Here is a 144,179-nt window from a genome sequence, read left to right on the forward strand (position 1 = left end):
TATTAGTCAGGGTTCTCCAAAGAAACTAAACCAACAGGATGTCTGTGTGTGTGTGTGTGTATAGGTATATGTATATGTATGTGTCTGTATGTGTGTATATATACGTATATGTATTTGTATGTGTATGTGAGTATGTATATGTGTATGTATATGTATATCATAAGAGATTTGTTATAGGAATTATCTCCCACAATTGTGTGGATTGACAAGTTCAAATTCACTTGCAGGCCTCAAGTTAGAAACTCCAATGAAGGTGATGCTGAACTTCCTAGGAGAAGCTGGTGGGGTGAAATGGAGGCAGAAATTCTCTCTTAATTTCTGAAATCCTCAGTTCAGGCTTTTAGACCTCCACCTGATTGGATGGGGAGACTTCTTTCATTACTAAAGGCACTCTTCCTTTATTGTTTGTAATTGTAATCAGCCACAGATGCAATCAACTAATAATTTAAATCCATGAGATGTCCTCACGGTGACAACCAGGCTAGGGCTTGCTTGAGCAAACAACTGGACATCATAATCTAACCAAGTTGACACATGGAATTAATCATCAGAATAGAGGAATAAGAACAAAATTTATTTCAGGAATCTCCATTGAAAATAAAGACCAATGCTTTGGTTACAGTTATGTAATTTCTTTATATTAATCATGTTATAAGAGGGTGATATAGTTGAAATTTACTTCTTAAGCCTGAATCTCTCATATGATAGAAGGCACTCATTTCATTGTTATGTATACTTTTACTTTCACTTGGCCATAATTTAAGTACCTGTATCCTATATGTACATTGTTTTCTTTTCATCATTATTCCTCTTGGGTTATACTCTTCTAGAACTTGGTAATTATTTCTGGCTCTTGCAAATCACTGCTTTTATGTTCATGCACCACATCAGCAGACTTTAAGATCTTACAGGAATCAGAATCCTTGAAGGAAATGGAAGGACAATCAGAACATTCTACAGGCAACAGATTTCCTGTTCCAAAGGTGTTGATGATGATATATTTAGTGATTTTGAGAAAGGCTGGACATCCAGTAGGCAGTTCTACTTCTTTTTTTAAAAGAAAATCAGTTTTATTGAGATATGTTCACGTACCCTACAATCATTCACAGTGTACAATCAATTGTTCACAGTACTATCATATAGTTGTGCATTTATCACCACAATTAATTTTTGAACATTTTGAGCACTGCAAAAAAAATTTAAATAAGAATAAAAATACAAGTAAAAAAGAACACCCAAAACATCCCATACCCCCATCTCCCTCTCCATTATTCATCTAATTTTTGTTTCCATTTTTCTATGCATCTGTCCATATACTGAATAAAGGAAGTGTGAGCCACAAGGTTTTCACAATCTCACAATGTAAGCTACAAAATTATACAATCATCTTCAAGAATAAAGGCTACTGGGTTGCAGTTCAACTGTTTCAGGTATTTCCTTCTAGCTATTCCAATACACTAAAAACTAAAATGGGATATCTATATAACACATGAGAAGAACCTTCAGAATGACCTCTCAACTCCATTTGAAATCTCTCAGCCACTGAAACTTTATTTTGTTTCATTTAGCTTCCCCCTTTTGGACAAGGTTTTCTCAATCCCATGATGCTGGGTCCAGGCTCATCCCTGGGAGTCATGTCTCACATTGTCAGGGAGATTTACACCCCTGCAAGTCATGTCCCATGTTGTGGGGGAGGGCAATGAGTTTACCTGCAGAGTTTGCTTAGAGAGAGAGGCCACATCTGAGCAACAAAAGAGGTTCTCTGGGGGTGACTCTTAGGCACAATTAAAAGTGGATTTAGCCTCTTCTTTGCAGTAACAGGATTCATAAAGACAAGCCCCAAGATTGAGGGCTTGGCCTTCTAAATTGGTAGTCCCAATGCCTGTGAGAATATCAGTAATTCCCTAGGTGAGGAAGTTTAATATTTCCAAATTTTTCCCCAGTCCTTCAAGGGGGCCTTGCAAATACATTTTTATTCTCTACCCAAATTACTCAGGGGTGTATCAGGGCTTCACACTAACCTTTACAAACCAACTAGGTCTGTCTCCCTATTCCAAGTTCCATGTAATTATGGTGTTTGAATAAACTGACCACATGAGTTAAATTATATAGTGTGCTACGGGAAATATAGATTTTGCCCTAAATATACATCTCTTCATTTGGTCTCACACAGAAGTTGAAGTTTTAAAACATAGTCAATATCATCCTTTACCCTTTAGTCTTGTTTGCCTTAATCCTAACCAGATCCACTTAATTCATATCTCTAATTGAAGTCTGAACTTTTTTTCAGGTTTCTTAACAGTTGCTGTATGGGGTAATACTGATATTCACAGCTACAAAACTCTAGCTTTGAGTCTCAGGTGTCACAAAGATACCCAAAGTTCCAGACACTGACTAGACTATACACAAAGAGTTCAGCATCTCAGAATTTAGAGATAACCATTACAACTCAGGGATAGATGTGACTGCTGTAAGAGCTTACAATCTAGGGACCTTTACAATAAGCCTTCCCCTGATAACCTGTGCTCTAAGATTCAATTCTCAGAGTTTGCGCTTTAGAGTTAGTCCACATGAGTGAGGCCTTATAATGTTTGTCTTTTCATTTCTGGTACATTTCACTCAAAATGCTGTCCTCAAAATCAATTCACCTAATTGCACTCCTCACATCTTCATTCCTTCTTGCAGCAGCTCAATATTCTACTGTGGGCATACACCGAAATTTACCATTCTGTTCATTAGTTGATGCACCCTTATGCCACCACCATACATTGAAAATCATGAATACTGCCGCCATAAACACCAGTGTGCAAATGTCCATTAGTATTCCTGCTCTCAATTCTTCCAAGTATATACCCAATAATGGGGCTGCAGGATCTTATGGCTACCCCATACCTAGCTTCTTGTGGAACTACCACACTGCCCTCCAGATGGGCTGCACCATTTTACTTCCCCACCAACAGTGAATAGGTACATCCTTCTCTCCACATTTTCTCCAGCACTTGTATTCCTCTGTTTATTTTTTCTCCTGCAATTTTATAGGTATATTCACATATCATACAATCATCCATAGTGTACAATCAATTGTTCACAGTATCATCATCTAGTTGTGTATTCAGTTCTACTTCTTTTTAAGTTGCCAATTACTTTGTGAGATTACTTCTCCTTCACTGTGCAAGAGTTGATGGTCCCAGTTTGAATAAACTGACCACACGATTCAAAGACAAGACTTAAAGAAAAGACAAGACTCCTTGCTTTTTCTAGGCAAGGAGTTGGGACCACAAATCAAGGGAAGACTCTTGGATTCTCTCTCCTGGACTTTGAATCTTTTTTTCCCTCTATTAGAGATGTTCTGAACAATATGTTGAGATCATTGAGAATAGTTGAAAACAGAAATACACCTCACTACCAACACCTTGCATTAGTGTAGAACATTTTCTGTGATTGATAATAGCACATTTTATGATTATAAGAAATTTTATATTTTATTAAAGTCCATGGTTTAACTTAGGGTTCACTGTTGTGCAGTGTAGTTTCATGGATTTTTAAAAAACTTTTTATTGTTACTATATATATAATCTAATTTTTCCCTTTTGAATTATATTCAGATATATATTTCAGTGTATTAGTTGCATTCATAATGTTGTGCTACAATTACATTACCCATTACCAAAATATTTCCATCATCCTAAATAGGAATCCTATATATTTTAAGCCTTAACTTTCCACTCCCTATCCCCACCACACCCCCTGGTAACCTATATTCTAGATTCTGACTCTATGAGTTTGCTTATTTTAATTATTTCATATGAGTGAGATCATACAATATTTGTCCTTTTGTGTCTGCCTTATTTCATGTAACATGATTTGAAGTTCATCCATGTTGTCACCTGCATCAAGATTTCATTCCTTTTTAGAGCTGAATAATATTCCATTGTGTGTATATACCATATTTTCTTTATCCATTAATCAGTTGATGGACACTTAGGTTGCTTCCATCTTTTGACAATTGTGATTATTGCTGCTATGAATATAGGTGTGCATATATCTGTTCAAGCCCCTGCTTTTGATTATTTTGGGTCTATACCTAGTAGTGGAATTGCCAGATAAGATGGTTGTTCTATATACTTAACTTTCTGAGGAACCACCAAACTCTCTTCCACAGTGGCTGCATAATTTTACAACACCACCAGCAACACATGAGTGTTCCTATTTGTCCATGTCTTCTCCAACACTTGTAATTTCCCTTTTTTTAAAATAGCCATTCTAATGGGTGTGCAGTGGAATCTCATTGTGGTTTTGATTTGCGTTTCCCTGATGGCTAATGACATTGAGCATCTTTCCATGTGCTTTCGGGCCATTTGTATACATTCTCTGGAGAGGTGTCTGTTCAAGTCTTTTGTCCATTTTTTAATTGAGTTGCTTGTCTGTTCATTGTTAAGTTGAAAGTTTTCTTTATTTATACTGGATATTAGCCCTTTATCAGATACATGGTTTCCAAATATTTTCTCCCATTTTTTATGTTGCCTTTAAATTTTCATGATAAAGTCCTTTGAGGAACAAAAGGTGTTTGGTTTTTTTTTTGTTTGTTTGTTTGTTTTTTAATTTTGATGAGGTCCCATTTATTTATTTATTTATTTTTCTTTTACTGCTTGTGCCTTGCTGTAAAGTCTAAGAAACATTGACTAAAGCAAAGTCCTGGAGATGCTTCCCTATGTTTTCTTCTAGGAGTTTGATATCTCTAGCTCTTATAGTTAGGTCTTTTATCCATTTTGAGTTGAATTGTGTATACAGTGAGAGGTAGGGGTCATTTAATACTCCACTCTTAATAATGGATAGATCATCTAGTCAGAAGATCAGTAAGTACAGGACTTGAGTTATACACTAAACCAACCAGACCAAACAGCTAAATATAGAATATTGCACCCAATGAAATAGAATATACATTCTTCTCAAATGCACATGGATCATTCTGTAGGAGAGACCATATGTTGGGTCAAAAAACAACTCACAATAAATTCAAAAATATTGAAATCATACAATGTATATTCTCCAACTACAATAGAATGAAGCTAGAAAAATAAGAGGGTAAAGGGAAAATTGACAAATATATGGAAATAAAACAACATACTTTTAAACAATCAATGGGTTAAAGAGTAAATCAGAAGCAAAATTAGTAAATATCTTGAGGCAAATGATAATGAAAATACAAAATACCAAAACTTATAGGATGTAGAGAAAGCAGTGCTGAGAGGAAATTTATAGCCCTAAATGCTTACATTAAAAAATAAGAAAGACTTAAAATTAGTGACCTAACCTCAAAACTTGAAGAATTAGAAAAAGAAGAGCAAACTAAGGCCAAAGCAAGCAGAAGGAAATAGTAAAGATTATAGCAGAGATAAATGAGTTATAAAACAAACAAACAAACAAAAAAAGAAACCAATAGAATCAACAAAACCAAAGTTGGTTCTTTGAAAGATCAATACAATCAACAAAACTTTAGCTAGACTGACAGAAAAAATGAGAGGATAGAAATTATGAAAATCAGAAATGAAAAGGGAAACATTAATACTGACCCCACTGAAATAAAAAGGATTATAAGTGGATACTATGACCAACTGTATGCCAATAAATTAGATAATTTAGATGAAATGAGAAAATTCTTAGAAATACAAACTACTTACATTGACTCAAGAAGAAATAGAAGCTCTCAACAACCCAATTACTAGTAAAGAGATTGAATCAGTAGTCAAAAGCCACCCAATAAACAAAATCCCAGGACCTTATGGCTCCACAGGGGAATTCTACCAAACATTCCAAGAGGACTTAATTCCAATTCTGATCAAACACTTCCAAAAAATTGAAGAAGAAGGAACACTTCCAAACTCATTCTATGAGGCCAACATCACCCTACCCCAGATAAAGCCAGATAAAGATACTTCAAGAAAAAAAAAATTAGACCATTATCTCTTATGAAAATAGATGCAGAAATCCTCAATCAAATACTAGCAAACTGAATCCAATAGCATATTAAAAGAATGATACACCATGATCAAGTGGGCTTTATCCTTGGTATTCAAGGTTGGTTCAACATAAGAAAATCAAATAATGTAATACATCACATTAACAGAATGAAGGAAAAAAAACATATCATCATCTCAAGTGACACAGAAAAGGCATTTGACAAAATACAGCACCCTTTCTTGATAAAAACACTTAGAACACTGGGAATAGAAGGAAACTTCCTCAATGTGTTAAAGGACATATATGAAAAACCCACAACTAAATCCTACTTAATGGTGAAAGACTGAAAGCTTTCCCTCTAAGATCAGAAACAAGACAAGGATGCCCACTGTCAACACTGTTATTCAACATTGTACAGGAAGTTCCTGCCAAGGCAATTAGGAAAGTAAAATAAAAGATATCCAGATTGGAAAGGAAGAAGCAAAACTTTACTTATTTGCAGATGACATGATTCTATACATAGAATGTCCTGAAAAATTCACAGCAAAGATCCTAGAACTAATAAATGAATTCAGCAAAGTGGTAGGGTACAAGATCAACACCCCAAAATCAGTAGTGTTCCTATACACAAGCAATGAACAATTAGAACAAGAAATCAAGAAAAAATTCCACTCACAATAGCAACTAAAAGAATCAAATATATAGGAATAAATCTAACCAAGGGTGTAACTGACTTGTACACAGAAAGCTACAAAATATTGCTAAAAGAAATCAAAGAAGTCCTAAAGAAATGGATGGATATTCCATGTTCATGGATTGGAAGACTAAATGTCATTAAGATCCCAGTACTACCCAAAGTAATTTATAGATTCAATGGAATCCCAATAAAAATTCCAACAACTTTCTTTGCAGAACTGGAAAAGTCAATCATCAAATTTATATAGATGTATAAGGGGCCCTGAATAGCTAAAATCATCTTGAAAAAGAATGAAGTTGAAGGACTCATGCTTCCTGATCTTAAAACATATTACAAAGCCGTGGTAATCAAAACAGCATGGTACTGACACAAGACAGACATATGGACCAATGGAATAGAATTAAGAGCTCAGTAATCAACCCTTACATTTATGGCCAACCAATTTTTGATAAGGTGGAAAAGACCACTCAATTGGGGAAAAACAGTCTCTTAAACAAATGATCCTGGGAAAACTGGATTTCCATTGACACACACACACACACACACACAAAAAAAAAAAAAAAAAAAGATGGGCTTTGAAGAAATTCAAGATGGAAAGATAGTTGGTGCTTATTGATTTCAGTAGTGATGACCCTGAGAGATAGACAACAGATGATTATTTCTGGCTAATAGTTCTCAGAACTGTCTCTTCCTTTTTTTTTTTTTAAAGCTAAGTTCATCATTTCCATCAGTTTTGCCATCTGCTTACTCTTCCTCTTCTAAGCTAATTTTCTGCTTAAAACTGTCATGCTAAGTTCTTTTTCATGAGGATATTTCTAAAGTTCATAACTTTAAAATCTGTCCAGGTCAGCCTCACAAAAATCCATATACCTATGTCCCTAATTCCTATAAATTTTCACCATTGCTCGACCCTTACATTATAAGATATGGGCAAATAACAAACAGAATTCATGATAACTATTGTGAGCCACAGATATCCATATGGAGGAAGCAAAAGATTAATTTTATGGGCTACAGAAAAGTTTCTCTGTCAGGGTTATCTCCCCTGGAGTGATGGTATGAATGTGAGTCTATTATAAAAATGTCCTCCTACAAGGTTGCTCAAAGAGGGCCTTTTCACCAGGCTTTCTGATCTGGGGTTTCAGAACTACAGGACAGGTAGACAGTGAATTTATCTTTCAAACATGGACAACTTTGAGAGTAAAAGTGGACACTGTTAGTAATATGGTAGGACAACAGGTATAAACCCAGAATGTCCCCTGCAAGTGAGAACTGTTAAGTACCAGTTTATGAATTCCTAATATAACAGACACTGTGATCCTGCAACTCATCTCTATTTCCCCTTCTGAGAATGAGTGGTAAGGTTGTGGCAGGGGCCAGTTGTAAAGGTGTGAACTAAGGATAGTTACAACATCTACAAAAGGGGCCTCTTGGCTTTGAAACCATCCTAACCAGTTGTTTATTATTGCGTGGAACCAGCGAACACTAATACTGTGACCACTTCACGGTAGAGAGGAATTCCAGCGTGTAAACATACACAGCAAGTGGGCATTTGGTAAATGCTTTAAATGAAGAGCTCAGAATGAAGGCAGTCTAGAAGTTAATGGGTCAGCAGTCTGTTCTTCCTTGATTTTTAGTTACATTTTCAACAACCTACTTCATTACGTGTCATATAGATGTACACTTAATGATTAATGTTTCATTTTCTAGAACAGGAATGATTACCCTTAAATACTCATTGTATTTGAATAAAAGTGTCCCTGTTCCCACTGTCACTACCATTCACAAGGCTCCCTTTTCACCGTACACTTTTTGTGTAGGGCCTAAACCACAGTATTTCAACCCCAAATGATACACCAAATCATATAGTTTATTAAGTATGTACTAGATTCACATGGGTTAGTCTTATTTAGTTTGAGGTCAGGGACAATTTTTTATAAATCTATTGTATCTTCTGTAGAGTCTACCTATGAGCAGAGACATTTAATTTGACCCCAGCAAATACACAATCAACTGATTTTACAGCAGTGTTTAATAAAAATGTGTAAAAATTCATATTTGGAAATTTTGAGGAATTGAATCAATGAATTTCCCAATATAGAACAAACTGAAATGAATAATCCAGAGTCAGTTCTAATATGAGGGAATTAATATTAAATGAACCAATCATAATGCAGTATTTTTCTCTTTTGGGGTTTAAACTATCCAAATACTTATTGTCATATTTATCTATATTTTGGTTTTAGGAACGCTGCCTCAGGGTTTCTACACAATCACAGATTCTTGTGAAAATAAACAAGCAGTAAAATTCTGAGGGAGAAGTCTTTCCTCAGTTGATTCTATTTCATAAATTTCTTGATAATGAGTTTCAGAGGTAAGCTTGGAAAATAATTTGAGTGGCTAATTTTATGAGTTATTTGTAATATGTACTGTTAAATATGCAGAACAAGCCCTTCATGAAACCAACAAATAAAAAACAATGAAAAGATTTGGGTCATATTCCATTGGGGCCTGGTATTACATATTTGGGGAAAAAGTAAAAATAGCATTATCCCATCTATTCAGATACTAGACTCTCAATTTACAAAAAAAGTTTAATCCATAATGAATAGTTTTAAACAAGGCACCTCAATCTATGTGTGATTAAGTAGCATATTTCAAGGAAAAGATTTTGAATGGAACTTACAAGAGATTTGGAAAGTCAGAAAAAATATTCAATGCTGTAAATAAGGAAATTCTTATTATTTTGACTGAAAATGTGGCAAGTTGTTGGTGGTAGGCTCTTTTTATTTTTAGCCTATTTTCACATTAATTATTGTTTTCAAATCTAGCATATGTTTGGGAATTTTTTCCTAAAAATGGTATCTGAAATTATGACTGTTTTAACAATTTTGTGTATAATCTATAGCTTCAATGTTTGTGTCTTTATGATCAGTTATCAAATTTGACAATTCATACTAAAGAAACATGAATGTAAAAGATCAATTTACTGTATGATGTGGTTTGTTTTAAGGGGCTGTTTTATTTGTGAACTTACATTTATGTAACTGAGTTATTTTCAAAACATCCATTAAGCTGGTTATCTAAATAAACTTTTTCCTCCACAACAATCTGGGGGATACCAATCTGCTATTAGAAATAGCATTTACATATAACATTCCTCTTTTGTTCTTTAATAAAGCTATTAAACTATAGTGCAAAATCAAGGCCAACCTATTAGTAAAGGAACTACAATTAAATTACATTAATTAAATTAAATTATTAAAAACATAAAGTTGCATCTTTTAGAACATTTCTAATTCTAACAAAATGCAAAGTAACTCTTGGAATATTTTAATGAATTCTTTGTTTAAAAATAAAAGAAAAATTAAGAATTTAATTTTTAAGAATGTTTTTAAGAATAAAGAAAAGAATTAGCATTCTGCTGTTTAAAAAGTTAATGCCACATGCATTAGCTTATATTTTCTTCCCTCAAACCTCGTTAATTAAATTCACGTTAAGCTTTCCATAGGAATAAATTGGTTTCCTGGTTATTCAAACAATTAAAAATCTGTACAAGTGTCACAGTCCACCTTGCAGCAATGTGATATTAAAATAATCAAAAGAATTCTTTATAAAACAGTTCCTATGCTTTCAGTTTTCTACATTAAAAATCATTTGTTGTTTTTTCTGAATCATGTGACCTCAAATCTACTATACTTGGAAGGTTTCCTGAGAACTCTTAAATTACTTTCCAAAGTCATGTCTAATACCATAAATCACAGGGGCTGTGTTTACAACTTTCTGAAGAATTTGATAAGTACATCTGTCTATTTGGGGATCATTAACTCCTCCCCTTCTCCAATAGAAAAAACAAAATGGTACATCAAACACTTTAATTTCTAAATGCTTAAAGATACATTTCCTTTAAAAACAAATACAGGGTTTATTGTTGCTATTGTTTAAATATTCCTTAATTTCTTTCTTTTCTATGAGAAAGTTTAAAATAGTAAAAAAGAATTTTAAATGAAATTGCTTTAGCAAAATTCAATTCATTGTTTCAGACATTTAAAAATCATTAGACATTTAAATCAGGAAAGACACTAGGTCCAAGTTACATAAAAAGTTAGGGTTTATGAACTCCTATTAACACATGGCATCTGGACACAATGACTTTGTGGTTTTGCCTCAGCTTCTTGTCTGACAAAGCCAAGCAGTGATGGAGGCAGTAACCTAAGTCACTTAGGCATGGTCTCTAGCACATTAAGCTGTTGAGGGGATTAAGCAAAATAATGAATTTAAAGGGTACAGAATATAGAAAGACCTAGAAAAATATTTATCCACTGTCCTGGGACATAAGTTATTCAGAAAGACAATAATAAGTAGAAGTGACAGAAGTAGTGCAAAGACATTACTCAGTTGTATTGATCATAAATTAAATGATTAAGATAATTAAAGTCAATAAAAAATTTAGGCAACAGTAATCAGTTTTAGATGTGCCACCTTTTCAGAGTGATCATGACAGTCCAATATTTTCAATTTCTGAGCATATTTAGTTTGCTATAACCAGGTTTTTCAAAGTATATTTTCTCAGACTGTAGGTATAATTTTAATACATCCAAGTGCATTAAAATACTCTTCCCTAAAGAAACAAATCTAACTTTATAGTGAAAGAAAGAATATTGGATTGTGTATGCAAAAAAGGACCTACCTTCCATATGAATTCATAAATCATAGCTATTTTATATACACTTTTACTTGAACATTCTAAAATCATCAATGTTTCCATAAAGGTATCCACTACTCTAAGCAAATTCTCTTTCTAAATTATTCTTTTTCCAGAAACTGTTTTTTAAATAAATTTTTCTGTCTTACATTAAAAAATCAAGTCCTGAAAGTGCTAATTGAGTACTGAGTAAATTGGGCCAAATTCTTTAGAATCATGCCTAATACTAACACCTTCTTGAAACTTGGACTTTATGCACTTACTACAATTACCCAATATTTACATTTGCCCCCTTTAACTTCCTCCTATCATTATTTTTAACTATTTTCCCCCTGCTGCATACCAAAGTACAACTGGAAATTAGTTCACTCGTTCATTCTTTAATTTTTTTCTCTTTTAAGATTCTAAATAATGAACATTCAAATGGCCCACTCCCATGTTTTCTCATTACAGGCTCTGAAAATGCTGCATGATAGACAAAGTGGTTTATTTTTGAAACTTCTGTGATCAGGCCAAATGCTATATCAGGTAATATATTGATTTCCTTGTCATTATAACCAAGATAAGTTGACTCATATTTTAGAATTTTTGAGTAACAGAAATATTCTGTTCATTGTTCTTACCTAAAAAATAGTAATTACTTGCAAATGTTAAGATCATGTAACAACTCTTGCACCAAAAGAAATGTATTTAGAAATTAACAATCAGGCTTGGACAACAGAATTAACTGTGCTATTATTCTGTAATTGCTACACCTTTTGCGTGTGTGTGTGCGTAATTCTATAGTGTTGATCTAGGGGGATTCATCTAAAAGCCTGATGTGATTACAAGATGCTTCAGTGGAATGGGTGAACTTTAATAAAACATGTTTCCGAGTACCATTTATGTGCAGTAAAGTGAGAAAGAGTAACTCAATGGTAAATATCAGTGTCCTTCAACTTATTTTTAATCCCAGCACCCTCAATAAAACTTTTCTGCCTGAAGGTTAGTCATTTAGTATTTTGGGTACACAGTGCCTACATACGTGTGGTAGCCTAAACGATGTCTGCCCCCACCCCCACCCCAACTCTCCAGATGTCCACATCCTAATCCCCGGAACCTGTAAAATGATACCTTTTAAGGCAAAAGGGGCTTTTAGGGTTAAGTAAATTAAAGATATTGAGACGGGGAGATTATCCTGTATTATCTGAGTTGACCTAAAGTAACCACAAGTGCCTCTGTAAGAGGAAGGCAGAGGGAAATTGGACTACAGTATGGGAGAAGGAGACGAGATCAGGGGAGCAGATTGTAGTGATGTGGGAGCCAAGGAATGCCAGCAGCCTCTAGAAGGGAAAGAGACAAGGATCAATTCTCCCCAGGAGTTTCCTGGAGCAACAATTTCTGCTGACACCTTGGTTTTAGCTCCTTAAAGCTCATCTTGGACTTCTGACCTCCAAAACTCTAAGAGGGTTAATTTGTGTTGATTTAAGTCACTAAGTTTGTGGTTACTGTGTCAACAGGAAACTAGTATACTCTGTAGGAGGTTCAATCAAATGACCCCCAAGGTCTAAGAAAACTGCTCTGCACTGTCAGCTTTATGGGGTTTTATATTTTAAGTATTTGTATAGGCATACATTAGGAGAATCATTTTCCGTTAATTATTTGGGATGTAATATTCTTTGTTGTAATAAGTTGGTAGGGTATTAGCACATTATCACCAAGAGGCAGCAAACACTCGTGGAGATGTACGAATCTTTTAGTTTCCTTTACCAAGCTGAAGAAATAGACTCTATTATTAATTGATTTCTATCTTTGAGTAGCCAAATTCAATTAGCAATTCAAAACACAAAGATCTTGCAGAAATCAGCTGCCAGATTTATTAATCTACCTGAAAATAAAAGTACAACCAAACAAAAAATGGAACAAAAACAGAACTTAAAATAAAACAAAAAACCTTTAGATACATTTTCCAAGGGTTTATAATGCAGTGTTTTGAACCCTTCTGCACTGAGAAAATACTTTATATGGGCCAATTACTTATTTGGTTCAGTGAGTCACTACCTTAAATAGCAAAATATATGGTTTGTTTTTAAATATTATATAACTAATCTTCCTTTGATCCCTTAACATAACTCAAGGCCCAATTGCTCCGAACTGGCAGACTAGAACTAGAGTGTTAAAACTAGAAAGAAAAAAAGAAAAAAGAAATGAAAAATAATTAAAAGAAAAAGAATCTTCAAACAGTGTTCATTTAGACCTTATTTTAATGACCCACTTAAAATTTGCTACTTCAATTTATCCAAATATCTCAATTCTCTAATAAAACTTTTGCTGAATATTTTCAAATCTATTTTATATTAAATGCCATCAATGGCCACATGAGCACAGTAGGAGAAAAATACCAAAAGTTCTCATTTTTAAGGCATACTTATTAGGCCATAATGGCCCTGATGATACATGATGTATAATATAGAACAAGCATTGAAATCACAGGATACATACATGTTGAAATTAGAATTTTTTATAGGATTAAATGTGAATAGAATGGATTTGGGTATGTGGGGTTTCCAATAACTGTCCTCTTTTGAGAATTAAGCTGGGATCTGGAGAATCAAGCTGTTGGAAAAAGGTTAGCTCAAGTCATTTTTCCACAATCTTTCCTGTGCTCTTTATGAAATACTTTTATAGGCTTATTTTGGCTGTGCGGTTAGGACTTAACAAATTTTTTTTTGTTTTTTTCCTATAGAATCTGAAAAAGAAAAGAGGTCATTCCTCTGGGAAATTGGTGGATTGAAGAAAATTCCTATTTCTCCCTTGAATCTTTTAGCAAACTATTCAAAGATAGTGTGACACCATTTCCTTATTGGGTTTTTAAGATGAATGGAACAACATGTCTTGCTTTAAATATTTTCACCAAATGCAAAACAAAACCAAAACAAAAAACTTTGAAACTTTAAATCTTTAAATCTTTCAAACAATCCAATCACATTTACATGAGTGTCCAAAACAAGAAGATGGATAGTATCAGTGCCAGCACTATGTCATACAGCAACTTCATCATATTCTTTGACAATTTGTGAATAATTTTCCATTTCACCAAAAGTTACAAAAGTTTCCACAGTTTCCCTTAGCAAGCTGAAGCTTACTCTTCATTTGTCAATGTGCATAAAAGCTGCTTATAGCATAGCATGGCGTAAGCTATTTTTAAGCAATAAATGGTTCGAGTCATCTATTTTGTCCTGAAATGCTATCTGTTAACTGCATTGCTTATAAATGGTCATAGTAAATTCAGCATGAAAGAGAATATTACAGAAAAGACAGCAGCAGAAGCATTAGCATTATCTAATATTTATATATGTTATCAACATAACACAGCAGTAAAAGGTTTAAATGCATATCAGTGGGTACCATGTCTAAAAATTACTATAGTACCTATTTAGTGTATGGGATATTTTTCTTAAGGAGTGCTTGCTGTATCTAGAACAGCATAATATGTGATTTAGTACAGTTAATTCTTACTGATTAAATAATGTTTCATGTACCGAAGGAAATGAAAGGAGACAGTTATTTTTTGCTTCATTGTGATCTCAGATTTAACATTTAAAAGAAGATCCCGAAGGACCACAACATGTCATTATTTAACAGAAATGGGCTTCAAAATATTTAACAGTATGATTTGTATCTGAACAGCAAGGTGGCACCAGATACATGTAATGTGACTGACTTCTGACTCAGTTCGGAGCCCGAGTCCAAAACTGTGCCCCTCATTTATAATCATAGTTATTACCCAACTTCAGAGAGGATACCCATTTTATGGGTATCCCCTGAGAGTCATATACAAAGAAAAACAAAACAAAAAACAGCAAATGCAATCTCTGAATACCTTTTACAAGAGGTGCAAAAACAGTCATTTCTAATTATTAAACTGCCATTTACAGTATTTTTTTTTTTTTTTGTACACCTGCAGAGACTCAGAAATGATGGGGAAAAATGCCCAAGGCATTTCGCTCGGTAGTCTCCAAGTGGATATTTACACAATGTGAAATAATTGTACCACAGATACCTGGAGAAAGGAAACATTATCTTATGCTGTTAGGAAATCAAACAGACATTGATAGAGCCTCATTATACTCAAAACCTGTAGGACCCCATCCCTAGCCTAGGTAAAAAGTAATCCTCAAATCCCCCCACCTATTCACCCATTAGCTTCCTGTTACACAGAATAAATGCTTAGATTACCCCCACCCACCCTCAAATAAAGTGCGCAGTCCATGGCAGACCATAGAGTAATGCAACAGGAAAAGCCCCTTTTTGTGTATTATTTAAAAATAAAATACAAACAAAAAATAAAACAAAGATTGAAGGGAATTCGGCGATTCTCTGCATCTTGCAAGAAGAAGAGCGCGAGGACGCCCTGCTTGACTGTCACTTGCATTAGTACACATAGCCTTCGTTGTAGGGGTGGGGGTTGCAGCAGCCACCTTCGGGCATGTAGGCCATGCTCTCATCAAAGTGAGACAGAGGCACTGTGTCCTCTTCATTGATGTGGCGTTCCATGTCCGTCTTCAGCAGCGGGCGCTGATTATCTGGAAAGGCCATGGAGAAAAGGGCCTCTGGGTCACACACAAATTTGTAGACATATCTCTCTCCAGCCACCTGATGACAACATGAAAGAGAAAAATCCATCCTCACCATCACCAGATGGTGAAGGACAGGGAAAGAAAAACAAAAAACAGGTTTAATACACCAGAAAGGATGGATAACATATGGAAAAAAAGCAGATATAAACAGATATTAACAGATATAAATAAAAGCTGAAAAGAAAGTCTTTACATTGTGGAATGAATTGTGGGAAATATATAAAGAACAGTGCAAAGAAATACTCTTTTATGTTGACCTTGAGTAATAATTATGTTTATTTCGGATATAGCTAAGAAAGCTCAGAGGTTTAACATAAAGGCAACCTTACATTTTGAAAAAAAAAATCAATGATTGAATGCAGGCATCTCATGTTGAAATGCTTTCTCTGTTCTTAAAAGTAATATCTGTACTAATAAAAACTTAAACTGCACCTTTAAGGTATAGTGTCTCCCTCTTAACATTACATTTCTGAAACTGTAGAAAAACTAAACTTACAAACTTTAAAAGAAAAATGTGTTTTATTCCTAACAAAACTAGACTAGAGAGCTGGGTTTGTTTTTTTTTTAAATTCACTGTGCATTCTTATCTCAAAAAAAAAAAAAAAGACACATAGCCTTATTTAGATGAAAGATGGATAAAGGACAGCATTATCCTGGGTATATCACTTGAAAAAAAATGAAGGCAAGATGCATTAGGCAGAAGTTAAGGATGTGTGTAAAGCGTCAAATTGAAGTAAGAGGTGTAAAAAAAGTGAAAAGAATTTAAAATACACAGTGCATAGGGAGGAAATGAGAAAGAAATGTGACTACTGCCTGAAAAAAGGAGTAGTGGCATAATTTGTAAGGAATGACATACTGCCAACCTAAATATTGAAGAGTGATGATTCCTTAAGAAATGATAAACAATGGAGTGAAACAAACATGCCCCTCTTAATAGACAATGCTGAGGTTCTCAAAAAACCAGGAGTGGGGTGTGTGTATGTGGGGTGAGTGTGGGGGCAGACAAAGTTCTTTGTATTTAATTTTGATGATAATTCTTTTGAGTATGTAGAGTTTGCAGAAAGGTCAAAGTTACTTAACACCTCCGTGTCCCAGTGTATCAAAAAGGCACCGCTAGTTGATTTGTGGTGTGTGGGGACAAACACTATGTTCATGGTTTATGAACGGTATGTTTGGAAAAAAAGGAACAACTGCGAAAGAGCAAGCTGTTCTAGATTCAGTTTTAGGCTTTCCCCTCCTCCCTGGATTTAATTAAGAGAAACTAATCTCAAAAAAACAAAATAATGAGTATTTCTAGGTTCAGAAACAGTCAGAACTTGGAGGTTTTATGAATTTGAGCATGTTTCTTAACGTGCCTCCACAGTTCCCTTCTCTTTATAATGCATCCTGGGAAAAGACTGCTGTGAGATTTAGATCGAAGTCTATCTCTAGCAGAGTGCATGACAAAGGGAGGAAACTGGCTTAAGTTAATTTACTTTAGTTCTTTTCACAAAGGAAGTCAAGTTCTTAAAGGTGAAATGACCATGAAAGTAAAAATAGGAAATAAGCTGAGATAATAAACTATAGTTTCATTTCATTCTCCTTTGTTCAAAGCATTTTCAGAAAAAAATAAAACAAATGACCTTCAGGCTTCTGAGCATTTTAAACCTGCTTTGTTTAGTTTGGGGCTGCAGAGCAAGAGGCATTTGCTTTAGGCTACTGACCTTTTTTTTACCAACCTGTAGCTATTGGCTGTAATTACAAATTCTTTGATAAATGAAAAACTTTTCACAGTAGAGAACTGAAATCTACATACACTCAACATTATAAAATCTCTTAAGGTCTACTCAAAGCTTCCTTCTGTTTTTCTTCTAAACAAACATTTTTAAGGCTACTAGTAGGTTTACTGAACTATGTTAAATTCTGCTGAAGTTAGAACAAGGACTGATAACTGATCAAAGGAAGTGATGTCTGTATTCCATTATTAATACAATTGCAATGTGGAGAGTGCTGTACATTAAATATACTCAAATTGCAATGCTGAAATAAGAATTCTGAAGGGGAGGAAAATCATAGTTAAATAAGCAAGTGGCTTTTGAGCTATGCCTTGGTAAGCTGGATATTTAAATTATTTTTTTTTTAGTTTTAAAAAATGTTTGTAAGTAATACAGGGATACTGGAGGAAAATTAGACATTATAAATCAAGCAAAAAATAAATAGTGATTGTCCAGCAATAACCACTGTTAAAATACTGGTATACATTTTTCTGGGCATTTTTGAAGTTTTTAAATAGAATTATACACTCTATAAGGTATAACAGACATTACTCCAATGTTTCTTATTTCATTCACAACTACTGAAATTAACATTTTTAACATGTTTGGACCCATTTGGTTTCTTTTTCTTTTTCTTTTCTATTAATTTATTTTTTCATACATGATATATGCAGACATGCATAGTTTTAAATTAATGCACAACTGTGATCTGATACACATTGTTCTCCATATGTTAAAATACACAATTTCACTTAACATTTTTAGAAAAAACTGCATCATTTTATAGCAAATGATTATACAAGAATTAAGCATAAGAAAGGTTCATAATTTCAGCAGGTAAGGATGGGAAGACAGGATGTTCTAGAAAGAGGGAAAGTAAGTAAAACAGAGGGAGTCACAGTTGTCACGGTACAGCAAACAGAACTGGCTCAACACATCAGAGGAAACATGGATGTAAAAATTGTAAGGGGTCTTGATCATTGTGCTAGTTATAAGTAGGCTTCAACTTCTGCAGGTTGGATTATCACTATACAGTGGCACACCAAAAGGTCTGTCATGCAGAACACTTTACTTTCCTACATTAGCTGATAAAAAATTGTAAATAGTTTTCCTTTGGCAGTTACAGCCTAATAGGGAAAAATCCGAGGAGCAAAATGTTTACCTCTATTTCAGCATCTGTGTCATTATTTTATAATTTGAGTGTTTTACCTTATCAACTTGTTAAAATAGGAGGAAAATGGGAGTGTGATAGTAGTATATTAGTCATAAGAAGCAAATTTGAGCACACTGAAGACCCAGTATGACATCCTGGGGATACCGTGCCAAATAACGTGCCTAAAAGCTGAGGTGTAATTAGAGAGCTTACAATAATTTTAGCTTTCTATGAATGGAACTTTACATCTACGATTCAAACTTCACACTTCCTATTTTCATACATGTTTTGAAATTACATCATGTACGAAAATAGAGGCTTACATGGAGTTTTAAATTTGTTCTCTAGGAAATGGAGTGGGAGGGATTATATAATTTTTAGTAAGGGACTTAAAGATCAAGGGCTTACTGTGCCTTCGTTTTTGAGAGGCATTGAGAACTGCCATTTACTGAAGAATTTTATTTTACCAGGAACAATACAAAGTGGGTCGAGTACAGTATTTCGTTTAACAGTCACAACAACTTTATGAGGTAAGAAATACCACCATTTAGTAGAAGAGTCTGTTCAGAAAGGTGATCAAGTGAGAAGGTAGCATTTGAGCTTAAATCCTGACCACATTAACTTTTTCCACTGAGCAGCACTGCCAAGGAAACTGCTCCACACCTATCCTGACAGTCCAGGTAATGTGCCCTTGAATCAGGAAGACAGTGGTGAAAAGGAAAAGAAGGGGATGCATTTGAAAGGATTTGACTACACATGGGTGTGGGTGGTAGGAGAGAAAGGGGGGAATTAAAAATAGCCCTAGGGTGGAGATGGAGAAATAGGAGGAGCAGGTAGCAGACAATTAGACCTTTTGAAGTTGGAATACAGGGAAAGAGGAAGCAACTAAGAAGCTAATGAAACCATATCTTTTAAGAATCTTGGAAATTCTAACTTCCAGGCTTGCACATTCCAGAGGTCTGATTTCCCTATGTTCTGGGAAAGGTGCTGTTCCCCTCCTGTTCTATTTAGCTTCATGTAACAATTAGTCTAATTTCTGATGGCATACCTATGGTGACATAAAAATAATGCCGTACTCTGTAACTACGTTCATGTCCAAAATGAACACAGGATGCACAATAAATTCATAATGCTCACAATTAATAAATCATAAAGTTGGTACCCACTCATGCCAATAAGATTTGCATCTGTATGCAAGGATGACAGATATAATAATAATATCCAGATATTTTATCTTTATTCCTTCATTTATTTATTACCATGTTCAAAAATGTTATATTTTGTTCTAAGTGTAATTCATTTATTTTCTCTCTATTCTGTTTCAAAACTTTTAAATAATGAAGCTCATTTGGGATAAAATGTATTTAACTTCTTTCTACCAAGCAGATAAGATCAAATACTTATTTTTAATAAATGTTTTAGGGTTTAAGCTGCCACGTAATGAAACCAGGCAAAGAATATCAAGAAAAAATGTTTTTAAGAATCAGAACAAGAAAAGAAGAAGATTCTTAGTGGCTAAAATACTTTCTTTTCATTGGAGTCTGTACAAAAGCATTTCAAAATTAGAAAATTGTGGACAATGTAGCAGAATAAGAGCTTCTTCTGAGACATATAGGCACTTTATTAGTACCAGAACAACCTTTTTTTCTTAATCATATGCAGCAAAGTAGGCACTTCCAGAAAGCCTATTATTTTGTATATAATATTATTACACATTTGTCCACAATATTCATGCATTTATAAATACCAAAGGCTTGAAATACCAAACCAAGAGCTAAGCATTTGTTAAAATGAGTGAAAACCGTGCTTCAGCAATGCAATGATACATGGCTTTCGAAGTATGAAGTGCAGATTAATGTGCAACATTTCAATGCATTTTAATGCTGCGCTAGCTGCTCACCTTTTGCATGATTCCCTTTTCATAATAATAGCGGAGTGAACGGCTAAGTTTATCATAGTTCATAGCCGGCCTGTTTTTCTGAATGCCCCAACGCCTAGCCACCTGCCACCAAAACAGAATTACATTGTAGTGTTAAGTATCAACTTATTAACAGACTTCATACAAATTAGATAATTAATTAATTACTTCCAAACCCTCCAAAACATATCCAATTTAAGACATAAGTAAAGATGCAAAAGCTGTCAGAATCTGAATTCCCAGTGTCCTGGTCTGCTTTTTAAACCAGGCAACCAGCAATCACCCTGAACCATCACAATGGAATTCTTTGTCACTATTGTTTTGGATACAAAATTAAATGGAAATAAGGGAGTGTGTTTACAATGGGAATGAACAGTCTGCAATTCACAAAAAATGAGGCAAGTTTTCCATCCTGCTTGAGATAGGTCTCTGTTTTTTCCCTTCTCGGTTTTTCAGATAAAAACTATAGATCAAGAGCAGCTTAGTGAACCTGTTTGTAAAGGTGTCTTATTGAGGCTTTGATAAATGAAAAGATATTGTACTCAACACTACGTAAAAGAGGGAACAAGTGGTAATGTGTGTGCAGCAGAGGAACTAGTATACAAATTAATCAACTAAACTGCAAATAATTTTTATTGCCTGAAGCAGCATCTAAATAAAATTGTAGCCAATACTAAACAGGAGAATCAGGCATTAGTTTAGGGAACAGTAATTGGATGCTAAAAATAAGAAGGAAGTGGAAAAGGTCACAGTCTATATCAGTCCACAAACAAAAATCTCTAAAGCAGAATGTCCACTTTGTAGTTTAGTGAATAATACTCAAGCATTTTATGATGTGGCTCTGGAGGAGCAACTTATCTGGCAAAGAGAGAGTTCTTCAATAGAGCTTTAAGAAAACCTTCCTGATTTCAAACAATCATTCCTAAAAAATGCTACAATAAAAAAAAACCTCCTTTCTCAATGTATAATTCCATCTCACCACCACACCAGATAGCTGAAGCATCATAAGAATATGGTAGCCTGCTTTTGCTACCCCCAGCTAAAGTCACGTTCCATTAATTTCCACTTTTTATTAGTGTGAGCAGAAACTGCAGCTGCCAAGCAAACCTAGGCAACCCCAAGAGAGCATTAACTAATAGGGTTAGCGTGTTCATTCAATTCCATGAAATTCCAAGTTGTTGCTATGCCACAAATACCAAAATAGAATGCTTTTCAGAGAGATTGTTCTGTCTCTTTCCACTTTATTAGCAATAACCTTTCTCCAGAGTTTTTTTTTAAATTATTATTCTGTTTTAAAATATTGTTCCTTGCTATTTTCTTTCTCACTGATTTGTATTCCCTGAATAAAGACACATGTAATTTGGTCACATGCATAGTCTTTTCTGAGATCAGCGAGATGTTTTAGACAAGATTATATATCCAACCAGATAGTCAAAGAGGCAAGTACATCTTAATTTTAAAAGGACAAACTTCACTTTAATGTAAATGTATGGAACAATAGTGAACGGAGAGGGTGACAATAAGAAAATAATACTTTCTAAATAAAATGTCTTTCAAAAACCTTTTACAATGGACACCAGAGAATCTTTAATAGATACGACAGTTGAACAGCCTGAAACCTGGAGGAGATGTGAAAAATGAGTGATTAATATTGCCTTAAATTAAACAACAATTTCTGAATACTTATTCATTTATAAATGCTTCTTTTCTAGAAACTCACCAGGATTCACCTAGAAAATATAATACTTGCAAGAAACTTTATGACAATGTTATGGAAGTCTCTGGGGAGGGAAAAGAAGATTTTATTTTAATGCCGTAAATAGAGTTTCACTCCTATGGTGTCAGTTAATTCTCAGCACAATGGATATTAAGCAGACATGTTCAAGAAGTAAAAACTATTCTTAGAGCTGTTTCAGTGTTGTATTCCTCACAAAGTTGAGGGGAAGGGTCCATACCAAACAGCCTGTGAGATGCAGACAAAATTGAAGCTCAAAATTAACAGGTCTTCCTAAGATCTATAATTCCCAGGCTGTGTGGGCCACTCCAACTAAGAAAATCCGTTCAGTCCTCACATATGCTCCACGAATCACCACTATATCCAGCACTACTTAAAGCCAAGACACAATTCTCAAGAGTAGAAAAGAAGACACTGATACTTCCTTATAATATTCCTCCTTCAAATGAAAACTTAAGCTGCTAGCAAGGAAATTGAAAAGATGGTGGCCCTATGTCATTCATCCTTATTGTCAAATGAATTAAATAAAAATGTGTACTGGATCAAGTGCTATTCACTTGTTTTTAAAACCATGCTTGAACATGCAACAGTGAAACTGGAAACCACCAGTGGGGCCTAACAGACTGCCTGGTAACTATTCCAGCTTAACAAGCTTGATTAAAATCAAAAGAACTTTACAACAAGTCATATAGATGCTTTACTATATTGATAACTGTTCCCGAGAACAATTCCCTGCTATCTGTGAATAATTACAACATTATATCTCATTATCTCAAATATCCCCAAAAGAGAGATATTAAAGATTATGTGTTTGCTAAAGTTATCCAAACACAATGAGCGGATGGCACAGGCCTGGAGTCTCATTCAATATCATACTACACGCAAGATGAGATTTAAGGAAATTCTTGAGTAAGTCCAACAGAAGGATGGAGTCAGAGCCATCTCTCTTGAGTTGTGCTGGAATAGAACAGCTGAAGAGCTGCTGGTAAAGAGGGTGACTGTGGGCTGTAGAGGCTAAAGAAATTTCACACTTTCCAAGGATGAAATTTAAACAGAACAGCAGACATTGCCTGATGGAAGCAACTGCAACCGTGAGCAATGCAATAGTCAGAAATGGGTTGTTTCATTTTTGAACAAAGGCCTCAGAAGACATTCAGTGCTGATTGTGTAATTCCCATTCAGTTAGTTACTATTTGGAAATATCTACTGACTGAATGACCCAGCTCTTTTTCACTTTGTGAGACTGCTATAGAAATGTCTACATGTCAGTTTGTTGTGTGGAACAGATATAATTGTATTTCTTTCCTATCTTTTAAAATCACAGAAATCCAGAATTGGAAGGAACTTAACAGTCATCTGTTCAAGTCTTTTATTCTACTTATTCAAACTTGATCATTATAAAAGTGAACAGCTGTGACTGCTAAGGGGAATGGGTATTTTCCTTCTTGGAGTAATGAAAACATTCTAAAATTGATTGTGGTGATGAATGCACAACTCTGAATGTACCAAAAAACCACTGATTGTACACTCTGGATGGATTGTATGGTATGTGAATCTATTTCAATAAATCCGCTTTAAAAAAAAAAGTGAACAATTGCCATAAACAGAAATCATCACTTGCAGAAGATTTTTATGCTTCAGAGTTGATCAAGAATTACTGACATAATCCAGTAATTCCCCTATCTATGGGGCTTTCCCCTATACGTGGCAAAAAAAAAAAAAAAAAAAAAAAAAAAAAAGAAATCTGTTTCTCCTCAGTTTATTTTAATCACAGGTGGAGGGAAATAAATGTTTAGCAGATACAAATTCCTGTAGAATGTACTCAGTTTTCCAATGAACCAACTCTTGCAGTGATTATTAACATCTTTCATGAGGTGAAGAGCACACATTCCCATCATATTAAAGGGCTTTCAAATTACTTTTAGGTTAAGTGTTTCTAGTCTCATTTCTTAGTGCTTCACATTTTTGCAGTTCTTTCACTGACACCATTTAACTACATCTACATAAAAACTAATTTCCTTTGACAGCCAAATTAAGCTTCAGGCACACTACAAAGTTCAAACACCCTAACAGTTAGCCACACTAGGTAAGGAATACTTTCAAATTCCGATGTTAAACCCTGGGAGGGGGAGGCTGCAAAGCCAAACCCCTCAAGTGCTACTAGAGCACTGATGCAGTCTGGAAGAGACTTAATTGAGCTAACCAGTTCCTCTTATTCCATATTTCTTTTAATACATATTTGAATCAGATAACCTCTTAATTTTACAAAGTAACATGGCCTTATCTTCTGGACATCAATTCATGCATATTATCTGATATATAAATTGAATACATGGTTTAATAGGGCAACAAATCTAAGATGTATGGCCCAGTCGTCCAGATTGTAGATGTCCAATCCATATGAAACTAATCACCCTGGGTTCAAAAATAGCTGGATGTCTTACTGAATTTTTCTACCTCACGAGGTGTTTACATCCTACAGCCAGTATGATCAGTCATAGACAGGTTAGCTCACAGTCTTCAATCAATTGAAGTCAATTTTAATAGTAGTGAAGAAAGCATCTTTAGTAAGACAAAAATTTCCTGTAACTCTCACTTTCTATGGAAGTGCTATTTATGGATTATGTTGAGTAACAACAGTAGCTTTAAGCCTAAAGCTAGACCTGGGAAGAAAAAAAAAATTGAAATGAGAAATTCTTCATGGAAATACTCCATGTGTGGGTGTGGGTGTGGGTGTGTGAGGAAGATGTATTTGAATAGTTACTTGAAAACATTGTTCCATTTATCTATATTATCTCTATCCTGATTTCTCTCATTTAGATATTGTCTTACATCTCTATGGGGATAGTGGCAATGTCATCCTTATCTTTCAATGGAATATAAACAGCCCAGTAGACTTGCAGCAAATGTCACTAACAATCAAAGAGAAACAATATTTCTACCAGTCCTGAATCCTTTAAGATACTTAAGGACAGAATTTTCTACTGTAGCCCTTGCATGTCTTTGTCCCCCACAGCTATTCCTCCTCCATCCCTCTTGCACATGATTTTGGTCCCTAAACATGCCTTTCCAATCTCTTGATAAAATACAGATTTTCTAAATAATAGTGGCTAATTTGCAAGAACAATTCCTCTCTTCCCAAAACTAACTTAGGCAGATGCAGATCCCCTGAGAAGCCCCATAGAACATTCTGCCCTCCTTCCCCAAGTTGGTTCTCCTTTGGAGCCTTCTCAGGTCAGTCACTCTTGAATAAGGCCTTATGTTAATGATGCACTGGTTGATCTTCCACCTATCAGTTCTGTAGATGGTATTCAACTATAACAAGCACTCAACACACACATGCATTTGTGATTTTAAATTAAGACTTTTTTTGCCCACCTTCTAATTCAGAAAGTTTCACTAAAGTTTTTATATTTTATAAGTATTTTTGGCACATTAATCAAATATACCAGTTTCTTTATCTTGCAACACATCTGATTTCCCTGATTAAATCTATTAAACCAACCTCTTCTGGTTCAATCAGTTTAAATTCCATGCCTCGACCAGTCCAGGCAATGAAATGGGAATTTGAAGGATCATCCAGAAGAGCTACCAAAAACTGCCAGAGCTGAAGGGATCCCCGCCGCTGATATGTGGGTCCTTCCCGATACATTCCTGGCTCTTGTTTGATGTCTCCTAAATTCAAAAAATTTTAAAGGATTTTATTATTAGTGATACCATTCCATTTACAATAAACTACACATTAAATCAACCACTAAAATGTATAAACCACGACTACTTTATGGGCTTCTCTGAAACATCATCTTACCATAAAATAGGAATTTATGCAGCTAAAAAGTTGAATATAAACCCATAATCTGTATAAACCAGACAACTATATATAATATATACTAGCCAATATAAACACACACAGGTAGTACAGAATAAATTCATGAATGTCATTTACCACTTTTTCATTGATTTCTCTAAAAATCATGGTATCTCATCACACTTTTTTGCTAAGCAGCAACTGAAGAGGGGATAGTCAATTTTAAGCTCTGGCTATTTTATTTTTACAAATTAAATTATGCAAACTACCATCTGTAAATACCTCATTGAACTGCATATGACTAACTTTTTAAAATTTTAATGCAAATGTTTCAAAGTAAATTTAATAGCATCTTAAACTGAGTTATTTATGTAATTTATGCAAATTACAAAAATCTCATGGGTAATTCAGGGCATATTGGATTACCTTCATGCCATCTTCCCTCCACAGATTCATCCTTCCCTCCATGGATTCATCCCCTCCATAGATTCATCCCACTTTCTCAACTGGTAGCAAATAAAAATTATCTCTTGCTTTTGTTTTGTTGTTGTTGCTTATGCTTCACTCATTGAATTTAGCTTACTATTGTTTTTCAAAAGTCCAATTTTAAAATGTATACACCAGGTTTTTCTGTAAAATTATATTTTTTAAGTAAGAATGATTTTTGTGTTACATTTAATACAATATTCATATACAGTATAAAATTTATTAAATAGATTACAGTAATAATGGTGTTAGTGTATGTCTGTGATATAAAGATCAGTTTACTTGGTTTTCCCAAAAAAATATTCAGTGCCATGACTTGTGATAATTTACTTCTATCTCTAGCAATTAGGATTGAGTGTCTAGGCTCCTACAAACATTATCATTGTTAATGCATGAATTTCTTTTCTCCACTAAAGAAACAATTCAGACAATATATTCAAGCCAACTTATTCACACTACTTGTGAATTACAAAATAGACAAAAATCACAAGCTTTGTAAAACTTTCTTTTGGTCAGTAGGGAGAAATATACCTCTTAAAATATTTATAAAACGGAACAACACTTTAAAAACTTAAACCAAAATACAGAATTATCCAGTCAATAGCTGCTGAAAATCATTCTGTTGTTTTGGCCTAAGCTAGATAATACATGTGTCTCTTCGTATTGATTTCAATGACAATTTTATTTATCTCAGTTGTTCCTTCTGAGATTCACAGCTTGCTTTTTTTTCAAGGGGATAGCTGAGCAATTATGGAGATAGAGTGAAACACTGTTAAAATTTTCTAGTCTCTAGATTGCTTCTGCTTATAAATGTGACTGATCATACTGGCCAGGTACTATTTAAAAATAACCTTTGTTTTCTTTTTTCTTGTTTTCCACTTCTTATAAAATGAAACACTAGTACTATCTTCCAAAATATGTTTTCTTAATATAAAAGTGAGGAGTATTTAAAAGCCAAAGGGAATAAATACTGAAGACAGCTTCCTTAAATATTAGTGTAACTTTGGTCTGTTAGATTTCAGTGCAATCCTCTCTACAGTATTGAGACATATTTCTTCCTTACATGCCCTTACTCATTTTCAAGATCTCTTAACATACAAAGCTTGCTAAGAATGAAAGAAATGATGAAGGTTCTTTCAAGAAATAGGGGCTTTGTGCTTTGTCTAAAGAGAAAAATTTGTTGTATATTTTAAGAATTGTGATGCTCTGCTTTTGGTGCAAAATAAACAGCCTGGTTCACACCTCCAAAACTCAAAGCTTAAACTCACTATTGTAGAAAAAGGCCAAAAAAGTGACCCAATTGGGTTTTTAACCCTGTGACCTTGAATAGATTTAGCAATTAAAAAGAGGCTAAGGAAGCAGATCTTCCCAAGACTCACCAATCCTTTGAGAAGTGTAAGAACAGCAAAAAGTGTAAGAACAGCAAAAAGCTTGGGAACATAGAGTAATCTGCAAGCAACTAATTAGGGATTGAAAAGCAATCTGAGCATGTACTTTGCTGTTTAAATAATGGCAATTAAAAACTTCTGAGAGCTCCCTCCTCATTACAGCCATGATCCCCAAAGTTTGTGCAATCAGCTAATCAGTGGGCCCCTGCTCTCTTCCTGTTAAACAATCAAAGCAGGAAATATGGAAGACCACTCTGAAGAACCACTAAATCAATTAACTGTTCACTTTTTACCCCAGCTTCCTCATAGAGGCTGACTTCTGCCACCGTTATCAATAAAAGAAGGTTCTATCTAACTTGACACCCCTTTCTAACATCTGGGACCTCTTCATTGCAACAGCGAGTGATATTAAAAAGGTAATGCTTTCCTAAACTTCCTTTTAAGCAATTACAAAGTAATGCCACATTAGTAATGTACATTTTTCCCAGGGTGGGGTGGGAAGAGGGACTGAAAAACACTAACTAAATGGGCAGCTATGTTGTTCTTGTGTTCCATAATGCATCTTTTCATGGACAATAAAAGAGGCTGCATTAGTCATCAGTGCATCCACAGTGGCATGCTTTCTGCTCTGCTTTGTTAATTACAGGATCAACTTTCAATAAATCTTGAAAAACAAGCTGCATGTGCTCATCAGGGCAATGGAAAGCCCCCTCTTACCCCACACAAAGCTCAGCAAGAAGGATGCTCTTTGGTTATATCTTCAAGAAGGGACTCTCTCAGGACAAAAGGGAAAAGCTTCTTAATGGGGGAAGGAAAAAGAAAATTTGTAGCTGAAGTTTAGCTAGAGCTGAGTGCATGCTAAATGATATACACAGAAATCTTAAGTAGGAATGCCGACTGTTTCTGGGAGAGGCACAGGTGATCTCTTCACTTCCTCTTACGTAAATCAAAACATGAAGCACAATGAAAAACCTACCATCAAATTTCTCTGGGACAACACAGGTGTCATCATAAAATGGCCTGGGACCCTTTTCAAACATACAGCCTGTAAGGGGAAAATGGGATACATTTATTCATGATACAAATGAAGTCACACACAGTTTAAAATATAACCATTGGCACAAATACTGGGATAGAAAATCACTCTGCCATCTTTCAGCTCTTTGCCCCTGGCCATATTATTTAACCTCTCTTGCTTCAATGTTCTTATCTATAAAAGGGGGTTGATAATAATAGTACATAACTTTTGGGGTTGTTGTAAGTATTAAATGATTTAATATAAACAACTTTAGAAGGAAGCCTAGCACACAGTGATAAATGAAAGTTAGCTATTCATATTATTAACCGAAGCACACAGCTCATGTAAACATAAGGGCAAACATAGGATTCATAACGTTGTCACCTGTTGTTCCAGTTTCTTCTCAGATTTTTTTATTCAATAAGTGAATCCCTGATATTTACCTTGCACTATCTATTATTACCCTGATGATCTGAAACAGATTCATTTTACCTCCTTATTTCGTTATAGAAATATTTACTAGACAAATCTTCACAGTTGTTCACCTTCAATGACTAAGATAGTGAAAAAGAAAAACACCTTTCCTCTTTTTTTTTTTTTTTGCCATAATACAAAAATAGGCAAAATAAATTGACAGCATTTCACTAGCATTTTCTAGGCCCCAAGCTTTGACCATGAACCTTAATCTAATATTATCTGTAATCGTAAGTAAGAAATTTCAGTTCAGTCAGTTTTATTTGTCATGTAATAGTAACAACAGCAGTGACAAAAACTGCATTGCAATTTGTACAAAACTTTCGGTCTCAAATATTTTGGATTTATCACCCCCATTTTACTCTTGTTTAAACATGGGGATTTGCTTAAATAAATATCATTTATACAAAATAACCAACATTAGACCTAACCTAGTAATAAGATGCATCTAAGTCAGTCTTACTGAAGAGACCATAGAATGCTTTGGTCAAGAGCCATGAACATATTTCCAGAAATACTTTTATGAGGATTATATCCAGATTCTCATCTATTCATTTGCAGGTATCAAACTCTATTAGAGCAAAGCTTTCCCACCATGGTGATCACAAAAACATCCATAATAAAAACTCCTTTCTCTAGGCCTCTTAGATTATGTGAAATCCCATTTATAAGAATTACATGTCTAAAAATGTAAATTCCGGGATATTAAAAGGTAAGCAAATTTAGATCTACTATTTTTCTTCAAAACTACTTAAATCTTTAAAACAAATCTGAATATTCCTCAAATATGCATTTCAACAGACTGCATAGAGTAAGGTGGGCTAATCTATAAAGCATATGTTCCACTTTGAAAGGATGTGGTTATTGGCAAAAAAATAACACAAATCCACTTTTCAGCTGTTGATCTGTATATGACTCATAATCACAACTAAATACAAAGTACAGAACCTGAAAAATCTCCCTTTCACTTTAAAGACAAAATGGTTTGGTGAAAATAAATGATTTTTCCTAAAGAATATAATGATTAATTAAGTAACCTCATCCTTGGGATGTCAGATTATTTTGAAAAGTATAAGGTATTTCAATTCTGGAAAACTTAACTTCTGTTCTGCCAGGATGAACCAGGAAACCTTCTTGCCTCATATAAATGGAGTGGCAGCTAGGCACTTCTGAAAAAGGAAACAACATTGGTCAAAAAGGCATCAAGAGCTGAAAATGCTGTTAACAGTGGACAGAGTGGAGATAGGCACAACACAGAAAGTGACAGGAGTCCCATGAGGGAACCTGTCAACACATAGTTAACATTTCAGGAATGGCCGACACAAGAAATGGAAGAACAAGAAGCATATCATGGTGAACGCTGATTCTCTGGAACGGGCGTGTGAAGTCTGTGTTCATCTAAGTTAACCCTGAGAAAAGGTTGGTTCCAACTGCAACCCCACCTGAGTGTAATGATGTCCTCGGAGCAAACAGCATCACTGAGTTACAGTTATGTTTCAAGACAATTGAGAATAATTTTATATACATATTACCATGTAAATATAATGCTTCAAGGTTATCTACCAGTCTTATTGCAAATACCTTAATGTGTTCTTCACAGTTACCATGCATCTAATTTACAAAGCAAAAATCAACCAAAGGCCGATTCCCAGTTTATTTCATGAATACTAGACAAAAGTTATTATAAAAAGAAAAGCCAAAAATAACTAAATATCTTAAAACTACTCTTGCCTTTTAGGTGATTGCTATTTTTTTGGTTTTCATATAAAAGCCAGCAGCAGGCTTTTTGTTTTTGAAGCACACAGGTCATTTTCAAAACCAATGAGGCTTTTAAAACAGAAATCCAACAACTTCAGAGCAAACAAATACCATTATTGTCCTAAAAGTAAAGCCCTGCCTATGTAACCAAGTAAACTCATCACTGAGAAAATAAACTTGGTTAATGGTTAAACCTGAGTCACAGTGACAGCTGTGAATCTCTAATGGGTTTCCTAGCTTAGATATGGGGAAAAGGAAAGAAATAATGGATTAGGAGTCAAAAGATTAAAATTCAAGTCCTTGTCTTACTCCTAACTAAACTGTAACTTTGGACAAACCATTTTGATTTGGGTTTGGGCCAGATATTCTCCGAAGTCTATTACTGTTCCCAAATTCCTTGATTTTGGATATACAGCCTCACCCACAGAAGCCAATGAAGCTTAAACTTCAGGGCCCTAGACTAGCATTGGATCCTTCTGAGGCCCTGCACCTAATTTTCTCTTTGCATTTTTGCCTTTTTTTTCCCCCCATATTTATTAGTTTCAAAATCTGGACAAATCCCTGTATAAGTTCTGTAGGCATTTATAAATATATGTGATCAAGTCAATTCTATAGTCTTACTAAAGCTGCATTACTAGAGTTTTATTTAACAACATATATAAAAATGAATTTACAAAAAGAATATGACAAACATGCTTTATAATATCAGAAATACCCTTTTCCATCATTAGGAAGATGTGCATGATCTCTGAACAAGTGAAAAAGGAAATTTCAGTGAATTGGAATTGAAAGACTCATTTTAACTATCTGGCTATGGACTTTTCTGCTATAATAGATAATGAGCACTGTTCACATGACCCAGAGAATTCTTTCTTGGTCTGGAATGTCTTACAAAGCAAGCATATAACATAGTGCAGAATTTCCTAAATTCTACTTCTCATTTGAATCTTCTTTGCCATTCTGATTTTTTCAGTGTTCAAAATTATCGAAGTGAAGTCTTCACAGAAAAAAAGAAGTTTATCTTATGTGGTTTTATTCGTAAAAGATCATAATGACAATCCATAATTCCTACATTTAAAAGTACGTTGGAATAAACTGCTTACAAGTTATAATACTGTAAAACTCTTATTAAATATTTTATTTAAATTATTGTGTAGTATATACTTCTGACTCTACAAAAGGCAGAATTAACCTTTTTTCTTGATATCAGCATTATAATACAGTTCTTATGCAGTTCATCCTTGGGTTTGCTAAATAATTAGCACAAACTGTTCTATCCTAACTTTTTGACCAAAGTACTTAAAATTTATTTTTAATGTAATTTTGATTTATTGCCAGATATAGTGTCCTGCAAAGCAAATGGGCCTGGAAGGGACAGTGTTAATGACCCTGCCATCAGCTCAGCAGCTGCTCTGAGGCAAGCGTTTTGTTGTACCAATGTTGACACCCTGCCACAAAACACTTTTACTGACTGCTGCACAGCTGGAGTGCGGCTGTAAAAACAGCTGGCTGGCTCTGGAGGCAGATAGAGGAAAACACATAGGCTAAACTCTATTATATGTAAGTGTGACTAAATGCAGTCTTTCCTCCCTAGAGGAAGGAGAAAGGAGGAAGAGAGGAAATGCAAGCACTTCTGAGAAATCCACTACTCAAAAATGAAGGAACACCATATAAAAGTATTCTAGTCTGAAACAAAATTAGCAAAATCCTGGAATCCTAGACATTTGACATCAAAGATTGGGATTGATGTATTGACTAATACATATTTATTGAGATAGCTGATCTGTTGCTTATTTCTGTACTTACTCTAATATTCTTTGCAAATTTTATCTATTAATCTGTGATATTTAAAATATACTGATTTAAAATTCATTATACATTAACAACTTATAATAAAGTTTAAGACAGAATCTCCATTAGATTTTCAAAGATCCAACTTATGGTTGAAGTCGTACAGAAAAAGCACTGAATAACCATTTAGGGAAAAAAATCATATGTGAGAATATAACTGTGCTTTTGCCAATTCCTAAAACTATTTATTATACCCCAGAGTAAATAAAATTAACATCTGGCTTTTGAATTGAGACACATTGGCTAGCACTGTTTAAATACAATCTATCCTTAAGACTGGTGGCCTTTAAATGGTCCATAGAAGCCTGAAAAAATATGGCCAAGAGAGTTTATTCCCACAAAGTAACTAAAGTCATGTTATTCTAAAGTGATAGCAGTTAATTTATGACTATCAGAGTGGGTCAGACTCTAATCAAATTGTAGAAACATTTCCAAAGTGATTATTCAATCAAATGACTAACATGGTTAATTAGGAGCCATAAACATTGCTCTGAAGTTCATCAAAGTAATGACTTGCCCAGAAAAAATTACTGCTAATTAAATTGCCTGCTGCTTTCATTTCTACCTTATCTAATAAAAAAATCCAACCAATGAAGTTTGGCATTATATTTTTAACTTTTGCTAAATGCACAACTAAAACCCAAACTGGCTAAGTGGCGACTTCAAAGGGAAAAATACTGAGGAAGGAATGGAAGCATTATATGTAGATTCACTTCTGTTTTTTCACACAATAAGATACTTACAAAATTCGGCAACAATAATAGGCTGTAGTGTAAAATACACCCAGATGTTAAGATGACAGCGTATTTGCACCATCTTATTATGTATCCATAGATTATAACATTTAGAAAATTCATATGGCACAGTGGTAACAAATGTGCACCTTGTCATCTAATAGACCAGGTCTTGAATCTCAGTGCTGTCATTTCCGGGAGTCTGACATTGTGTTAGTTATTTGAAATCTCTAACTCTCAACCTCCTCATCTGTAAAATGGGAATAATAATAATATTAATAATATCCTTAAAAAGGGGTAAGGCAAATATTTTGCACAATACTTGCACACAGTAAAAATTCAATTTATGGTACTTATGAATAATGAAATCCATTTTTGAGTTAACTTCACACATATTTAAACTGAGTTAACTGTAGCACTTAAAACTAGGATTAATAATGTCTCTTAAGTTATTTTGCTCTTCTTAAATCATGTTATCTATTGAGATGGCTGATATGTTGTTTATTGGTGCACTTATTTTGTAATATTTTTCATAAATCTATTATCTATGATATTTCATATATATTGATTCAAATTTTATTATAAATTAATGACATAATAAGATTTAGGTCAAAATCTCTACATTTTTAAAAGATATTTTGTAGTCTCTCTTCTGAGCTGCTTTTCTACATTTTACTCCTTGATATTTGGTCGTAAACGACTTTGGCTTAAAATTTTTCAATCTAATCTTTAAATTGAATTTTGTAGATTTAATTTAGGACAAAGGATTTTTATTTAGTTTGAAACTTGTGGATCAAAGAGCTCTGTAACATGACATTAGTATTGGGCCAAATCAGCTTACAGGAACTAAACTGTCTATAATTTGTCACAGATGAGTTCATAGTGATGAAAGCTTATCTAATATGCTGCAAAAATTCAGAGCAGCAAAATGCTGTTGTCATTTTAATGCACCAGCCAATGTAGAGTAAGTAAGAAAATATTAATAACAAACATACATGTCTAACTACCCGTTTTGAATAGCCATCACCTGTAGTAAAATTACTAAAGTTCTCTTCAAATTAAGATATGCAGGCAAGAGACGAAATTTAAAAAAAAAAAAGTGGTTTCTTTATCTCTTCAGTTGCAATTTAAAGCTGTGTTTGGAAATATGATAGTGATCTGGGAAGCTTTACTGAGATTTTGACCACAAAAAAAGTGCAGTTTTGAATTTGCAAATGTAATACCAATAGGCTCTCCCCTGGTTTGCATGCTTGCTGCAAAAATAAGAATGAAGATTCCCCTTCAGGGCATGGTTTGCCTAAAGTTTCTAGGAGGTGCATCAAGCAAGAACAGAGAAAAATTATTTGCCACAATTGTCTGAGGTGTCTCTGTAAAGGTTGTTGAAAGTACTTTGTTATCAAATAGCTAGTGTGCAAACCTTGTCCTATTACATTTTGTAAACTCTGAGCAAGAAAAAAAAACAGCAAACAGCTCTCCTTCATTTGATGCTTCTGGTTAAATTCTGTAGTGAAAAAAAAACAGCAAACAGCTCTCCTTCATTTGATGCTTCTGGTTAAATTCTGTAGTGATAATATAATCAGTGTGATTACTCAATTAAGTATTTAGGTCTCAGAGTAAATGAGAAAGCCCAGTAAAATAGGAATAAGTTCAATGTTATATACTTTTTTAATGTGGTTGTGCTTTCATGTGAATGTCCAATGCAAGGATGGATTGACTAACTCCTTGTGGAGGTGATGTGAGAAAATTAAAATTAAGCCCATGTAAACTCATCTATTGTATACTGACACTGATAGAAAACTTAGCACATTAAATGCCTAGCTCCAAAATGTGTATGTAAACAAATATTTGAAATTATCAGGCTCATTGATAAATATGTGTGTATGTGTGTGTGAATTTCATTGTATATCTAGAAGTGTCAACAAAATTTTCCCAAAACATGTATCTAATGTCAAAAGATAAGAGCTAGTGACATCAATCTCATTCAAGGAAGATGAACATTATGCCAGACCTTGCCAAATTTTCTCTCCTTAAACTTCACAATTTATTGTTGTTTGTCTCTTTTCATTTCCTGGCAATATCACAGTTTTATGTTTAAAATACAAAGGTTTTCTAGAGCAGATGAATAGCATGAACTTTATGAAGAGGTGTTTAAATGCAAATGCAGGCATATTCACCCTAGTGTAGCATCCTTTTACACTGAAAAGGATAGTAATGGGAGGGATCTTTTTAATCACTCTTAATACAGAAACAACCTAAAAGTAATTAAATCTAAAAATAAGGCCCAGTATTACTATGTCTGAATTCACTTGAAAAAGAAAGTATGACCACAGAAATGTCAAGATTTATAAGCCTTAGCTTTTTGTGTCAGCCACAAAAGCAATATGTGAATATAACATGTTAGTCACAGAACCTCAAATTCCTCTGAAGTCTGGAGTTGGCTGAAATCTTAAGTGAATGACGCATTTAGTATTACCTCATTCACACTCAGATGGGATCTTTCTCTTTAGGATTTTAAGTAAACTGTGAATATACATAATATAAAATCTGCAAAATATTTTTTCCATCACAGTTCAGATGTAATGAATTTACTGCTGATGAACTCTGAGAAAAGGGAGAACTATGTTAATCTTTATAAGCTTTAGCATAGTGTTTATCAGATAGATGTATACTCTTGAAAGGTTTTCTGAATAAACTGTTCAATGTACTATAATTTAACAGCACCTTGCAAAATTTTAAAAACACAACAAAACAAATTAAGCAATGCAGCTATGTAAACTCAGATGCTTTTGAAAATTAAAGGCTGCCTAGTGTCAAGTGACAGTATAGAATTTTACTTACAAAATTCTTTTTACTTATGAAAATCAAACTTCTCTTGTAGGCATCTGCATTTTCTTTGGATGGTGTCCCACACAAATAATGACCAGATCCAATCAGTATTCACTTACATGATTTACCAGGCTCACAATTTTACAAGTTTTATCAAGCCTGCGATGGTTTTATTAAGCAACAGTTAAAAATAAAGTTAAATTGTATGGTGTGTGAATAAAACCATTTATAAATAAATAAATAAAGTTGAAGTTATAGGAAACATCAGTACAATTGTATCTTTGACTATTAAGTATTGCTACACTCTGACAATATTTAAAAGAAAACATGAGACAGGATGCCAATAGCTGCCAAAATGAGTCACAAAAAAAAAATTCTGAAAAAGGTGGAGGTTTTAATATTGAGCTTAGATCCTGAATTGTTCCCCCTCTGCAATCTAGATGATCTGAAACAAACATTATCATGGATTGCTTTGTCCTCTCACTTTCAGCTTCCCTTGGATCACCACAATATTCAAATGGCCCATTCTACTTGCATTAAATGTGAATAATACTAGTAAGAAGTTCAGAATGTCTCTGCTTCCTTATAGCAGAAACAATGTAATAGTACAGTATCTTATTGGGCTTGTACAATATGATTGCTTTAACATGATAATATCTCTATTCTTCAATCTTATCCTCTAGTTCCAAATGGCATATTTTTAAATACTAGAAATGATAATAGCATCTTATTAAAGGACTAGCAGTCTTTGAAGAAGTCTCTAGAACACAAAACCATACCAACCAAAATCCTTTTATATTACCTGGAACCCTCATATGTGAAAGATACTACATTAATAACTTTATAAACACAAACTACATTTAATCTTAACAAAATCACTATGGAGTATGAGTTATTAGCCCCATTTTATAAATGAGGTCGCTGAGGACAAGAGAGGTAACAAAACATGCACAATATGACACAGAGGATAAACAGATGTCAGACTCAGCGTTCAATGTACTATTTCCAGTCATACAAAGTGGGGGCATTTACTTTTTAATGCTAAGAATTAACAAAAATAGAGATCATGCACATGAAGAAGTGAGCTGTGGGGACCCACACACTGACAAGAGTCAACAGAATGGAAAATTCAAAGACACTTCTTTAGGTTAAGGAGAATAGTTAAATAAATCACAATGGATGTGCTTTGTCATTTGGGGTTATGTTTTGTTGTGGGTTTTTATTTGTTTTTGTTGATTTTTTTTCATACTTCTCTTTGAATATTTATTCTTGTAGAAGTTTACAAACTGTATTAAAACAATTAAATAGAAAACACACATACAGAGATTAAAAACAATAATCAATTTAATCTGATCAAAAAAATCCTTTAATATGGTGTCAAGTCATCATATCCTGGGTGAAAATATTTTATGAAATAAAAAGTCTCTACTTTTCCTCTAAATCATTAAATAGTTAAGTCTCTTAAGTATAGAAGTCTAAAAAAATTCTATAACAATATTCCAAACATAAAAATATATCCTGAAAGACTTAAAAATAATATTTATGTGCCCTCTTTTCTGACCAAGCACAAAGTACACGTATGCACACACACACACAGGGAGCTATCCAAACCTACATCTTTAAACTGCCTTATTTAATTTTAAACCTCAGTCCCATATATCAAAACAGTTATGTTCATTTCACCCACTCACAATAAGCAGTTCTAGGCCTAACTGTCCTGGTTATTTTCTTGAGAAAGAAACTAAAAATTTCACACTCCAAAAGCATACTCCCCCCTCCACCCCTTCTAATTCCTTCTTTTCATGCTAGCACTGCTCACAAGCAGATTATCCCTCCCTTCCCCCTTTCCTGCCTGTAAAATGCAAGTTGGACAAACACTGTGTGGCTGAAATGACATATCTGAATGGAATTCAGACCCACCAGTTCCTGTTTATGCTTCTGATTTGAGAATGTTGTCTTCTCATTCACTATACATTAGGAACACTGCAAGCCCATAAACAGTGTTGGGTTACATGCAGGCAGGACCAATGAACATTAATCATTACTTCCAGTCAACTGGCAAAGGAAGCAGCTGATGGAACACTACACCCTTCAGCTCTGTATAAATGGACATTCCAGAGTGTGTGTGTGTGCGTGTGTGTGCATGTGTTTCCTTTCAGTCTCCATTTTATGAATGAAACTCCAGGCTCTAGAGTCCATTCATGTAAGAGAAATGATTACAGGGCTCTGCCCCTAGGGATCAATCAGTCATGGGTAAAACTGATATGATTGGTTTAAGACAGCCTTCAGCCTTCCATTACCGACTTAAAATGCAGTCCCTGTCCATTTGACCTGTGTTAATGCATAAAGAGTAAATCCAGACTGTAGTCTCAATCCTCAAATCAAATCACTAGCCAATGCCACTTACTGTAACTGTAGATTTAGAACATATTTAAGTATTTCTTAGAAAATCTGATATAGCGGACCAGAGTTCTGGTTTTTGGAGATTTGCTCTTTTAACTTAGAAATGAATGAGGAAAACCCATATGAGATACAATAAGCAATGAAAAGCAAAGTCAAATTGTGAGGCCAATCCATGACCTCTATTATAATAACAAAATCAATTAGGAAGCCATCACTGTCACTTTTCACAATTGAAGCACCTAAAAATCAGAGATTAAGCAATCTACTAATCCACAAATCACTGGCCGAGTAAAAGAAAATTATCTTTAGATGTTAGAGAAACAGATAGGATGTTAACATTTTTTGAAGGATCAATAGCTCATTCCTTTAAGTCCCAAAGTGATTCTGCAGTTGAACATCTTTAAGCAATATTTTTAGAGTTGGGAGGGGAAAAAATGAGCTGCTCTGCCTCAGAAGCAAATGTGGCCATGAACAAATAATGCTTTGTAATGGAATAAGGCCAAGGCCCAGCCTTTGGGAGTGTTAAATATCAGGTACAAAAAGCCAAAGTTCATGAAACCATAATCATCGCTGCACTGGAAATTACTAAAGATGGCAATGCTTAAAAATATCCCGAGTTTTTAGGAAAAATAAAAAAGCTGTTTATGAACAACCATGGATATGATTTGTGAAAAGTCAGTATTATTCTGAATAGTGTTAAACATATAATAAGTTTTATCAACCATCTATAACCTGGTTCTTGACTCTAGAGGGAAGAAAACACTTTTCTCTTCCAGTGACCTAAAGTCATGTGGGGAATCTGTCACAGTCAACAATCCCTATGCATATCCCTAACAGTTATCAGGCTATAGAAGAAGGGATGGGAGAAATATGAAAACTGCCCACTCTTTTGTTTTAAACTTGTAAGGGGTTGTCTACTGTGGCATTATGACAACTCAGTATTTAACTTCTAATTTCTAATATCTGCCAAATACAATGGTAGAGAATAAAGTTACCACCATATTTTGGGATTCAAGACAGAAATACTTGACCTAGCCAGGTGGGAAGATAATAGAGAATTCTATAACCTACCATGCAGAAAAAAAACATGGAACAGAGCAAGACCATTGAAGAGAGAAAATACATTCAGTTATCCATTCTTGACTAATATCCTTTCATCAAGGATTTTTTTTTTTTTTTTTTTTTTTTTTTTAAATACTGGGCATTCTTTTAGAAATTACTCTTGTTCAAGGTACTTCAATTTTTAGGACATAGAAACAATGAAGTGAAGCTGAATATTTTTGAATGCAGAATTTCATATTTTAAAATTATATTGTTTCATAAATTCCAGTATTCAATATGTTAAGATCTGATGGTCATAATCCACTAAGTAGAATGTTATATAATTCTTAGGGACTAGAAATAAAATAAATAAATAGATTGGACTGAGAAGTGTGTACAATACTTATAATGAAACCATTTTTTTTGGTAAGTGTGGAGTTTTAGATTAATGTAGTTTTATCATTTTATTTCCCTTTCCCTGTACTTGAGATAGGCTTACAGTGTTGTTGTGATTGCTGAGAAAAGAAAACTTATGTTGGCAAGAACTTCCTGGCCTTCTTATGGACTACGTGTAGAGAAACACTATTTCACTTCCTTTCCCTGTTATCTATCTAATTAGAATCCCAACTGTGATACAATTTAGTAAGTAATTAAAGTAAAAAATAAAAATTTCTTTAATGGGGGATCATTGATTGTAAGTGACATTTGAACATTTAAGAGGAGAAAATTATCAATCATGGATCCTTCTATTTTGGAAATGATGATGGCAGCTAGTTTACAGCCAACCTATGATGTTCAAAATAAATATCGGTATCTTTACTTTCTACTCTGTGTTTCAACTGAATCTAATTAGCATTTTTCAACATTTCTCATGTGAAATCACTGCAATTCTTATGTGTCCCTAAAAATTGTTGGTTGTCTATTTATCTGTACCTCAACTATTCAAAAGGATTTAATGCAATTTGTTGGAAAATAGGCATCAGGTCAATTTCCATAGAATATATGTCCTTTTGTAGGTAAATAATCAGAAACCATTTTAAAAATAACATATCCAGATGACAGAACTTCTCAAATATCACAGAAGTAATATATTATTAATAATAATAGTAATTGTTTGGAGATAATCTACTGAGTTAATGCCTTATAAATTTGATGGTTTTTTTTTAAGTTTTATGCAAGCTTGATCAGCTGTATGAGGTTCTGTCACATCCTGTCCAAAAAGCACTGTTTATTATTCATATTTATATAATTCTATAGGGACACAGAAAATAATTGTTTCTTTCGTTCTGTTATCCAATGATTTCCTTCATAACATTCACTTGAAAACCAAATTATAAACTCTGAAAGGGGAAGCCCAAGCAATGTTTACTGAAGACAGTGTTAGGAATTACTTCACTTCTTTCCCTGCTATTTGATTAAGATGAGTATCTACCAATACAACAAAACACAGAATAACACTACAACATCAAAATCTTCCTTACTTGACCTTTCAGAAACCTGAGAGTATTTATTTTCCTTGACTGCAGTGCCAGCTTGGGCTCACGGTGAGGGTCAGATATATTGGTCAGCTCTGACAGAAGAAAGTTAAACATATTTCTAGCTTTAATATATATATATTATTTATTTCATTATTTTTCTACCTACCTATGATTTCTCTACAGGACAATGACAGATAATCATTCTCTAACATAGAGATTTTCCTAACAGGCTTCATCAAAGCCTTTGGATGATAAAGAGTAAGTTTATGGGAAATTTGGGAGGGGTTGATGGAATGAAGAAGAGATGGATTTAAAAAGGAGGGTGAAAAGGGCCCATCTGATTCTTCCAAAACAACTTTTCTTACATATCTTTATATATTGTGATCTGTCAGAAAATTTTCTTATGAAAAAATGGATTCAGCTGACAAAAGTTTGAAAATCACTGTCTGAGTTGAAGTGTAAGCCATCAAGCTATCAAGGATTATGAGAAGGAGTGAAGTCCAACAAGAAAGCACAGACAACACAAAGTTCATATAGTCAAATCATTTTAGAGCTGATATACAGTTAAGTTGCCATTTTTCCTTCAAAGTATTATTCAGCCTTTTCAGGAGAATAATTATAAAAAGTAGCTTCTTTGATAATCTGAATTCTTAGTAATGTTTATGGTTCGTTTTTTTTTAATAGTATTATTTTAATCATTTATGTTATTTGTGGTCCTATATTTTCCTACCTCACAGCAGTAAACACATAAAAATTAGAATAAAATTTGGGAACCTTCTAGTGGAGAGTACTCCCCCAAGTTAAGGTTAACTCTCCTAAGGTTTTAATTCAGATGCTCATAATGTCCTAGATCGTATGGCCTTTAAAATTATAGAAAAATAATTATTCTAGAAATTGAGTAAAGGATGGATAATACATGTAATAAATTGTAGATCAGGATACTTCCTTTTATTTTGAACAACTATATGAAAAGAGAGCCTGTGGACTTTGCACCAAACTAGAACATGCAGATTCCAGTGTTGGCTGTTTCATAAAACTACAGTGTAACTGATGGTAGGTTGCTTCACCTGAACAAGCCTCAGGTATTTTATCTCTAAAATGCAGGAGTGGCAAAGAAATTTGGGCTATCTCCAAGAGTTCTCACATGTCTAAAGATTTATAAGTCCATGTAATTTCCATTTTTGTCACTTTCCCAATCTCAAATAGTGCTAACATTTGCCACAAGATAAGTGTTACAAGTCTCCAGATTGAAAGAAGGTCTCACCAATACCAGCAAGAATGGCCTAAAAATCATGATGAGAAAGTACAGAAACATTTTCTTCCACAAACACATGACATCAGGCTTTCTCGCCTACTCTCTCTGACCGTCCTCCTCTCCATCACCATAAGGAACCCATATTCCCCATCTTGTTGCTTTAGCAGCTTTCTTCTTCTCCTTGAAAGTTCTCCTTTCCCTCTCCTCATTCCTAGCTCTTCAATTAAACTCCTCCATCATTTTGTTGGGAAGCTGCTGTATAAGTAATTAGAATAAAACAGGCCCTTACCGCTAAAAACATCTTACCCCTCCAACCAACTACTTGGTTAAGGTTTTAGATATACCCCAAGTGCATAGAAACACAGCAATCACTGTGTTATCCCTCCCTACTCTAAGGCAGCCCGGACACAAGCTAATAGAAAGTCATTTCAGCTTGCAACATCTGAGACTATTAATGATATCCTTTACTTAGCATTCTTTTTGCTCATGGGAATGATGTGACCAAGTTAGACACTTTTCTTCAATTCTAAATGGGTTTATATATTTTAAAATAATACTTATTCTATCTGATTAGGAAGGTAATATATAAGCATGGGCAAAATACAAATTATTTTATAGACAAAATAAATATCACCTATGTCAGCACCCAAATATAAGCAATATATTTTAAAGTATTTCTGTACTGCTTTATCTTACATGGGCCATGCATTATATCTAATTTTTTTCACTCCATAGTCTCATTTTATTGAACATTTTTCAAAAACCTGACTTCTATTGGATGCATAATATTTCTACTATGAGTAGCCATAACTTATTTAACCGTTCACCTATATTTGTATATTTATAGAATTTGATTTTCTCCCATGCATATGCACATACACACATTTTCATTGTTCACCTCTCATTATTCATCAGGATAAATTCCTGAGAGTGGAATTACTCAGTCAAAGCACATGAACATTGTGTGCTGATAGTTTCCTGAGTCCAACCATGCACCACTGCCCCCTAAAAAACTACTCTAACTATAAAACTATTAAATAAATTAATAAATGAAATAAAATAGAACAAAATCCCAAACCAATCTGCCAAAGCATGCAACTCTAATAAAAGGTATCATTACAAATACCTAAAATATTGATCTCAGTTGGCATTCTGAACCTGTATGACTTCGTATACTTGCATGAAAATGGGAAAAGACCCAAGACTCCATGAAAAGAGGGATACTGCGTAAGACATGCTGCATGTGGCACTCAAAATGAAGCACTTAGCACACATCTAATCCTTTTTATGGGGTCACTTGTTCAAAAGGGGCAAAGAGAGAATCACGTTGAATGGGGTAAACAAAGAAAAAACTGTGCACTGCTATAGAAAAGAGCATGAAAACAATACTTGTATTATCTTGGACTTTTTAGAACTTAGTATCACAACGTGATTGTTACCACATTATAACACCTCTAAATATCAATCCTAATTGGTCCTAAATATCAATTTCTTGTCTCATCATTGCCTTCTGACCCAAGTTTTACTCTTCTGCCAAATAAAAAGTTCTACTCTAACATAATATTTTGCATATTTCATCTTAAATATTTGGCAGTTGAAACTGCATTCCTGTAATTATAATTATAATTAATCGACCTTCCATTTCCCATGTCATAATTAATGTCAAGTTTTATCAGAGCACAATCATGCTGCCATTCCACCTTCAAGGCTTCTTTTATTTTCATAACAATTTATAATACATTCAATTAAGCAACAAAGAGTTCTAGGGGCCTTCTGAAAGGACCACCTTTGGATCATAAGTGATTGGTAAACTGATTCACCAAGTATATTTTGCATTGTTTTTAAACCACATATAAAATACTTTCTAATGTGCTATTTGTTCAACATCAATGGGTGTAAAAGGAAATCAAGGAATCAGTGATAAATATCTTAGATTTCCTAAGAGGTTATTCAATGTACTCAGCAAGGATGAGGGAAACAATGATAACAAAAAAAATCCAGAGATCAAGCTTGTTGACTACAATGTATGACATGTACAGATGTCTCAACTTAATTGCAGAAATGTGCTGGCCAGTAAAATACATTCTCATAACCACAGATTAATTTTTCATAGGCCCTGGTTACACTATTACTACATTTCTTTTATCCTGTTTCCAAAAGATATAATTTTACAATTTAACTATTCAAGAAAAACAGAACAGTATCTTATTGGCAATATTGAAATTAGAATTCAAAAGTGGTATGCAACTTTGAACAATTTGCAATTTAGAGGGGTAATGTAACATAAAATTAACAGCTTCTCAAATATTAAAAATGCGTTTTACAAAACATATGGGTAGGATACAGCACACCTACAAAAAAAGATGCCCTCTATACTCTTAAAATAAGACATTGGACTATGCTTTTGATGGTTATAAGTGACCAAATCTGTGCTTCTGAGGGTCAAGAAGTGGCTGAATCTGATGTGCATATTTATGTAAGACCCCATAGTAATGCAATTAAATCTTACACCAACAACTTCTATTTTTTGCCTGCACTGGGATCTTTAAATCTCTTTCCAATTTGGATGACATCTCCTCAAAAAGATACATGTTCTCAATATCATGTTACATACAATTTCATGTATCACATAACTGTGTGGAGAATATATATGTGGAACACACCACAGAAACAAAGAAATAGTTTCAATGTTGCTTTTGGGAGGAATTTTACATATAAAAACATCCCTAGTTTTAAACGCCGTGTTCTACAAATCCTTTTGAATCACTTATTTGACTATTCTATATGATTTCCATGTAATGTTTCTTGGGATCATGATGAATTAAAAAATCTGTGCAGCAGCATTGAAATGTGGTTTTGGAAATGTGGATAAGATCAATCAACAGAGCTTGCAATTTATATAGATATATTCATCCTATCTATAATAAAGTCCATTGCAGTATAGGGTTCATAATGATGGGCATATACTATAACTTATTCATAAAGGGTTCTAAACTGAAACCAGTAAGGGGCAATTCAGGTCAGTCTCTAACTTTATAGATCCTGGGGCAAGAATTAAATAAAGCCTTGGTACTATAGGTTTAAATGTTTAAAATTATAAGTTGGCCAAATAAACTGTTACAAAAAATACGTTCTCTCCTCCTGCCTTAAAAATATACCATCATAACAACCTGGAAGGCAGGGTCAAATTTAGAATTTAGGGAAATCTCTAAGATTGGTAATGGAGTAGGATGGTGTGGAGAGAGCCACCCTCCAGTCTTCAGCCCATCCTTCTTCTTCCCCCTGCAGCCAACACTGCGCCTCATCGTGAGTTTCTCACCTGCAAGCATGCAAGCACCCAGGTCCACTTGGACTTAGGAATGCACACCCAGCAGCACACTCTGCCCTCAGTAAAACGGGCCTGAAATGAACCTCTCAGGACCTGGAAGTGGACTTAGGGCTGGTTGGACAGGAAGTTCTGGGGTCCTGGAATAGCTGGAACACTTTCTAGCAGTAAAGGTAGGAACTCTGAATGGACATTCCCCTTAGGCCTTTGGCGTTATGAGGGCTGCAATCATAGGATGACTGGAGAGAGACTCTAAATTGCAGGGTTCGATTTGGACCACTCTTTTTGAGCTTTAAGGGTGGTTCATAAATAAAGCGGGTAACTTTATGCAAGCTGACACAGTTTTCTTCCCTCAAGAACTTATAGAAACACTCAGCAATGTTATTACTAGGGAAGCAATAGTTCCTTCATAAAAAATCTCCATCATTTTGCATCTTGACAAAAGGAAAGTACTTGCACTCAAATATTTCCAGGTCACATATTGACCACCTAGTTATAATTACATTCATTATAATTATATGTAGGGGGTACATGGTGCCTATCTTCCTAACATTGACGTTTATTTCATAGATCTTTTCAGATTACCTGAGATGTACAAAAGACAGATATTTTAGTTTATAACAGGAGAAGGTCAGCCTGGATGGGCTAAGTAATTCTGCTTATTGAGACATTAAGGTCAAATACTGGCAAAGTTGTTGATAACATTTGTAATGGATTTTAAGTTCTGTTTACTTTTAGGAAACCCTTTTCTGAGCCTTTACATTTGTGGAGCTGTTTTAGCTCAGCAAAACTAAAGCTAAGTTCTACGAATAAACCATAAAGCTCTATTTTGCTATTCCTCTCCTAATATGTAAGCTTCTCTACTTCTAGGTCCTTGGCATCCATGCCATCAATAAATGAAATAAAAAGTTATAGGCAGTAAGTTACCCAGTTCTGAGGAATACCATATTCTATAAACACATTATTACATTGCACTGCAGGAGCAAAATGGAAAAAAAAAACAAAACACAGAATCAAGAAAAGAGTTACAATGTTTCTCTCTTGGGCTGATAGCATGCACAATTTTGCAAGTTGTACTTTACTTTGTACTGGTTTTATTTCTAGACAGTATTTCAACCATCAGCTCATGTCAACATGGTTTGATAATCCAACCTTCACATATAGAGAAAAATTCAAATAAGGGATAAAGTCAGAAAGATCCCACAAAAAATGGTCAGGGGCCACCCAGTCTGACAACAGAACTGACCAAAGTCACTAGGGAGGGGAAAAGACACCTTAAATATAATTCCATCAAAGCAAGAGCCTACCTGAATCATATGCAAAATCTCTGGGTTCCTGTTTAATCATCAGAGGAGGGGGAAAGCTTTGGCTGGCTGCACCGCCAACCATGGTGTTGTGTTCATACACTGGGTCGTGGTACTCCTGCTTAAAGCCTTGTGGTGGGAAGGGGATGTTTGGCTCAGACATCTGACGTTGGTACATAGGACGTCCTTCCCTTGGCATTGTCGGCAAAGGAGGAAAGGAATTACAGGGTTCAGAAAGCTGGCGGCGAAATCTGGGGAATAAGAGAGCATGTTTTAGATAAAATAGTAGCAAGGAATATTCTTGAAAATATTGGTATGATTTTTAACTGCTTAGTTAATGAACACAACACCAACTGACTCTAAGTGTAAATTTTTAACAAAGACTAGATATCTGTTTCCTGGTTCTGTAGCACTAGGTTTTTTTTTAATAATAACATGACTGATGTGTTCTTTCTAATTAGTCCCTTGTCCCAACACTTCAGTACATTAAAATAAGTTAAAAGTGTAGTTTGGGTAGAGATCAGAGAATGATGCACTATTTTGAGGAAATGTATATACTAGCAGCTAAATTTCATGTCATTTGTAAAATTTCCACATTAGAAGGGTCTCAAACAACTACATAGAAGAAAAACCAGGAAAAACAGAAAGTGGTCTAAAATTGTACCCTCTTTTATCGCAATGTTACCAAACTAATCAACAAACAAGAAACCCAAGGAAACAAAAACCTTCTTAATGGTTTTCCTTCTGTCACCATCAGTTACTTAGAGAAAGAGAGAAAGGACTCTGTTTTCAAATGGACAGGCCTTTAATTCCTCAGAAATGTCCTGATTAACACTGCTTTCTAATGAGAAATAAAACTGGATATTATAGGGACTAAAATACAGGTTGCTTTATAAAGGTCACTTACTTATTGTCAAACAGCAATACAGAAACATTGGCATCCAATAACTTAAAACAAAGTATCAGGTTGCTAAAGTCAGCATAAAACATAGAGCAGACTTCCAAGGATGAAAATAACATGTATGTGTTGTATAGATTTGGGGGGACTTGGGTTTTAGGTCACGAGAAGTTCTGAAGCCTTGGCAGAAGCCAGACAACAAGTCCCTGTGCTCCTTCATTCTTAGTTATACTGTGTAACGATTAGCTAATCACATAATCGTTCTGTTCTGTGTTTCTCATCCATAATATCATTGACCCACCACAAGGATGTGGATTAATTAAAGATTTAAAAGTGCTCTAAAAATGCCCCAGGAGTGCTTAAAAATAACCTATCCAACATTTCCATGAGCAAATACAAGCCTATTAACCACCAATCCCTAAACCCCCACCACTAAAAGCATTGCTGAGACTAATTTGGAAAGTTAGCATTTAATTTCGGTAATGTTAAATGAAAATAAGGTAAAAGCTGAAGAATGGAAAAGCAATTGCTTTTGCATTTCTAAGAACACTCCATCCTGTGATTTAACTCTAGGCTCACTGCCTGCCATGTAAAGCACTGAAATTCCACCTACACCTGCAGAAAATAAACTTAGAACTCCGATACTGCAAAACAGTTAGGCTGACTGGCACTGCATTCATTTCCCTTCTCTTGCTTATTTCATTAGCCAAAAAAAGAAACAGAAATTATCATTAAGAACTGTCAAGGAGTGAATCAGAAAATTGTAACTTGAAGTTAAAATAAGAAACCAGCTCAGTTGTGAAGCCTTAAAAGGAAGTTAATAATACTTGTACTCAAATCTTTGCAAGGAATCAAGCCATTTGTTTTTACGAATCGACCCAATTCCAGTTAGTTCTTGTTGGGAACAATTTATATACCAAATACACTAGTGTCATAAGAAGTTTCATGTTTTGAGTACAACTCTTATGAGCCACTGGTCAATGGTAAAGAGAAAGTGATTCACGAAGCTTCTGGAAGAGAGTTAATGGGTAAGGAGAGCATGCCGATGAAATCTTGGATAAAGAAAAATGGGGCTTAATTCGTAGAAAACACTGAGAAAAAGAGACAGGGTTCCTAGTGGGTTCAGGAAAAAGTGCCAAAGGGCTGGCCCGAGGAGCAGGAGTGAGCCTGAGGAAAGGAAGTAGGGGAAGGCCAGTTGGCCATAACGCGTTCCCAGAGTGAGGTGGGGTGCCCGGGCTGGGGGTAGCTATCTGGGAAAGGAACTGTTCCCAGAGCAAATTTGCCATTTATAACTGAGGGACTATCATTTTTTTGGCCAGGGCCCTCCAAGAAATCCTCCTCAGAAACATACGGCTTCAGAGATTTTCCTGGGATTGTCCAGCTGGTACTGTCCTCAAAACTCAGTAGGAGGCAGAGGGAAAAGACCCTGAGCTTCCCTCCAGTAGTTCCGGCCGGCTGTTCTCAGTCTCAAATATTTGACTTCAAGTGGAGAAACTAAAATGGATTTGGCGAAAGCATCTCAAGTTAGGTCACCTAAAAACAGGCACAACGCTTGTCCAACAGCCACCCTCCATAAGAAATAGCTGCTCCGCATGAAGAGCAAACTACACCATTTTTAACTGTGGCATTCATTTGAAGTGTGAGAGACTCGGTTATCAAGAACTTTGTGAAGTCACCAGCGGTGGACAAAATAAAATCTGCTTTTTTTCGTTTGTACTCTTTTTCCTTTTTAGTTCTGTACAAAATGCATCTGCTTAGTGGCCCAGCCTACAATAAGAATTCTTTCATGTGTATTTACAAAACTGTTTACACAGATGCACATACCATTACGCTCTGACAAGTTCTCAGGTCTACGGGGTGAGAAGGGAAAGGGAATAGTAAGCATTTAATAACTAAAGCACAAGAGAACTTAGTGATGGAAACAATGGTAGATACATATGGCTTAGTCTCTCAATGGAAAGAATGCTTTCATCTTATCCGCTCATACAGAAAAGTTACTGAATTTGAGAATAAGTCCCATTAAAAAACCCATAAAAAGGAGATTTGAGTGCTCCCCAATTTTCAGAAAAGTGCCAGTGACACCTATGCTTTTCTCTGCTGATCTAGAGGATTCCTTTGGCTGAGTTATTTTTATAATGGTGTGTCAGAGCTAGTCTACACTGGCTTTTGAGAGCATGTTATTAAATTTTCAGGAATTTGGGAGCCAACTGTTAACACAGATATTATTGAAAATTAAATTATATAAACTTAAAGCTAAATAAATTATATTAAAAACAAAGGCAATAAGCACTTAATTACTATCACTTCCTAATTATTTTGCAAGGTTTCACTACTCTCTATGTTCTCCATGTCGTTTACATCTATTATTGTTTATATATGCTATGATAGTGCACCTCTCTTTCAAATCCACATTCAGTGACATCACATGAGTAGTTTGTAATCAGCCATGGGGGCAGTTTTACATCACAGACTTGGCAAATGCTACAAATCAGGCCTTTGCTTTTCTCTGTAGGACCTGTAGTTAAACATTTATCAGCACCCAACTGGTTATACATAAATACAAGGTGTAAGGCGTAAGGAGGGATGCTGTATATATTATATTCAACCTGTGGGTTAAGTGGTATATTAAGACAGGGTTTATGAACCTCTGCAGGTCCCCTAATATTTTATTTAAATGAACATTTCTTCATCTCTAGGAGTCAAGAAATCTCCACCACAGCATCCTCCCCAGCTACAAACTCTGGTTCTTTCCTTGTTTCTTTCTACGTAATGTTTAATTCAGTCTCTATCTCTTTAACTTTATATTCTTGATGAATAGGTCATTCATCTATTGGCATTTCATATTCATCACTTGGAAAAGATGGTAAATATGTTTAATCAAATAAGTACTATCTTGCAAAAGTATATACAGCTAAACCATTCAATCTAAGGTAAAGAACCTAATTCCATAAGCCACCTACTAAAATTAGTCTCCTAACTTGACAGAACAAGTACACGCATATGCTCATAAAACTGGGATGTTCTGATTTAAAGTTTAAGTGAAGCAATTTAATTCAAGCAAACCAAAAGGGAAATGTTCAAATGTCAGTATATAGATTAATTTTCCATTTTAGCAACCAATTTAAATGTTTATAAAAGAAATATTTATAAATGACCTTTCCCACAAGTTATTTATAGCTACAGACAGAGCAAGCTCTTTCTAAAAATATTTTGCACAGATGTGCAAAATTAATATATTCACCTTAATGCTAGTATGAGGTCTTCAGAACTGGTTATAGAAATTCCTTCCAAGAGTATTAAAAACAGTTTGAAAAAAAAAAATGGTATCTGCAGTTTACCTGTGATCCATGGGGTAGCTGCTATCCTGTATAGACTGCGATGGAGGGAGGTGAGCAGAGAAGGCTCGGTCAGGTTTAGGAGTGTGAGTTGAGTTTGGAGATGCATGATGCAGTGGGGACACTGGAGTGCTGGATGGCGTGGGGGGGTTGGAGGGCCTCATTCCCACTTGTGGCTTCTGATCATAGGCACTATCCAGGAATAAAACAAAAGAGAACATGTGTTTATTTAGAGCAATTAAAATTTAATGGGGAGAAAAAGTATTTCCAACTCAATGGAGAGAAAAAAGTATTTCAGGCTCAAGTCATCAGGCAGTTCAAATTGTATGGTTTTCTTAAATTCCAGAACATGTAAACTTCAAATTCATCATAACCTTAAACAAAAAGCAGCATAGTTAATATATAGCAACAGAATAAGTACAAAACTCAGATATGTTTTAATATGTTTACAAGCATCTTAGCATAAGGAATATCACTGTCAACAAAAGCAGTGGTATGACTTCTATCCTTGTTATATATCCATAAGCAACTTTGAAAGGTCATTCTTACCACATTAAATATTTCAGATGTTAACATTCTTCTTCTATGTAAGATTTTAGAACAAGAACTAACATACGTTCAATAAGATGGAGATCATACCTGACTTGTGTTTGCTGTAAAATTTTAAGAAGGCAATGCTTTTGCCTTATTTACTTATTTTTATGTTAAATAAATGACACTTGGCATTAACTTCTTCAGATGGGATAATGAAGATTAATGAGACAAATTTAAAATGTTTTTGATATATTTAAACCTTCCTGGAATGAAAGGATGGGAACAAAATAATGTTATTATGAATAAAATCCTATTATCCTAGTGTAACTTCTAAACACTCATGATCACAAGAGAACAAAATAAGTAAGCTTATTTTTATGTACATTTTCAATTTAAATAGCCTTCTTTTGTGTGGCTTTTGGAGATGTTAGTTAAATTTCTGAACAGGTGGGAAATTACTAGGTTAAAATATTGTGTTCCTTTTTTAAAATAAAGGGCTTTCATCAGTGCACTTTTTTTTGTCAAAAAATAAGCATATTTTTAATCATGTGTAATAATTTATTTTGTTGCTCCATTTATGTAACAGAATTACATCCAAGAGCAAAAATACTTTAACAAAGGGAAGGGGTGTGTGTTTACTCTTGTTTTAAAGCAAAGTTAATAATACCCATATAAAGAACCTCAAAAGTTGGTTCCACCTAAGTTCTTGACCAATATTTCTGATTCTTTTATAAAAATGTTTTACCTCTCTTATTTCCTTGGAAAAAAAGAAGAAATAAACAGACATTTTCTGCTTTGGGATATTACTTTTTTCCTCATGAAATGTTACATTAAATTATATTGGTTGCATACAGATGACAGTATCAATTTACGGCCTACACCATATATAAGTGAGGGAATTATTGGTCCCTAAGACAAGAGCCTCTTAACATCCAGACAATTCCTCTACTGTTATTAATGTGTGAACATCAAATATGCCATGTAGAACAGTACAATTCCAGTTACATTTCTGATCCATGCTGAAATGCAAAGACAATTCTGTATCTAATTGGTTCATTGACTAGAAATTCTTCAATATGTTAAATAATTATGATGCAAATATATAATACTCTCAAAAAGACAATGCAAAAATGACACAAAACTATAAAATAAACCTCAGATTGCTTAATATTGTCTCAGTGTGCTTTAATGGCCAGCTTCTACCAAAGATCTTTTTTTACAAAAGCTTTGCAATTTCAATGGAGCGGGCTCATAATTTCAGGCTCTGGTGAACCTCCTAGAAAAAGAGATATAGAAGGCAAGTTTGCAAAAACAAATTATAATAGGATATCCAAGCATTGGTCAGCTGCCAGGAAATTGCACAAATCTAAGTTTCTTGAATCTCATATATCTTGCATATTAAGAATATATGTAGCAAATATGTGAGAAAATAGAAGACCCATTTGGATCAAAATGTATTAAGAACCTGAACTGAACTAACTTATAAAGATATCTGTAATCCTTTTTATAAATTTCCAAACTATCTCCTTTAAAGAACTAAGATGTTACTGTGATTGCAAGTAATAATATTCAATAGGCAGAGACAACCCTTTCCTTATGCAATTAGAGGCCAATATGAAAAGAATTCAATTTACTGTAAAGGGTTTTTAATGAACATGTGTTATCAAATTTTCTAACAAATGAACAATGCACTCTTACTGCTCCACCCTTTATTATTATCAGAGGGAACAACTGGCTTTTCAGTAGATAATAGCCTCTGCTAGCCTTATAAAATTCTAGTTTTATTGCAATCGTCCATGAACGCATCTTATAGATCATCTGCAAAGCCTGTCAGATAACTAATGTACTGCTTAGATCTGCCAAGTGTTTCATTTTCCTACAAATTCTCTATCTAAAGTGCATAATGCATTTATTCTAATGAGAACTTTCAAAAGCTGCTCATGCCAAGTAAGACCCTCTTTTCAAACCCAACATGCCTAACTACAGTACAAATGTGACTAAGATTTGGATGAATATCATCGCTTTAAAATGATTCTAAAAGTGAATCACTATTGGGTGGTAAACAATTCATCGGTTTTGCTCAATGCATTACCTAATTAGCCTATTACCTGCTGAAGACGTAACTCATAAAATAGGAGACTGAAGATCTTTTAATACCCTTAACTTTTTCAATAAGAACCATCATCCTGCATACATATATCCGACACCATTACCTGACATTGTACAGGCACTTTTCTCCATAGCTGAATTTAAACGGCTGTTCTTGACCGCAGGCAGAGCCGAGTTCTGAGCATGGACTATGGGGTTCTTTCTTGATTTTCAATGGCAGGCCATGAAAAGCCACTAGGAAATGAAACAAAATTATCCACAAACATTATGTGTAGTTAGGAATTAAGTATATTAATCTGTTTTGTCTCTCATTTAAAATGTCAGTACCATATTCAATATTAATTTGCATGTATAAGAAAAATGACATTTGTTGAATTTCAGTGTAAGAAAAGATCCTGGAGACCCTTTGTACCCTCCTCCTTTCTGCTTTCCTTGTGTGTAACAAAATGCATGCTTGAATTCTCTCTCATTACTTGAAACCAAGTGCTTATAATTTATGTAGCTGATGTTAAAATACTGGAAGCTCAATTTTCAAAAACTAAGTTTTGAAAACATTCCAGAAAGATTTCCAATGACTAAAGCCTTAAAAATACAACTGCTTATCCAAGAATTAACTGAAGATTTGAATGTAACTGTAGGCATTATTGAAAGGAAAATATCTCAAATGCAACAGTAATAATGGTTTATGGGAATGACAACTGGACAATGAAGAAGAAAATCCAGCTTCAAGTCCAGTGGTAACAGATGACACTTTGGGCAAAAAAACCTCCACATCTTTAAAGCCAATGCTTATCTATAAAATTGAGATTTAAAAAAATAGCTTTTTATCTGCTTACAAGCATATGAAGACAAAATATGAGAAATACGTGAGTTATCTGTAATCTACCATACTATCATTCCATATCAATTGATATTTTATTTTTTAATATAATTAAATACATGATTATATTTATATTCATTTATTCGATGCTTAGTACAATACAAAGGTTATCATAAAATATACAATGAAAAAAGAAATTGTATTTTCTGGGGAAAACATAACTTTAAAACCAATAAATAAAGTACTACTCTATACTTTGTATTCTTCTACATGAAAACAAAAAATACATGTTAGAAATGCTATCAGAATAATTCAAGTTTTAGTATAAATGGAGAATTAAAAGAAAAAAAGGGGAAATAGGTGTAAGAATGGCTTTTGTTTTCAAGTAAAATTTAAATGAAAATACCACAATATGACTAATCAAGATTAACACAGAGGGACAAAAGCTCTGGAGATTTATTCAAACTCCTATTAAAAAAATGGAATTAAAACACAAAATGTTCAGCCTGTATTCTACAAAGAAATATATGACAAGAGACACTTGGTGGATTATGATGTTCTTCGATCTTGTTTACAACGTTACAGTATTATAAACTTGTATTCACTCGAATGTCAAGAATTTACCATCAAGAACTACCAAATTTCTGGAAAATAAATGCCATTTGTTTGTATATGCATATAATTTTAGTAGAAGTATTCCATGATATTCAAGAGCCACCTGAAACATCCTAGAGAACAAATTTGCCAAAGAAATAAACACATTTCACTTAAACTAGATGCTTCCAAGAAAACTTAATAAAACAATCACACTGATGGTCTGTCTCAAAAGTATTATCTTAATGTAATGTGTGCATATATACATGTGTGCGCACACATGCTTAATATGTCTATTCAAAGTAGAGAGAAGAGGAATAGAAACAAAAGTGGAATTACATACATATATATATTCGTGCCAGGAGAGCTTCATGTGCATTAATTTTGCAAGTGAGAAAATTATAATTTTTAAGCCATTCAGATGGAAGAGACTTAAGAACCTCAAGAATCAATTATAATATAAGGACTTGTTTGGATACTGATTTGAACAAAAAACTATGAAAAGACAACCCTGAGATGAATAAGGTCCTTGAAAATGAATCAGGGATTAGATAATTTAAGGATGATAATTTTGTTGAATGTGATAATGGCATGGTAGTTGTACAAATTAAAAAAAAAAACAAAAACGGTTTAATGCTAGAGATTCACGCAGTATTTAACAGATAAAATAATATGATGTCTGGAATTTTCCTTAAAATACCCTTGCAAAAAAATTATATATTGGGGAAGGATGTTGATAAACGTTAAAAGCTGGTTGATGGACAGGTGAAAGTGTTCCTTATATTATTCTCTTTACTTTTACTTTTAAGTCCTGAATTTCCACAATAAAAGGTTTTTAAATTGCTTTAAAAATCAAAGAATTTAAAGTAGTATCCTATATGAAAATTCCTTTTGTATGTACCTTAAGTGTACATGTGTTTTTTAACTCTTAGAATGACAAATATTGTATGGTGTAAGCTTCATAATATAACTGTACATTTTTTGCACAAATAGTTTTACTATTTGTTACTTCTTTGTAAATATACAGCAAAATGTGTACTTGTATACTCAAGGTTTAGCCCTTTGAATTAAGTAGGGTATCAAATTTTCCTAAAGGAAAGCAGTGGCACAACATATAAGAAACTCAATTTGACATTTGAATAGATACAAATCACATTACCCCTGAGAGATCAGATCTTAACTTATGTGAATAATAATTGATAAGACTTCAAGAGCTAACAAATATTCAGCATAACATCAAGGTTGTCATATTTATTTCAAAAATCAGGTATACCAGAAACTATATTCAATATTACTATATTTTAAAAGTCTTTTGGACCTCGAGGTAGGAAAAAATTAGTGAGCTGGATGCAAAAAAGCACTAATTATAAAAGAAAAAAAATCAACTAATTAAGCCTATTGAAATTAAGAACATCTCTTCATCAAAAGACAGTATTAAAAGAGTGAAAAGTAAGCCACACCCTGGAAGAAGATATTGCAACAAAATATCTGACAAAGAACTCATATTCAGTATAATAACTGACAGAAACCAGTAAGACAAATGATCCATTCAAAAGTGGGCAAAAGACTTGAACAGGCAGGCATAACAGGATACCCAAATGACAAAACAAGCCAACAAACAAACAAAATACCTGAATGAAAAGATATTCCATCTTTATTCATCAGGCAATTGCTAATAAAACCATAAGAGATCTCACTACACACCCTCTAGAAGGGCTAAATGGCAAAAGATTGACATTACCAAGTTTTGGTAAAGACATGGAGCTTTCATGTGTGCTCTTGAGAGTATAAATTGATATAACCACTTTGGAAAACTTTTTGGCAATACCTACTAAGACTCAACATAAAGCTATCCATGACATGACAATTATACTCTTAGGTATAGTCCAAGAGTAATGAGTACATATGTTTACACAAAGATATACATAAGAATGTTCATGATGGCTTTATTCATAATAGCAAAAAACCAGAAAAATTTAAATGGCTGGTCTTTAGCAGGAGAATGGATATATAAGTTGTGGCATATTCATACAATGGAATACTATGCAGGAATAAAAAGGAAGAAACCACCCATACACACAAAAACAGATGGACCTCATAGACGTGGAGTTGAGTAAAAGATGAAAAGGACAAGAGAGTATGTATGTAGTATATGATTACATACAAATGAACTTCAAGAATAGCAAAACTACTTGTGAGTAAAAGAATCCCCATCTGCTGGTAGGCGGGAGTGTTACTGACTGGGAAGAGGAACTAGTAACACCCTACAGTGCTGGTTTCGTATTCTGGATGGTAGTTACATGGGTATATGCATCTGTAAAGTTCATAAAGTTGTACACTTACATTTTTGCATTATATTGAATGCATATCTCAATAAAAAGGTAAGAAAAATGTAAGGGCATCAATTAATGTTTCACAAATTAAGATTTGAATATAGTCCAGCAGAGACATCTGAGAATGTGCTACAAGTTCACTGGAGAAAGTATTCCAGATGGATCAGAGGGAGGGATGGCAAGTCTGGGGCACCATCAGGAATTGTTGCTAGTAGGACAGTAGCGCATAGCTACTAGCACCCTAGCTAGTAGGTCCACTAGCACTAAACTAAAAAGTAAGGCATGATCTTGCCTAGTGGACACTGTTCTACTGCTGGAGCTCTACTGCTCTTGGAGGTTCTCCAACTCCAGAGTTTAGGGTTCCCTCTCTCTCTGCATAACACATTCCACGTGTGTGGGCATGTTAATCATTATGGGCTCTTGGAACTGTGATTTTTTTTTTTTTTAATCATAAGCCAAACAAGTAATGTAAATGAATTTGACTTGGCTAGAATTTTTTTTTTTTAATTGTCATGTGTTAGGGGAAAAGAGGAAGCTGAAGCCAACCTGAAGATCTTCAGCATTTTGCTCAAGAATTACATGCTGCTTTATTTTCCTTATTTTAACTTCCTTGCTTCCTGGAGATTCTATGCCACAGAAATGACTTTCCTTATTTATTCTTAAATCAGGGTAGAATAGAGACTCCCACCAGAGAGGGCTGAGCTGAGAACGTTTTGGGTGTTGGGTATTTCATCACAGGGCTAAGTGTCTGAGCGTCTGCTAACAGGCAGTTTTCCAGCTCACTGGCACAGGCACAAGTGAAAGCAGCACATTCATTTTGTGCAATTTGCTTTACCTTCCCACATGGAGTTGGTGCATGTAAAAGGCTGTTAAGTACTAAATTATTCCTTATCAAATCACCATCATCTGGAGTCATGATCAACACTAATTAAATTACTTTCGTTGAACACGGCTCCAGCCTGCTGCCGAAGCTGCTAGGTACATTTCATTTCACTTACTGTACTGTCCTTGCTGGGTCTGGAACAGAGAGCTACAGGCATTTGCATTGTTTGTAGTTTTAATTAAAGTGAATCTTTCCTTCTTCAAGTGTATCAAATCAAGTGAGTTAACTCCTTCATTTCATTTGAGGAACTGATGGTTTAAAATGATATTATATTAGATTTTTATCCCTGAGTTCAGACAGTCCAGATAATTTATCTGTAAAATCTGCAGTCTTCCTCAGGCATTCCTCAGACACGTTTTCCATGCAAACTTTTATGATCCACAACTCCTCCGGACAATCAGATCTTTGGGAGGAAAGAACAGTCAAGAGATGTGTCCTGCATTTTTTCTTTGATGGAAGCTTGACCTTTAAAACCACATCTTAAGGCTGACTAGTGATGACTGAGTTCTTCTAATGGTTAAATTGAAGAGTTCCAAAATACCAGGACTTTAAAAAATGCACTTCCCAAATAAACTTAACCACTCCTTAATTCAAAAGTTTACTTGGGGCTATGCTATTCATTGTTAAGTATTTTTCAAATTAGTAATTGTTTTCATTTCAGAACTATGAACTATGAGGGATCATCTTCCATTCTTTTTCTGCCTACATTTTAGAAATGAGGCACAATCTTGTCACCATTCTACTGAAGCTTGCTTTAACTTCCCAAGTTCAATATTGGTCACGTAACCAGGGCTGTGGTTGAAGGTAGACATGTAATTTTTTTTAAAAATCACATTTCAACATCTAAAATATAGAAGAATATAAATTTAAAATTCCTCATAGGAGAATAATCTCATGGCAGTGGAAAATTATTCATATCCCTAAATTGAAAACAGAATGATGGTTTAACAAAATGGTTAATGTTAAACCAGAGAATAAACAATGAAACCCACGAATCAAATTTCTGTTCATATTCCTATTGTGAAGATGAAGATCTCTTGTTAATTTAACAAAGATAATGTTTATCTGTAGGTGGCAACTTATCAAACTTTGGTTGAGTTTGGAATCCTGAGAGAAGACACTCACTATAGGGCTTCTACTAACCAAACCAAACCAAACCAAATCTCTATTTGATTCTCATCATTCACGAAAAGGCTATTTATTATATTCTAATTTTGCAGAATAATTTTTTTTAAAGGTATAATGAAGGTAAGTGCCACATCTAACTAATGGCCTGGGATTAATTTATAACAGATTAAGAAATAAAGCTCTGGGCTACTGGCTGCAACCCTTGAACCCCTAAGCATATAATCCCAATTTATTTACACAAGTACATACAATTTCCTTCATGCATAAGCACCACTATAACATTATATCAAATGTTTCTTTATCCATTCATTCCTTCAGTAATTAAGTCCTTCAAACTGCTATGCCCCAGTTGCTGAGAAGGGGAGGAAATATGGAGCTATGGAATGAAGATGAACAGTAACACCCAGTCCTCACCATCAAGAACTCAGATATCTAATGAGAGATTTATTAAGGTTTTTAAAAAAGTGTTTTTCCCTAATAAAGATACTAGCCAATATCCTTTGTTTGAATAATTGATGTGTGTGCAAATACATGTATCTGTATATATGACCTTAGTTATACAACTTGGCATATGTATCTAAATGAAAACACTTCTCAGAACAATCATGTTGATTTTAGGCATTTTCCTTCTTTCAGTTTATTGCTGTGACCAAAGGCATTTAAATATTCACACCACTCATTCTGCTGAAGGAAAAATCCAACATATAAAGCTTTCCCTAGACACTGATAACCAAAATGTCAGGAGTGATGGAAAGGGTCTCTTTCTATACGTGGACAATGAATGTAAATAAGTGATAAGCTGCCTTGGCTCTGTCCTTTCACTCTGTTTTCTCCCCAATTCATCATAAAAATGAAATGGAGTAATGATTTCTCTGAGTACAAAGCAAATACCCTGGCAAGAAAAACACATCACACTTTTAATTACTTCTCTAAATAGAACCATGCCTTTGAATGAAATCTGTAGGTTTGGGAGGAATATACAGAGCCTTGATAAACTTTCAGGAGTCTGCTGATTTTGAGGTTGAGATTTTTAGTCTGTTCAAAAATTTTGTTTTAGCATAGTCTCCAGTACGCTGTTCCAGAACAGGGGTTGGCAAATTATGGCCCGCGGGCCAAAACTGGCCCACCTCGTTTTTGTAAATGAAGTTTTACTGGAACACAGTCATGCCCATTGTTTAAATGTTGCCTATTGCCTATGGCTGCTTTACCCTACACAGAGTGGAGTAGTTGTGATGAAAACCATATGCCGGCAAAGCCTAAAATATTTACTATCTGACTTTTTACAGGAAAAGTTTGCTGATCCCAGTTCTAGACTGTGGTCTACAATGAAAAAGGACAAAAAAACATCAAAGTGGATGGATGGCACAATGACATCTGCTAGTCATAGGTTATTACAGGTAAACCAGTCAACAAAGGACTCTTAATTTTGCTCTATTAACTCCTTGTTTACTCTGTCAACCAAAAGTGTGCGGCCTCGTATGGTCAATTTACCGGGACATACACAATCTAGCTAATGAAAAATGACACAATATTGTTACTCTAAAACATTACAAATTTATGTGCTTTGTAGAATTTCAAGGCATTTACTTAGACCAGGGTGACGTAAAACATGGAAGATTTTTTACACCAGTTTAAAAAATATAACTGAGATAGTCAAAACAAATCATGCTGTGGGCACTAAAGTGCTTGTAAAAAAAAAATTTCACTTGGCTTTAGCAGTGATTAAAAAAACAAAACACAAAAAAGCTCTATAAAGGGGGAAAAAAGTAAATGGTGTACATAAATTAGATTATTTAAGACCAGATACAAGCATGGCATGAAAAATGCATGCAGGCTTTTATACAAATATATGTACTATACGAACACACTCAACAGATGAAAGACATTCACTTTAAGTTAATATCACTTCCATTTCAGGTGATAAATGGATAGCAATGACCTCAATTAGTAGGCAGTTAAATTCCAGAAGCAAAGGGGAATGCTTGTGTACAAATAAAGACAACAGTGTCACATGCTCTTTAAATCCATCTTCCCTGATGCACAGAAAAGCAGCGGTCACTTTGGCTGCATCTGAGCTACTCAAAGATTCTTTTCCAGTACATTTACCTCTTCCAAGCCCTCCCCACCCCCACTGTGTACAAACACCACTCTCACATACGCACACCAACATCCATTACTAAAGGGCCTAATCTCAGCTATCAGCAGAGTGCCTTTATGGGACCATTAAACCATTTCTCTTGTTTACAGTGCCTGAAGAAAGATGTGAATTATGCCTGTGACAAAACAAGCGATAACATTTCTAAACTGCTATCAAAATGCAAACTGAAACACATTTAAGGACAGGGACCCTGATTCTAGTTTTCATGATTTTCCATTATTTGCAGCATGTGGAAATACATTCACCTATAATATTTCTGAGACAAGAATTTAGACCATAGCACAACAAGTTGATATTTATTTTTTCTTAAATAATATTCTTTAGGTAGAGCTGTTATAAAAGAGACGACAAAGTTTTTAAAGGAATATTATCAGTTGGGAGAGATCCCATACTAGTTGCCCATTTTGGCAACATATAAGATGTTGTTTAGTAGTAATGGCAAGGGCAAAGTAAGGTAGACTCTGGCACCTTGTTATGAAGGTCAGAATTATTAAAGAGGACATTAGATATGACCAAGTTTTAGGGATTGGAATAGTGTTTGTGTTAGCCTCAGAAACCTTTGTACTAAAGGAATTGTAAGTGGAAGCCCAATGTGTAAAATAGACAAATGATGAGCTATTTTCATTGGGGCCCAACATCATCCATCTGCCCTTACCCTTGCCCCCCGGAGTAAAGACTCAGCACCTGCAAGGAACTTCCTGAGCAGTTTAATAACCAATACTCATTCCTGCAAACATTCCTCGGAAGAGGAGCTCAAATTTTTTTCAGGTATCAAGTTCCTAACAGTTAACAGCAACTGCACACTCTATTGCAGGGACTCCCGAATGGTATTGCTAGGGAATGTCCGAATAAGGAGAGGATGCAGCTTGAAAATTTCCCAGAGGTGGTCCTGCACCTCACAGCCCTGCCAGAATCAGGTTTCTATAGATGTAGAAACTAGTATAGAGGGGCAGAGCAGAACTCAGAACCCGGGATTCCTACGGGCTACAGTATGGAGCCTTCTGGTGATGTTGCAGCCTCACGGTACAGTCATTTCTTAAAGGTACACTTTATAAAGGAATGCTCTCTACAGCTCAGAGTACGGTGTTGAAATCTTAAAAGACAGAAGGTGTTCTGTTTGGGGTTTGTCTTTCATCTCTTCAAAGAATCGCGGTGGTATAAAGCCACGGTCCTCTCTCACTCAACCGAAGGTCGCTTATCCAACCCAGAGGTTGCCCATCATCTGTTTGGTTCACAGACTGCCTTCAAATAATTTTATTTAGTTGCGAACATTTAAAAATCAAGCAGATGTCGCATTAAGTATCTAGCTTTCTGGCTTCTCTTGAAACTGCAAGATATGCAGCAAAACTGAGACTACTCTGTAACCTGACAACAAAGGCAGCAGAGGAATAAACTGAGAACCACAGAAGAAAAGTGACTTGTGGTAGGAGCTGAACTGCTAGTCATCAGCCTGTGGCTTCACTGTTTTCTATTTCATCTTTTTTCCCAATTTTTGTTGATATCACAGTCAACTACACACTAAGAGCAAAAAATTTAAACAGGGAAGAGAATCTGCTAGGGAAGTGACAGAAATTAAAGCAAATGGCGAGGTCTGATAGAATGGGCCCTGGATCAGGAGTCAAGTTCTCCACACCCCGTTAGTAATTACCATGCGACTGAACTCAGCAATCTCTCTGAGCTTCCGTGCCTAACCTACAAAATGAAGGCACGGGATTATGTCATCTTTCCTTGGAGCTCAAAAACTTAATGTCTGGGTATAAGTACATGTTTATCGATATCAGAGAGAAGAGCAAAATAGTAAAGATTGGATACAGGAATTCAGAGGGCATAAGATACTGGGTCCATTTATTAATAAGGACCCAGAGCTCTACACACCTCACTAATAATTGAGGGCGTCACTGTATTTTAGCAAAGTACGTGGTAAGTGACATTCAGAAATGATGACCCTTAATCATCATGAGAAAAGCAAAATCAGGTGCAATATGTTCATATTTTAAAACACTTGATGCTTTAAAAGGTGTTTCAATCTCCCTTAAATTCAATTACATGGACCACCCACTTTTTAGTTGATGTAGGAAAGTGAGCTGTTATGATATTTAGAAAACAAAAAGCAGATTCGAAGACAGAAAGTTATATTCCTAATTTCAAAAGCATCTCAAGCATCATTAATTGACAAATAAAGAGACCAAATATAGTATGTGTTGATTCATTCCCCTAAATTTTATAGTCCAAACTTAGTAGTACTTCAGCAATAGTGGTACTAAATGATCCTCATCTTCACAGTCTAAATGCCAGGAGAAAGTACCCTGGGAAGAAACTGGTCTTCCATCTGGAAAAGGGTAAGAAAAGGGAAGGGAAGGCCTAATGTATGAACAATCCAAATCTAATCAGTTCTGCATTTTGCATTGGCTTTGAATCAGATCTTCCTACCCCTACTGGTCCAGTAGATGGAGAGCAGCATGACACTATTTTTTTGGAAATAAATTCTGTACAGTGAGCCCAAACACACAGTACTTCATGTCCAACTGGCAGGAATAAAACCTGAACAAGCTGCAGCTATTTGAGAAACAGATCTAATAAGTGGAAATGAAGTCCTGAATCAAGATGCACAGCTCTCAAAAACCACTGAATTTAATGTACCTAATCATGACCTTTATGATAATGGAAAACACATCTTTTGCAGAAAATTTCCCACTTTGCATTAATGTGATCCCCTTTAAGATCTGCAATAGTTTCTTCCTTCCTAGTCATTCTGTAATTTCTTTTAAATAAGTGGACAATACTTATTTGGATATGTTTTGGCAGTATTTGTTATTATTTCTAGCTGAGTGGGGGCTAGAAGACCCCACCATTTCCCGGCATTTCTCAGTCCAGAGATAAGTTCTGAGGGATGTCACGGCAGATGGCCTCTTACAGAATGCCCAGACACCAAGGATGCCCCTCCATCTTGGCTACTGAGTGCCAGAAAGACAAAATCCTCCCCCAGGAAGGCCATGTAAAATGTGGGCTTCCTTCTATCCCACACACCCCCTCCCCCAGCCTCCAGAATAAACCCAGATTGCTACCCTCTGTAGACTATATGTAGATCTCTAACAAATGTGCTAAATATATTCCTTGAGATCCACTGATAGGAAAAAGAATGCAGAAAATAGACAATAGCCAAGGCAGATGGCAGCATCTAAAAATATTTTACTTAAAGATAATAAATGTGATTTCCCTTTTTTTTATATCATGAATATGGGAACTTCAACCTACAATTCTTCATTAATTATGCTATGAACCACAGTAAAGTACAAAACAAAATTAAGATGATATCACATTACTACAGAAGACAGCCAAATACTAATATTCCTGTCATCACAATGGAATAACAATTATTAAAAAGAGATTCAGGGATCAGTAGCTTATAAATAAGATTCTTAAGTTTTACACACTAAGAACAGAAGTCAAATAAACAAGACTTTACAAAATAAAGTATAACCATTTTCTTCAGCATTATTTTAAAAGAAACGAAATACAAAATTAGTGATGCAAACACTTGCCTAAATGAATTTATTACTGTGGTCTTCAGAGCTAATTCTAAATTAGGTATTCATCTAACACGCATCAGCATGTTCCAGGAAACTTAAGTCCAGGGTAAAGAGAAATAGTACATGGCTTACAGAGTGAAGAACGCCAGTACCACACAGGCAACTGGAACTCCAAATCTATACACCACCCACACGAATCTAATGAAATTCTATTACTGTTCCATTTTGTCAGATGCTTGCACATTACTTCTTTTTATATTTACCCCCTGAAAAGGACCTTCAATTTTGTTTTGGTGAACTCTTAATTGCTTGAAAAATTCCACTTTCTTTCAAATTAGTGACTCCTCCCTTTTGATTTATAATTTCACACTTTTCTTCCAGTCTGTATGTGAAAAGAGCTGTAATCTGCATGGTCTTAAATTGACCTCTTTAGCACCAACATGATATGCTGGATAAGTAGGAAGCAACCCTTAAACAGTTGAAGCACACCTGCTGCATTCTGATGTCAGCCTACTGAAGACATAATTGAGATCAATTCCAACATTATTAGCCACTTGGCTCCTTGTTCAAAAAGACCCCCGTCAGTAGACAATCAAAGTTGAAAATATGTTCTGAATACCAGAGCTAGGAAAGTATGCCCAAGAAAGAAAGCCAGCTGGCTAGGGCCAAAAAAAGTACCTTTCAGTAAATGCCAATAAAACTTTATAGTCTGCCAAAATAACAAAGATAGAGTAATTACAAAGAAAACTTTGCAATTTTCCTGACAGCAAACACCTTCTCAGAAAGAAATTATCTGTCACCTGGCCTCAATTGTTATAGCATTTAAAACTAGCTTGGATAAATTCTGTGAACACATTTTATTTTAAACCCACTACTAATTTGGCACAAAATTTTATCTGTTCAGTCTGAAATAAACTTTGGGAATTTCTTTTTAAAATGCCTTGTGATATTTAATTCAATGTATATCAGAGTGATTTCCATGAGGAATCACCACTCCTAAAGTATTTCACTTATCTTGAAAAATGTTTAACTGTATCAGGTTAAGAAAAACTCACACCCCCAAAATGAAAAGGGAGATAAATGAGATATAAAAGTAAAGAATGTGATTTGGAAGCTACTTTTTTTTTTTAAACTACATAATGGCCTTCCTCCCTGGGGTGCGAAGCATATAGAAAAATGTTCTTTATTCTTCAAGGGCAGGTAATATTGATATAGGTCTAACGTCCTCATGAATCCATGAGACTTTCTTAAAAAGGTAAGACTCATAGCTGAGTAGTAGTGTTTGTTTCTAAACTTTGGCAATACCATTAGCATATCCAGATGCTAATCAAGTCCTTTGGTCATTTCTTAACATGAACGTAGAAATATCTACAGCATGTAAATGACATCAGAAATAAAGAACTATAAAGGATCCATAGGGACACAAACCCAGCCTTCACCAATAAAACAGGAAGAAAACAAGCCAAAAGCTGATAAAGGAAACCAAGCAAGAGAGCCTGGGATAGATTGAACCAGGCCACAAAATAAACAGTCAAGAGATACCATAACAGATACACTATATAGGGAACTGATAAACTCCTATTTACTTTGCAAATATTGGTGGAACCAAGCTTAAATGATAAGTGAATACAAAAAGAACATTCCCTTACTAAAGAAAATAATCCCAAGAAAACCATTCTTAGCATGAAAAGATTTAGGATTATATTAGCATTTTGTAAGGAATATCTGTGATTTCTTAACACATCCATTTTTAATAGATTGTTTCCTTTGATTAGAAGCTTTTTAGATTCAGAATTATTATATCTTAGATTCGAATTATTTTTTTCTATGGAAACATCTAATTTTTAATTGGAATCCAATTAGGAGTTATGAATCACAAATGAACCAAATCAGATTATCGTATCTCATAAGGAGTTTAAGGGATTACTCTTATCCACCCTGTAGAATAAGGTACTGAGAAGTACTTTAATGATGGGTCAGAAAAGCTTCTTAAATGTTTAAAAAATTATCCTTAAATTTTTATTACACTATTTTATAGAGTTGTTGAGATAACTTCACAGCTGCTAGTTTAAAAGATTTTTTTCTTCTTCATCTGCTCTAGAATCTCCCTATTATGCTATCTCACGAGTGCATCCTTGAGGCCTCCTTACAGGAGAAAATTTCGTATAGTATCATTTGGTTCCTTTAAGAACCAAGCCCAATCTGATAGGAACCAAGGCCTCTCACATTTTACTAAATTTAGCTCCACAGCAAATAGGTTCATGGCAGCACTCTACTGTATATTTTTTACTTTGACTTGCTAACTGCAAATAGGGAGAAATTATTTTACATTAAACATAAAATGTAGATCATAACTAGATAGCCATGTTGTACAGGTGTTATTGGAAATAGAAAAATCTCAGCTCAGAGACCGAGATTTGAAGATTACAAATTTTTTTACTTCTAACTTGGGCAGAGCCTTCTGTGGCAGCATCAAATACATGTCATATCATTACCAATCCTTGAACAATGCAAGTCTTTCTATTATTCATAATATACAGATTCACTAACTGGGAAATGAGTCCTGCAGAAAATTTCATTTTCACATAAATTTCATCTTAAATATTAGAGTTGCTTATCCTTTGAGTTTGTCAAATATAAGATATGATTATAAGTAAGGTTTACATAAATTTATCTTTATTCTTAAATGTGATGGTAATCCGAACACCCAACCTAGTCTATTTAATTGCCTTCCTTTAAACTACCAAAACTATATTTACTGATAGGTCAGTTTAAGACACCTATTCAAGTTTAGCCTTTTTAGACTTTTAGATGTTAAGAACATGCCCAAGTGAATGAACAAATATTACACTGCTTGCTATAGATCACAAACCTCATTACAAGGATAATCATTTTTCTACAACTTAGTGCTCAAAATGGATGACAGTCAACGGCAACAAACAGCACTCTTTCAAATCGCATAATGGTTTACAGCGCAACAGAATATAGGAGACTCATGTGTGAATGGATTTCTTATCTATGTTGATTTTTTATTTTATTTTCTGAATTATAATCTAATTCTTTAGAACACAGAGCTCTGCCAATGCATCTGCTCTAACTCTAGGTGTAAGGTGACTGGTGCATTGAATTCTGTAGCCAGCTGATATGATATATTCAGCAGCTTTATATCAGCACTTATACACATAAAGAAGATTTATACAGCCCTCCTTTGTGACTGATAGTTCCAAGAAACTAGAAAAATATGAAGATGAAAGAACACTCTGCTCTCCTTCCAAGTATGCAAGTAGAAAAGATGAACTTTGGAGAAACACATGGATACCACCTGCAAAATAATCGTCAGATCACAAACATAATTGGCCTGGTTTGTATTCTCCTCCTCACCCATTTGAAGTAAATAGGAGCTTTGTAAGTTGAGGGTGTGCATAGGGATAAAAATTAACTCAGATAAAGCCTGATTCTCCTCTTCCTTCATAAGGCATGCATAAATTACAAGCCAGTACATATTTCTTTGGGTTGCCACATTAGATTCCACTGACATAATCATAAAATTTCTGGTCTATGAGCATGACACTTAGTATATATTTGTTCTAAATCTGATTACCTACAAGTGTGCCTATATGTTAAAATATATTTACGACAAAATGTTAATCCTTTTTACTTTTTTCTTTCCACGTTCTCTTCCCACATAGTTTGATATCTAATTTCCTTCTCAGAAGTTTCTAGGCTGGACCTCTTGTTCTTAGGGTAAACCCCAAACATCTGATTTACCTACACTGAGCAGTAAAATGTGACTTATTTGGTCTATCAAACCTCATCCCACCACTTCCCAGTGCATACCTCTATCTCCAAACACTGCTCTCATCCTCTCCCAGACAGAAACTGCTCATTCCTACTTCAGGGCAATTAATGTCTGGACTTCATCCCACTTAACAGGCCTTCCCTTCATCACTGAGCAAAATCAAACAAATATTAAAAAGCCAAGTGATGTGTGATAAGCACAGATAGATTGAAAATTTGCTAGCAAGGGGGATTAAGCTCCACTTCTGTCACTAACTTCTGTCACCTGGGGCAAACTGTCTCCCCTCTGACTACTTTAGTTTTGGCACACAGCTCTACCTGAGAGGCAGTGTCACAGTGGTTAAGAGTGCAAACTCCATGGCCAGATCTGCATGTTGATAGCTGTGTAACCAGAAATAAATCATTTTAGTCACTCCGTGCCTCAATTTTCTCATCTGAAAAAAGGGGGGTGGGGTGGGGTGGGGGTAATATTTCCTACAAAATAGGGTTGTTGTGAAGATTGGGGACATTAAGATATATGTAAAGTATTAGAAGAGTACCTAGCACCGAGAGAGCACTGGGCAATGCTAGTTATTATAATCCATCAAATACAGAGATTGGGTTTTCAATGTTCATTTTATTTCTAATATTTCACGAGTCTGAGCTTCTCGTTCCAGGTCACATTTCATTTTCCTCATGAAATGTCTCAACTACTGCAATCTATGTCAAATCTCTTAAATAAATAAATAAATACAGAACTTACTGTCTGTAAGATTCATTTAATTTTTAATCATGTAGTATTTCATTGTTAATAATATAATAATGTTAAAATTATTAATGCCTTGACTTATTCTATACTCATTACACATCTATGGCACACTACCTATTGTGAGCCCCTCTAGAAGATGAGGAAAGGGAAGTATTGGGAGATTAAATAATTTACTAAGGTCACCCAGGTGGCAAGTAGAGCATGGGGGGCATTAAACCTTACTATCAAGACTCCAGAGTTTGCAATCTTAGCTGATATGTTAATTACCTTACTCTACTGTAGTTTAACTATTTGCAGTTTGTAAGTCTTCCCTGCTTCTTCCAAACTTCCATGTCTGCTTTTTGAAGGCAAGGATCATGTTTTGTAGATATATTTATGCATAAGACCTGAATCTTATATAAATAAATTCTTAAATATTTGTTTATATGCATGTTGGCATTATAACTATACAAGAAATTCATGTAATTTCCAAGATGGAATGAATCTCAGATTCAAGCCATGGTTGAAAACGTTTTGGTCTGTAGAATTGTTTTGTTTTTTTTTCAATTGTGAGCCATGAATACAATATCTATATTTCTTAAAGGAAAAATGTAGAACAATGTGTGTAGACAACCTAAGACACAAACTAGAGAAAGAGCAGTGTCTTCCACAAATTTGTAATGTATATGCTGCTACATCTATAGTATTTCTTCTTTTTGAGTTGGTAGTAGAGCTTAAAGTAAAGGAGGCTGATATTCACTTTTTGGAAAATGACCTACTCATTATATATATATCTAGAGGAAAATATTCTACTAGCATGTAGAAGCAGGTATGGCAACCCAAATCAAGCTCCTTTGTTGCTAGGTCAATCAAATCCAATTATTTCTGAATTTTTTTAATTGTATAATTTGCATTATCATTCTGAGTCTTCACTACTGTTACTGTAGCTTACAAAATCCTCTAGCCTCAGAACCATTCCTATTTAAATAGACATTTATGTTATATTACCTCTATAGAGCTCTGAGTTACGAAATTCTAAACTCTGTTCTAAAACCTCATTTAATCATTGGGCTAACCCTTTTACTTTACCTTTTGCTTTCGAGGCTCAGAGAAGTTAAGTACTTAGGCCAATGTCACAAAAATGGTAACCTGTAGAACTAAGTTTTGAACCCAAATATGTGGGACTCCAAAGCCCTCATGTTGCCTTGTCGGCTTAAAGGTACTTTAAGTTTTTTTACTTCAGTGCTGTACAATCCCCCTGATGTCAGTTTTTACATTTTTTTCAGGTACAGCCAGAATCTATTTTTCTTAATTTTAGCATGCAAAATTCAATTGAAACTCTTAACTTCTGGTTTTTTATCTCATGGTTTATTTTCCTTGAAAGCTGAAAATATACCAATTTATTATCATATAAAAATGATTGCACTAATACTTGTGAAATGCTTTGAGCCAAACCTATCTGATCTGTAGAAGCCCAACCACTGCTTAATAATTGATACATTGGACAAGTAGCTATTTTATAAGGATGATCTTTGGTCATTCACAACTTAAGCAATTACTCTTAAATGGGCTTCAAGAAGACCATTTCTAAAGCTGAATACCACTTCATCCCAAGTAGTGTTACAGAAAGGGGCCTATGTATTCATTTTTATTATTTAAGTAGAGATGATCATAAAATTAGCACCCTTCTAATGTAGTTCTCATCTTGATTATTGCTATTTAACTGGTGAAATTTTTTCTTCAGGCTGAGTGAACACTATAATTACTATTGCTTTGCATTGTAAAGGTTGCATCTTAATTGAAAAATCAACACTTTTTTCCCTTTCAATGAATACATCAACTTCAAAATCAACAAAAACATTGAAGATGCAGGCAATTCTGTTAGACCCACAAATTAGGGTGTCCTTGATCAACCAGAATTTATAACCCATAATCTTAAACATAAGATATTAACTGATCCTATAACTGGGACTGTATTACAAATACTGGAATATTTCCAGCTCAACTTTTCGTTTATGACTCCTCATGGTCAAAGTGAAAGTAGGTTTGTACAAATGACACCTCTGAATTTCTTCTAACACTGTGGAAAATCACCTAACTGCTAACTATGGTCAACAGTAAAAGATAAAGTTGTTCTTGGAAATAGGTTACCATATGCATTGTATAGCCTATAAGATGGCATACATATATATCAGAAAAACAACACTGAAAGGTAAGTTGATTGGAGAAGAATACATATATTTGTGATGTATCATAATATGAACTGTGTAGCAGTCCATTAAATTTTTGTATACATATAATAAAAGCTTACTATCTGCCCGGCATCATATATTACTTAGGTATTTCATACAAACATATGTAGTATGTATACACACGTATGTATACTCATTTAATACTTAAGATACCCTAGGGGAAGGTAACACAATCCCTATTTTATGGAGGAGGAAACTGAGGCAGAATGACCTTACATGGCTTGTATAAGATCACACATCTAGTAAGTAGCAAAGATGAGATTTGGATTCAAGTGGCTGGTATGCAATGCCTCACTCTTACGCAATATGCTGTACTGAGACCCCTGAATGAATTCCATCATGTCTGTATTATATGACTTTACAGTCTATAACATAAATACTGTAAATCACATGAAAGGCTATCACAAAGCAAAATAAAACGCCAAATGTGATTTTCAATTAATTCCGGCATAATATTATAAAAATTTTCTGGTTTAATTATACACTGAACAAAGATAAATTGCCCCAAACAAAAATTTCAAAATATTCTTCTGGGAGCATCATTATTTTGTTAAGCAAACATTCAGGATTCCTGAAGCTAAAGGCCTGCATATACATAGGCCTTAACCACGTTTCTCCAATTCAAAGCACAAGGATGAAGATTTTCCTAGAGTAACAGGGAACTTAGGTGGCTGTCTACTCCACCCTTGCTTTCCATATATTCATTATTTTGTTCATTGTTATAAATTAGGAGAATCCTGTAAACAGCAAGAAACATTTTTTCCTTGATGGTTTTCTGAAACTTATTGCAGTATACAAACATACATATTTATGTATATATTCATGTATGTGGACAAAAATACTTATATGTATTTTATTCACTTGTAGAGTCACAGCAATTCAATGAATGACAGGATAGCAAATTTTGCTGGAAAGCACAAATGAGGAAATGTCACAAGACAAGTCTGGTTTTTGACATTCAATATCTATGAGACTTTGGGAACCATGCGAAACTTCTTTGAGGCTTGCCTGCTCTCCCTACATCCCAGGGTCACTGTGAGAAGCAAGTGAGATATGGCATATAGAAATGGTCTGTGAACTCTAAATTGCCAACTAAACACAAGAAGATTAAAATTATTACTAGTATTATATTTATTTTTCATTCCATCTAGCACAATGTCTGACACAATTGAACATTGGTTTATTTTTCATTATGAAAAGAAGCCATGGTGGGAATTTAATTAAAAGGACAAGCTGCACTGTACCAAAATAAAGATGCCAAATCTCTAAAATTATTATCCACTTACTTTTATAATTCATATGAAAAGACCATTTTTTTTTTTTCCAATTTTGCAATTACAACATTTGTGTCTATTTTACTATGGACCATTGAAAGTTTATATTAGGGATTTAGGAGACATTTTAATATCAGTCCTAACAAAAAAGGTCATACCTTATAGTAGGCAAAAAGTATGCCATTTATAAATACAGAGAGAGAGAGAGAGAGAGAGAGAGAGAGATATTTGCTAATGATTAGAATTTCATGCAATTTTTAAGAAAAGTGAGAATGCAATATTTTAAATAAAGTACATATGGAGCCACGTGTATATATGTATCTGCATATATGTACATCATAAACATACAAATGCATACATGTACCTCTAAACATATATAAGAGGACAGAGCTACATCTCCCATAAGCACATTATCTGAGCCTTCAGAAATTGCCATTTAAAAGCAAAGGGCCTAAGTTCCCACTTTGATCAATGGGACAGCTTTATCACAAAATGGGATGACTGAAGTTTATTGATTAACTGATAACCTTCTAATGCACCAGCCTTTAATCTGCAATAAAACAGTGAATGAAAATAGTGCTTTCAGAAAGGAATATAAGCTTGATTATCCTGAATGAAAACGAGTGTAGAGAGGTTCAGGAAGGCACAAACATCCAGAAAAACAGAGCAGTGACATCAAGACCCGTGAGTTGAGATGACTGATTGCCTGACATTCGGGTTCCACTGCCAAAGACTAGAGTCAAATAAAATCAACGTAATAAGACTGTTGTGTCCACAAGGACGGCGGAAGGCAACCTCAAACAGTAACAAAATTTCACTTCACAGCACGACTGCCCTTTTCAAAGGAAAAGCTAACTCTATCAAGGAGTTTACCTCAATACCATCCATACATGTTGACAGAAAGACTACTGTGCTCTTGATAGTATTTTACAGAACTTTTGCCGGCATTTCTGTGGCCAAAAGAAAATTCAAGAACTGGTTCAGAACTAAACGTCAGTTTTCAAAAGTTCAGGAGAGAAAATTGAAGAACGGGCATATAAATTTCTTCCTAATCAAAAAGTATTTTATTCTGTCTATAGATCTTGATCATCATGTAACGCAAAATTTATAAATAATAAGAAGCTAAGAATGAAGTGTAGATACTCTAAAATTGTAACAGTAGAGAAACACAGTGCCTGGCTAAAGATGCCCTAAATTGAATTCATTCCTTCATCTGACAAACAGGTATTTGTGCTAGTGAGGCAGCAGAGTATTAAAGCAAAATAATGGATGAAAAATATTTTCCTATTCCAGTGTCACAAACAGAGAATTTGCTGAAGAAAAAGTCACTAATAAGTGAAAGTATCTAGAGTTACATTATTTTTATTTGCTACTTTCCCTACACACAACTAAGGGCATAACATCTTCTGTTAAAATCAGAAAGAGCCCAATAATGTTTCTGGATTTCAGTTTTTCATTTTTAAAATAAGGGTGTTAAGCTGTAGCTTTAGGAATTCTATGAATATTGGCTACTTCACTAGTGGCACTCTTACCTCTGCTACTACTACTACTACTACTGTCTCCATTTTTCAAACAATTCCTTTTCCCCAGTGAGGAAAATATGCCATGTCTGAAACACTTCTGAGATCAAAATCTATACACAAATAACATGAAAATACAAAACATTACTATAAGCACATCTATAACTCTGAATAATCAAGAGAAAATTTTGGCAGTAGAGAAATACAAGCACTGAGGAGAGGAGAATTAGAATAATTCCCAAATACCAGGTACTCCCATCTTGTTTTCCCATAGCTCAAAAGACCTCATGGAACATCTTTCTTGGGATAAATCCCTATTAGAGAATATGATTGGTCCTTCTTAATCTCTCATATCTTGATGAGAAGGATCTTTAAGTAATATCAATGTCCTGAATGAAGAACATTCCTTTTTAGGGTAGTAACAGTTTCAAAATCTTTATAAGAGGTCTGGGAAGGGAGAAGGTCTTCGTGGACCGAGCAACTGGCAGCTGGGGACTTGAGCTATGTAACTTCAGTCATCACATGCTTTCCTTACTTATTTTGATAATTTTATGCCTTAGGTTTCTCTTTATACAAAATGGAAACAATACCAAGTGGTTAAATAGATGTTATAGAGAAACATGAGATGCAAGTATTAAATATTATTAGATGGCCCTAATTTGAGAGATTTAACTTTAATGTTACATGAATGCAAACAGCAAGACTTAACTCTATTGTTACATAAATGCAAATAGATTTCCATGATCCCTCAAAGTAAAATGAAACACAGGAAAATAAAAAATCTAATTTGCATTAGATTTCAAACAATTTTAAGTCACCTGTGCATGAATGTTTAAAAAAGAAAATGATTCTAAGTACCCAAGAAGCTATCCATTCTATTAAATATTCACTTAGTACCTCTGAGGTGCAAATCATACAAAGATGAGTAGGATTTGATCCTTCCTCTATAAGCCAATTGAAATAGTATTAAAATTTGGACACATACAAAGCATGTATGGGCACAAAGGAGTCATTAATTCTAACTAAGATGTTTAAGGAATCAGTGACAGCTATAAAGATTCTAAAGAACAAGTACAACCTCAAAAAGAGTAGGTCAAAGAAGACTACAAGTGACAGTGTAGAAGCATGAACATGCACATTGTAAATAAGGCACAAAGCCCGGAATGGCAGGAAAACAATGTAACCCAGGGCACAGTGTGATAAAAGATGCCCAAAAATATGTTGAGATGGCCAGACTGGGATGCTGAAGACTCTGGATTTTCATGGAGACAACAGATAATCACTGAAGATTTAACTTGGAGCAAAGACATGAATAAAAGTATCTTTAAGATTAACAGAGTAAAGAATGGGAGTGGAGGGGAGACAAGCATCAAGGAGACCAATTCAGAAGTGATAAAATTGGATGAAAGTGGTGGTGATGGTAACATGATATTGTGAATGTTATTGTTATTACTGCATCATACCCATGAAGGTGGTTAAACTGGGAAATTTCGAATTCTATATATTTTACCTCTATACATTTTCTATATATAATATATACATATATATACATATTTTAAATGAATGAAGGATCTTGAGTGTCTGAATTAGGGTAGCATCAGCAGAATTTAAAAAGACCAAAAAACACAAAGAGGAGAGATGTTCTAGAAACATTTTGGAAGTAAAATCAATAAAATTGCTAATTGATGGATATGAAGGAATAAGGGACAAGTCAAAGACGACTCTACATGTTCTGGCACAGGTGGCTGAGTGGATGCTTACAATTTTAATAGGGATGAGGAAGAAGATTGATGTAACATTATCGGAAATATGAACTGGTTTTGAATATGTTGAATTTGAGATAGTCTCAATTATTTATGAAGAGAAAACAACATAAAATTACCAACATGTATGTCTCAAACACACATGTACACACAAGCATACACACAGGCTCTTTGTTCAAAAAAGTGGCTATAACTGTGAATATATACAAACCAAATATTTTGCACCAAAATACCCAGATTTCCCACACCTTCTCTAATTAAAAAATAAAACAAAACAAAACAAAAAAACAGATTCACTCAGTTACTTTAATTATAGATGATATTCAACCTATTTAACAAACGATACAGCCCAGGCACAACCAGTCAGAACTGGGCAGTGATCTGATCAAAGGGGCAACAGCTGATGGTTGAAACTAATGATGTGCTGGCTGGAAATTAGTCCAGACTTAATCACACCCAGGTGGCTGTGACTATTTCCTTTTAGGACTCCCATGACATAGATGTCAAGGTCATCTTATGCATTGTTTTAAATCAGGGCTTCACCATACTTAGACTTCATACCTTCTATTTGCATTAGAATTAAATAGGCATATATATAAGTAATCATTAATATTAGAGTACATAACTTTTAAAAAGCCATAAGACTTTCTTCTTAGTCCCCCTTCATAGGAAATTTACACATATATTGACAGTCATTCACTCGGAAACCCAGTGGCCACACTTTTAATTGAGCACAGGGCTTTTTACAGACAAAAATACAAAATTGAAGAAACAACACCTAAGCACATTTGCTTCAGTATTTAATAGATCAAATGCAAATACACAATAATTATGCATAGACACTGATCCCTGCACAAACACGCACTGCTCAACAAAGGGGGTATAAGACTTCATTTATTAGTTACATGAGATTAGAATGTGAGCTCCAGGATGGCGGAGGTACTTTTCTGGTTTGTGTCCACCACTGTGTCAGCACTGCCTAGAACAGTACCTGGCATGTAAGATAGGTTCAAAACATATTTGTTGAATGAGCAAACTTTTAAAGCCTCATAAAACTACTCAGCATCCTTAATAATACTATAAAACTGTACAGACATATGTACTCAATAAATAATTTAGACTAAAATCCCTTATGTAAAATAAGTAAACTGTTATACTGTTAAGATTTATCATTCATATTTAAAATCATAAAACTGAAGACAATGGACATGGCTCTCATTAGTAAGAATAAGATCATTCCAGTTTTGCAAACAGAAATATGAATGTAAGATTTCCCTACAATAAGAGATAAGGGGAAACTCAAAATTCAAAGCTTGTCTAAAATATCTAAAAATTACTCATAATAGGATTGTAAAGCCAACAACTAGGAGACACTATGAAACAAAACTGTGACTCATTTAATAAAGTGGCACCTATACAGCAAAATAAATGCCCTGGCTGAACTGTACATTTAAATAGGATTCAAAAGATTGTATACAAAACCATCACAGAAAAGTACTTTTTCTTAAAGCTTAATCAGACATTATATAAACAGAATTTTTTATCTAGCCATTCCTGACATATTGTCAATAGTTGAGTTCTTGAGTTAACATCACCCTTAGCTATTGTCAAATTCAAGTAGTGCATACTAGGGTATAATTCATTAGATTTAAAAAAGCAACAACAAGCCAACCATTTTTACTTAGCGAGGCACAGCACAAACTCTCATTAGGAGAAATTCAATAACAGACAGAAGCAAATATACACTGTGCATCTTAAGTAGATATCCAATGTTAGAAAACAAAATGCACACACTAGTGACAAATAAAATCCCATAATAAACACTAAACATACAATTATTACATAAAGGTCCACTGCAGGAAATAGTCTAGCTCAGGTTATTTCTTAATTACATCTGATTTCACAAGATTTAGACATTCTATGAAATGGTGGCCTCCAAATATATGTATTTTCATGACTGCTTTGGTCTTACTTTCCAATACTACTAAATGTTGTGTTTGCTTTCTTATACATCACTATATATAAGGGTACCTGGATATATTAAAAATACTGGACAAAAGATGGTAATACTGAGGTTCTGCAAAAAATTTTCCACTCTCATTTCTTACCTAGATTTTTCAACAAATACTATTTGGCTCTAAGCCTAATAAGTCCAGGCACTGCATAAAAATGCATACTTATTGAGCAAAGTTTAACCAAAGACAGCACAGATAACTTTTCTCAAAATAATTTGCTGCTAATTATAAGCAGGGTGTGTAGAAAGCATTTATTGACATACTCCCTTTCAGCTTGCTGCTGAAGTCAATTTCTAGGATTTTTTTTATACTAAAGGCAGAATTAATGAAGGATAATTAGGTCAAGTAAAGAAAATGCTAAAGACTTGGGTTGAGACATATACTTTAACTTTCAACTGCAATGGAACATTCAAACCCCAGTTTTATGGGAGTTTTTGTTTTGTTTTTCACCTTCACATTAAGTCTAAAATATCTATCTTAGGAAGACTGACCTGTGATAAAACCAAAAAAATTTAAAAAGGAGCACCTAGAGCAGACTTCATTAAAATTAAGACTGAAGCATTTTTCTATCTGTAAGTATATTAATATTTTGTAGTAATTTCTACTTACACAGTATTTTCCTATTAATTAAGATTTTGTCCTCAAGTCCACTTTTAAGTAAGCATTCACCAGGTTATCTTTTCTTACTTGCTTGAGTATGGAGAAATTGTCATAGAATCATAATTAGCCTGGCCTGGGAGCTTTATTTAGTTTTCTGTCACCTTAAGCAAGTGAAGTTTAAGTAACATGTCCAGGTCCCAGGATTTAAATTTTGCTTCTTCTACTGAACTTAATGGATTCCTGGGAGGCTATCTTAAACATAAATTCTTGCAAGATGAAGCCTGTTTCCCATAGGATTTGTTTTGACTTCAGAGATGTGTTCCTTATGAAATAGTCAAATGCTGAATTAAAATTTTTTGTCTTGATGAAAAGGTGTCTCTAAAATGTGATAGACACAGGCACATGAGCACCACCAAGGTAAGACAAGACAAGAATTCCTAGAGGAATCACTGGAACAGTGCAGGGTCACAAATGCCTGGGAAGAGTCATAATTACTAGAAATCCTCTTAAACTAGAACTGATGCTAGTATGTTAGGGATTACAATCAGGGATGAGTTTCTGGGGAGAGAAATTAAGTATGAGAGTCATATTTGGAATTGGAAAACACAAATGACTCTAGCAGAGATTATAAAAATTAAGAAAGTATTTAAAAATATTTTTATATAGACTTCAGTTTTTAAATTTCTCATATATTTAAATACTAATACATAACTTAGACAAAAATATCCAGAAACTTGCAGTATCAATTATGTAATCAGTTGTATATGCTTATAAAAAACAGGGTCCATTTTTACAACTTAATTGCAATAGGATGACACTTCTGTCTGTTTTATGAATAAATAATACAAATAAAAATGTATTTTATTTATATTTTTATTTACAAATAAAAAAATAAAATATCTGACCTTACGTTCTGTGGAAAACCTGCATCAGAATTATCTAGAAGCTCAACAGAGATTTGGGGGCCCTGATCCAGACCTACAAAGTCAGACCAACAGGTAGGGAGCATGAAGCTCCATTTGAAAAAGCTGCCAAAATGATTCTTATCCATGGCCAAGGGCGGATAAGAAGATTACTCATTTAGAATTATACAGTTGCCTACTGGCAATAAAAATAAATAAATAAAACATTCAAAGCTTATTCAAAAGACAGATATTATCTATCTCAACAGGTCAACAGATAAGGTCTAAAACTGTTAATTCAAGAAATTTCAATACAAGCATTATTTAGTATGTGGCACATCTAAAATGAAAAAAAAATGGTTGCCTTTAGGGAGTAGGACTGTAAGATTTGAAGTTGGAATGGGGAATGATTTTGCTTGTGTGTGTGATTTTTCCATACTCTCAGAATATACAGCTTTGATAAAATAGACTATAAAAAAAGTAAAAGACAAGACCAGAGCAACAAACAAAACACACACACATGCACAAAGGAAGAATCTTCAAGAGCTACCTATCCTTGGATCTCAGGCATATACCTCAGGTGACGAAAGCAGGAGACTATTCATCCTTGAAATGGAAGTTTGAGTCCAAATGCAGTAACATGTTTAAATATGCCTCAAAAAAACATAGTAACATGATGATGATTGCATAATTATAAAGCTTTTATCGTGTGACCATGTGACTGTGAAAACCTTGTGACAGACAACCCCTGGATACAGTGTATGGGCAGATGAGTAACAAAGACAAAAAATATATATAAATAATAGTGGGGGATAAGGGCTATGAGATGTTTTGGATGTTCTTTTCAGTTTTAGTTTTTTATTTTTATTAATTTTAGGGGGGAGAAATGAAAATGCTCTAAAATTGTGATTTATGTATACATTGGTTGGATTTTATGGTGTGTGAAATATAGCTCAATAAAATTATATTTAAAAAAAGACCAACACAGTAACAAACTCATGTTCTCAAATGCCAGAAATGGAGCTTCTCTTTGAGTTTGTATTCTCCTGATAAAAAAAGTCAGAGAAATGAAAGAACACAAATTCTTCCTGGCAATCATATTCAGAACTTTAATGAGGCAATAAACCTTTCTAAATTAGTTAAAAAAAAAAAAAAAAAAGCAAACTTTTGTGTAGTACTCATCGTATATGTAAAAAGAAACAGAATGCAGGAAGGTAGCTTAGTATAAAGGCAGAAAATCAAGAAACGCAAATCATATACAGAACTTGCCTACCTTGAGCAAGTACATGTTAACATAAATTATTACACCAGGGTCTGCATAGACCCTGACTTCAGGTTTTAGAAATAGATTTTTAACAGTAATTTGTTAAGGTATTTGTTTTTCCACTTCCCTGCAAAAAGAGAATCAAAGAACTTTCCTTTTTTAAAAGAATTAAGAAAACTAAGTGCAGTTATGACTTTTATTTATTTGAAGAAAGTGCCTCCCATGTAACAATAGTGGCTTTAAAGAGTTGAGTCCCCACACACTGGTTTGTCTTGATTATTTTTAGATGGGCCACTGGTATTAGAAACATCAGTTAAAGTAGAGAAGTTTGCAAAAGATTTACTTTCGTGAATGTATTACAGAGGAGTCAAGGTAATAACATCATTCAATTGACTTGCATTCCAGTGGGCTTTCTTAAGTATAAGAGAAAAGAGTAAAATTACAAGGATCTACTTAGCTGGGAATTTTGAATAACCCTGGCTATACTCCTGAGAGTGTTCTGGGAGAACCTGAAATGTAAATGTGAACATCATCCATCATGCGAATCACTGTCGAGAAAAGACCAAAATGTACTTATATAGCCAAATGGAAAGAAACTAGTTATAAAAATAATACATAAATTTTTAATGAAAAAAACGGGAGGTGGCAGATTTGAAAAGATTGGTGATATAATTAAATCTAAAGTATATGATTTAACGTACAAGAATAAAAATATAACTAAATGTAAATCACGTGATTTTCAAAAATTCAGTTTATACACAAATTTCTATCTACTTCAAAAGATGAGGTTCATCTACATTCTAAATACTCTGAATTTTCTTCCCTGAAGAGACAGAATTCTACCTCTTCTAGTCTAAAGTATACCCTAAAGTAATGCAATGTGTTTTATTTTTTCAGCAGTTGACTGAGTTATGAAAAGTTTTGTTTCTAGGAAACAAAAATGTTGTTAAAACGATATACTTGATACTCTTAGCCTTCACTCATTTCCTAGGATGGACCTGTAGGGAGTGTTTTGTTTGTTAGTTTGTTTTCATGTTTTTAATATCTATACTTGCTTCCAAGGTTGCCATCTTTCAAAGGTTAGAGGTTAAAGTATAACTTCATTGGAGTTCATATTTCCAATTGAAGTATTTAGTAAATAAGAAAAATAGAACACTCAGGAAAATTTTAGAAAATACCAAGTACTATATTTTAATCTCATTTCCCATAATTTTTGAATGTTCTGTTCTCTATTCTTCTACATATATTTACACATTTAAAAATCAAATGTTCTGTAATCCAGGATTGAGCAGAACTTTGCATTTGTTCTACTAACCTGCATTAGTCAAAGGGCTAAAGAAATAGAAGCAAAAGCAGAAGCATCTTATTTGATTGAAGTATGTAAGGAAATCTGATTATCTCCAACTGAAAAAATGGCCCTACAGAATTTATAGATGGACCACACAGGGGTGATGGCGTTTCTTTCCGTTCCTAGAGATGGGCTCCCTCTGCTCTACTAAGCACACCCAGAAAGATGATACTCCAACATTTGTAAAAGGCAATCAGGGAAGCAACATCCCCTATTTGATAGGCCTCTTCTTCCAAAAATCTTCCTGACAATATAATCCAAATGCCCTATTCCTCTTTCTAAAACATGTCCCTCTTTTTCTGTTTTCAGTAAAGACGAAATTAGATGGTCATCATCATCTGAATCATAGCCCTTACGTCAGTGAGAACTTAATAAAAAGCACACCACTTTCTCTTTATTAAGACTGTTTCCAATTTGTTTTTACCTTTGTATGATTTCCTTTACAATTAGGGTATTTTATTCACAAGTCCCAGAGCCATATTTTTTAAACTGTAAATTTTTGCTAATTGGAAGTAAAAGAAAACTTTACCATTGTGAAATGTTTGATTTAACTTTCATGGTTTCAGCATGCTTTTCCAGAATGAGACATATATATATATATACATGCATATATGTATATATATATAGTGGGTTTTAAGGTATGATCACATATGTTTCTGCCTTAAGAAAGGAATTAGGACTTTGAAAATACTTAGTAGGAAATAAGCACTATGAAACTGATCATGATTATGATGATTTTACTAATTGTTCTTCTATAATATGCAAGCCATGCTGAATATGACATGCTCCTAATCCTCATCAAAGAAAGACACATATCCAAAATACAATATAAAATATAGGATGCTATACAATCCCACTAAGGATTAAGACTTCAAGAGGGCAATGTGTAAGCTGAGTCTACAGTAAGAAGTTCACCAGACTGCAAAGATAAAGTTAAAAATTTTAAAGCCAGCTGAGCATGTGCAAAGGCAAAGAAGCACAATGAGCTCAATCTGCTTGTAGAACTGCATATAATTTAGAATAGCTAAAGCATGGAAAATGGGAAGGGATAAGGTGCTGGAATGGCAAAAGTGAAAGCTGAAAAGGTAGTCAAGATCCAAGTTTATGGAACACTTTTCTGTACTGCTAAAGAATTAGGACTTTGTCCTGATGGAAGTATAAGGAGAAAACTGATAGTCAAATAGTCATGTGTTAATGCCGTTACATAGAGTAAATGGAAAGGGGAATAAATGAAGGCAATAACACCAATAAAAAGCTGATTCACAAGTTCAGTCAAGATGGAATATGGCTGATAACTACGGCAGTGAAACAGAAAAGAAATCATGGAAATTAAAATTTTTTTTTATTAAATTAAGATATTTTTGAAAGGGAGAATCAACAACTTAAAAAGTAGCAAAGTATATAATAAAGAACTGAGAGAGATTTGAGGATAATTCGCAGATTTTAGGCTTGCATGTTGATGCCATTAACTTAGGAAAGCAAAAGGAAGAGATGAGAAATGTGGGTTAGGAAAAATAATGGTTTCAACATGGACTTCCTGAGTGTTAATTCTGTGGAGCATTATGTTGAAGATCAGGGTTGCTGTGTAAAACATCTTTTACACTGACACAAAGCTGAGGGCTGAGGGGCTGAGTCCAGAGCTGCTACCTTTTTAAAAATGTGTTCTTGGACTCTAGTGGTGGATCAGGTGAAGATGTTCCATATACAGCAGCAGAGGAGAGACCCTGGCTGGAGATAGCAATGTAGGATGAATCGCAATACAGAGTTTTGCTGACCAATACAGCAGCCAATAACCTCACACAGCTATTTGCATTTAAAGTAAGCAAAATTAAATAAAATTTTAAATACAGTTCTTCAGTCTCATTAGCTACATTTCAAGTGCCCAACTGCCAAAGTGGTGAGTAGCTACTGCGTTGGATGGCACAGATATATATCATTTCCATCATTATAGAAAATTCACTGGGACAACACTGTAGAGCCTGTAAAATTAGGAGGAAAGCATTCAGCACAGAACCCAGGGAAGGAAGAGGTTCATAAAGAGGAGGAACGTAAGAGAAATGGAGTGAGGAGGAATAATCAAAAGAGTATATAAAGAGAAAGGAAAAATCACACCACTCTGAACAAGGGGAGAGAGATTTTAAGGAAATGAAATGGTCAAGAATAAAAGAAGCTGAAAAGAGTTCAAATAAGAAAAAGAATTTTAAAAATTTCCTTTAGATAGTTTATTTTGCCCTAGCATTTGGTATGGCATTGGAATTGTTACCAATTTCTTCAGATGTAAAATGACTGAATGAGACCAATTATCCCACTCAGATGACAGATTTAGCTTTTAGAAAGAATTCAAGCACTCCATAGAAAGGACAGACTATGTTGGAAATGTGACCCTTCTCTTCCCACTCTTTAATCAAGAAGGCAAGGCCTTGCATAGCTGTCACACTTCTGGGAATGTTTCTAGGAGTCTCTAATTAAAGTCTGTATCTTTGCTGAACAGGTTTCTTGAAAGCATATGCCAAGTAACTGTAGACAGTCATCAAACAGCACAAGGAATTCTCTTCTCAGGTCAAAAATCAAGCTGAACTAAAACATGGGAGAGAACACAGAAGAAGCTTCACTCCCCTCAACACCTGAGAAATTTAAGACACCAAACATAAAAGTAGAAAAGATTGCTCACAACCATGTTACTTGAAGTACTGTAGGTATTTATATTAATTTATGATACTAAGGTATAAAACCATGGGTTAGATAAGTTGTAAGGTATTAAGAATCTCTTGTTGCTGTTGATATTGCCTCTGTAACACTGTAAGTGGATGAGAAAATGAATCAAGTTAGAGCTTTAAATGGTGCTAAGAGAACAAAAATGTATGAGGCCAGTTTCACAATCAAGATGGCATTTATACACTTTACTATTTGTACTCTCAGGTCAATAGCTGCAGTTAGCTGGTAGAATGGCAAAGTATAAATATCAAAAATAAGCCCCAAGGTAACCATGTTTGTACAGGCAAAATGCTCACTCTGCAATTAAGGGAGGGCAGGCAGTACCCCATGAATCACCCCTCATGCATTCTCTGACAATCAGACCCTGGAGCAAGTCTCAGGAAAAGGAACACTGAAGGGATGCTACTGCCATTTGGCTTAATGCAATGGAGAAACAGAAAATTTCAGACTAAAAATTAAATCAAAGCAGGTGACAGATCATGCATGTAAAATAAAATAGTGCAGTAAGTCAATGAATATTTGGTCCAGGATCGTTCATAAGTTATACAATAAATAATCTTGTGGATTTTAACTACTGACAGCAAAATGGGACTTTTTCCTGTGAACATAATAACAAACTGGAAGTAAACAATTGCACATTCATGGATCACACTGATTTCTGCTCAAGGGATATTTACCCAATGTGAAGAACAGGATCATATTTTAATCAAATCAGTTGGCCTTGGTTACTTTTAGAGCTCTGCTAATTTCATACAGGGATTCTGCTGATGTCACAACCTGACAAATAAAACAGCCTGTAACTGTAGACTGAAAAAGCACTGGTATAATACAAGACACTGGAAGTTAAAGTCAACAAGAGTGGGGGAGGGGAGGAAGGAAGGAAAGAAGGGAGGAAAGAAAGAGAGAAGGAAAATAAAAGAAAAATGCAAGAGATGAGTCATACTATACTTACAACTTTCAGCCTGATAGTCTGGCACAAACTGCTCATCATTGTCAGGTACCTGAGCTGAAGAGGGAAAAAAAAAAAAAAAAAAAATTTAAAAATAAAATAAGAGAGAAACTGCCAAGGCAAGGGAATAGCAAATAAGATCTTTCAAGTAAGAACTTTTTAGACTGAGATCAAATCTATGATTATTTGCCAATGAGCTCCAATTTAAAACAGTATTGACAGCAACACTTGGGAAGGAAAATAGAGGGGATAATTCATGTCAAGTACAGAAAAAATATATACATATATATATCTATATGTTTGCCAGGAAAAAAAAAAAAAATATATATATATATATATATATATATATATCAGAAATATAATGGTGGCAGTTGTAGTCTCTGAATTTCACATGCCAGATGGAAATAAAAGGGACATGTAAAATAAAAGAAGCTACAGGATTTCACCTAGCTGCAGGGTTCCTTTTAGCAAGAATAGAGCAAAAGGTATTTCAGTTCATCCACTGCCAGTGCCTAAGCAGCTCTTCTAAATTAAACAATTCTTTTAAACAATGTACAATTATCACTCACACCCCTCTACTTCTCTAGAAATATATGCTTTTGGTATATTTGGCCTATCGCAAATTTGTCTACCATTATTAAAAATGTTTGAACCAAATTTAGGCAAAATATGCTACAAAGTTTCTGAAATTAAAGATCAATGATGATGACCATATATAATAAGAATAACAAATAATAAAAACTAAAATGCGTCTTTTCATGCAAAATATTTTCCTGGTGACTATTCAGCACTAACAAAAAGAATATCACTATTTCATCAATGTCAAATGACTACCCTATTTTTAGTAAAGGAAAAATACAGAATAGCAAGGACTTAATGCATTTGGCAGCAATCAAAACAAAATGCACTTTTTCTCTTCTAAAATATTTTCATCACAGTTGATTTAGACAATACAATAACCAATTCCCAACTGACAGAATATTACTAAAACCAATTTTCACACACACACACAAAAACACACACTCACATAAACTACATAAAATAGAAGTTAGGTTATTTTTAATTTGGTGAAAATATAATGAGTTATCCTAATTAACTTCGACTATAATCTGATTAGCTAGTATTTAGTTTACTACTATTGTACAATACTGATTCCTTTATCCAATGAAGTCATATTAAAACAGACGTCAATTAATTTTTTAAAAAACAAGCAGATTCTTCAAGGAATCCTTTTAAAAATAAACAGTATGTTGAAAATGTTTCAGGTTGGAAATTGAACGGGTTAAGAAAAATTCTATATAAAAAAGAATTAGTATATGTAATAAAACACACTTAGAATTAAAGTTTCTTTTTTAATCAGTTTACCAAATAGTATTTTTTTAAAAAACAGAAATATGTAACATTAAGATTTATGTTATATTAGTTATAGCCTAAGTAATCGAATGATAATCTTGTCTTACTAAAATATATGCAGTTTGACATGCAACTTTTTTTTAACAAATTTCTTCTACACATCAATACTTAAGCTTACTAAAAACACACAATAACCTCAGCCACCAAATGAAACCAAACAAATTAAGAACTTATAACTGATGCCTATTGGATCAGCAAGGAGATTTTCTTTCCTCTTTGTATTCCACTAATATCTGATACCCTGATACTTTAAAGTTAGAAAAACTTTAAATCATAGTTTCACCACTTGCTAGCTGTATAACTTTGGGCAAGTTATTTAGCCTCTCTGAACTCCATTTTACTAATTAGTTGAATAGGGATAATAAAAGTTTTTTGCCTTTTGTTTGTGTATTAAATAAAATAGCCTAAGCACTACCAGACACAATGCAAGATACTCAATAAATATTATTTATTTTCTTCTTTTCACTCCTCCACCACCTTTTTCTTTCAGTTTACAAGAAACTGACTTCAATCATTGAAACACAAAAATATAACATATAATGCTAATGAATTATACTGGAGAGGGATAAAAATAACAACTAAATCCCATACATTAGCATTCTCTGAGCTATTAACCCCACATAATTTTTGACATTGCAGTTAAATTTGTTTTTTCCTTTAGATTTATAAATTACATGTGGAGTAGAACCCTTTAAAATAAGTCTTCACACCAAAGAGATTACAGAAGTATTTTTATATGTATTTAATAAATAACAGTGGGTCCTGCACATTTTTTTCCCATCATACCCATATGTTTTGGTTTTCCCTCTAAATTAACAGCTAAACAGGTAACTACTGAGATGCAACATTATCATCCATAGCAATTACTATGTTTTTACAAAGTCAACATTTACAAGAATCTAATAAAATTGTAATATCCCCTTACAGGAATAGTTAAAAATAGCTCGTGAGTAACAAAAGTGTATTTGTAATTCAATATGCTGGTAGGACTATACTAAAGGTCAGATTTCTTTTTTCCCTTTACTATCACAAGACAAAGTTGCAACTCCATGATATGTATCTCTACAAGAAAGGCGTAAAAATCACTGATGGATGTGTGGTGTGTGTTGGGATATGTGTACAAAAAAAGGCAAAACTTTAGGAGCAGAAAAATCTAGAATTTATACCTCACAAATATACAGAATATAGCTGCATACTAACAATTTGTAAAAAGTAAGAATAAGAATTGCTATTTCTGTTCTAACTCCTTAACATACTGAATAAATACTTCACACTTATGCCTGAACATTTTACAGAATTTTAACAAAAAACATATGACTCACATTTTCACAGAAGCTAATCTTAAGAAACTGAATAGACCAAATGAAGCAGCATGCTACTTAAATAGACAAAGGCTTAAGTATACCTCTAATTTCAAGTTAGACTAAAAGGAAAGCAGTTAACTAAAAACATAAGTTGGATCTGGGCAAGGAAAATATGACAAACTATTGCTGCACTTGTATCATACATTTCCTTTTTTTCTTCAATCCACAGTAATTCTGTGAAGTAGCAAACTATAGCTGCCTGAAAACTTGTGGCAAGCCATACCAACTCCAAAGTTGAAAATTAACAAGAGAAGCCAACCTGAAAACAAAAATTTTTTTTTACTACTACCTATTATAAACTATGCTTGAAATGATCACCTTTGGGAATGAAAATGTTTCCCCCAACACTATGTAATTAAAGAGGAAAGGGAAGAGGAAGAGAAGAAGAAGAGGGGAAAGTATACACCCAAAGACCAATAAAAGGCTTTCAAGAAGATTAAGCATGTGGATTTTACTGGTAATAGCTGGAGCGGTTCTATCAGTTCATTGCACATTAATAGACAAGTTGCCATCAAGTCTCAGGATCTGGGCTTTAAAAGGATAGTATCTGCACTCTCAGCTCTTTGCTTTACCTAGATTATTATCCAAAGTTGATTTTTTTTTCCTCTCACTGTTTTTACTACATAGCTGTACATACTATGGAAAAGAAATGCATGAAAGCATTATTCATGATCTATATGCCAAAGAATCACCAACCCCATTTTAAATTTTATATCCTTTTTCAACTAAATTTCCTTGGAGGGTAGGCTAGGCAATTTTAAAATATAACTTGCCTTTACTTTCTACCTGTTTTTAATTTTCAAATAAAATAATCATCATTACTTAAGAAAAGGTGAAGGTTAAATATTCTACAAGGTTGGCTGAAGAAAAGTAAAAGCCCCCTTTTCTTACAAACTAGGGGCCTGTTTATTTTTCTTTTAGTATAGGAAAAAAGGTAGAAAAATTACAAATAAAACATGTCAAGTATAAAAAGGGTTAATATTTAATTAAAACCAGTTCTATCCCCTGTAACAATGACCTGGAGCCAAACAAGGCGGAAGATGTATGAGTCATTCTTTCTGCCCGTGAATGAGACAGCTGATCTCCTCAGCAATTCCTCAAGACAAGCAGGCAGAACTGGAGTTCTGCCTCCATTCACAAAAACACAGTCCAGCCTGAGCCATGTGGCCCAACCGCAATCTTTTCATGTCACACCCTTCCAAAGAGTTAAAGCAAGTAAACTTGAACTTGAAATATAAACACCCCAACTTTATTGCTGTCTCAAATACAAACTCAGACCCTCTAAGGAACACATTTAAATACATGACAAGTTTATGAAATTAACAAATATATATATGTATTTAACCCATCCTGCTTCACAAGGTAACTTGTCACAGTAATCTGAATGTTCAGAACTAAGAGCGAAGGAAGGTGAGAATGAAAGGAGGGAGGGAAGGAGGAAGGGTGGAAGGTAGGAAGGAGGAAAAACCGCTAGAGAAATACCTAAATTTGTTGCCTATTATTCAAATTTTCTTTATTATTAGATAATGGATTGTTGCTGAATTTTGTAGCATTTTACTTTGAATCAAAGGGTTAGAACTGAGCTTCTCTGAAGAAATTTACAACGTATTTTACATAAAAGTAAAATAGTAAGAAAAGCTACCTTCATACAATGGTATTCTGTTTAATCCTTAAAAGAAAGCTTCAGGCCATGGAACAAAATAATCATGAGTCCACTAAGCCTGGTTTTATACCACATCCGCTTTAAACATGAAAATGATTGTCCCAATGTGCAAGTACTAATTAATGCAGAAATATAAACATACTTGGACAAAAAAAAAGGTCTTTTTCCCCACGACAGAAACATCTTTAACACTTGATAAAGGCATGTTTTCTATATACTCTAAAAGAAAGAAAACACTGTGCTTTACTTGTTTCAAATCAGCTTCAATTCCTAACTCTAAAATGACCAGCAGTGACTTGAAAACTTAAGAATAGTTCAGAGCCAACTGCTGTTGTTTCTAGCCAAATACTTTCTCTAATTTTACAGAGGTTCTGACTACATTATTATTTTTTTTAATTTTTAATTACAAGATTGTACACAAGTCAAAGGGAATAGTCATACTATGAAATACGCTTATTAGGATCCTCTGAAAAAACTATACCTATGCTATACCAAACCCTAATTTTCTATTTTTAATTTTTTTTGCAAATAAATTCTAGATGAAAAAGCATTAATATAGTTCCAAGGAATGTTTAGAAATAAAATACATTTACTCAACCTGCTATCTTTAAATCAGTACAAATGTGAAGTCTTTCTCTTGTATTTAGAGTATTTCCTGGTGCAGCAAGAATAGTAGACCCTTACACACACACACACACACACACACACACACACACACACACGAATATTGTAATTTTATGCTTAATTCTCAAACCCTTTTTTATGCAAAGCACATAAAATAATGTAGTTTATAATGCCTTTATTTCTTACTGTACCACATTGATAAAAAATAAAAAAAAAATTCTTGAGCACATGTCCAATTTCATGTTCCATTTAAAAGAGAAAATTTTTGAAAAATAAAAGTGAATGCCTTATGACTACTATATATTGTGGATGACGTGCAAATAACAATAGCACTTATTATTTAAAGACCTTCATCAAAAATGATTTTGAATATAAATTTTGTATAAGTCATTGAGGTGAAATGAGGAGATAGTAATACCATCTCTACTTTTAAGTCAAGCTATTATTTGAAAGTCACATAAAATAAACAAAAAAAAAGGAAAACCTCATCTTTACGAGGTAATATCTTTGGTATAAAAAGGTTGTTCAGAAAAATAAAACTTTGAGTTGGAGGTGTGGTGGCAGATGAAACTTCACTTACTGTATCCTGATGGTAGCAAATCATTGTTGACTATTTTCCTTAATATACTGATGACATGGAACTTAAGAAACATCTAGACCACCACCAAAAATAACATTCAAAAGCATCTATGTCTTTTACATAAGAAAGATTCTGAAATTCATTCTTTCTCTCTCAGTTATGTTAGTAGGTAAGCTTTAAAAAGCGAGTTTAGAAATATGCAATCTCTTTGCAACTCAATTTTACATCCTTCTATTTCTGTCCCTGGCACACAAGAGATTCCATTTTACTTCTGAATTTCTAGGACACCAGTCACAAAACACCACTTAAAACAGGTTGTTAAAGAATAAGACGTTATTATGATGTTGATAGGATTGATATGTGAACTCATTATTTCAAGGAATCAAATAATTGCTATTGCCTTTCTGTCAGTAGCAATCTAAGTTCAAAAGATAAAGAATCAATAAAGAATTGTACGTAGTAAAATTACAGTATGAAGTATCTGTGGCACAAATATAAAATAGGCACAATCCCTGATTCCCTTTTTAAAACTATTATTGTGGTCACTGAAAGGATTTGCTTTTCAATTTTCAGAACTTCAAAATAACTTAATATTATTTTAAATTGTAAATATATGTGTTTTTAAAAAACCCTTCAAATAGCAGGGTTAGTACTTGGAATGTTAAACTAATGTCAAGTTACATTCTTCAAGCATATTTTTGATCTGTGCAGAGAAATTAATTTTGAAGGGAGGATAGAACTGCATTTTTAGAGAGAACTTTAGAAAATTGAAAATAGTCCTATCTTATTTACCCCAACTACTCCTAGGGGTAAAACATATTTCATAATCCATACTATTTTACCAAGTGACTAATTCATGTGTTCTGCTTTGGGTCCAAATTATAAAAATTCTTGCAGAAAAGAACAGAGTAAATATGCTAAGATAAATCATTTCCCAAGAATTTAGGGATTTTGATCATATTGTAAAAACATGATTTTCACATGACACATAAAAACTAATTTGACTCTCTTGTCTAATAGGATTTTTAGACCTGTTTAACTTCCCAACTCATGGGAGAAAACTTGGTTAATTGCCAATAATCTTTTCTTTTTTTAAAGGGGTCAAAATGCCTTAAAATTCCATGGTGACCTTCTTGGCTACAGAGTATTATGAAAAGAAATATGTAAATGGTACACAGTCTGCCAATTTGGCAATTGCTTAATTTCTGGATGTCCAGGAGGACATAAATGAACAAATCTAGCTACAAATAAACTTGGACAAATTTGAGATCTCTTCTTAGCTAATACTGTTTCAAGCTATAGGATAAGTCAAAAATGTTAGTGCAAAATAATAAAATTGCACTTAACTTCTAAAAACAAAAATGAATATGAAATCTATTAGCAAATGGAAAAAAAACTTCTATTAGATTTCTTAAAAATCACATAAACAACTTTTTGCTTATTTCAAGACTGGATAAATTAAAGTAAACTATTTTGACAAATATTCAAATTCGCCTAAAATGCAATTATTATCCTTAGTTCGAAAATAGTAGCCCACCTGGGTATTCATTAAAACACTCTGGGATTAATTCCTGAACTTATTAAGCTTATCAACTCTTTTCTAAGTAAATGTGCATGTTCCTCGAAATACATCAGTCATTTTCTAGGTTTATTTTATATAAAGCTAAATCTTCAGATGCGATTTACAGGTATGTTAATAATCATGAAAAAGAATATTCAGAGTAAAGTTTTAAAAGATAAACTTAGATACATTATACAAATCACTTATTCAAACTACAAGAAACAAAACAAGTCATGTTAAAAAAAAATGTACTGAAACAGATTATAAAATGGTAAGAGTCTGTCACAGATTCCACATTTTATAATTCCAGGAACAGAGTTGCTATGCACATGCAAAATGTGCCAGCAAGTGCACTGAGTTGGAATCAATGAGATTTAAAGATCTCAAAAAGGAACAAACCTTCCAGAACAATTAAAATAGATACCTTAAGTTATTTTAGATAAACAAATAAATTCCTTCATAAATGTAATGACCTCACAACCTTTAACTTTACAAACTAATACATAAACATTAATAGGGACACCTCTATGGAAATTTTTCTTGTAAAAGTTACGTCTGATTGTATGGGTTATGTTGCAATAACAAGTAATCTATTGCAATAAGTTTCATTTACAAAGATAAGTAAAATTACCTTTAAATATAACTAAAACTCCCATTAACACTTACCGTTCATTAACATACAAATACAATCAGCCTTTCAAATGACTACTAGGAAAGCTATTTAACTTAAAAAGATTCATAAAGATAGCAAAAGCTCTTTGGAGAACTGAAATATCAGCAAAACAAAGCAACTTATTTTACATGCTAACAGCAACTAGATCAACTGCAGGCAAAACCACCCGGTAAAGAGCATCAGTCTGCTTCAAAGTAACTACAACAATACTTGAGTTCTATTTAAAGAGACCCCCTCTCTCCCTTTACCATCCTAAAAATCTATTCAAGAAATTGCATGCTTCCCGTATAATATAAAGATAGAAATAGCACAATTATGCTCAGTGCTTAAATATCTAAAATTTTCTCTTTGTGTTTCCCAAAGACATCACAGGATAAATTACTTCATATTAACTATGCCAAATGCAAAAGAAAAATTTCAAATTATGGATGTCAAACATTAAATCGCTCAACATTAGGCATTTCTGAGGTTGTATAAAGCTTTACTGAAGCAATATTTTTGTTGCTACAAAATAAAGTTTCATAAAATTTAAGACATAATAGATTGCACCACAAAATTTTAACAATTATCCAAAATAAAAGTAATGCCTTTAAATGTCTCCTTGCTATACTAAATAATAAATCCTAATAAAAGTGACAAAATAGCAAAGGTCAATTTTAACAAACATTACCATACTTTAAAAATCCTCAAATGCCCCAAAGATTTATTTTAAAACCATAGATTTCCTAAGTATTGGATACAGACCTAACGTTCTGTGTTGTGAACAAGGTGGAAAGAAGACACTGGCACTTAAATCTTGAAGCATCCCGTCCTGATGAACCCAGAGAAACTAATTTCTGCCATCAGAAAAGTCCTCCACCAGAACACCAAATAATGATATGCGCTGCTCTAAAGGAAACAGCAAGCCGGGTTCTGGCTCTAGGAGGTCTCTCGAGGTACAATAACATAAACCTGATCAATTGCAATTAAAATCTGAACAGAGGCTTAGAACTCGAAGTCTTGGTGCATTAGTTCTTGCCAAAAGCAGATGTGATTGTGAGCTGGAAGCAATTTCTCCTGGTAATTTGTGATGACACTGGGTAGTGCAGCCTCAGAGTCCCTAAAGACAAACTCATCAGAGGCTCTAATGTATGCATGACACATGAGGTGGCTCTTTTAGAGCTCAATTAATTGGGCTGAACATTAAGACAGTAAGTTCAGGACTTTTTTTTTCCCTTCTAGAGTTGCTTCTCGCCAACCACCCTCCCTTTCAAAGCTGTTTTTTGCCTTACCTTCTGCAAGCCATGTTTCCTGTAACTGACTTAGATCTTGAAAGAGTTCTACAAGAAAAATCAAAGACATAAGATTTGCAAACCTTTAGGCTTCATTAAATAGAAATGTGTGTCATGAAATTAGTATTAAATATCAATTTAATTTGGAGTGGGGAGAGTCAATATAAAAAGAAAATAGGATTCATACAGAAAATATCTCAAGAATCCTGTCCATTTTCTTGATGCCTATTAAGCAATACTTCTTTAACAAATAGCTAGCAAACTAAATAATAAAGGCAATCATCTTTATTTTTCTTTTTAACAAATGGCTTAATAAACCCAGAGATGCCAAACAACACATATGCACCAGGAGTCACAAAAATACTGAGGTAAAAGTGTACCTATCCACAGAGCCTTTCTTAAATATATTTACCTCTTGCGCTAAAGTAGCAATGGAAGAATGATCAGAAAGACTGAAAAGCATTTTATTTACCTCTTCTGAATCTTATATAAAAGATGTAACAGTACCTAATATAATCCTCAAAGTACTGTATGTTTTCAGGTTTAATGCCTTAAGACTAAAAGGGACAACTTTTAAATACAAGTTTTTGAAGGAAATTTTCTACATCAGAAGACTTAGAAAAATCAAAGAGAAGTAACTCCCTGGCACCTGTGAATTATCAAATCCAAAAGTATATTCTGTCATGTTGGGAGGTGGAGGATGAAGTTTGAAGCATGAAGATTTGAGGAAGTTTCAGAATTCAATATACCTAATCTAAATTGCAAATTGAAACTTGATAATTAATCTAAGTACATTAAGTTTATTATGAATGCCCCATATAGCTGAAATAATTTATAATACATTGACCTCTTACCAACAGTTCATCAAAACAAATCTGTGACCTAGCTGACCAAATAGGGACTATAATTATTAATTAGGCCTTAATTATGATTCAGTGATCACTTTTAAGGCCCACAAACAAGATAGGACCTCACCTTGTAGTTATAAAAATTTTATGGTTTTGGTATAAAGGAGATGAGAAATCAATCACATAATGTAGAAAGAAAAAATTAAAGTGTACATAGTTGCTTAATTTGTCCCACTCTTTTAGATATTTTAGAATTCTTGCCTTAGTGTCTAGGATTAGTTATGTGGCATAGGGTATTTAAATACAAAAGAATGGTTTTAAAAAGGGATGTAATTTTCATTTTTTCCCCTTCTTTCATTAGTTTGTGACAAGACCATAAAATATTCTCCAATGCAAACTGTCACATTATGTAAATTGCTCCAAATAGAAGTCTGAGTTAAATTCTGTGTTTTCAAAGTTTATTAAGAGAAGATGGAAGTGCTCCTCTTCTTTATGACGGGTAGGGGAGTAGGTAAAAAGGAGGGATTCAGCCCCAAATTCAAACCTCACCTTCTGAATCATGAGCCAGATCTCTGTTAATGAATTTTCTTTTCCTGACATTTGTTGGTTTCTCGTTACAATTTCTCCCACGCTGACTCTACAAAGGGAAAGATAAAATCCTTTAAAAGAATGTAAACCTCAGATGTCTCACACACACACACACACACACACACACACACACAAACACATGCATATTTAACATAAAGTCTACTGAATCTTCTCTGAATAGGAAAGTAAAATTCCATAGTATCAATTCTAGTACTCCTTTTCTACATTCCTTTGACAGCAAAAGCTTATGCTGAAAATTCAACAGCTAAGAGAGTTGCTGACCGGTGCCGATCCTGACACCCCACTATTTATCAGTCATAGATTCGTGGTCTCTCAGCATCAAAACAACATCAAGCAATTACACTTAAAGTTCTTTTTAGGCTGGATCAAAGCTACATTAAAATACAGTGAAATTTATTCTCTCAGACACCCACACACCAGAAAAGCAGCAGAAAAAGAGTGCAGAAATAAAAAAAAATAATAATAATAAGAGAAAATGAGAAAAAAAAGAAACAAAAACACCCCATGTAAACAAAAAGCGTCAGCATTTGTCTCAACTTCATTCTTTTCAATGTGGCAGACAAACCCAGCCAGAAACTTTGAGTGCAGCAGTCTCTGCTGCCCTCCATCTCCTCTTCCACTCATCTTGGGCACTTTAATCAGAAAAAGGGGTCTTAAAAACAGAACTATGCCTTATCCAAATCACTGAAAGGTAAGCTCATTTTGAAGATTGGGCTTCTACAAGCAGAGTCGCCCTACAGTGGCAACAAAGCAGATAAAGTATCTGCAATCCCAGCCCCCTGCCCCCTCCCTTCTCATTCTCGCCCTCCCCCATCCCTCCCCCTCCCCGCTGTCGGAGTCAAGTTTATAAACAGCAACTTTCGAACTGATCACTCACATTGGTGACCATGTAAGGCACTTGCTGGTCATAAAATCCGTCCATGCTGCTGCTCTTCGCAAATCTCAGCTCAGTATTTTATATTTTGAGCATTTAGCTGGAGATTTCCTCGGAATCTGGACTTCTATCAACCTAGAGGGGAACAAGATGGCTTTTAGGCTTAAAAAAAAATCATGAATGAAGCTCTTGAATTTGCATAGCTAATTACCCTCCGACAGTCCCATTCACAAAAATAACCCTCCCTACACCGCCTCCTTCACCTGGATCCAAAGAGATCCTAGAGAGTTCACAATTTACATATTTTCGGCAGTAGCAAAATTCCGAACAAGAGGCGATGTATTTATTTGCACCCTCGATGTTTTCCTGCGCGGTCGGTGTACCTCGGGAAGCGCTGATTCGCAAATGTGTGCAAAACTAGCAATGGCGATCAACGAGACTTGCTTTGCACCTAACGGGACTAAAGAGACAGAGATACCTCTTTCGTAACGATAGTTTTTGCAACCCACAACCATGCAATTATCTGGAGAGACATTAAAAAGTTGTTGGAAAGACCCACCTGAAGGCCACGCTAGGCGAAAGACTGCAAAATATTCCCTCCAAATTTAATAAAAACATTAATTATTACCCAGCACTTCCCCCTTGGAAGCAGAAAGCGCCTCTGACAGAGCTCAATTCGGTGGTTTTTCCTCTACTTCTCCTCCAGGGGCCTCCAATCCAAACTGATGGATCGCTGCCTCCCATTGGCTCCGCGTTTCTTTCACAAGATCGGATTTCGAGCTGTCAATCAGGCTGCTCGCTGGCCCCTTCTTACCCGGCTCCCGCGTCCCCCTGCCCCAGTGGGTACCAAGCCGCGAGGTACGGGATTCGTAGCTTTGGAAACATCATGGAGGAAATCGACTCCTCTTCTAAACCGCTGCTTATTGTTAAGACGCGCAGGGACACTGTTGCCATGTGTATGGAGTCGCCCGTTCTCGTTACTGGTGTATTTGGTCCACTACTGGGCTGATTTCCTTAAAATACTTTTGTTCGGTTCACGTGTATACGCTGAAGCGCAATCCACAAAGCCCGTGCCTCCTTAACTGCTCTTGGACCCCAAGATCTCCAGCACCCCAACTCTTTATCTGACAAGAGTCCACCTCTCTCCCTAGCCTCGTTCCCACTAAGCTTTTGACCCAAGTTCTTTTCCTTTTTCTCAACACCCCACCACCACCACCATTATGGTTATCGAAACAAATTTTTAGAAGCCATCCTTAACCAAAACTAGATCCTACCCTAAGAGGGACAAAAAAAATAAAACATCTTATAGTGAAAGCATCTGGAAGACGGAGAGGAATTGCTTCTTAGGAAAGAAAGGGAGAGTTGCGTTGGGAGGGGGAACTGGGAGGACTACGGAGCATTCTAGGTAAGGCGCAGTGTATAAAAATCAAATATGTACCTACATGTGCATTGGGGAAAGGTGCTTCCAGCCCACCGTGGAGGTAGGGAGGAGCAGCGAGAGGATGCGGAAGTTTGGATGTCCTAGGAACCCGCACGATTCCTGAGCTTTTGTTATGTACATAGTGAGGCTGAGGGTGTCACTTACTGTACTTGACGCATTCACTTCCTCTCGAGCCTTTAAACTGCCAGAGCCGGGAGTTGTGGGCGTACAGTGAGGAAGCTCGGGTTTCAAGGGCAATGACCAGGACGTTAAAAAGTGAGGGTTGTATCTCTGGAGCCACTTGCTGTGACTCTCCTACAGAGCTTGGAGCAGTGAAGTCACTAAGGACAACAGCTGTGAGGCCGCGGGGAGGGGACCAGGGGCTCGTTGCGTTGCAATTCACTTGTAATCTATATGAAAGTTCCTTTCTTACACAAAACCTTATGGAGACGCATTACAATGGAGTGTAAGCGCACAAAACTCAACCCCGGACCTGTGGAGGGAACCAGGAGGCGGAAGGTCTAAGTCAAAGCGAAAAAAAAAACCATCTATTACTGGGGAAACAATCAATACGGTAGGCAACAAGGTTACACACCGTGCATTCTCTGAAACTCTAGCAAATCAGAGTAGTCTGTAACAAAGTGCGTACCTACAAACATTTTGAGCGGGAACTGCATTTTAACTCTGGCCAGGGCGGAGTTATAGGCGCAGCCTGTGTCCGGAGCTGGGACTGAGGCTCTTGGGTACTTTTTACGAGAGCACCAAGGCAGCGGACAGCGAGAGCGGGGAGCAATAGCAAGGGCGTCCCGCCACTCGGCACTCCCAGGATAACCCAGCCCCTATAATCTGAGCAATATTTTCCAAGGACCTTCTCAGCGGCCGGAGCCTGGCGGGTATCCAGGGTAACCGGGAGAGGGCGGAGCTTCGGGTTAGACCCGGCGAGGTTCTCCCCACAGCCAATGACTAACTGTATGTTCCCAGCCCATTGTTGTTTATTTCTGACCCCGCAGCGCTCCGCTAGGGGATTGGCCACTTAAGGAAATAGGGCGGAGCCTCTCCCGCCCCCGCCACCACCTTTCAGCTCCATTCACAAAATTCCGGCCCTTCTTGATCACATGTTTGGGGGCGTGGACGGGAGGGCAGGGGAAATGACACAACAAAGGCCCAAGTTTCTCAAAAGGCAAAACTTTTTTGCCTTCATACTTTCACTACGTCCCGTCACTGAAACAAATTCTAGAAGATGAGGAAAAGGAGCGTTAGATATGGGAGCATTATAAGCGGGGGTAAAAAAAAAAAGTCCGAAATTAAAGGAAGGCTCACGTGTGGATGATTCCGGGGTGCCCTGCCTACAAGTAAAGCTGCTCAAGAGCAAAGGAAGAGAATTAAGGAGAATGAGGAGAGTCTTAAAAAAAGGACTAGTAGCTTTTGCTTGCTGCTTCGCCAAGTCATTGTTTTCAGAAGTGCAGTTTGATGGATTTCAGTGCTCTCACTTAAAGTTCTGTAATTTACATTTCTGCCTTTCGATTCATCCCACAATTTCTTGTTAAATTTTGAAAGCTTGTTTTAGGAGTGTTGCAGGTTTTCTCCGGGTGACAATTTCAGTTTCCATTTCCTTCAGTCCTTCACAGGCCCTTATCCGTACACCCTTCTCCACCCTCCCACTGCTGAACTGGCACACACAAGCTGCGCGCTAATCCTCTGATTTTTACATGTGTTGCCAGACTCCATATTTTCCCCTTGGAATTCTTTAAACGAACTCATAACCTCTAACTATTTGAACTCATGTGAATAAGCAGACAGCCCGTCTCCGTACAGCTCAGTTTTGTTGAAAGAGGGTAAAGTTTTAAGACAAAAATGCCACTCTTGCAAATGAAAAATGAAACTTTTCTCACCCTCACTTTCTTTTCCCTTCTTTCTCTTTCTGTCCTTTTTTTGCCTTGATACCATTGAGACTGGTGGCTTTGCTTCTCAATGGGGAAAACCAGAAGACCCAGCCCTGAAGGCACCGGAAGGGCTGAAATTGTGTTTTTCAGAAAATGTTATGATTGTGGAAAATGTCCACAGAGGCAGCTGTTCTATCCACAGAGAGAAACGTTAAAAGTTGCACAAAGTTTCCACCACTTTTGAAAAGGAGTCTAAAAAAGAGCTTAGTAAATGCCAATCCTTCTTGAATGGAAAATTTCATTTTGGCAGGATTTCAGGCATAAAATGGCAGAACAGAGGCCAAGAGGCTTTGACATTTATTTACTTGTATTTTGAAATCCCTTTTGGGTTTTGAAATTAGAGCTCTTGAGAGAAAGTTTGTCCCAAAGCATTTTTTTTTTTCAAGTCCATTTCTGAATTTGGAAAATTTTTAACTTGCATATAGTGCTAGTTAAATCTTTATAATTCCTTGCTGTTATTTAATAAAGTAAAATAATACTTAGTGGCTTTCCTGCAGTTAACTTATTATAAGATTCTGTTGAAAATGCATGCTGTTAAAGTGAATTTCTAAAAGCAGCAAAAAAAAAAAAAAGGAAACCTAAATTTAAAATTCAATCATAAATGGTGCTGCTTGTTTTAGATGGTTAATATGATTAAAATGAAATAAAATTGTACAAATCGAGGTGGGTTTTTAATAAAAATTTTATAATGTTTTTATTAAAATGCTATATACCGCAAATTGTTAATGGCCTTCTTCGCAAAGAGCTACATCAAATAGATGAAGAAAAGATAGACTAATAAATGGCAAGAAGTGTAAATGAAATGAACAGGTGAAAATAATTCTAAAGGAAAATATAGAACCCTGGCAGAATGGTAAAAGACAGTTACCCATTTTAGTGAGTCCCTGTGTGAAGGCAAGCAGGAATTTGGGAGGTGAGAGGTGGGGCCTAGGAAGAAGGTAAGGGGGTATCAGGGAAACGTATTGTGTAGATGTTCCATGCCCCACTGTAAAGAGTGCCATTGTCAGCCTATGAATTTCTACAAACTCCCTCCTGTAGAGGAAATGCAAGCAGCTTATAATCATGTGATAGAAAAAAAATCCTTAATTGCACTAGGAGTCAGGACATTATACATTAAAAATTACAAAGAATATTTTTAATCCATTAAGTTGGAAAACGTTATCTACTATCCAGGGATATCAGTAGTAGGATATGAGCACTTACATATACAACTTGTTGAAATGTGACTTTCTGCAAACTTTTTAAAGTAACTTTAAAATATCTATTAAACCCTAAAATTAGACCAAATAATCCTGATATGAGCCATCCATCCTACAAAAATAAAAGCAATGATACATAAGACTATATTTTGAAGAGGGGAAAATGTAGAAGCAATTTGAATGTCCATTGATAAGGGAATGGTTTTAATAAAATTATGATGCTCTAATACTTTGGAATTCAATTATGGTTATGTCGTTCTTAAAAAGTATGCTATACCCTCAGTTCTCAAATTTGAGTTTACATTAAAAACTCCAGGTTAAAAATTCATATTCCCTAGTGGATCAGTAGTGTTTCTGATTCAGTAGGCCTGACCTGGGTCCCAGGATGCACATCATGTGGTGATTCTGTTGGAGGGGATTTTGTTGTAGTTGGTCTGTGTACATTTCTTTGAAAAACTCTGGGTTGGATCTCTACCAGAATCCCAAACGATGCCTGTGACTTGTGCTTGGAGCAAACATGTTTTGTTTGACCCACATGATGTTGACCTTCTGGTGAATTCATTGTCAATATTTAAAGTTCAGCTTTCACAAAAACCTCCAGATTCCAAGTACTGCTTGAAAAATGTGAGAATACTGGGCCCAAATTCCCTCACAGTCATCATCAGCTGGAGCTGAACACCAGCTACCCTTGTAAAGGAGCACGGGCTCTCTATGTTGCCGTGGTCCATACGTTTCTCCAGTTCCTGTTTTTCTCTTTTGTTACCTACCTCATTCCTATAAGCATTTGAGTGTGTCATCCATAATTTACATGTGACATAGCATGTTAAGTATAAAAAGCAAGAGACAAGCTATACATTGCCATATATCTTGGTTTCATTAAAAAGGAAAAAATGATGTACATAAAGAAGAATTATACATATGTAAAATGTATGTATACATATACATAAATGCTCATGTTTATCTATCTTTTCTCATTATTGTCCCCTAAGGAGGCTTTTTAGACATTTTCTTTCCTTTCCCCCATTGTATATTAATAACACAAATTATACCAATTATCCATTTATGTCCTATAGTCCTTTGGAGGATCACAAACTACTGCAATATCTAAGATTACCCCCATCCCCAAAAAACAATTTTCTCCATTTTGGGAGCAATACCACCCCCATTGAGAATGCATGATGATATGCTATATTAGTTTCTTAGAGCTGCCTTAACAAATTACCACAAACCAGGAATGTTAAAACAACAGAAAGTTATTGTCTCATAGTTCTGGTGGCTAAAAGTCCAAAATCAAGGTGTTGGCAGAGCCATCCTCCCTCTAAAGCCTGTAGGGGAGAATTCTTCCTTGCCTCTTCTAGATTCTGATGGTTGCCAGCACCGCTTGCCGTTTCCTTGGCCTGTAGATACAGCATTCCAAGTTCTCTCTCTGCAGTCACATGGCATTCTCCTCTGTGTGTCTGTGTCTCTGTATGCAAATCTCCCTCTTCTCATAGGAACACCAGTCATAGGATTAGGACCCTCCCTAATCCAGTAAGACCTCATCTTAACGTGATTACATATGCAAAGACCCTATTTCCAAATAAGATCATATTCACGGGTACTGGGGTTACCAGGGTTTAGGACTTCAACTTCTCTTTTAGGGAACACATTTCAACCCACAGCATATGCTTCTACTTGTTTTGTTTTGTTTTGTTTTTAAAGATACTATATTTACCTGTAAATACTGAATTTTTTAATGATAAAAGAGAATGGCAGTTAAGGATACACATCCATCTTTTACCATTATTTATATTTTTATCTCAGACCTGATTGGAGGTGGGAAATAAAAAATAATTACATTTGTCTTTAAGTACTTTGCATTATTTGTTACAGCATGCTTGTATCATAGTTGTAATTTTTTTTTTAATCCACTAGAGGAATGAACAAATCAGTAGTTTAAATTAGAGTTAATTTTGTAAGGATAACAGAAATGTTCATTTACAGAACAGCAATAATAGCTAGATGGTCATAGGTCTTAATTTTTGAGTGATGCATGAATTTTGGAGTAGCTAACAAGCAAAGAACAAAATGTGAATCTTCTACCTTCCTTTAGAAAGGGGACCTATTTGCATTTCTTTTTGAATTGAAGGTATGGAATTATGGTATTGGTGACTTTAAAATAAATAGTAAAAAGCCAGTGAGTTCTCCAGTTTCCTTTTTGTTGTTTTCTGGACAACAGTAACAGATGCAGGCATGGTTGCTGTGCTTTCCAAAAACGTAAAAGACAGATTAGCAACAAAAGATGAAAAAGAATTCCAAAGACTGGTTTAGAAACAGAATTTTATTCTACTGGATTAAAACTTGATTTAACATTATTTAAAGCTCCAACAATAATGTTAATTTTTTATGTGTGTTAGACATTAGGAGAAACAATTCTAGGCTGGCTCCCAAATTACCTCTTCTGTAAGATCTTCCTGAAAATAATATTCCCCAGTTCCAAACTCCCAAAGAAGAATTAGGAAAATTCCCTCTTGTGGGGTCTCAAAACTGGCATTTAGCCACAGCTCTAAATTCCGTGTAAAGGTTTAATGTTGCTCATTCAGTAAATTACTTAAGATTTTAGTTTCACTTGTGTTCTAGTCACTGGCACAGAGAAAAGGTTAAATGCATGTTATTGGGTGAATGTATTAATGAATGGAGGGCATGCTTCTGATCTGCCTTCCTTTGCAAACATAAACTTCAAATATTAGTGTAAGTAGGGATTGTTCTGAAAACCTATAAATAAAAAAGCACTGGTCAATTAAAATCTTGTACTCAGCTGAATACCTGAGTACAAATGACTTTCAGGTAAAACCTTGTCTTAAAAGTATTGTTGAAAAGAAAGCAAAAAGCTGTACAGAGCTAAATATATTTCTCTAGTGTGTAGGTTTCTTTCTATACAGAAACACATTCTCTGTAATTTCTAAGGATGTGATATCTATGTGACCAACAATGAAGTATCTGAAGTATATAGTTCACAACTGTACCTTATACCAATGTGACCTCTCTTTCTCTCCCTTTTTAGAAATTCATTAAATGAAGGATTTGTACTAGATGCCCTTGAGATTCCTTATAAAAGAAAACCCTGATTTTTTTAATTTTATCAATGACTTGTTGAAATCACTAATAGGAAAATATCTAGTGTAGAATAAAGGGGATTTAGCATCAGACAATCATGGATTTAAATGTTTGCTTCAACAAAAGCCAAATTACCACATCTCTGTAAGTCCAGTTTCCACATCTGCAAAACGGATATAAAACCTACTTTACAAAATTGGGAGGATGAAATGAACTCATGTATTTAAAATGCCTAGCAGAGTTGGCACTCCATAAAGGTCGCCATTCCATTAGAAATGAACTCTAAAATATTATGACAGTAGATCTCGCCACTCCGGGTCGGCCTTCATTGGTCTGGTGACATTGATCTATCCATTTGACCTTCTGGATGACTTGTAGGACTAAACTTGGTCTGTGGGAACAGCAGCTTGACTTTCTGCCCACGTTTAAAACAATTTACTAGCTTCCCATCCATGTGGAGCCAATTCCTGTTCTCCAGTGCTTATTCTGCTCCCTGATCTGATGTGATCTGATAGACACATCAGAATCTTCTTCCTAGTCTCTGGTGGTCAACTGAATCGATGCCTGAAAGCACCCTGATTATCTTGCAACTAAGATTTCCTTACTGAGTGTAAAAATTCTAGCACAGTACTTGAAGGAGAGGAAATTATTACTTGACAAGAATGCACAACAAGGGAATTAGTCTCAAGAAAATAAAACACAAAAGTGTTCCAAAAGCAAGCAGTTTCTGAAAGGGGGCAAAAGCAACACATCGTGTCCATAAGCTTCCTTACACCCCAGCAGGTCTCCCTTGAATGAGGGTCACCAACCATATTTAAGTCAGTTTCTTGGTATTTGAAGAACAATGTGTCTTTGAACTTTGTAATAGCGATTTCACTTCTTTGTGATCTTCCTGAATTTCTTTTTATATTCAAAATGTTCCTTTTGTCCTGAATTTCTTCTCAAGTTTAAAAATAGCCCTTTGACTTCAGGCATTTCATGTGAGCACATTAAAGAAAGCTACACATCTTTTATGTATCTGTAGGACACATTATAAATAAAACTCAGGTTTTTGTTCTTGGTTCACTCTTACATTCGAAATTGAAATTGCTCCCTGTTTCTATTGTGTCTGTTGAACCACCTCAAGTCTCATTGGTTTATCAAAAACACTTTGAAGGTAACGTGTTCCACCCAGAATATAAGTTATTTATGAATGAGTGCCTTACCTTTATTAGGAAAGATTTGTATCTGACATTCGTGGCATCTTTTGATTCAATAAAGAAAGGGGACATTATCAGAAGGGTATTCATGAAGCAGAACCCCATTGTTTCAGCTATGTCTATAGATGAGAACCAAAAATAATCTCTGCATTTAGAGTTAAAACCAAAATATTCTTTCCTGTACATACGTACATTCTCACACCCACTCTTACTGATTTCTCTTCAGAATTCTCAAAATAATAAATGTTTTCAGTTAAAATATAGAAAAAGACCCTGACATTTATTATAAATAGCTCTTGTTTTCTGACTCATTCCTGATGTAATGGGGGATAATGCTGCTTGGATTGATTAATTCAACCATGGAACAGAAAGAGGCATCTAGCACATTGAGAGTGGTACTGAATGAGAGCATGTCAATTCTTTTATTAGCCCTCAATATTTGACCATTGATCAAGAACATTCTAGATCATTGTTTCTCAAAGTATCTGCAATGAAAGGCATGAGTGGATATCTATTTCTGAGTAACAAAGTACTCCAAAATTTAGCAGATTAAATCAATCCACATTTATTATCTCACAGTTTCTTTGGGCCAAGTATCTTAGAGCAACTTAGTTGGTTGTTGCTGGCTTAGGCTTTCTATTGAGGTTGTAGTCAAGCCATTGGCTAAGGCTGCAGGCATCTGGGATGGGAGCTCTACTTCCCTGCTCCTCACATGGTATTTGGCAGGCATCAGTTCCTTGTCTGTTCGTCATACACTTCATTTTGTTCTCATGTGAGCTTCTCCTAGGACTGGCAGTATGGCTTTTCCAGCCATATACAGAGAGAGAGCACAGTCTTTACAACCTAATCTTGTGAGTGACATACCACCAATTCTACCGTATGCTATTGGTCACACAGATGCATCCTGGTACAATGTAAGACGGGATCACACAAAGACAGAATACCAGGAGGCTGGGATCACTGGAACTGATCCTAGAGGCTGGCTACAAGACCTTTTTTCCTTTTAAGATACCCAATACTTCATCAATTGAACAGATTTATTTGCAGTATTTTTATCTTCAAAAACAAAGGGAATCCAGAACTTCAAGTTACAACACCATTTAGGGATTTAACACCTCAGGAACAACAAAACTAAATTCCTTATGCTGAAGTTGAGATTTATTTCCTCATATTGAATTCTCTGTTCAGCATTCATCACCTGCTTTGTGCCAGGCATTGTAGTATATAGTAAATGGATTGTGCAGATAAATATACACCTCCCTCCAAAGAAGTAGAGACACATACCTACAAAATACCTCTTCAAAGGGACCTTCTGTGGCCATGCTCATGCTACTCCTAACTCAGTTACTCTCCAGCATATGAATGTTTTATTTTCTCCATAAAACTTGGCCAATTTGAAATTTTCCTACTAGTTTATATATATAATCCTCTCATTTTTGTTTGTTTCTTTTCCTCTCCACCCTAACACTATCACCACAGAATGTAAGCTCCAACTAAGTAGAATAGATCCAAGTTGTCTTGTTCATTATTCTCTTTACAAGCCTTCCTAGAAATAGACATTGCTCATATAAAGCACTCACTATATACATATTGAATGAATACTGTTAACCAGAGGTATGTCCAAGGCAAAATTGAGTTTAATACTCTTTGCAATAATTCCTCTCTTGGACTGTCCATGATAAGGCTTAAAATTCTACTTCGTGTTATTAATGATTTTACTCAAGTTCTTGTCTCGGAACATTTTTGTTGCTGTTGTTTAATCAGCTTTATCAAGGTATAATTTACATATAACAAAATATACATATTTTAATCGAACAGTTAGATAAGATTTGACAATGGTATACTCCAGTGTAACCATCACCAAAATCAAGACATAGAACATTTCCATCAACCTGAAAGAGTTCTTTGTATACATTTCTGGTTAGTCCCCACCTCCACTCCTAAATCCAGGCTACCTCTGATATACTTTTAAATTTATTATTAGAGAAGTTGTTAGCTTCCAGAAAAAGCATGTATAAAATTCAGGGTTCCCATATACCACCCTGTTATTAACACCTTGCATTGGTGTGGTGCGTATCTTACAATTGATAAAAGCATATTTTTATAATTGTACTATTTATTGTAGTCCGTGGATTACATTAAGTTTCATGGTTTGTGTTGTGCAGTTCCATGGATTTTTTTAAAAAATTTTATTCTGGTTACATATATACAACCTAAAATTCCCCCTTTTAACCACATTCAAATATGTAATTCAGTGCTATTAATTACATTCACAATGTTGTGCTACCATCACCACTACCCATTACCAAAACTTTCCCGTAGTCCCAAATAGAAACTCTGTACATTTGAAAACTTAACTCCCTATTCCCTACTCCCTAACACCAGCCAAGTCCCCTGGTAACCTATATGATAGATTCTAACTCTATGAGTTTGTTTATTCTAATTATTTCATATCAGTGAGATCATACAATATTTGCCCTTTTGTATTTGGCTTATTTCACTCAACTTGATGGCTTCAAAGTTCATCCATGTTGTCACATGTATCAGAGATTCAAGCTTCTTCAGGGCCGAATAATATTCCATTGCGTGAATATAACACATTTTGTTTATCCATTAATCTGCTACTAGACATTTGGTTTGCTTCCATCTTTTGGCAACTGGGAGTAATGCCATTATGAACATCAGTGTGCAAATATCTGTTCAAGTCCCTGCTTTCAATTCTTTTGGATGTATATCTAGAAGTAGGATTTCTGGGCCATATGGTGATTCTACATCTAACTTTCTTCCACAGCAGCTGAAACACTTTACATTCCCACCACCATCAGATGTGTTTTTCTATTTCTCTACATCCTCTCCAGCAGTTATAATTTTCCATTTTTTTAAATAGTAGCTATTCTAGTGATATGAAATGGTATCTGATTATAGTTCTGATTTACACTTCCCTAATGACTAATGATGTTAAGCATTTTCTCAAGTATTTTCTGGCCATTTGTAAATCTTTCAAGAAACATCTACTCAAGTCTTTTGCTCATTTTTAAATTGGGCTGTTTGTCTTTGTGGGTTTTTTTTGTTTTTGCTTTTGTTTTTTTTTTAAGGATTGCTTTATATATACTGGATATTAAACCCTAATCAGATATGTGGTTTCCAAATATTTTCTCCCTTTCTGGAGATTTTTGTTTTACTTTGATGATAAAATATTTTGATGCACAAAGTTTTTAAATTTTGATGAAGTTTCATTCATCTGTGTTTTCTTCTGTTGCTTGTGCTTTGGGTGTAAAGTCTCAGGAACTATTGCCTTACACAAGGTCCTAAAGATGCTTCCTTATGTTTACATCTAGGTGTTTTATAGTTCTGGCTTTTATATTTAGTTCTGGTCCATTTTGGATTGATTTTTGTATATGGTACAAGTTAAGGGTCTGTTTCAGTTTGCTGAAGCTGCTGGAATGCAATATACCAGAAATGGATTGGCTTTCTCAATGGGGATTCATTAGGTTATAAATTTACAGTTGTAAGGCAATGAGAATGCCCAAATTAAGGCATCAACAGGAGGATATTTTCTCTGAAGAAAGGCTGCCAGAGCATCTGGGGTTCCTCTATCATATGAGAAGGCACAAGGCCAGCATCTGCTTGTCCTTCACTCCTCAATCTCATTGCTTTTTGCTTCTGGTACCAGTGGCTTTCTCTCTGAGCACCTGTGAGTCCTCTTTTAGCATATCTGGGGCATTTCTTTCTAAACTCTCTCTCTCCAAATGACTCTGTCTTTTATTCTCTCATAAAGGACTCCAGTAAAGAACTAAGACCCACCTTGAATGGGTTGGGTCACATCTCAATTGAAACTACCTAATTGAAAAGTCCCACCCACAATAGCTCTGCTCACAGGGAAGGATTAAATGAACATGGCATTTTCTGGGGGTACATAACAGCTTCAAACCAGTATACTCCACCCTCTGAACTCCCAAAAGACATGTTCTTTCTATATGCAAAATACATTCATTCCATCACAATATCACAAAAGTGTAAATCATTTCAGCAACAATCAAATAGTACAAAATCTTATCAAAATCAGTTACAGGTGTGGTCTGTCCTAAAGCAAAACTCCCCTCTGGCTGTGGACTTGTGAAATTTAGAACACGTTATCTGCTTCCAATATACAAAGGAGGGACAGTCATAGGATAAATGTTTCCATTTCCATGGGGAGAAATTGGAAGAAAACAGGAGTCAAAGGTCCAAACAGCTCTGTAAACCTGCAAGTCATACTTCATTAGATTTCCAGATCTGAAAGTCATCCATGGAATGATGTTTTATCCTCAGGCTTGAGATAGCAGCAGTCCCATCCTTTCTAAGGGCTTAGACAGCAGCCTTTCTCTCTCCAAATACTGGGGTGAGGGCTCCAACATCTCCAAGCGTTGGGCTATGTTCTTGGCCCCACCCTCAACAAGCATCTGGGTGGCATCCAGACTCTTGGCCATCTCCAGGGCACAGGATCAAGCCCTTTAGAAGAGTAGGATGGTGGCCACGTTCTCCCCAAACCCCAGGGAATGTGCTCTACTGACTATGAAGCCTGGGGCAGCAACACTCTTCCTGAACAACAGGTCAGCCAAGCTCTGCTCAATTCTCCAGGCATCTGAGAGCCCTGGGGTGGTAACACTCTTCTTGAAGAATGGGGAGGAAGGCTTGCCCTCTGAAAACTCTGAGGTAAACACACCCTCTCCATGTGCTTGGGTGAGTCCCCTCTCCTGACCTGGGGTTTCTTGATTCCAGACCCCATCTTCCATAGTTCTGCCTTTGAAGTCATTTTTCCTTCATTCTATTCCTTTTCTGTCCCTTTAAGTCCAGACTGGCAGTGGTTCCATTTATACAGATCCTGCAACAAAGTTGTCTGTTAAGCATGCAGCACACAGGGGTCCCAAAAGTCAAACAATAAGACTTTCACAAATCCTTTCTGGATAGCTCCATCTCTAATCCTGGCTTGTCTTAAAATGGCTGACTGGTTCTATGTTTGGTTAAATTCTCACATGGGCACTATCCTCTGGGGACTCATTTTCCAAAAGCTCATAATTAACCAAACCACCAATTTCTGGTTTCTTTGTACCCAAGAGTTCAGTTCTCAGCTTATCCCCGTCCTTTCACATTTTACTATAAGCTGCAAGGAGAAGCCAGGCTGTATTTCCCACATTTAGTTTGGAAATTCCCCCAGCTAGATATCCAAGGTCATTACTTTCAAATTCTTTCTTCCACATGACATCAGGACTCATTTTTGCCAAATTCCCTGACACTTTAAAACAAGGGTCATCTTTTTTATGTTGGCAATGACACATTCAGCATCAGAAGTCCCCATCAGAAGTACCTTTAGCATCCATATTTCACCATCAGTCTCTTCAAAGCAATCTAGACCTTTTCTACCAAGCTCCTCACAATTCTTCCAGAATCTTCCACTTATGCATTTATAAAGTCATTCTAGCATTTTTGTATTTGCAAATCACAGCACCCCACTTCTCTGGTACCAAAATCTGTTTTGGTTGCTAAAGCTGCTGAATTGCAGCATACCAGAAATGGATTGGCTTTTACATTGTGGATTTATTGAGTTATAATTTACAGTTCTTAGGCCATGAAAATGTCCAAATTAAGGCATCAATAGGGGAATACCTTCTCTGAAGAAAGGCTGTGGCATCTGGGGTTCCTCTGTCATATAAGAAGGCACATGGCAGGCATCTACTGGTCCTTCACATCTGGGTCTCATTGCTTTCAGCTTTGGTTTCAGTGGCTTTCTCTCTGAGTGTCTGTAGGTACTTACTTAGCATTTCCAGGGAATTTCCCCCTGAACTCTCTCTTTCCAAATGTCTCTGCCTTTTATCCTCTCATAAACGACTGCAGTAAAGGATTAAGACCCACCTTGAATGGCCTGACTCACATTTCAGTGGAAACAACCTAATCAAAAGGTCCCACATATAGTAGATCTGCACCACAAGGGTGGATTAAAGGAACATGGCATATTCTGGGGTACATAACAGTTTCAAACCAGCACAGGTAGAATTGCCATCTTAACAATATTTAGTCTTCCAATCCATGAACACGGACTAGCTGTCCATTTATTTATGTCTTTGATTTCTTTTTTCAATGTCTTATAGTTTTCTGTGTAAAAGTCTTTTACATCCTTGGGTAGATTTATTTGATTCTTTCTAGTTGCTATTGTAAATGGATTTTTTTCTTGATTTCTTCATCATACTATTCATTACTAGTATACACAACTGATTTTTGGGTATTGATGGTGTACTCCTTCACTTTGCTGAACTCATTTATTAGCTCTAGGAGCTTTTTTGTGAATTTTTCAGTATTTTCTGTATATAAGATCATGTCAACTGCAAAGAGGAAAAGCTTTACTTCTTTCTTTCCAATTTGGATGCCTTTTGTTTCTTTTTCTTGCCTATTGCTCTGGCCAGAACGTCCCATACAATGTTGAATAACAGTGATGATATTGGGCATCCTTGTCTTGTTCTTGCCTCTCAATATTTTGATCACTGTTTTGTTTCTTCTCTGAGTCCTCTCCTTCTCCCTAGCTGTTTAAGTTCTGGAGCCACAACATGAACACACTGTTCTTGTATCTGTTCAGAGATTCTGTTTTTATAATTTATATTACCTAATTTAGATTAGAGCTAAATGATGTCAATAAGAGTTTTGCATGAACAAAGACTTTAAATGAATCCATTCAAATTAAACGGAAATTAAAGAGACATTTTCAAGGAATGTATTCTAAAAATTGTCTTCTGTGTCATTAACATCATCTAAAATTATTTTCCAGTAGTCATGAAGATAATAGATAGTCCACTAACCCAAGAACAGTAAAGTAGACCATTTGCTTGGAGGTCACAAAAATTTGGATAGGAGAAGATTTTTTAAAATTAGATATTCTCCAGAGCATTAGGGACTCCCATTTTAATAAACCAAGCCCTCTATCTTAAGCTTACCTGTATGAAACTTATTTCTGCAATGTGAACCTAGGCCTGATTATAAGTATGCATAGGAGTCACCCCCAGAAAGCCTCCTTTGTTGCTCAGATGTGGCCTCTCTCTTTAAGCCATCTATGCAAACAAACTCACTATCCTCCCCTCTCCATGGGACATGACTCCCGGGGGTGTATGTCTCTCTGGCAAAATGGGACATTATTCCCAGGGATGAGCCTGGCCCTGGCATCATGAGATGCCTTCTTGACCAAAATGGGAGAAGAAATTGAACAAAATAAAGTTTCAGCGGCTAAAAGATTTCAAATAGAGTCAAGGGGTCATTCTGGAGGTTACTCTTATGTAAGCTTAAGCCATATTTTGCAAACTACCACAGTATACCAAGCCCCAACCAATAGTATTCCTGAAAACCCTAGGGAGTGCCCTGGAATCTATCTAAATTCTATAAAAGTTTTTCTTAGTACATTTATTTTTTCTGCAACTTAAGTCCTTCAGATTGAACCCATGTCAGAAATCCTTGAAACCCAGAGGTACCAGTTTCTCCAAGAACATCAACCAGTTCCCTTCCTCTACCCCATCAAGTCAACACACCTCTCCAGCATGAAGAAGTTAAAATGGTCATTACACAGATATTCCTGAAGATTAAAAGAATGATCAAATGAGAGGGAGAGGTGTAACTGAGAAATTAGTATTTAACAAATGACTGTGACTACTGACTGATTATATAGATATTTCTTTCCAATGTCTAGTGTTCTATAATATCCAGAAGGAAATACCTGAAGTTGCTGAACTGTAATCCAATAGCCCTGATCTTTGATAATGATTGTATAACTATATAGCAAAAAAAAAAAAAAAAAGTCAGTTGTCCATGTTTGTATGGGTCTACTCCTGGATGTGTTGTTCTGTTCCACTGATCTATATATCTGTCTCTGATGATACTACACTTTCTTAGTTAACCTACCTCTATTGTAAGTCTTAAAATTGGGTAGAGCACAATACTAATGGTTAATAAGGGGAACAGTTTAAGGGGCATGGGACGTGTGGGGTTTTCTTGTTTCTTTTTATTTCTTTTTCTGGAGTAATGCAAATGTTCTAAAAATGATCATGGTGATGAAAGCACAACTATGTGATGATACTGTGAACCACTGATTGCATACTTTGGATGGATTGTATGGCATGTGAATATATCTCAATAAAATTATATTTTAAATATTAGAGTTTTTCATTAATTTTTTTTTCATTTTTATTGAGATTGTTCATATACCATACAATTATCCAAAGATCCAAAGTGTACAATCACTTGCCCCTGGGTACCCTCATACAGCTGTGCATCCATCACCACACTTAATTTTTGTTCAATTTTTAGAAACTTTTCATTACTCCAGACAAGAAATAAAGTGAAAGATGAAAAAAGAAAAAAAGAAAAGGAAACTCTAAACCTCCCCTATCCCTAACCAACCCCCCTCAATTGTTGACTCCTAGTATTGATATAGTACGTTTGTTACTGTTTATGAAAAAATGTTGAAATACTACTAACTGTAGTATATAGTTTGTAATAGGTATATAGTTCTTCCCTATATGCCCCTCTATTATTAACTTCTAATTGTATTGTCATACATTTGTTCTGGTTCATGAAGTGATTTCTAGTATTTGTACAGTTGATCATGGACATTGCCCACCACAGGATTCAGTTTTATACATTTCCATCTTTTGACCTCCAACTTTCCTTCTGGTGAGATATATGACTCTGAGCTTCCCCTTTCCACCTCATTCACACACCATTCGGCGCTGTTAGTTATTCTCACATCTTGCTACCAACACCCCTGTTCATTTCCAAACATTTAAGTTCATCCTAATTGAACATTCTGCTCATACTAAGCAAGAGCATCTACATTTCTTCCACAAGGCAGGAGGGAGAGACAAAGAAGGTAGAGAGGCAAAAGAAAGAGGAAACAAAAAAATGACAGCTAGGAAGCAGCAAAAGGAAAAATAACCTTAAATCAAAGTAGAATAAAGAATCAGACAATACCACCAATGTCAAGTGTCTAACATGCCTCCCCTATCCCCCCCTCTTATCTGCATTCACCTTGGTATATCACCTTTGTTACATTAAAGGAAGCATAATACAATGATTCTATTAGTTACAGTCTCTAGTTTATGCTGATTGCATCCCTCCCCCAATGCCTCCCCATTTTTAACACCTTGCAAGGTTGACATTTGCTTGTTCTCCCTCGTAAAAGAACATATTTGTACTTTTTATCACAATTGTTGAATACTCTAGATTTCACCAAGTTACACAGTCCCAGTCGTTATCTTTCCTCCTTTCTTGTGGTGTCTCACATGCTCCCCACCTTCCTCTCTCAACCATATTCATAGTTACCTTTGTTCAGTGTACTTACATTGTTGTGCTACCATCTCCCAAAATTGTGTTCCAAACCGCACACTCCTGTCTTCTATCACCCTGTAGTGCTCCCTTTCGTATTTCCTGTAGGGGAGGTGTCTTGTTCACATAGTCTCTCATTGTCTGTTTGTCAGAAAATATTTTGAGCTCTCCCTCATATTTGAAGGACAGCTTTGCTGGATACAGGATTCTTGGTTGGTGGTTTTTCTCTTTCAGTATCTTAAATATATCACACCACTTCCTTCTTGCCTTCATAGCTTCTGCTGAGAGATCCACACATAGTCTTATTAAGCTGCCTTTGTATGTAATGGATCGCTTTTCTCTTGCTGCTTTCAGGATTCTCTCTTTGTCTTTGACATTTGATAATCTGATTATTAAGTGTCTTGGCGTAGGCCTATTCATATCTCTTCTGTTTGGAGTACGCTGTGCTTCTTGGATCTGTACTTTTATGTCTTTCATAAGAGATGGGAAATTTTCATTAATTATTTCCTCTATTATTGCTTCTGCCCCCTTTCCCTTCTCTTCTCCTTCTGGGACACCAATGATACGTACATTATTGTACTTTGTTTCATCCTTGAGTTCCCGGAGACGTTGCTCATATTTTTTCATTCTTTTCTCCATCTGCTCCTTTGCATGTAGGCTTTCAGGTGTTTTGTTCTCCAGTTCCTGAGTGTTTTCTTCTGCCTCTTGAGATCTGCTGTTGTATGTTTCCATTGTGTCTTTCATCTCTTGTGTTGTGCCTGTCATTTCCATAGATTCTACTAGTAGGTTTTTTGAACTTTTGATTTCTGCCGTATACATGTCCAGTGCTTCCTTTACAGCCTCTATCTCTTTTGCAATATCTTCTCTAAACTTTTTGAATTGATTTAGCATTAGTTGCTTAAATTCCTGCATCTCAGTTGAAGTGTATGTTTGTTCCTTTGACTGGGCCATAACTTTGTTTTTCTTAGTGTAGGTTGTAATTTTCTGTTGTCTAGGCATGGTTTCCTTGTTTATCCAAATCAGGTTTTCCCAGACCAGAACAGGCTCAGGTCCCAGAGGGAAGAAATATTCAGTATCTGGTTTCCCTGCGGGTGTGTCTTAGAAAATTGCTCCACCCTTTGATACCTCGGGTCACTGTGCTTTTCTGCCCAGCAGGTGACACCTGTTAGCCTATAATTCTTGACTGTTGTGAGGAGGTATGGCCAAGTTCCCCCAGGCTCTGGGGTCTGGTTCTGAATGGAAAGGGCCCCACCCCTTTCCTCCTAGAGAAGACAGACCCCTCAGGTGGAGGTCATTAGCATTTCAATGGTCTTGCTCTCTGCTTGTGGTGTCTCCACCCTTCCCAGAGTCACAGCCCTGGAAACTGAAAATGACTGGGGCTTTCTTCACTGAGCCAAAAAAGAAACAGATAGTCCCCTTCAGACCCAGTCCAAGGTGACCCTCCGGCTCTCCCAGGTCAGTTGTCACCCAAAGCCTCTGTCTGTTTTTTGGGGCTGCGTACCTGTAGTGAGCAGTTCACACTCGCTACTTAAAACCCCAGTTGGAGCTCAGCTGAGCTATATTCGCTTGCTGGGAGAGAGCTTCTCTTTGGTACCACAAGGCTTTGCAGCTCGGGCTATGGGGGAGGGGGTCTCCCGACCTGGTTCCGTAGGTTTTACTTACAGATTTTATGCTGTGTTCTCGGGCATTCCTCCCAATTCAGGTTGGTGTATGATGAATGGATGGTCTCGTTTGTCCCCCCGCAGTTATTCTGGGTTATTTACTAGTTATTTCTGGTTTTTTTGTAGTTGTTCCAGGGGAACTACTTAGCTTCCACTCCTCTCTATGCTGCCATCTTGCCCCAGGATCGCCTTCATTAATTTTTAACTGTTCATTTGTAAAATGTGGGGAGTAGGAGAGGGCTGTGAAAGGACATTTATTGAGTTCTACTCTGTGCTAGGCAGTGCACTGGGTAGTTTCTATACCACATGAATTCTCCTACCGGATCCTTAGAACAACACTGCAAAGACAGTGCTAGGGTCCCCATATCACAGCCCAGGAAACTGATCCTCAGAAAGTGAAAGGATTGACCCAAAGTCACAGAGCCAGCAAGTGGAAGAACAGAGCCTCAAACTTCGACTTGTATTACTCCAGTGCATTCAAGACCATGAAGTAATAATAACTGATTGCTCAATAATTTCTCAGATCTTATTTCAAGCATTTCCTAATGCGCAGTCTGTACAAATGTGGTTACACAACAAACAGAGGAACAGTGTTTCCAAAGTACGTCTTGAGTGTAGGACATCATCCTTGAATGTTAGTAGATGTTATCTGAAAAAGAAAAAGAAAACATTTCCAGGGTAAATTGGAGAAATCCCGTGTTAAGCATAATTAAACATATTCAGAACAAAACAAGACAAAATATTTCTGGTACTTAACAGAACCTTTACTCTGTTCCCAGTGAATTAAATCCCACTGCGGGGATGGGGTGGGGAAGGTGCAGAGTTCATTAAACTTACCAAATTTATTTGATCATGTAACATTTTTTCCCCCAGCAGAAGTATCTTGTAATGTACCTGGATTATCATTTGCAAAATTCTGGTGTACATTAATACACATACAGAGTAGCAGTTTTAAGGAAGTTTACCACTAGGGCTACAAATTATACTGATTTGAAATTAACACATGGATTTAAACGATGCTCTTTTTTTTTCCCTAAGGAAAGTTTTTACTAAGAATAGTGATAAATTGGTGTCAATTTAATATTATCTGAAATGATAGTTGGCCCATATCCCTCTCTCTCCCTTTTATTCCCGTCCCATCTCCATTTTTCTTTTCTCTGCTGGGTTGGGTGCCTTAAGTCTATTACTGAGAGATTCTGATGAGCTCACTCAAGAAAATGGCAAAATTTCTTCTCACTTGATAACAGGAACTTGCCCTTGTTTGTTCCAGCAGAGATTTGATACTTCTTGAGTCACTCATCAGTTCTCTCAGTCAGATGTTGGGGTAATCAAATTTCAAAGAAAAAAACAAATAAAAAAATGATTTAAGGGTCAACATATAAAGCTAATTGCTTTCTATTTTGCCAAGTAAGAACATAAAAACAGCAAAAAAGGTTGGGGAGGGACTAGCTTTGAGTTTCTTATCATTTTACAAGAAAACATCTAACAGCAACAAAAAAAGAGCAGAAACATGTACTTAGAATAAATTCCATTCATTAAATTTTGTAATAATTTTATAACTCCTATGTATGTATGTATGTATGTACTTTACACTTCGCATCAGATTTTGAAAACATCTTTCCATATTGGCACTTGACTATGGACCAAAACTGGGAAACTACTCTTCTTACTAACCTGAAATCCCAAAATCAAAGTACAGGTCCACAATCTCTTATTCAATTCCCTTGGACTTTTTTAGAGTGGAAAGATAATATATACCTCATATGCTGTGTATTGCATCCAGAAAGACCTGGGGCAACATCCTGAAATCTAATACAGTAATATTTCTTCAGAACGACCTATGGCAATTCACAAAAAATGAATAAATGTAGATTGCAAAAAAATTTAGATTAGGCTACATCATCAAATGACTTACTGAACGTTAAAAACACTAACTTTTTGGTTTTCAGAGCATTTGGGGATCTATGTCATTCCCCCTCCTTTTCCCCCAAAACATCTAGATTTGGCTTTCACTAATTTAATTTGGCCTGGTAGAAAATTTTGTTGATTTTCAGCCACCTATGCTTTGTGAAATTGACCTCAGCTATGTTTTATTGTGCCTACAAGCAGACTCCTTTATGATTTGGAGTATGGGATTTAACAGTAATAGGTGATATTACAGGAAAGGAAGTTTCTGTCCATAAAAAGGAAGATTCTTGCTTCTTAATTCTGTTTGGTTGGGAAGAGATAATAGAATGCCATGCTGGGGAAGATTATTTCTACTACTAAATTTAAGAACATTCTGACTGTGAACTTTATTGATTAATGAGAGGGATTACAGCACACTGGTTAAGAATTGGGATGCATTATGACTCCCATAGGTGCTAGGCACTTTTGCCTTCATAAGTCCTTTTCTCCATAAAACTATATATATACACACATATATATGTATAATTATATTTTATGACTGCATGCCAAATATAATATAGGCTGGATTCTTTATTATATTCATTATTATTATTACATTCTTTTTTTCTTCTGATTTAAAAAAAAAAATTCATATTGAAACATTTTTGTGGGTCCCTAAAATTCTCATCATCCTCAGCCTTATGTATGCTCATGTGCCTGGCAGAAGTCAGCCAAGAACAAAACCTGGAGCCAGACTGTCTTGGTGTAAATCCTAGCTTCTCTGTTTACCGGCTGTGTCACCTTGGGCAAGTTACTTAGCTTTCTTGTAACTTCATTTCCTCATCTGCAAAACAAGGATAATAAAACACCTACATTACAGGGTTGATAAGAGCATTAAAGGAAGTACCTTTTGTAAAGCACCTAGATCAATGCTTGGCTCATTCACCTCCTAAATTCCTTCCTTCTTTTTTTCCTTCCTTCCTTCTTTCCTTCCTCCCTATCTCTCTCTCTCTCTAGCTCTTTCTTTTAATATCTGATGTAGCAGAAGTTTCTCTGAATTGAAATAAGTTGCCCTTGCCTAGGAAGACAAATAATGAAGCAAAACAAAACAATAAACAAACAAACAAAAAAAACCCATTGCATTCAGCTGTCTGAAGATGGAGAGTGGAGGTGACAATAAAAGAAAAACTTTTCATGCAATTTAGGATCTCACACCTTTATTAAGTGATTCATGAATCGGGCAGCATCCCATTCAGAAAGTAGAAGGGAGCTCCACCAAGGGAGTGGAAAGAGTAGCTCATACAAGGCAAAAGTGGAAGGAAATGAGGAAATGTTCTGATTGGCTGGCATTATGTTTCCATTTTACATTGTGGGGAGTCTTACAGAGTGGGGAGCAGATATTCATTAATTAGTATGGTATGCTTGCCCACTCTGATATGCTATCTTCATTGCACCAAAACTAGTTTTATCACCAAGTGCTGCTTGTCAGCAATTCTATAGGGTGTGTTCCATTTTGTTGGAACACCCCTGCAGGTCTATTGTTTATGTCTTCTGGAAAAGCCCTTCTCAGAAAGAGACTTCTCTGGCCATGCCCAGTGCAGGTGGCCATTGTATTTTACTTGGCAGTATACATAGTGAAGACAAATTCCTGGGGCCAGATTGCCTGATTCCAAAACTTGATTCTACCACTTAATAGCTGTGTGATCTTGGGCAGGTTGTTTAATCTCATTAAGCTGTATTTCTACATTTTTGAAATATAGGTAATTATAACATTTAGCTTACATCTGATACACTTAATAATAGAAGCTACATAATTATTAGTAGTTACCTTTATTTATTCTTGACTTCTAGCGAGCCAGTTTCCACTTTAGATCTCCCTTATTATTGCCACCTTTTTTTTTTTTTTTTTTGGAAATCCAGAAGTGTTGGCCTCACAGGTCCAATTCTATAGAATGACAACTGCTGTCCTTAGTGAGAGAGTAGTGGTCTCTCCTTCCCTTAATCTAAAGTATGTGCCTTACTCTGCCGGATGGCTATGACAAATAGCATGCAATGGGGTAGCTTAAACAACAGGAATTTACTGGCTCATAGTTTTGAGGCTAGAAGTCCCAAATTAAGATAACAGCAAGGCTGGCTTTCTCCTTGAAAACTATAACATTCTGGTGCTGGCTGCCAGCAATCCATGGAGTTCCTTGGCTTGTATTTCTGCATCCCATTTTATTTGACTTCCAGGTTCTCTTTGTAAGGCCTCCAGCAATCCAGATTAAGGCCCACTGTACTTTAGTTGCTCACACCTTAACTAAAAATACCTTCTTCATAAGATCCCATTTGTAATGGGTTCACAACCACAGGGATGTGATTAAGATTAAGAATGTGTTTGTTGGGGTACACAATTCAACCTTCCACAGTGCATAAGGGAGTATGAAACATGAACACAACAGAAATTCTATAATATAAATAAAAACACTTTATCATTAGAAAATTTTCTTTTTCTCCATTTTTTCACTAATTCCTACAAACTCAAATCCTTTCTTAATGAGTATTATCATTTTAGCCATTATTACAAAAGTGAGTGTGAAAGAGGATGCAGTAGTGAAATGATAGGCCCAACTTTGAATTACACTTGCTATTCATTGTTATATATATCATTGATTTTCAAGAAGACTCCCCGATGAATGGTCACTACCTAGAATGACTAAAGCAACACTTAAATGCAAGCCCATCCCTAATATTTTCAAAGCCTGGGACAAAAGTACATATACCTTATGTCTACATATTTTTAATGGCAAATTAAGCCAAATTCATAGGTCAGCTCAAGTTTTCATTCCAAGCCAAACCGAGTGCTGGAGGCTGGAGGAGGTGGGCACTGCCACTGTGAGCTGGAGCTATAGCTGGGCAGGGCAGGGTGGAAGCTAGTTCCAGGAGGCTGGACTTACCTCAGCCCAGGATGGGGACTGTCCCCGTCCAGCCCCTCACAGTGCCAGGCAGTCAGGTTCCCATCTCTTTCACCTTACTTTTCCCACTCAGGGTCTTCAGGCAGTTCTAAGCATTTACCAAAACTAGATAAGAGGGGAGGATCAGAGTGCAGAAGTTATCTAGGCAACCTGGTCTCTCTAGACACTCTCTTTTGGGGTGATTGGGTGCAGCCTCATTTAAAATAAATGCCACTACTCTTCCTTTGCCTTCCAGAGCAGAGGCTGTAGTTTTGTCCTCTCCCACATGTACTTCTGGGATCTCAACCCCAGTCTGCTGGCCTGGGAGGGCCCGCTCTCCATAATTCCTCTTTGGTACCTCTTTGGTACCAAACTGCAAAACTTTTATGTGACTGAAAATTTAAAAAATAAAAAATAATCTGTAAAACATTGTCTTTGTGCTTCTAAGTGTATGATATGTGAACTCTGTAAGGCAAAGTCTAAAGGTAGACTTTGTGCTTGGATGCTTCATAATTCTCTCCTCTGCCCATCTAATCTCTCATCAGTTTAAGAACAAAAGAGAGAAGAGAATGTATACATAAATTTGTTTTTCATTGTCCCATTCTAATGGTTGGATTGTGTTCAGTAATGGTCGCTAATTCAATGAAGTGGCATATCTTTATGTCTTTAGTGGAAGAATTACAAAGAAGGGAAATTTGTTACAGGACCAAGGTGGTGGATTCTTTGCCCTATGTGCTCAAATGACCAATTCCTGAGACACTGGGTTTCATAGTGATAGAGTTTATTGCTAGGTGCAAAGCAGAAGAATAGATGGCTTATCAGCCCCAAAATCTGTGTCCCCAAACTGCAGTAATTCTGATAGTTTTATGGTTTAAAAGATGGGCAGGTTTTAGGATAATAAGCATAATGGCCACAGATGATGTAGAGGTGATCTAATTATTGAGCATGTGCAGATTGATTACATGCTTATTCATGAACATATGTAAGAAAATGGTGGCCTTAATATGATGATGGGCATGAGTTTTAGTATTATAGTGAGATATAGATCACTTACAGATTAAAGTCTAAGCTACTGTGCACGTGAGGCTGGCCCATCTTGGTTATCAAGGGAACTTTGGACTTGGGGTGGGTCAGTTCTGGGCTGACACCAACCCTTCATTAATAAACATTAGAGGCTGCTTTAGTGACCATAAGACTCTAAAGTAGAAAAACTGGATAAACGGGTAGAAGTGAAGGTTAGTCACAAGGTTTTACAATCACAAGGGCACAAGATAAAAGCTATACCAACATTATCAGAGATCAAGGTAACTGGATTGCAGTTCAGAGATTTCAGGTATTTCTCTGTCTACTCTAATATGCCAGAAAGTAAAAAGGAATATCTATTTAATGATTCAGTAGTCATAATCATCCCTTAAATCCTAACTTCTCAGTTACAAATTTGCATTTCCCGTTTGATAAAGTTAATACAATATCTAGAATTTAGGAAGTGGCTGCTAATATTGTCAGAAGACAGTTTATACTATTACTAAGGATTTCCTTTTTTTTAAATAATTTTAGTACAAGAGAGTCTTTGAATTTGGATTTTCTTCTCTGAAGCAACTTCAACCCATTTAGAAGATATCTTGTGAATAAAATGAGGTGGGTAACGTTTCTTTGTTCAAATATTCAGTGGGAGTTTAGCATAGTAACATTGCAACTTCTTTGCATAACTGAAATGAACTCTGAAAACAATGAGAAAAGGGAATTCTGAAATTTTTACTTGATAAGAGAATCATTATAGCGACTTCCTTTTCTGGCAATGTTCCTTTTGTATGTACAGCACTGAGGGTGGTGAAGATTGGCAATTCTTAGGATATTTGCCTAAAGACCAGGCAAAAGAACTGGGGAAACCTATCATTCTAAAAGAAAGTTAAAAGTTGCAGAAGCCTTAGAATCTCCCATCACAATCTTTTAAATTTTCAGATGACACCACTGAGAATCAAAGAAGTTAAGAGATTTAACCAAGTGCATGGAATTAAGGTCAGAATTGAGACCACAGTATGAATACTTGACACACAATAGAGTTATCTTCCCACCATTATCTCATGAATGATGACAAGTTCAATGGGCTCTCTCTGAAATACTAAGCTTTTTTAGAAGCAAATTTAATGAACATTTAATGAAGTAGACAGATAAATACTAAAGAATGCTAAGTTTTGAAAATGTTTCATCCATTGGGTCTGTAAAAATGAATTTGAGAACTTTAATTTTTTTCTGTGCAATTGAAAATCTTAGAGACTTTTACCTACAGTAATCCATTCTAAGAAACTATGACACACTACTTTCACTCTTTTGAGGTATATACATTTATTTGATATATATTGATTGGAACTTTCTATTTTGATGTTTATAGCAAAGGAAAATAATTTTTAATTCATTATACAGAATTAGGTTTATGGTTCATTTTCAAAAGTCATTTCTATTGTTTAGTACTTGCAGCCCCTCTAATTTTCAGTTAATATGCTCACAAGCAAGAAATTTTACACTCTCTCTGTTGTCATTAAAACAAACTGAATCTGACTCCCAGCTTCATCTTGCTTGGCAAGAGATCCAGTCTCAATTATTTTAACAATATCCATACCCCTCAGGGATCTTGGCGTTATATGGGATGGCTGGAAAATGGGTGAAAGTCTTAGCTCATCAGTCAAGCACAAGTGTATGACATTCTTAATATCCAAGACTACTTTCCTCCTGAAGGTAGGCAGGGACAAGACAAAGGAATCTTTGCAAGTTCTCCAGGAACAACCACTCTAGAAATCCTGCATCCTCAACAACCTTCACCAGGTCCTACCATATACCTGGGGTTTCAGCAAGGACTGGGGCAAGGATTTTTGCTAATCATGGGTTTAGTCGACCTCCATCACCCCACTAGTTGAGGCAGTCTCTTCCTCTTCTTTGGTGTTCTTGTCCCCAGCCCCCAGACCTTGGAGGAGCTAAGAAGGAAGTTGATATTCAGGTAACTTCTGATGTACATCTCCTCACACAAAAGTTTGATTGAGAGGGACACAGATCCTTATCACTCTTTTGGTATAGGGAAGGAGGACAATACAGATGTTAAAGGACAAGTAACTTGTTCTTTCTAATCCTTTCACATCAGTGAAAACAAAACGCAAATTAATACCTCAATAAATTATCCTGCCACATGCTTTATACTTGGGATCATTACATCTCTGTATTTTAGATGAATATTGATATACAAAAATAGTGCCTAAACACAAGTCATGACCAGAGTGGGACATCCTCATTCTCATCATGACATTCTTTGTTGGTTGGCACAGCCAGTATTAATTATCAGTTCAGTGTTCTTTATGTTAGAAAAGTTTAAACACTTTTCCTTATAAAAAGAAATAAATGATTCTAATGAAAGCTGAAAAATATATTTAAGCACTGACATTGCCAAACACGGCAAGAGTTTCAGAATAATTAGCCCATAACTATTGCCTGATATAGACCTTAGCCTTAGTTAAACTAATCAATAAATCATTGGATAATTATCTAGAACTGAAGTTTAAAATCTTTAAAAATTGCTTCAAATTAGAACATTCTTCCCACCGCTCCACCCTTTTTATGGAGACTACAGATAATCCAAACACTTAAACCAGAATACATTAATTTTTGTCTCCCCTTATTGATATAGTGATAGTTTGAAAATTGGGGCCTATTTTCCTGTGGGATCCCCCTTATCCACTCTCTACCCATGGAGACTGGGGTCCCCTTCTTTAGCACTTTTGGGAAGAAGAGGGGGAACCAGCAGTTATTAAACTGTATGTGACATAAAGAAAACCAATGTCACAATTGTTAGACACATTTTAACATGAAATTTATTATAAAACTGGATCAAGAATTTTTCGTAAAACACTACATAGCCAAGACTAACAGGTATAAAATACTGAGAGAGAAGATTCAGGACTCAAACCTTTAAATTTCTTATAATAGTACACTTAAAACAATTCTCTATCTTGAATTTTCAGATGTAAGCTCTTAGGTTTGGTCATTGTGTAACAGTTATTAGTTGCATGGTAATTTCCAAGAAAAAAAAAAGTATGAAACTGTTAATTGAGCTCTAAATTCTTCTCAGTGCCTTGAGCTTTCTAGCACGGCTCCACCTACAGGTGCATAAAAGGGGCTTGACAGGAAAAAGGCTTGATGATTCCAGTATAATTAACAGAAAATATAGTTGAATTTACAGGATGGATTTTACTAAGTATCACGGCAAGGTAGTAAACGTTTTTGAAATATGCTTGTATAATGAGTCCTAACAAAGTGTTCGTATATACTATTTTGCTTAGACTGCAGTCAGTTATTACTTATCATTCAAGGAGGCAAAGATTTGGTAGCATTAGTAGTAAATTTTTAAATATTCAGGATTTTGTTTCATTATGTTATTTTCACAGGGAAAGTCGATTTAAATGTGTAAAATATTCCACAGTGTATCTTTATAAACATGATCCATGAATTTTCCTTCCCTTCAGTTGCCTGAAACTGTGATTTTAGGCAGCAAGCATTAGAGTAAACCAGAGTAATTGTTAAAAATTCAGATCTTAGGCAATTTTCTCATGAATTTTAACATTGGAAGCTAAAAATTGCACAATTTCATTCTTCAGCTTGGTGCAAACAAGAAACAGAATCCAAATCCATGAGTGATTTTCAACATAGTTTTACTCATTTAAATTGGTAGCATGAATGAAATCATTGTAATTTCTCACATTAGTAGAACTATGAATAGTGAAGAATAATTAGTATAACCGTCATATAAACATTTTGTCAAGTATGAAGTCAAAATTGCATATGTATTTTTTCCAAATGCATAATGGTGCTATGGAAAACAAATTTCCCTATGGTTAATTTTCACTTATTTTCCTGCAAGTTACACTTAGTGTCGTAAGGAATACCTGCAATTGCATCTTCAGAAATGAAATAATTTAAATATTATATTCATATTTTTAGATATGTTTGTATCTTTAGAAATCATTTGGACAGAGAATTCATCCATTTTACTCTGGTCTTAATGTTACCCTTTAACAGTATGCTTGGGGAAGTCATGGTGGCTTTCTGCTTTCTCAGCTGTAGTGAGAAAGTTGTGTGGGATGATTTCTTTTTTGTTTTTTTTTATTTTGAAATAATTTCAAAGTTATAGGAACAGTTGCAAAAACAATACTAACCCCATACACAGAACTCCATCATACGCTGAGCCCCTCCCCCGATAGCCCAATCCACCAACTTTAACATGCTGTCACATCGCTATTTCTTTCCCTCCCTCCCTCCCTCCCTATCATCCATCATCTATTGCTCTGTCTTCTGAACATATGAGAACTAACTGCACACATCCTTGAGCATACACTATAATTCACATATATACTTCCCATGAACAAGAACATTCTTTTATACAATCCCATTAAGCACAGCTAAGAAGTACAAGAGGTTCAACAATGATACAAAGCTTACATTCTATATTTCCTTTTCCTTATGTCTCAACTGTGTCCCTTTGAGCCTCCTGTCCTCCATCCTCCAATCCCACCCAGGTTCATCCTTGGCATTCAATTGTCATCTATTTAGACTGTCTTTTTTTTTTTTTCAATTGTGGAAACATATATACAGCCTAAATCTTCCCATTCCACCCCCTCCCTAGCATTCCATTAGTGGGTGGGATGATTTCTAAGAGCCATATACAACCAATAAAACAAGAAAGCCTTTGCACTCCAAGAGTAATTAAAAGTGCAGAAAGTTAAATATTTCCTGGGTGTCTCTAGAGAACCATTATCACATGTTACTCATTCAGTGATTAATTTAGAAGAATTTAATTCTTGAGTCTAGAATTGTGCCAAGCATCAATACAATACAATAGTACAATGAAGACATGATGTATTTTTTGTTACAGAAATTAAAATTCCAAAGAGGGGAAATATCAAACAAAAAAGAAAAATCTAAAGTGTTCTAAGAGGGCTGTATGCTAAGGACTGTAAGAGCATACCCCCACCTCCTGCCCCCATTTGAAGAGATTAGGAAAGGCTCTTGGGAAGAGGTGGCCTTTGAAGTGGATGTTGGTAGACACGATTTCAACAGTAAGAAATTTAAGGTCATTTGTTGACCTGAGAAATGGCAATGAAGCAGGACAAAATGAGTTATTTGAAATGGTTAGTTTTTATACCAGGTCAGGGACAGGATGGAGAGATGACTTAGAGGAGAGGAAGCAGCCATATTTTATGGATTTTAAAAATTCTATGTTCCAAGGACTTTATCACACAGAGAATGAACTACTAGAAGATTTTGAAAAGAAGAGTGTCTAATGAGTGTTTTAGAAAGATCCAACTGGTAATGTGAAGGGAGAAAATAGATGAAGACTCAAGAGGAGATGGTTCCAGAACAGAAGCAGTATTGCATAAACTTGAATGAGGGTCACCGTGGGAGTCAACATTTTAAACAGAAACCACATCAATGTGCATTTATTTTCTCCCAAGAAGGCAACTTATTGATAACCTAACATGACAGAGTTGCTAAACAGAGGCTTTAGGCTACTGCTACATTATAAGAAAATGGTATTTTTTTTTTTTAAAGGAAATTCAGGTATTTGGGTGGTGGTTTTCAAATTTTAATGTGCTTAAGAATCACTTAGTTTTCTTGTAAAAATTATGCATTTCTGGACTTCAGTCTTGGTAATTTTGAAACAGTAGGTGTTGAGAGAGATACAGGAATCTGTATCTTAATAAATATTTCAGCTGATGATACGGCTGGTCTGCAAATGAGTCTTTGACATTGATTGGGTAACATAATAGCAATAATAAAAGAAACATTGCAAACTTTCTATGTACCTGGCACTTAGCTAAGTACATACATATATTGTTTTCATTTCACCCTCCTAGTGAGCCTAAGATGTGGCTATTAATATTATTCCCCAATTTATTGAAAATCAAGAATTAGAAGGGTTGAACACTTTGAAATTTATAGGGCTAGTAAGTGATGAATTCAGGGTATGAACCAAAGACTGTCCAACTCCAGCACTCACAGTAGAGAAGTTCATGATATTAAAGACTGTAACTTTTATCTTTCCTCATGAGCTTTCTTTTTTCAAAAGTTTCAACTGATTGGGACCAGTGCCACATTTAACAAGATTGCTTGATTAAATTTACTCTAGTAAAAAATTTCATTCCTAAGTAGAGAAAGACCAGCTGGAACATAATCAGTCATCATAGTGGGATGCCCTAGATATGAAGATGCCCATCCTACCAAGAATAATACATATGTACATAGCAGTAATTCTAAAATAAATATAGAAAATTTCCCTAGCATGTGTTATTATAACTATTTAAGCAGAAACACAAGAACTTTAAAGTGGGACATATCATTGCCTTGAACATTTTTTTTCTCCCTGTCTTAAAATTTACATCTAAAAATAAATTCATGTTCTTGAAGCCTAAGCATTAATTGTCTAAAGGAATGGTCCACAATAAAACGTGATAAAAGTCAGAGTTAATTGTATTCTTTTTAGCTATTTCTTGGGCCCAAACTACTATATCATTTTTAGACTGAACGGCTAGGTGTTGCTCTACCTTTCCTATGACAATGGCAACAGTAGTAACTTACGTTGCTTCAGGAAAAGGAAATGAGGGAAAATATGTTATGGGCCATATTCAAAGTCCATTCAACCCAGTACACATATTAATTCCTCCCGTTTTGAGAAACAGACCTAAAGAGGGAGTCATTAATAGATTTCCCCCTAAAACTTAACAAATGTATACAAAACATTTCATGAGTTGGAATAGCAATTGATATTTGTCATCAGTTGTAATTTTCCAGCTATAAATCCAATAATTGTTCATTGTTATCATATTTGTTCTCAAAGATGGCAACTTAGGAAAAGGTGGTGGTAGTATGTTGTCACTTCAAACTTTTCAGAGTTTTTATTTGCATTTCTTATCAGCTCTGTTCGTTCACATAGTGACATTTTCCCATTACCCCTGGAAGCCAACATGACAGTGTTAGAGAGTTTCTTTTAATTTCAGACACAGTAATCAAAATAAATTTATCAAGTTCTCATTATTGTCCTAGGTCTTTGGAGGTGGCTTTGGTTTAATGCTTATTCAGAACCAAGTATATGCCAAACGTCATGATACACTAAATGCAGGGCACTGTCAACCACTGATTTCTCTGTTTTCTTTTTAGTTTGTGTAGTTACAGCTTGTTAATGCTTTATATCCTCAAGGAACTTATAAATCCCTGTAGAACCAGGGAGAAATAAAAAAGCCTACTCAGTACTGAAACCACCTGTACTAACTCACTAGAATAGCTCCTCCCTTAATAACTTGTTAAAGCTTTCACGTCCCTCTTTTAAGATTAATGCCTAACTCTGGGACAAGTTCCTGTTTTCTTCTGTCCCTACAGAATTGGCTAAAACAGATGAAGCATGCACCAAAAGAATCCTGAACTTAAAGTCATCCTGGAACATAAAAATGCCCTCTGAGTGGAATTAAAGTGAGCAGGAACAGGAAAGAGAAACACCGGACGCAAAAAAAAGAAGCCGGAGTTCTGACCATTACGAGTTCCAGCAAGGTCAGAAGCCCACTCATCAAAATAGAGGACCAATCAGCAGTAATAACCAACTTGCAATCCTTAATTTGATTGTTTATTAGTCAATCAACATGTGCCAGCATCCCTAGTATCTATATCTCCACCTCCCTTTGTTTAATCTAATAAAAATCCCTCACCACTCCATCTCAGGGAGGCACATCCGAAGACTTCCCTCCTGTATCCACTGAGCTAGCCTTTGCCCATAGACTTTCTTTTCTCTAAATCCTGGTGTCACTGAATTAACTTCTGTGCACATCAGGCAAGAACTCACTTGAGAGTTTCACAAGCAGAAAGTTTGATATATGATAAAGAATACATCATTTAAAAAGCAGACTAAAGAATTTCAGAATTACTTTAAAATTTTTAAAGGACTCATTCATTATGGGTGATTGACATTTGGCTCTGACACAAGACACACTGGATAACCCTTCAAGGCCTGTTCCACGTTACAACCTCTGGTCTGTTGTTCATATTTTGGTTGCCTGTTAATGTGGAGACTGCCTGAGAGCTTTTTATGGAAATGGAGGACTGAGAAAAGAGTGCCAAAATTATTATTTCTTAGGATATGATTATTTATTGGGAAACCGGAGATTCAACTGAAACTGTTTAAAACCAATGTATGAAAATACAAGTGGAAACAAAATAAATCAACAGTTTTCTTACATATAATCAAAAACCAATTTGAAAATAAAAAGAAGATCCTACTCCTAATAATGAAAAATATAAAATATCCAGTAATAAACCTAAAAACAAATGGGCAGAACTTACATGGAAAACTACATAAAGTTAGTATCTTTCTTATACAACAAGCTTGGATAAATGGAGAGATATCCCATCTTCCAGATGAGGGTACTCAATATTGTGAAGATATCAGTTCATTCCAGATGAATCTATAAATTTAGCACAATGTCACTCAACACCACAATTATATTTTTCATATAAAAATAAATAAGAATATGTCCAAATATTTGTGATAAGAAGAGTATTTGGGGTAGGACTTAAAATGTATTTTATATCATTAATTAACACCATGGGTTATGGACTCAAGAATTAGCAAGCAGATAATTGGAATGGAAGAGATCATTTAGAAATAGGACCTAGCATACCTAGTAACTCAAAATATAATGAAATAGCACTTAAAATATTAGAGAACATGACTCCCAGGGGTGTAATCTCCCTGGCGACACAGGGTATAACTCCCGGGGATGAATCTGGACCCGGCATCGTGGGATGGAGAACATCTTCTGGACCAAAGAGGGGATGCGAAATTAAAAGAAAAAAAGCTTCAGTGGCTGAGAGATTTCAAATGGAGTTGAGAGGTCACTCTGGTGGATATTCTGATGCACACTATATAGATAACACTTTTTAGGTTTTAATAAATTGGAATAGCTAGAAGTAAATACCTGAAACTACCAAACTCCAACCCAGTCGCCTTGACCTTGAAGATGATTGTATAACAATGTAGATTACAAAGGGTGACAAGTGATTGTGAAAACCTTGTGTATCTCACTCCCTTTATCCAATGTATGGATGGATGAGTAGAAAAATGGGGACAAAAACTAAATGAAAAATAGGGTGGGATGGGGGGGATGATTTGGGTGTTCTTTTTTATTCTTATCCTGATTCTTTCTGGTATAAGGAAAATGTTCAAAAATAGATTGGGGTGATGAATGCACAACTATATGATGGTACTGTGAACAGTTGATTGTATACCATGTATGACTGTATGGTATGTGAATATAACTCAATAAAACTGTATAAAAAAAAACAGGAAAAATATTAGGGAACATAATTTGGTATTTGCTATTGGGATTATCAGCTCATCACTGAGAAAAATACATAAATAATTTCTGTTCTCATATCATATTCAAAATAACTACAAAATAGATTAAATGAAAATAAATCAGTGCAATACTGTTTTTCAACCGTTGGATCAAAAAAGAGTAAAAAGAATGATAGTGAATATAAATTGGTTCAAAAATTTGAGCAGGGAATTTGGCAAAATGTATCAAAAGCTTTAAAATACACATGGACTAACAAGTCAATTTGTAAGAATTTATGTTAAAAATATGAATAGGACTTCAGCATATTTTTAATTTGGAAAAATTAGAATTACTAAATGGTCAACCACTGAGGATTTATTTGAAAAATTATGGCACAAATAAGCAATGAAAAATTATGCAACCATTCAGAATGATAATGTAAACATTTATTTCTTAATATGATAAAAAAATGACTGTTTTACCAGTATTTTTATATGTAGGTAAAATGGTCATAGATGTGAATATCTTGAATGAGATACATAGGAAGTTTAATTTCTGTTAAACCAGTTATCTCTTGGCTATAAGAATGTTAATAATTTTTCTTTTCTTTCATTCCACTTATCTGAATTTTCCTATATTCTAAAATACATATGATCTGCTTTTAAAATTAAAAGGAAATAAGAAACATTCATTATTCCCTCTGTCCTGCAAAATGAAGCAGATTAAAGGTTGTTCCAGTTTGCTAATGCTGCCAGGATGCAAAACACCAGAAATGGATCGGCTTTTATAAAAGGGGGTTTATTTGGTTACAAAGTTACAGTCTTAAGGCCATAAAGTGTCCAAGGTAACATATCAGCAATCGGGTACCTTCACTGGAGGATGGCCAATGGTGTCCGGAAAACCTCTGTTAGCTGGGAAGGCACGTGGCTGGCATCTGCTCTGGAGTTCTGGTTTCAAAATGGCTTTCTCCCAGGATGTTCCTCTCTAGGCTGCGGTTCCTCAAAAATGTCACTCTCAGTTGCTCTTGGGGTGTTTGTTCTCACATAGCTTCTCCAGAGCAAAAGTCTGCTTTCAAAGGCCGTCTCCAAAATGTCTCTGTAAGCTGAAGCTCCTCTCTCAGCTCCTGCGTGTTCTTCCAATTGTCCCTCTTGGCTGTAGCAAGCTTGGTTCTTCTGTCTGAGCTTATATAGTGCTCCAGTGAATTAATCAAGGCCCACGCCTTGGGAATCAGGCAATATCTTTATGTGAGATAAACTTAGTGGAAATCATTCAAAAAAGACTTTAAAAACCTCAATTTTATAATATCCTCTCAGCCTCATCCCAATTTAACTTTCTCTTATAATTCACAGAACAAAAGGGCAAGTGGTAATTTTTCTGATGTTTTTTACATCAGAGGCATTAACTTCTCTTTGATATGTCATGGCCAGTCACTTGGACATCCCATGCTATGTATTTCAAATCCTAGCTTATCTTGAGCCAATGGTGCTTCTCAGGAACAAGAACTCTGAAAGCAGAATGGCTGGACTGAAATCCTGGCTCTGCTGCTTAACGAGTTGTACCCTGTGCATCACTTTCCTTGTTTGCAAATATGGGAGTCAAAATTTTAAAATGAATTTTTTTCTGATTTTTAAATGTTAACTGAAGTTTTTTGTTTTTTGTTTCTTTGCTGTGCTGTTTAAAGCAAGTATATATGCAGGCTGGGTCTGATCCATAAGCCCCTATTTTATTGACTTCATGACAAACTTTAAGCCTCTTGGCTAGACACTCATGACCCATCTTTGATCTTGCCCTTTCTTTCCTCATATGCTTATTCAAACTTCCTGGGCTGCTTTCAGCTCACATACACAACACAGTCACCTCCATACCCCTGTGTGTGATACCTCTCTGTCTAAAATTCCATCCTAACTCTATTTTCTTCCTGAACAACTCATTCAAAAGCCAGTTATCATTTTTTCCTAGGAAACATTCCCCAGCCCTCACTTTGGTCTAATCTGTATTCCCTTCCTAGATTTTCCCAAAGCACCATTTGTATTACTCTATGGTGGCATTAAGCAAAATACATAGTAGAGTTGTACATTTGTCCCTCCACCATAAACTACAAGCTCTCTGGGGACTGGCAGTGCATATAATATTCTAGGTTTCTACCATGGTCCCTTGCTCCAAATAAATGTCAACTAATTCCTTGTCTTTCTGTCGCTTCACAGCTAGCAATGGTGAACAAATTCCAATTTAAGTGTTAATTGATCTCAAGTCTTAAGTTTTCCTCCTTTTCTGGTGTTTGCATTTATTGTGAGTCCTGTACCTTATATCAATGTAATAACCTTAATTATCTACTTCTTATCACTTGTTAAAATATTTCTTCAATTTCTATTCTGAAAACACCTGAAGAATGAAAGATTCTGATTTTTTGTTTCTGAGAATTTTGTTTTCAGGGTTGATTTCTCCCTCTATTTGCTCTCTGATAGGCTGGTTGTTGACATGTACAGAACTTGAAGTGAAAAAGATAAAAGATGACCCACTTGTAAGGAATATGGGTAATCCATAAATTGGATAGCAAGTTCCGAATATTTGAAAATAAGCTACTTAACACTATTAGAACCCCTCTTATTAAGAGTAAATATTTGTACAGTTGTAAATTGCTCTAATCTCCTATTGGTAAAGACAATATCCACTCATTTAGATATAAACTACAACATGAAGACTCAAAAATAATCCTTTTACCTTGTATAAAACTAAGCTAATTATGGCTCTTTGGTGATCACAGGAGATCTGGGATGAAACAAAGGAAAACAGAATGGACACGTAAAACATGTTATATTTTAATCTATTAGCAAAGCCTGAGTTTGGAGAACCTGGGAGCTTTCTACAATTTCCCTATGTCCACTTAGTCACCTAGTTCCCCATGTTATAAAAAGCCTGTCTTATCATCCTATAATAATCTCAGAGACTTACTACATGATCTTCTCAATATATGGCCCAGGACTCTTTAATCATAATCATCTTGCATATTTATTAAAAATTCAGATTCCTTGGCACTATCCCAGACCTACTAAATTCTTTCCTGGCCATTAAATTTGGAGAATCCTCACACCAGAGTCTGACAATCATGGTCACAGCTGGGAAAACAAAAAAAAAAGAAAAAAAGCTGTACAATGCAACATGCCTGTTGTAAAGATGATAGTAAAAGAAAAATAACACCAATCACACAAACTGTGAATCAAAAGTCATCATTTCTTTTGTTTTCTTGACAATAAAAATCACAAATATTTCATTAATGGATTAAAAAATAGAGAGGGAGATTTACTGCTGCCTCATTAAATTGTGATAATGCAGGCATTTTTTTTTCATCTAATACTCAGGATAGAATTTGTAAAATTCTGTTCTTTTTGCTTAAAATTTAATTGACAAACTGGTTTCTTCCTGAAAATTAAGTGCACGTTTTTTCTTCTGTTTCATGGAATGACTTCCATTTTCAAAATTTGCTTCATTTTCTGGCAACCATGTATATTCTTTAAATAAATTATCAGCAAAACTGCTGTTATTTTTCCCACTTTAAAAAACTCTCTCAACCTCTTCAAGTCACCACTTATTTCCTATATTTCCCTTTATAACAATTCTCCATCAAAGATTTGTCTATTTTTACTTTAAAAAATGTCTCCCTACCTATTCTTTCTTCAGTTCACTCTGATTTTTACCGAGGTCACTAAGGACTTCCATGTTGCTAAAACTCAAGGGTTATGTGTCACATGAGGGCATGAATAACAGGGACTGGAGGCCTGGGGGCCATTGTAAAAGCTGCCCACCACAGAAAATCTGTAGCCCTTACATTACATGCCTGACTTTATCTCTTGCAACTTTCCCCTTGATCACTTCGTTTTCTTGCTATTCCATGTGTCAGTACGTTTGGGCTAGACGCTTGAAAAGAATTTTGATTTGTATAGGTTTCAACCAGTTCTAAGAAGTTGTCTGGAGCAACTAGGATGGTAGTGATCTCAGATCATCTTCATAGGACATACCCTGAAGTCAGTAGCATATTGAAGTCTTGTTGCCGAGAGTGAGCTACGTAACATATTACTATGGATCTATAGCACTATGAATGTTAGAAAGTATCTCAGGAGTCCTATGGTGAGGGCTTTGTGAACTACAGGATTGTCTTGTCCAGTTAAGATTGTATCAACAGGTAGGAAGTGAATATCAATCATCCCAGAGCTTGTTCATCAAAAAGTTATGGTGGCTGCAATGAATGATTAGAGTGCTCAGAGGAGAAATACTGTGTAAAAAGTCAAAGTAAAAATTCAGATGGAAATAAAAAAAAAATGGTATAGCTAAATATAAAAAGGAAGAAGAAGAAGGAAAAAAAAAAGCACTATAAAGGTCAAACAGATTGAGCTTCACAGGAACGTGAAGCCAAGACTACAGACAACCCAGAATGTCTTTATAAATGAAGTGCAAAATCTTGGTATGATGGGATATGCGTAAAATTTACTATTATTATAAAAGCAAGGCCAGAGAAGTGGATCTAAACAATATACAACGTAACCTGTCTTGATGGAAAAGTGATAGGAAGTGAGAATGATTAAAATATTCTAAGAACGCCATTTTGGTAAAATATTTGTCTTTGTTCTAGCATATCTTTCATGAGTAACTTCTTATAAAGGTTGGCTATGTTAGTGTACACTTCATCAGATAAGGATCAGGCTTTGTGGGTTTTCAGTGAACTTGACTGATGCTTCATAGATATTAAATAATCAATTATCAGGTCAGCAAACAATAACAGACTCTTCAACAACAGACTACCTTTTGCTGACCATTACAATATGCACAAAGAGATACATTTTTTTCAGAACAAGACTGCATAGCATAATTATTTATAGTATTTCTTTTTTCATTAATTTACTAACTCCCACAAAATTTATAGTATATTTAATATGAAATAACACTTTCTACTTAAATATAAACATAATTTTTGACCACTATAATTACTAGTGAAAGTATCAAACATGTGGAAAGAATATCTAAAAAGAAGTTTATCATATTATTAAAAGGTCAAGATCTTTTAGAAATCTTATTGTGTAAGAAGTTTCCTGTAAGTTAGATTACTAAGGCAGACATTCCCAATCGGTATATAGAGCATAAATAGTAAGGTTTTTAGGATTATATATTAATAGGAAAGGGTAATGGTTTTGATTAAATGTATTCAATACTAGCTAATCATATTCTGAGTTCTCTTTACCTAACATTATTTACCTGACATTTAAACATTAAATGGAAAGAAATGCTATGCATTTGAAATTGATAGTTTACATTTGGTATAAAAGGGATAAAATTTATAGTTCTGAGTGACAATTTTATGTAACAAAGCATGAGAATGTAAAATTCCATTCAAATTCCTCTCTTATCAATATTCATGGAAACAGCATTTCTCAGCTGGGAAAGCTAACAGTGATATTACATGGTGACATTATTTCAGAAGAGTTGTCTACGATGCAGAATATCTAATTTTTTCACACATGAGTAAGGACTATGTAAAATTTAGCATTTAATTTACATTCTATATGCAATATTTTAAAGGGCAAGATTAAGTAAGTTTTGAAATATAATAACCTAAAATTAAATTAAAACACAACTTTAATAATTATTAATTTTTAAAAGTACCTCTTTTCTTCCAAGTCTTTCCAAATAGTTTTGCAAAAAAAGAAAAAAAAATAGTTTATCTTGACATACTAAAGATTCAAACACTATTATTGCCACTTTAGTAAAAAGGAAACTGGAGCATGGAATTGCATAAATGATTTTTGTAAGGTAACCCAGATAAAGTATAGGAATCATAACAAAGCCACAGCTTCAATATTCCTCATTTTAATGCTTTTTGCTTTTCTTTTAAATATTACAACCAGTGGAACAGTCTAATAACACTATGTGCAAGGGACAGTGCTATTAACTGTACTGTTTTCACAATCTTATAGAATCACAGATAATGCAAGACCATGCAATTTAATCCATTTTTATGGACAAGGACATTTATTTCCAGAGGTATTGTGACTTGTCCAAGGCCATGGAGTACGTTAATAGCACAGACAAGACTCAAACTCTGGTGCTGTTTATTCCCTGTAAGGTGCTGGACCCACCGTGAATAAGTGAAAAAATCTAATCAAGTTCCCAGATGCATTAATCCTTTATGCAATCAGTTTAATGATATAAAGAGTTTCATTATAATAGATTTTTACTTTAATGTGTTTCAAATATAATCTGCACCAAGACATTGTTTTAATCACTTTTTATACTTAAGAGGCAACATAACTTTAAAAATCATTTTACTTAATTTGAAAATACAGACAGTATTCACTAATTTTCACATCTGACTCCTCATTATTATTATAATTATTATTCTTAACAAAATAGCTACTAACTCGTGTATTCTTGCAATTTAACCACTCAAAGTGGGGGTCAGCAAAGGTTCTCTGTAAGAGGCCTGGGGTATATGATTCTCAACTACTCATTTCTGTTGTAACTACTGGTGTTGGTAGCGCCAAATCAGCCACAGACAATATGTGACCTCATGGAGTTGACTGTGTTCCAATAAAATTATATTTACAAAAAACAAGTGACTAAGAAGGAAAGCTAGAGGTTAAAACTTGGGTACACATAACACAGTGCACAGCAAATCTTGTGATGGGTGATGACTGTGATTAACAGTACAAATATACAAAAGCTCTTTCATAACTAGAAGGAATGTATGACACTATTACAAGGAGTTAATAATAGAGGGGTATATGGGAAAAGATGTACCTATTGCAAACTATGGACTACAGTTAACAGTAATATCTTAATATTCTTTCATCAACAGTAAGAAATGTACCACACCAATATTAGGGATCAATAATAGAGGGGGATAAGGAGTATGGGGTGCTTTGGGTTTTCTTTTTTATGTTGTTTTTGGGAGGTAGTAATGAAAATAGTCTAACATTGATTGTGGTGATGAATGCACATCTATGTGATGATAATGTGAGCCATTGATTGTATGCTTTAGATGGATTGTATGGTATGTGAATATATCTCAATAAAATTGCATTTTAAAAAAAACCAAACAAACAGACAAGTGATTAGCCCGTGGACTACAGTTTGTCAACCCTGATCTAAAGCATGGAAATTGCAGAATGAGGGACTAAGATGACAGGCTTTAGAATTTCAGGTTGAGTATTTCAGTTCTGTAATAAAATCACTGTCAAAGTCTGAGAACTCTAGTTTTTCTAAGTGATGTCTATAGACCTCCTGAATAGGCATATCTTTTAAAAAATGAAACTTTATTATTCCTCATATTTCTTTTTTAAAAAGTCATTCTTAATTTTATCACTGGTATCATCTTTTCCTAGGAGAGAAAACTCAAGAATTAAACAATATGTAGCATTTAGTAGCAAGTTATATGCTATCTTAATTTAAACAAAAATATTTCAAGATCTTTGAACCTCATACCCATTTGTCTCATCTTTCTCCCTTGCCTCTTGAGAATCCCAATGGAAATGTCAACAAACGAACTGAAAAAGGTATAAATCTGCAAGGTTGAAGAGAACAGGAGAAGATAAACTGGTGGGGCAGCATTCTCATCATACTTTTGGAAGATGGGAGGCAGAAGGAATGGTGGTGACTCATTTCCATTAGTGAAGGAGGCTAAGCCTAAAGTGTCTGCAGAGGAGGGGATGGATAAGAAATGAGTCAATTCGAACTTCAAAGTTATAGGGAGACTCAGACATTGAAGGCAGTAGTTAGCAAGGATGCTCAGCAGTGAGGCCTAAGAGTGAAGATGGAATTATTGGTTTAAAGTCTGCACATAAAATGCATAGTTTCCTCCTCAACTCTCTTATACCCCACAAACTCCATCAACCCATGAACAGTAGGAACTGGAGATTTATTCTAAAGGAACTGAACCAGAGGAGCTCAGGGCACAGGGGCTCCTGGCCCAATAGGGAGCTGGAGTGCTGGATGCAACAGGGAGCAAAGAGCTTGAGGCACAGTGAGTACAATGAATATGAGATCCTTGACCTCTTCTCCCATGCTCCCAGAACACCAGTCATAAGACCAGAGAAGTCTACTCTTGAGAAACTAATAGTTCTGGAGAAAAACAAACAAATAAACAAACAGAAAAAACAAACAAACAAACAAACCCAAAACCATTATATATTGACATGTGAGTGTTCAAATTACCCAATCTAAGTGCCCAAATCTCTTTCTTTTCCCCCTCCGATACTTTCCTCTCTGCCACATCACCTATCAGCTTTTCAGTGGTTAATTCTTAGATGTGATTTGACAGCTAAGGATCCGCAATTATTGTAACACCCCTGTTCTAGTTTGCTAATGCTGCCAGAATGCAAAACACCAGAAATGGATTGGCTTTTATAAAACGGAGTTTATTTGGTTACACAGTTACAGTCTTAAGGCCATAAAGTGTTCAAGGTAAGCCATCAACAATCAGGTACCTTCACTGGAGGATGGCCAGTGGCGTCCGGAAAAACCTCTGTTAGCTGGGAAGGCACGTGGCTGGTGTCTGCTCCAAAGTTCTGGTTTCAAAATGGCTTTCTCCCAGGATGTTCCTGTCTGGGCTGTAGTTCCTCAAAAATGTCACTCTTAGTTGCACTTGGGTTATTTGTTCTCTTTCAGCTTCTCCGGAGCCAGAGTCTGCTTTCAATGGCCATCTTCAAACTGTCTCTCATCTACAGCTCCTGTGCTTTCTTCAAAATGTCCCTCTTGGCTGTAGCAAGCTGGCTCCTTCTGTCTGAGCTTATATACTGCTCCAGTAATCAAGGCCCACACTGAATGGGCGGGGATACACCTCCATGGAAATTATCTCATCAGAGTTATCACCTACAGTTGGGTGGGGCACATCTCCATGGAAACACTCAAAGAATTCCCATCTAATTGGCACTAAAATGTCTGCCCCACAAGATTGCATCAAAGAATATGACTTTTTCTGGGGGACATAATACATTCAAACCAGCACAACCCCCAGCCCCCAAAAAAGAACCTAGAAGAAATAGACCCAGTGCAGGGACTAAAAGGAAACATAAAAGTTACTTTAATCACAGAGATGAGAATATTTATTATATCTCTAAAGTAGGAACATGATGCTATTATAAAGGAACAACCAGAATAAATAGAAATTCTTTAGTATTAAAAACATGACAGCAAATATAAATAAAGGGTAGAAAGCTAAAGACACAAAATCTTTCATAAGTTGGAACAAAGAGGTGGGAAAATAAAGGAAAAAAAGAAACTTACAGGATTTATCATGATTTATCATTCAACAAATAGGCTTTCCCAAAAAGAAGAGAATAAATTATTGAAGAAATAATTAAAAAAAAAGTTTCTGGAAATTATTAATTTTTTAAAGAAACTTCTGAATTGTCTTAAAAACTTCTATATCCTCCTCTTTGGGGAGAAGCTGCAAAAGTGTGTGTATACAGGGATAGGAGGAATTTATGACCATCATCTTGTAATTTACTCCAAAGCATGTCACATGAAGGATGGTTATATTCAATCAAGGAGCTCCAAATTACATGAGACAAACACTGGCAAAACTGAAGGGAGCACTAACGTTTCTACACTTATAGTGGGAGACTTCAATGCACCACTCTCTTCTATAGATAGAATAATTAGAGAGCCAATAAGGAAATATAGAATTTAACAATGTGATACATTAATTAGTCTTAACAGACATATACAGATAGTTACATCTCAAATTACCAGGATATACATTCTTTAGTTCTCATGGAACATTCTCCAGGATAGATCATATGCTGGGGCACAAAACAAGTTTCTATAAATTTTAAAAGATTGAAATTATTCAAATCATATTCTCTGACAATAATGGAATGTAACTAGAAATTAAAAAAAACACTACTTTCACAGATATATGGAGGTTAAACAACACACTCCTAAACAATCAGTGGATCAAAGAAGAAATATCTAGAGATGAATGAAAGTTGAGAGGGAAATATACAGCTCTAAATGCATACATTAAAAGGGAAGGAAGAACTAAAATCAAAGACATAAATGAACAACTGAAGAAGCTAGAGAATGATCAGCAAACTAACTCTAAAGCATGTAGAAGAAAAGAAATAAACAAGATTAAAGCAGAAATAAATGATCTGGAGAACAAAAAACAATAAAGAGAATAAATAAAACCAAAAGTTTGTTCTTTGAGATGATCAACAAAATTGATAAACCCTTAGCTAGACTGAAAGAAAGAGAAGAGCCAAATAAACATAATTAGAAAGGAGAGGGGGTGGTCATAACCATGAATTCCAGAGAAATTTTAAAAATTATAAAAGGATACTATGAACAACTGTACGCCAACAAACTAAACAACCTAAAAGAAATGGGCAATTTTGTGGAAACACATGAACAACCTAGACTGACTTGAGAAGAAATAGAAGACCTCAACAAACCAATCACAAGTAAAGAGATCCAATCAGTCATTAAAAATCTTCCTACAAATAAAAGCCCAGGGCCAGATGG

The 144,179-nt window shown here is 35.1% G+C and overlaps 1 protein-coding gene and 1 long non-coding RNA gene across 4 annotated transcripts; one reads left to right on the forward strand and one right to left on the reverse strand.

The window, feature by feature from the left end:
* Positions 1-13,196: 13,196 nt before the first annotated feature.
* On the reverse strand, positions 13,197-99,327 carry ETV1 (ETS variant transcription factor 1). 3 transcript variants are annotated; one of them, XM_037836810.1, is made up of 14 exons: positions 99,180-99,327; positions 98,884-99,080; positions 98,624-98,755; positions 97,687-97,774; positions 96,290-96,337; positions 87,144-87,197; positions 54,672-54,801; positions 51,928-52,116; positions 47,695-47,942; positions 30,817-30,885; positions 29,201-29,269; positions 26,048-26,217; positions 20,790-20,891; positions 13,197-15,998 (listed from the first exon to the last, which is right to left on the reverse strand). In XM_037836810.1, the coding sequence occupies exons 3-14, from the start codon at positions 98,666-98,668 to the stop codon at positions 15,777-15,779; spliced, it is 1,434 nt and encodes a 477-aa protein (XP_037692738.1). In that variant the 5' UTR covers positions 98,669-98,755; positions 98,884-99,080; positions 99,180-99,327; the 3' UTR covers positions 13,197-15,776. The 3 variants fall into 3 exon arrangements, with proteins under 3 accessions (XP_037692738.1, XP_037692737.1, XP_037692739.1); XM_037836809.1 differs by lacking the exons at positions 98,624-98,755; positions 98,884-99,080; positions 99,180-99,327 and adding an exon at positions 98,284-98,465; XM_037836811.1 differs by lacking the exons at positions 96,290-96,337; positions 97,687-97,774; positions 98,624-98,755; positions 98,884-99,080; positions 99,180-99,327 and adding an exon at positions 95,763-95,947.
* A 25,257-nt stretch (positions 99,328-124,584) lies between these two features.
* Positions 124,585-132,090, forward strand: LOC119534999. Its single transcript, XR_005217148.1, has 3 exons — positions 124,585-124,633; positions 124,858-124,938; positions 131,719-132,090. It is a non-coding gene; the product is annotated as an uncharacterized LOC119534999 (long non-coding RNA).
* The last annotated feature ends 12,089 nt before the right edge of the window (positions 132,091-144,179 follow it).

Source organism: Choloepus didactylus, chromosome 5, assembly GCF_015220235.1.
Source record: "Choloepus didactylus isolate mChoDid1 chromosome 5, mChoDid1.pri, whole genome shotgun sequence".
Taxonomy (NCBI): Eukaryota; Metazoa; Chordata; class Mammalia; order Pilosa; family Megalonychidae; genus Choloepus; species Choloepus didactylus.

What these genes read in the sequence shown, in the direction of transcription:
- ETV1 (XM_037836809.1), bottom strand. Translation starts at nt 98,370, where the DNA reads ATGAGTGGAAGAGGAGATGGAGGGCAGCAGAGACTGCTGCACTCAAAG. An exon ending in TCTGGCTCATGATTCAGAAG is followed by an intron (nt 96,338 to 97,686) that starts GTGAGGTTTGAA and finishes TTTTTCTTGTAG; the next exon opens with AACTCTTTCAAGATCTAAGT. An exon ending in AAGTGCCTGTACAATGTCAG is followed by an intron (nt 52,117 to 54,671) that starts GTAATGGTGTCG and finishes ATTCCTGGATAG; the next exon opens with TGCCTATGATCAGAAGCCAC.